Raw genomic sequence first — 144179 nt, 5'->3', positions numbered from 1 at the left:
GGCTGTAGTTAAAAATTTGTAAAAAAATTTAATTTAATTAAATTAAACATATTAAGGTTAAACTGTGTTATTATTCAGTTAGCATAATAGCTAAGGTCAGTCTTGTATAGCAATCAGTTAAAATGGCCACAAGGATGAAAATGTCCTGCGATGTGACGGCCAGTCACACCACAATGAAATTATAAAAAAAATCCATGGAACACTAGCAGTTTAAAAAAATTCAGCATTTGAAAATTATAATTTCATACAACTGTAATCCTCGTTAGAACTTTATTAAAAAAATACTGTTTCACCCTTATTTGTCAACCAGAACTGAGCTCATTCTTTGGTCGCGGATCTTTGCAGTTTTTCCCTATTAATAATTTATATAATTAAATATAATATCTTTGCATTTTTAGACAATACATTTGAAGATGTAACTTTGTGGAATATGATGGGCATTGTCCACTATTTTCTCATATTCTTTAGCCAAAATCGTGAAAATTATTGAATGATTGAATGAATAAAAATAATGAGGTAGGAGGCCTTTATTCAGAACCTACACTGCAGATGCCATTGTTGTCCCATTTAAAACAGGTTAACATTTTACAGTTTCAAACCAATATGTGATATCCAGCCCTGACATTGACAATGAATGCAATTCTTTTGCATTTGCTTTTCTAAATAGCCAGTGGCATTAATAAAACGGAGCACAGTCTTATGTACACAGTAAAGGACTGTGATGTTGTTGTAGACTTAATCAGATGTAGTGAATGATGATGATGTGGTGAATGATCTGTGTTCTTGTGACCTCTTGAAGAACTCGTGAGAATTGGTTGCAGATTTTCTTCATAGATTGCTTTTTCATACTATGTGAGCATGTTGTGAACACGTATGAGCAGAGACATTCTCTGCCTTCACGAGAAAAAAACTTCTTACTAGAGGGGCCATGCGGAGAAAGTCAGCAGAAACTCCGGCGGCACGACATTTGGGTTCTCACATTCACCTCCTCCGGAAGAACTCCGGAGGATCTGGAGTTCAGTGCATGTCTGAAATCAGCTACACATTGATAGATAGATAGATCACATGGATTATACTAACTTAATGTACAGGCCGCTGATCGCAGCCTTGCGTTGGATTTAGTATAACACTGTAACTGGTGCATGTTTGTTTGGTTTATATTTACGTGTATGATCAAGCAGCGTTTCAGAGATATAACAGAACAGATTAGTGATATGTAACCTTGTTTCATCAGGAGCATCAATGTGCAGCTACACCTATGAACATGCAGCCATGCAACGTCAATAACTATAGACATGCCAAAGGGCTTGTTCAGCAGTGGTAATAACATGCACAACCAAAACAATTAGACTTGTCAAACCAGATACGGTATTATATAACCACTCTGCAGTTTCAATCTTCAAAACAACGCACTAAATAATGTCATGTAATGAGGATTGATGTCTTTGCAACCTAAGGCTCCTGCTAAAGCTCTGTCTAAACAAGACTCATCACACACTACCCTGACTGTGGGATAATTTGCTGGAAAATCTTGCGGTGACTAACAGAGGATTTTATCTTATCACAGCACAAACACACTTTCATGACGAAAAAAAAATTAAGCAATCATTTTAAAACTGTCACTTGTGATGATGCATTAATAATGGTAATATTTATATCCTAACTAACGTGTATGTAAACTTTTTAAAAACTTTTTTAGGAAATTAGGGAATGTTTAAACCTGTCACTTTGTTCCCTTTGAATCTTTCAAACACTTCCCCTCTTTTCTAGATCATTGACAGGAGATCAGAGTTAATTCATCATATTATTAAAACATTGCTTAAATGTTGTTAGGGAATACATGGGGATGTGTATTGCACTCCTCACAGTGTAGCTGTAAGCAGGGTTTGTTTTACTGAGCAGCCAGATGATTATTTTTTTCACTTGCTACTGAGCTTTCAAATTAAATGACATCGTAGGGAAACTCCTTGAACTGCAAATGGAAATTAAGAGTAATAAAATGTGCATCGAGAAAGTACCTATAAACAATTATAACACAGATTTCTTCAAAAGACAAAAAGTTCTCTACCTTTTTCGTGGTTTAAAGGCCTGTAATGTGGCCCCTGCACATCCAACGGAGATTACATTTAAAAAAAACGCAACATGTGATGCTCTACTTTATTCGGCACTATCATTCCAAACAAATTATGGGAGGAGATTTCGCCATATGGACGTTACTAACCATTTATGTAGGGAGCAGGGATAATAGCAAGCTGTGGCTGCAAAAAGATATCTCCAAACAGAAGGATTAAATCAGATCACATATCAAAGAGATGAAACAAAATGTACATAGACAAACTAGAGCTGCAATAACCAAATTACCAATTGACAGCAGAGGAACATCTTTGAAAGTAGTGAGCACACGCCACTAAATGTCCCCTCTGCTAATCTGTAGAAGACAGGCAGGACAGCTCAGGCGGTTAGGTGAGATAGCGCCTTCTCTCTAACGGAAATGCAAGAGGTCCGAGTCTGATAAGAGCTGAGAAGAACTGTCCGGTTCTCTGCGTGTACTACATGGAGAAGGTGATAACTCAGATCAACACACAGGATTCTTAGAAAACATGACAAAGCTTAATTTGCTGATGAGCAGGAAACCCTACCACCTATAGGATCCTCATGAATCCTTGTTTAGAGGTATCGTGTGGATAATGATTAGCAGTTTTCAATTGAACTCAACTGTTTGCTAGTCAGGTACATTGAGAGACCGACATAAGAGGAAGTGAGCGCACGCATGATGATTTGTCATCAGAATTGAACTATAACTAGAATGTATTAGATCCAGATTTTTATTTGGATCTGCGCCAAACTGCACATTCATAAATATCAACCCCAGATGTTATCATCAAGATCCATGAATTATTCACAGAGAAATCAACAGAAATGTTGGAATACGTCTAATCTCGCAAGGTCAAAGAAAGTGATCCTGATCCACAACGGAATTCAATGAGAATGAAATTGTTTTTACCCATATCGCATCCTTTTACATCTAGATGTGTGGTAATCTGTATCATAGTTTTTGTGTAATCTTGCTATAAATCAGTCAGACCAATGCAGATTCAAACATAACCTCCTTGGTAGAGTTAACTACATAAAAAAAGATTAAAAAACAAATAATCATCATTATCTTTATCACGTTAGGATGGGTTGAGAAAATCTCAACCCTCATTTTCAGATACAGAGAAAGATATACAGTGCATGCACAATGAATCAAACTAACCCATCCGCCTATTTTCGAACTTGTAAATGGAAACAGTCTCAATGCTGTTTGACTTCATTGGTGACAATTTTATTTAGTTAGGTTTGAAACAGCACACACAAAAACACACACACACACACACACACACACACACACAGCAGGAAGTCACAGTTAATGATTTATTGAACTGAATGAGTTCTTGAGGAGGCAGACCATTATATTAGCAAAATAAAATGACAGAATCCCCCATCAATCAAGCCCCAAGGAAGAGGTGAAACAATCCTGGAGGTTAATATCATCACCTTAGTCAGACTCTTTATGGGACATTTTCCTTTCAATGTGTTACACCCTCGTCACGCAGAGACACAGCAAATTATACCACATTCTCTCGTTGTAAACATTAACATTGTAGCGTTCACATTTTTCCAAGGGAACTTAACATTCTCGTGAGTCATACTTATTCAGCCATAAATGTCTCCCATTGAATCAGTTACAGGAGGAGTGTCAGAAGGCTCTTGTTACGTGTTTTGCCACTGAAATTGAGAAATTATGACAGAAAAAAAGTTTGTATAATCTCCTGAAGTCTTTACTGCAGAATTCAACCCGGGTATAGCTATAGTTACCCGATATAATCTGTCAAACAGACACTAATTACAGCTGTCACCGATGATGAGCTACAAAATGGCAGATTATAGATAAAATTACTTTGACTTTGTTTGCAAAAGCCTGACAGGAGGAAGAGTGTTTGACTAATAGAGGGGCTACACAAATGTGAGTTTTCACGGATCACTGAATTTCATATTTCATCTATAGAGAGGTAAGGTTAAATAATGAGGATTAATAGTGACACAGGGAAATGTAGGGTCTTCCTATGATCAGGCTGTGCTATATCACTATGGTTTCTGTGTGATACACTTCCTCTCTACCATGAAAAATATGAGAGGGAAGGAAAGGACAGAGATACCCCCACACGAAAGGGGTGACACTCAAATACTGAAAAGAGAAGGCAAGTTAAGAGAAAACAGAGAGAAAAGGAGAAATAGAAGTAAGATGCTTTCAGACATAAACGCAACTCCAGTTATATTTCTGAGATGTACCAGAGAGCATCAATATCTGAATCAGTTGTGCTGGAGTTTTTCAGTAACTTTTCTTGCCAGTCCCCTTTTAAAATGTTCAGAAATTGTCCAAGTGAGCCCATCTGAGAAATAAAGCAGGATCATCACAGCAAGCAAATGTGCGTGTTTATGTCGTTTCTGATACGAGACTGGAGTGAAAATGAGTTTCAAGAGCTTTCGGTGACGCGTCAGTGTGCTGTGAACAAAAGCACAGGATTTTCACAGAGGAACATATCAGTAATTTTCTGCCTTCTACATGCTCTACTCAGGCACCACCCCTCACTTGAGAGTTCCAGGCCTTGTCCTGTTGTCAAAGCGTCTCATGTCCAACAATATTCTGGAAAATGGACCTAATTTTCTGGACAGTTCATATCTGAAAATGGCCGTAGACACACAGCATAGACACGTAATGTATGTACTCAGGACACGATGAGCTGTGGATTGAGCCACCAATCTCACTGCAAGACAGATATCAGTGGTATGGTAAATAATGAATAGTCCATTAAGCTGGAATTGAGCCATTTGTTATGGCTGACACTGTCATTCAGGTGAACAGTTTACTCTTTGCTTAAGTCTAAATGACCAACAACCATAAAACGCTCATGTCAGCATTTTCACACGTTATTCATTTGGCATTCCGTCCAGGGATTACCCCACCTTTTGCACAATTTCACCTGAGATTGGCTCCAGCTCCCTGCCCGTGACCCTCTAACAGGATAAGCAGTTTAGGTAATGGATAGACGGAATTATCTGAAAGAAATGTGTATGTAAAAGCAAAGCCCAGATATCGGTGTTATCACGAGAAAGAGCTAAAAATGTGTCGATAAGTACTTGTATCTGAGTGTGTGCGCCCACGTGATAGTGCCGTGCATATACCAGCTTCCTCCAGCTTGTTTTTGCTGCTCTGCTTGTTGAAACAGACTATTAAAGGTTTGAGGCAGTCTTAGTCAAACAGCGGTTATCTGAAGTGGACCCCATTAGCCCTCTAAATGTGGCAGGTGAGGGGTTGGCGGTATTGAGCTAAGTCAGTGAGCACATACATTGATGAATTAGGAGTGAGAAAACTTGTCAACCTCTCTTGAAAAGCCAAAAGATTAATGTATGTCAGCTAAGCCTTGTGTAAAATACCGAAAGACCACCTCTGGGTTTTCAGAGGGATTTACACAGCAGAGAGGATCTAGCCTGTCAGAAAGCCTGTTGCCTGTAGAAAATTGAAGAAAAAAATTACTATCATTAGCCAGAGAAAAAAAATACAGATTAAGACGAAAATTCAAGGCTCTCTGAGAAAAACAAACAGACTGATAAATGGGCTCTGATGCCTCAAGATGAGACAACAAAGCAAATCTCTCTTTCATTATCAGTGGAGCGGCTACTTGGTTTTCTCTTGATGACAGCGCAGATAAGTCTCCGCTGTCTGCTTCCTTGAGAGAGTGAAGGGCATACCTAGACAAAGAGTGGAGTACTGAATGCAAAGCAAATCGTTTGTGCCTCTTAGATTCTTGTCACTGTTGTCTCCAAAACTCACCATTCCCACAAATGCAGTGTATGTTTGGTGGAAACTTGAACATCAGTGGTTTAAATCTCATCAAAGACAGCCACTCCAATTTCAGACAGCTTCTGAAACTCTCTTTCAAATGGCATGATCTGCCTCCAATAGTTTTTGTTACTTTCCACAACATTAGTCTGATAATCCACCTTCTGCTGTGATTGGGCAGAGAAAGTATGATGGGTTTGAAATTCTCTCTCTCAACCTTTTTTTGACTCCACCCAAACTCATACACTTTTATTTAAAAGACTCGGTTTTCGGTTGTTCAGTTGAATAAAATATTCAGATGAGGAAAAGAAAAATGTATGTATGCACTTTTAAGCATTTAGTGCTGTTAGTTGAGTTGTAACTTATAAAACCCAATCCGAATGCAGGGGGGCTGCATCATTGTTTCCAAAAGTCACTCTCTGTCCAGACTCAAACAAAAACTTCAGAGGGCAACTCCATGAATTCCTTTGACAAGAGACTGTTTGTAAGATGGTGCTTATTCCTCGTATGTTTGAAGGTCTTCTGAACAATTTCAGTTACCAACTGCCAGTAGATGTTAGCAGGTGTTAGCGGCCTCCAGCAGATATTAGGGACATAACTTCAGTTCTGCACCCTTGCGTCATCCAGTGTTTTGACCTTGTTATCAACGGTACAGGCCAAACTTGAGGGTAAACTGAGGCAAGAGGTAAATCTGGCTGCTGGCTTGTATGGCAGTGCTATGAAAGCCATGTGACTCGCTGATATATTAGCGGAAATCTGTGTATGTGTATGTGTGTGTGTGTGTGTGTGTGTGTGTGCTTCAGCAGAGAAGGGAGAGTGAGCGAATGAATGACTAGGGCCAGCTATGAAGATTTTCCTCATTTAAGAAAATTATCTGAGAAGCATAAATATATACGTTTAAACTGTTGCAGGTCAGAAGACGTCAGCTGAGTTGGTGTCTGTGAAAGTGAGCGAGTTGAATCAGACTGACTGAATTAATATATATAATATAATACATAACTATAAGTGTCAGTTCCTAGGTTAATAATTCATAGAACTGAATTAATTCTTGCAGAGGCAGACCATTATATTAGCAAAATAAAATGACAGAATGGCCCAAAACAATAACCCCCCCCCCCCCCCCAACATTTTTTTACGATGTTGGACTCAGTGAATCACAGATACACAATATATTTGTCCAATCACCCAAAACCTAAACCACCACCATCAAACCACTAAATTTGTAAAAACGTTTGAGATGAACGGTTGTATCTTGCCTTAAAGAATCCAGAGAACAAAAATCTGTGCTCAGGAGTATTGACTCTATAGTGACTGTGAGTGGGATTTGTGCAGAGCAAACAGAGTCTTGCCTGCATTCACAAGACAGTGTAGGTTTCTTGAATTTTTGCATGTGTGATAGAATATGTCTTGAGGGATTCTCGCTGGTAAGAATCTAACACTCTCTTTAAAGGATTGCCCTGGGGCTGTTCAGGGACTAAATCTCATAATGGCTTCAATAACAGGCCCATCTTTGTGACAACGATTCAAAGAGCTGGCAGGTTTAATGTACAGTACACCACAATGCACACTGACAGCACAACACAGACAGGGCAGGATGAAGAATGAACAATGTGAAATGTCTTCCCTCAGCAAGGAGAGGGGGATTGAAAGGGGGATTGTTAACTAACTGACGGTTTGGCACAATGTGTTTTTATTAGGAGGGGTTTTGTAAAATGACTCTGTTCTGTAAATAATGGTGGGCTAACGTGATAACAACCCATTTGGAGTTTGGCATCATGGAACTATTTGAGTCTGGATTTAACAAGGTGATCACATCTACAGCATTATGCTCTTCTGGTCTGAGATAGTGCTCCACAGTGGCAGGGTGCTGTCTAGTTTAATTAATTAACTGGGTTTAGTTAACGTACCTCAGCTGCAGCTACTGTATTAACAAAACTGCTGGCTACTGTAATGATGCCACAAAAAATTAGCCCAAACTATACAGTGGCTACCATAAAAATATAATTGAAATAACAAGTACAATATTTCCCTTTTAATTCTAATACAGATTTAAAAAGCAGAACTGTACTGAGAACATACTTGAGTACACAGACTACTCTTGGTGCAGTATTTTCCACAGGTGATGTACTCCTAGACTGAATAAACTAATGGTTGGACTGGCTTTGTTGTTAAGAGATCTGGAAATCTCTGAATCCGCTGAGGTAACATTGCTGTGAAACTGATCAGCAGCATTTTGTACAGTTTGATTCCTCTGACTAATAGTTTAACATCCCCAGTTCCTGAGCACCCACACAGGGCTGGACAATGTGGCCAAAAATCATATCAAGATAAAAAAAATTGTTTCAGTCAATAGCGATAATCTTCAATTATATGCTATACCTCCTCACGGTGCTTGACTAATGTACAAACATTACATCAATACTTATTGAGCTTGTGTTTTATTGCTATTGGATAAAAGTATACTCGGATAATTATTGATATTGTTTATTGCCCAGCCCTGACACTTGGTGCTATGACGATCATCATAACGACAACAACTGCAGCTTTTGCTAAGGACACACAACCTAACTGGCCACTATCTGCCTGTGCAAAGCTAAAGGGACGTATACTCTCTCTAGGATCTGTGTATGCGTTAATGGGATTTGATTGTTTTGCAATGCATGATGTCAGCCCATTCAAAGTGAATGAGCAGTTTCCCTAAAAGCATATAAATTCATACAATCCATAAAATCCATACAATCCATACAATTCATACAATACATACAATTGAATGTCCGGTCAGTCAGTCAGTTTGTAGGATTTTCATGATATCAGTATTCAAGAGATACACCAGTAAAAAGTGTGAATAGGATGTCCAACTAACAGTTTCAGATTGTGTTTTTAGATCGTGTAATCTTTGTTTCTATTTGTTTCTACTTTCTACCGAAATGAAGCAGATATAATGTCCGTTTCAATATTAAACTATTCACACTGCGATTACAACACACACACAACAGGGAAGGAATCTGGATTATCTGCCACAATTTTGTCATGAAATCACGTTGCCTAACATAAGGATGTCATCTGATACCAAACCTGTGGATAAAAGTCTCCAGTGGACTGCCTGGTGGCCATGTCTGAACCTGTCCACACACCTGCAGGCACAGAGGAATGTCCCTTAGCTCAAACCAGCTGCTCTGGAGCGCATCGTGAACCACAACTATGTCAGCATGCTCGTGTATTTTATCACTTCGCAGGTTGGTGCTGGTTGAAGTATTGATTTGAGTTCCAATGCACGTTCGTTATTTCTCCCCCAAATTTGCTAACTTTGAGAGTCTGAACTCAGTAATGTCCGTCTGCCCCCATTCCCAAACAGACTCCTCGCCCCTCCTCCACTCATGAAGGGGGGCTCCCAGCCTGGTCCCAGTCACTCATCCTGCTCTGATTCTCCTTTGTCTCTGCTGGGGGGGTTTGGAGGATGTAATTGGCTGAGCCTGCTCAGGTGAAAGCAGACCTCTTGTCTGGGGACACAAAACCGTCTCTCTGTGTGTGTCTGCAGCACTGCAAGGTCAAAAGGACATGCTGTGTTCAGACCCACAAACACACACGGTGCCCTCTTCACTCATCCCGCAGCCCCCAACAATCAGTGCCGCTACCTGGGAAAGGTAATTATTTGCTCTCACGTCTGTCTTCTAGCTCTCAGGGCTCTCAGCTGCCTGGTATGAGAAGAAACAGACAGGGACAAGTTTGTTTTCTGCTTTCACTGCCATGTTGGTTAGATTTATGTACCGATTTGTAAAAGATTCTAATTTAGCTACCTGTCTTTTTTCCTCCGGGTTATTTTAATCTTGTGTTTAATAAATATCATGATAAAGTGTTCACAATGTCCTGCTTTGCATCCTGCAGCCAAACAGGTAGAGCTTATCAGATTATTCTGATCGGGTGATAACAAATAAAAAAGCTCTTGGCCTCCTTTGCTTTTAAGGAGTCATTACAATGCCTGTTACAGCTTGAGAGTTGTGGTTTGATTTAAGTGTTTGCATCTTTGTAATAAAAGTCTGTAATAAAATTTTTTGCTTATGGTAAGATGAGAGGATGATGCTAGTCTCATTTCCATATAATAATGCTTTAACCACTAACATGTTAGCTTAGTATAAGGACCTGAAACAAGGGGGGACAGCCTCAATCTCTCCAAACAAAACAAACCAAAACGTTGAAGTTGCGGTTTGACAGGGCCTCCTTGAGAATTGCCATCAGCTTAACATCTTACTAAATCTCACCAAACCAGACATGCAACCACTGGGGAATGAATCACGAGGCTCTTCAGTGAAAACAATAAGCTTTTGTGACAGATATGACAGTATTGTCATAGAGAGGTTTTCACCCTCTTCACGGGCACTTAATCCCTATAAGTCAGAAGAAATGTAGTGTTAGCATGGAGTCTATTTATTTTTGACATTCCCATGTTGATGCTGTACTTTCAGACGAGAAGACGTAGATTGTGCGACAGTCATGAAGCCAGTAATGTGCCACAGGCGGCATCGGCCAACCCACATTACTCACTGACGCACCCAGTGAACTTTGATCAAAGTACATTTTGTGTAAATTAAATGATGTAAGAATAGAAATAAATATAAACTGCGGATTAGAATGAAACTATTGAAACAAGCTGTGGGGAGCAACCGGACGTGGTTGCTATGGTTCCCACAGACAGACGCATGGGCTATTCGTGGTCTGACTGTATTAGTGAAGCACAATGGCTGTAATAAATGAACAAGGGATTCGGGATATATGCAATTTCCGTCTGATAATCACTTTGTCATATAATACGTTAACAACTTCTCTGCTATTTTGTGTTTGTAATTTGAAAAAAAAGGTGTTCTCTCTCGCATACACATACACACTGTCAACCACCAATTGATACCACCGGCAGAAATCCCACCTGCGTTAATCTCCCATTAAAACATCCATAAGGTCTTTAACATCCTGGGTATGCTGGTGCAAAAAATTATTTGCTTTGCACCATATAGTCAATACATAGCTGTATATTTGATGTGCAGCTGGTTCTTCTTCTTTGTTTGGTTTATTGGCTGGTGGCCACCAATGTCAAGGTGGATTACTGCCATCCACTGTGTCTTCTTCCTCTTCTTCTTGTTGCAAAGTAAAATCAACACAGTTTTTCCTATGTTTATTTATGTTTTAAGTCCCTGTTTGCGGAAAAAGATGACCCACCCACTTTCTTTTGCTGGTTGTTGTTTCCAAAGTTACAATATAATCGTAATGCAAAACCCCAGCCTGACGTGAGTGACACTCATCAAACTATATGTTTGGACTGTATCTCGCTATCGTCTTTATTACGTAAGAGTCAGTAAGTTATACACCAACTTGAGAATGAAGCTCGCAATCAGCATTGGGTTATCTGAATGCTTGTCCTCTGCATTGACCATAATACCTATATTTAATGTTAGATTCCATGCACAAAGGTTACAAAACCAACTCATCATACATTATCACCCACATACTGGAGAAACACAAAAGCAATCCACTGTATCAGTTTCATTTACAACTTAAATTGACCATTTATATTCAGGCTCTTTCGTTTCAGTGAAAAGAAGAATTTAACTTGAGTCATCACAGGTGGAGTCACAGTCCAATTCAGGCACCTGGAAAGAGAAAGATACGCTTATCAACGAACCAAGTTGTTGATCCTGGAGACCTCACGTCTCCTTTTCAGTGAACGATCTCTCTGTTTTTCATCCTGTACACGTAAAAAAAAAATACTGGAATCAAATCACACTTGAAGAAAATCTCATTGGAGCTGTCATACATCTGCTATTTTGCTTTTAGTTGCCAGAAATGGCAAAGCTTGGATTTAAGTAATGTGTAACTTTTAACAACACATAATGAACTGTATGTTTGACATTATGTGTTTCCTGGGAAATACGCTGGTAACTGTTAAAACATAAATCTTCCAAGAAGCTTACAATGTAAAAAACCCTAAATGTTTAAATGAGGATGTTGCCAGAGTCAAATAATAGAATGTGATAAAAGAAAATCTATTTCTGTGTGCACAAATTCATTTTTGGGATAATTGCCTATTCAAGACAAGGAAGCCCACAGTACGTGTCCCCGTGGGCAGAATCTTAGCATTAAATGAGTTATATTTTCAATGTAAACTAAACAGTCTGATACCGTTTTCAGACATGAACCTCGGGTAAAACCTGAAAAAATTGGCAACGACGTCTACCCAGAATTTACCTTCACACATGCACAACACAGCGAGAGGTTTTCTGCACAGACATGTTTAATAGCAACAAACCCTCCACATTATTCAGTTGAGAGGTGGAGCAGCCGGGTGCAGCAGGCAGAGGCAGGAAGTGACGTATTAACTCCGCTGCAGAGATCACACGATGTTCTTGACAAAAAACAGACACAAGTGTCAGCTCTTATTGATTTTTCATTTTGCATCATCATTTTATATTTGTTTTCTTTAAGTTTTTTCCATTTTTGCATCTGTGACGTCTTAGAAGCTTCTTCTTCCCTCCCACTCACTTGTGATGAATCCTGCCGTGGATCCCCTGCTGTGTTCACACATCGACCTCTCCTGGATTTCCACGGCCTTTATTCTAGGGGGCCAGGCAGATCAAATCCATCTCACAAGTGTACCTCCTTTGGAGAGAATATGGAGGAACTGCGGAGATCAGTGCGTGTCTCAAAGCAATTTAAGAGCCTACAGCCATGCTAGCAAGTCTGTCGGGATGTGCTCTGATGTTACATCAGTATGCAAACTGACAACACCATCCTTAGAGCACCATTATCTGCTCAAATTAAGAACAGAACTTATCTTATTTTGTCAAAACTGTACAAAGGCGTGCAGCCCTCAACTGCGAGGGTCCTGCATATTTCAGTGACAAACCCCTAACAGATTTATGATCTGCTTGGGTGGCCTCGTTTGGAAATGAACTCCTAACCCTCTACGTCTTATTGACACCGAATACACAGCGTGTTATGCACAATACATCACCCCTTGGCCTCTCACTCACCCACGCTGCGCTGCTGCTTTCTTTAACTTGTCCATAGCCCATGACAGAAGGCAAAGAGACGAGGCAATTCATAAAGCACTACGTCATCAGGCATCAATCACAGGTATTTGAATTTGTCTTGATTGTTACGCTTGCGACTTTCTTAAAGTTAGAACAGGTTGAATTATTGCAATTTTAACCCACGGTCCTGTTGTAGAAATGGTTCCCAGACTTTTGTTCCCGTGGTGAATCACATCCTAGCACAACATTTGCTGAGATGTTCGGTCTCACTGGGACACTTCAACCCCTTTGGGACATTTCTCGTATTTTGGTCTGAGGGTGAAACTTGGTGCCTGAGTGGTCCTGCAGCAAGAAGTGCACGTGTAAAGTGATATGCACACACGCAGAAATTAAAACCGCTCTGTGTTAAATAATAACCTAAAATGTCAAGCAGTATATGTTTTCCTTATGCCTGTTACAAAAGCCCGACAATAGGTGTGATTTTGTCCCTTTGTTGTGTGTCTCTCTCTCAGTAACACAGCTCAGTCAGTGAAAGATGAGCTAAGTGGAGCAGACAAGATGGATGTGGAGCTATCGCTTATTGCCTCCGAGCACGAGGATGCTCCTGAACAGAAAATATGGACAACATGGTGCAACAGCAACCCTAAACCATCTCCCTGTTACAGCACACAGTCTTTCTCCTGTTACCTCTTTAATGACAAGCCTATTGTCAGTCAGTTTCTTTAAACAGAAACCCACTTGAAATGCTATAAGCTGGCTATTTACGGCACAAAGTCGACTAACAGCGGTTTCAGGTCCCTGGGTCTCTGACTATGATCCCGTGATTGGAATAGAATAGAATAGAGTGTAATCCTGCCTGCTTATTTTTTACTTTGAATACTTTCTGGCAAAATGTTGCAGTAACTACCAAAAAGATACAGTGAAATCTTTCACAGATTTGGGTTCATGCAGATATAATCCAGAGATTTTATTGGGGGGCTACTTTCTAAGAACGAAAGGTAAGCAGTAATCAAATCCCAGCTCAACTTTTAAGTCAGACAGATATTTGACAAATGTGAGGTAAACATGTTTAACTAAAAAAAAATCCTATTTTCAAAACGTATTTTATTGGCTATTATTTGATTTTAAAGTACAAGCAAATAACAGGCAGACATGTCAGTCTGTGAGAAGCTGATGTTCCAGAAATACCTGTTTGAGACAGGTTCTGAAGAGAATAAAAATGAATAGTTTCACATGTCTTATGCTGTGTGTGACCCCTTGATGTAATGCTAATTGTTGCTATTTTACACTGTAGAATGTATATCAAAGCTAAAAAGCTAATCTATCTACATGTGAGCCTGTTTGACTGAGGCCTGACAACAAGTGGGAGGAACCAGTCACTCACATGGGCTTAAGTGGAAAAAAACAGCTATTTCATTTTTGACTTTAACATTGTCTATCTATCTGTATATCTATCTATCTATCTATCTATCTATCTATCTATCTATCTATCTATCTATCTATCTATCTATCTATCTATCTATCTATCTATCTATCTATCTATCTATCTATCTATCTATCTATCTATCTGTTTATATATATGTTTATATATATGTTTATCTATGTATCTAACTAACTATCTATCTATCTGTTTATATATCTGTTTATCTATGTATCTAACTAACTATCTATCTATCTATCTATCTATCTATCTATCTATCTATCTATCTATCTATCTATCTATCTATCTATCTATCTATCTATCTATCTATCTATCTATTTATCTGTTTATCTATCTATCTATCTATCTGTTTATCTGTTTATCTATCTATCTATCTATCTATCTATCTATCTATCTATCTATCTATCTATCTATCTATCTATCTATCTATCTATCTATCTATCTATCAATCTATCTATCTATCTATCTATCTATCTATCTATCTATCTATCTATCTATCTATCTATCTATCTATCTATCTATCTATCTGTTTATCTATCTATCTATCTATCTATCTATCTATCTATCTATCTATCTATCTATCTATCTATCTATCTATCTATCTATCTATCTATCTATCTATCTATCTATCTATCTATCATCTATCTATCTATCTATCTATCTATCTATCTATCTATCTATCTATCTATCTATCTATCTATCTATCTATCTATCTATCTATCATTCATTATCATTTTCAAATATTTCCCAGATTTTGAGCATGGTACTTTCACTCCTGTGTCTTGATATCTTAATTTGCGACATATTTCTGTTTTCATCATTATGCTTTGGTTTCTGAAACATTTCTTGATTTTAAATTAACACCAAAATACCGTTTGAAAAATCGCCCAGATATTCTTCCAACTATTCATTAAAATGTGCGATAAAAAGCCTATCTGTTTGTGACATGAGCACATCGCCATGGGAAACACACTCACACAGACAAAAGACGTCCCAACAGGTGGAACAGGTAATGGCCCTTCAGGTGAAGAGTGAGCTGGTGGCCAGAAATGGGCAGACTCTCAGACAGGGCTACAAGAGGTGAAACTGAGACCGAAGGGAGACGGGTTCTTCCCCCTACACTTGAATAAAGTGGACCTGGATCAGGTAGAAAGACTCAGATCCTATGCTCATCAGTCCAGCACACTATGACGTTAACTATGTATTTTTTGTCCTGTGCTAAAAGCTTCAATGCATTCTCAAAAAAGGGTAAATTTCACCCCAATTCATTCGCAATCTTATATTTTTCCTAAAGTAGGATTATAAATGAGATGTGATTTCTCTTCAATAAGCTGAATGCTAAAAACAGGCATTTTACAACATGTTTCATTTGATCGAACTTGATTTCACAAAACAAAATTATAAGAACATAATGCAATAAGAAGCTTCTTCTTCAAACCCTCTTGACATCTTTGTCAGTGTCTTCTACATGGATGGCGCCACTTTTCACCCTGAGATATTTGTTTTCTGGTTTTGTTTGTTTCATTTTGATTCTGTTGAATGTTAGACCCCTCGTCGGGACCCCCACCCCCACCCGTTCGTTGTGAATCCTGCAAAGAAACTCCTGCTGTGTTCTTACTTGGGCTCCTCTGGAGTTTCTGCAGACTTTATGCCAGGGGACAGAAAGTCTGCAGAAACTCGAGAGGCTCTCACTCTGACGTGCGTTCACACATCTTCTGTTCAGTGCATTGTCTGAAAGCAGCTAAACAGAACTACTCTTGCTGCAATCTTCTGAAAACTGCTATAATCTGTATAATCCATCCTGAATCAACATGTTTATGTTTAAAAGTTCATCTAAAAATTTATTGAAAATGTGTATTGGGAAGGTTAACTTTTGATTTCTGACAAGGGTGACAGCTGGATTCTTGTTAACTTGTATTTTATAATGGTAACTTAACAGGCCCTGTTCACAATGACAACCCACATTTGACTTTTTGAAGAATCAAACTTGAACTTGTAGACTACATCCATATAACTACAATTTAATTTGAAAACGCATCAAGTCTGCTATGCGCCCGGTGTCCACACTGTTCCAGATTTTTAGAGCGTGAGAAGTTTGCAAAGACTGCTAGCCTGGTTTTTGTTTGAAAACATTGTGAATAAAGCATATCAACCAAGACCTTATGCTGCCCAGGACAACATCTGACAGCAGAGCTACAGAGCATAAACAAGAGCAGGCAAGTCTCTTGAAACCAATTTCCTCTTAAGACCAATAAGAGTTGGTAATTATTGTGGAGACTGTCTAGGAACAATGTACAGGTTCATTTGAGCTGATTTCATTATGAACAAGGAGATCTCTTAGCAGTTATATGTTAAAATGTAATGCAAATTAAATCTAAAAATCTTGTTTTAATCCACAGTGACACTCAGACTAAACAGGTACTAAATGTAAGTCAAGGGCAATAATAATGATCACAATCAAATTTTCATCAATGGCAATATTACAAAAGTTCAATATATATCGATACACATATTTGAGTGTGATGTTTAAAAACAATCTGTAAGAAATGTGTCATTTATTGTGATAATTATTGATCACTTCGATACTAATACTAATATTTGTGGACCTAATAAAGGGTTCCAAGTGTAATGGAAATTATTTTTATTTATTAAATAAATTTCTGTCACTATGTAACCACTCTACTCAGGGGGTCGTCATTACTGATTCAGCTTCTAATTACCTCTGACCCTGATCACACACACACACATGATAAACGTAAATGAGCCGACATTCTGCTAAGTATGTGCCAACCTGATCTCATTAGCCTAACAGCTAGCTGCTAATGGCCTCATTAGTTCTGAATGCTACTAAACCATTTAACCACCATGAGCTCTGCAGACTGGAAAAAGATAAACCATTTAGGACCATTAAGGTTGGTAGTCAAACACTACAGCAGACTTGTAATCCTTTGTTTAATATAATGAGATCATGTTTGATCTGACATGTGACTTCATCTCAGCAGTTAATATTCCAGCCTTAACATAAAACCATAGTTTATCTCTCTTTCTTCTGTTTATAATCAGGTAAATACTTTTCAAATAAATCGAAAAGAAATTGACCCACTTGAGATGTAATAACTGAAATCATGCAATCTAATCCCGTCTGCTCAGACTCCTCCACTCCCGCCGTCAGACTGTTTGACCCAACAGGCGTCAAACTCTGGCCTCAGGAAGAACAGAATTACTGATTGGCCCATGTTGATGCTGTCCTTCTTTCCCATGATTCTTCTCGTCGGCCTGCGTTTGTTCTTGTTTCCTCTCCTCCCCACCTCCCTTTGAAATCTTTCTGGAAGGTAGGCAGTACGTCTCCGTGCCGGCATCGTACTTTCTTTTTTCCTCTTTAATCACTTTGTTGTTTTTTCATGCCATGCACGGCGGCATATTTATCCAAGATAACAGTCGGGTTTCCCCTCACTTTTTGGGTGATGAGGATAATTGCTCCTACTAGGGTGTGTGTGTGTGTGTGTGTGTGTGTCTCCATCCGCTCTGCGCTCTAGGTTGTTTCTGGTTATTCCGAGCACAGCCACTGATTGGACAAGAACAAAAAAAATGTATATACTGTATGCAGGATTGTGTGTGTCTGTAAATGAGAGACAGACATAGACTGTACAGAGCAGTTGTCTGAATGTGCCCTCACACATTTACATTGAAGAAACTTAGCCTCCAGTCAATTAACTCTACACTATGTGATTGTCCCGTTTCAGGACAGGAAGTTCCTGTGAAAACTCCTGAGTCTTTCCTGAGCATCAAAGCAAATATCGAACTGATTGAGTATGAGAAATAATTGTCAGACATGTGAAGCTACTCAAAGCATCTCTTCCCAAATCAAACTTAATACCAAATTACACTCAATAGAAAAGTATAATATGTAATTTCAGCCGCTAGGATTCTGAAAAGATTTTGAGTCTGTTGTGGAGCAGCATTGGATTGTGGCAGTTGCTATCTTCACCACCAAAGCCGAGGAAAATCTACCTGACGCGAATCAGGAGTAAATCATGTTCATGGATGAGGTAATGTATAAAGTATTATTCACATTACACAGCAAATGGCAGTGAATAAATGTGATCTACTATGAGTGACCACTTCAAACAGTGGACAGAACTACAGCCGACTGGCTAAGATGGCAGGAGTGTGTTTTCCCTTCGTCAAAGGTTGTTGACCCCTGGAAGTTATAGCACAGATGGGAAACAATTAAAAGGCGACAAAAATGAAATGTCCGAACAAGTCAACAAAATAGTTATTGTTTATTTATCAAATAATTGTTGCATATTTTATTTTGAAATTAAAATCAAGCCAGCTCAAATTAAAAAAAAAGCCTATTGTTTAATGTTGAAAGTGTAAAGAAATATCCTCGGCCTCTTTGTTCAGATCTGACTCACCCTGTATTGAGTCCTCTCACCAAGTTAAGTGAGAATCCATTCAGTAGTTTTTGTGTCCTCTTGCTGACAAACAGACAGACAGGGACAAAAACATAATGTCCTGTAAGAACAAAAGAGAAAGTTTCAGTTTTCTGCTAAAATACTGCAACAATGCAACAAAAAATAGACTAACTCCAAGAAATAAACTGAAGTTTCGAAAGTAGAAATACAAACACTTGAATGAGATAACAGCTTCTCTGTGTTTACTTGGGAAATATTTGAGTGTATCCATGGTGAGGTGCCTTGCTTCTCTGTCTGTCTGCTCGAGTGTAATCTTAAGTAATTGTGTTTAGAAAACACTCGAGTTGGGAGACTTCCTCCCTTTTAGAAAAGACAGTGACAAAAGGAGAAACCCGAGCTCGGGGTGACTCTTTATCTGGATCTGTCGCTCTCTTCTGGACCAGTTGCTTTTTACATGACCTGACTTTGATGATGCCTTTGATGGAACAAGATAGAGGACGGCTCTCTCTGCAGGGGAGCTCACTCAATGGTTTCATTGCCTTCTAGAAATTATATTTCAATATAATAGAGGATAGAAAATCTCAAGCTTATTACAGCTCCTCGAAGGTTCTGTAGTAGAGCAATTCCACAAACACAAAATGTCCTAAAAAGACATTTTCAACCAATGGATGAAAGTATAATGTGTCTGCATTCTCAGTTACTGCAGCTAAAGGTCACTGCAGAGTGAAAGTAGAGGAAGCAAGCGTCCACTTTTCCTCAGGAAACAGAGTCCATTTCCACTTGGCACATGGACACGAGCGGAATTTGTTTTGCGTAAGCCCGGCAGGTTAAAAATAACGGAGTATAAAGGGAGAGAGTTGCAGGATGCTGCCTCTCACAGCACCTGCAGACGGACAGAGAGAGAGATGCAGAGGCAGAGAGGAGCAGAGAACCAGATATTTGCATTAGTGTGTTTGGTTGAGTGGCGGTTTAGGGGATTTAAATCAAATCAAATTCACTTTATCTAATCTGATCTCATCTAATAAGATATGGGACCAGGGACTTGTGTTATGCTAAAGTGGGATAAAGTTAAAACGTTTTTGTTAATCATAACTGGGACAGAAAGAAAGAAAAAAGAAAGACGACAAAGGAGTTTGTCATAAAAATGTATTTTATTTAAACCCCCTTCTCTGCACGTGTAAAACAAATAAAGGTGATTCTGTCAACCGTCTTTGTTATAACACCAAACATTGGGTTTCTTGTGTACTAAATGTTCAACAGTGTGTTCCTGAAGCTGTCACATTATGTCCTGTATCAGTTAAACCCCAGAGGGGCCGAGCTCTCTTATGAAAAGACCGTTTTCCAGCTTCAAAGTCAGACTTATTTATATGGGAGGAGTAGAGCTGCATGGATTCATCAGTTAAGATTCAAGTAAGAACTGTCATTTTATTTAGCCAGTATTATAGCTTGGGGGGTCTGAGAGGCGGAAACACAGGCAGCAGACATCTGAAACATGTTATCAGTTCAGGCAATCTCCACCAAATGCTGAGATGCAGTGACGCATTTGAAGTCATTAGATGATGAAACTGTTTGTTTTTAGAAGATTGTTCACCAATAGATGACAATGTCAGATGAAAGTCAGTTTTTTTTTTATCCTACATTTTAGTAGTTCTCCCTTCATTCTCCACGATCGAGACCCTTCCACCTGCACATTACCATAGTGATGACTGCAGGGGACATTACAGGGCTGTTTTGGGGGGGAGGGCTCATTCAGAAACATGTAGTCCTTTGTTGACACCCAGATTAACAGGTTGTTTCGATGGTCTCCGGGAATGAGCCTGCCTCTTCACACTTTTCTGTTTGCGTTAAACACGCAGGGATCAAGTCGGGACGCAGTGATGGTGTGAATATGCGTGTGCGTGTGTTAAGAAGGGGGCTGGAGTGAAACTATGCCAAACTTTTACGCAGCAAAATGAACGCATGGGAGCGACAGCAACAAGTGCATCCAATGATACCTGCTTGACCCAATGTGTTTCCCCCAAAGTATTCATATTACCAATGCAACGTTCGAACTGTAACGCAGCACTTTCGGTATCCCGGGTCTCCTCCGGCCCGGCACCCGGCACTGCGGTGAGGTTCAGTATCGCCCCCTGTGTCCGCCTCGGGGGACAGGTTGGGTCTCATGAGAGGAGAACTAGATGCCTCCACACTGCACACACCTTTATCTCACTGGTGGATGTAAAATAAAGAGGAGGAAATGGGTAAATGTCTCCAATAATGGTCTTGCTAAAAGGCAGATAAGTCGTGCGTAAAAAGTTAATGCGTAAAAGACGCGTAATTTATATCCATTGGCTCAAGTGATGCTCATAAATGTTGATGATGGTCATATACTCAATTATACGTAAATCCTTTATTTTTTTGTCATTTCATGTGTGTGCCGTGGGGGAGCTCTATGTGTGTGTGTGTGTGTTGTGTGTTGTGTGTTGTGTGTTGTGTGTTGTGTGTTGTGTGTGTGTGTGTGTGTGTGTGTGTGTGTGTGTGTGTGTGTGTTGTGGAGGGAAGGTGGGGGCTGTACTGGTGGCCACACCTCCCGGTATGGGACACTGGAGCTATAAGAGGCTCCGGCACCACTGTTGATACTTACATCCTGAATCCTGGAGCGCTCCTCAGCTGCCGACATCAGCACAGACGCGTTGTATGGACATAAGGGAGCGCGTCACTTCTCACTCTCAGTCCCGAGTCCTCTCCGGTGGTTCCCTGTGCTCGGTCAGCATGGCTACGGCTGAAGCTGCCATCCCCACCGGAACCACGGCTTTCCCAAGTGTCCACACCATGGAGAGGAAACATTTTGACAACGTAAGTAATAAAACTTGAGTTTCCAATAGTTTATTTCTCGTTGAACATTTGGGTAAACTTTGGTGCAGATTGCTGTGATCGCATGAGGCTCACTCCCTGTTCCCTCTTGTGTTCCCGTGCAGCTGTGCAGAGATGAGTGTGCGCGTCAACGTACGGCGACAGGTGGCGCACACCAGCCGCTGATTGAGGTGGAGTTCAGCATCGTGCACGCTCCCGCGCCGCCTCCCAAGGACGACGACGAGCTGGACCGGTTCCTGGACCTGGAGTTCATCTTGTCCAACACCATCCACTCTGACCAGGCGAGCAGCAGCAGCCCCTCTCCGCCTCAGCAGCAGCAGCAGTGTGCGTATTCTCTCCCGGAGTCCCCGGAGAGCTGCGGCTCGGTGCCGGACAGCAGCGAGCACCCCTCCCCTCACCACCCCTCCCCTCACCTGGCCTCCTCGCACAGCTACTGCGGCACCGCCAGCTTCACCGGCTCCAGCCCGGTGCGCAGCCTCATGGCGGAGCTCCTCACCCCCGAGATGGGCTACCCGGGCGAGAGCTCCCCGGGCAAGGCGAGGGACGTGCGGGAGTACACCGAGCTGCGCGCTCTGAATCCCGGCTCCATCCACACGACGCCCGGGCACCAGCATGCGGCCACGTCCCCGCCGCCGCCTCTTGGACTCAAAATCAAAGACGAGCCCGTCAGCCAGTCCTGTATGATGAGTTCTGCTGGAGACTTCATGGGACAGATGTATGAGAAGCACCAGTTACGCACCGTGCACCCAGCGGCGTTCACGCACCACCCCGCTGGGTTCGGCCCGCAGCCCATGCACCCCCCTGCTCTCCAGGGCCACACAGACTGTCACATGAACTCCACCCTGAGCTCCCAGCACCAACACCACCTCCACAACCAGTACATGCACGCGCCTTACCAGCCGCACTACGCACACCAGGGCGCGCCGCCGTTCCAGGGACAGTACAACATGCACAGGGAGCCGGTGCGCGGGCACCAGCAGCACCACCCGGCCTCCATGCAGGGGATGATGCTCACCCCCCCCTCGTCGCCGTCCCTGGAGTTCTACGGGCAGGACGAGGTGGGAAGTATCAAGCAGAAGCGAGGCCGCAGGTCGTGGGCCCGGAAACGCACCGCGACGCACGGCTGCGAGTTCCCCGGCTGCGGGAAGACCTACACCAAGAGCTCCCACCTGAAGGCCCACATGCGGACACACACAGGTGAGCACGTCAAGTTTTTGTTGTGAAGGTCAAACAAATCAGATTAGGAACTGTATTTTAATTTCACTGATTGTTTCATGCACCAAGACCTGTAATCTAACCTGAATTTGCTTTCGTCTCCCAGGTGAAAAGCCCTACCACTGTAACTGGGAAGGCTGTGGCTGGAAGTTTGCCAGGTCAGACGAGCTCACCCGTCACTTCAGGAAACACACTGGACACCGGCCCTTCCAGTGTCACATGTGTGAACGGGCCTTCTCCCGCTCGGATCACCTGGCTCTCCACATGAAGAGGCACATGTAGGCCACACTGACCATAGAGACATTTGAAATCCATCATGGGATCACATGGTCAGAACATCCCGGAGAAGTTTGCCGCTTTTTATTGGACAACCAGTGATCTGAAACTTCTTGCCTTCGTGCCTTGGCAGAGCAACCACATCAAACATGACAAATGTATCAAGGAACACTGGTGTTTTTTTACATTTTATGTGCATATATGAATATCTTTTGCTAAGTTATAGTAGTTTGGTATTTAAGACATTTCCTCACCTTGTCTTCTAAATAACTTATTGATTTGTTGGTGAGTATCCTGACGAGACTGTTATCTGCTTCCCAAAGGGGACAAGTCACTGTGGGCAGGTCCCATTGTACATATATGTAAATAGTATTTTTGTAATGTTTACATAAGTCTACTCAAATCAGGTCAGGGTTTTTTTTAATGCTTTTTATGAAATAGTCTCTTTTTAGTACACAAAACAGATTTATAGCTCCACTAAGCATTGTAGGCTTGTCCTACATCTCTTTGGTTTTGTGAAGGTTTGCTTGAGCAATTCCAAAAATTCAGGTACTAAAATTATTTTTTAACAGTCAGTCACCCGCTAATTCTAAATTATCTCTTAGCGATGCAACGCTTTGTATTTTGTGATGGAAAATTAGTTTTTCTTTTTAAGAATGAATAATCCATTTAAACGGTCAGTCTTCTGTACTTGAACAGAATTGCCACTCGGATGCATCATTCTCCAAGAATGCTGTTGTTTTTATGTACTTAAGGGCTAAAAAATAAAAGTACTTTTACAAATATGTGTGTCATGGTATTTTTCCCACTTCAACTATCTACTACAAGTCATGTTTTATTTTAAAACATTTGAATTGCCGTTTTACCACTGCAACAGACAACCGAGCACATGTGGTTGACAACAGGTTAGTAATTGGCAACTGAAACATGGTTACAGTTTGAAATTAGTGTTCACAGTATCTAATCTGTCCAGGCTGTTTGAGGTTTCCTTTTTACAGAACTCATCCATTCTCTGGGTAATGAAACAAAAACAACAACCAGCATTTCATAACACCCTGATCCATATATCAGATACATTAAACTGCTGTTTATCACATTTTCCATAATATAGAATGAAATACTTTGCGACATACATGTGATGTGTTTGCAATTGTTTAAGTTATGGACTCCCATCTGCTTGGCTTGTGTCACCATTTATTAAAGACTGCCCCCTAGTGTTCATATAACGTAAGGTAATAAATTGTGTTTAGCAGTTTGAATGGCAAACCCTTGTTGGAAAGGGTAATTGATTAAAGCTTTGAAACGAGGCAAAGTTATGTTTCAGTCAATTCCATATGTTCCTGCTTTGGAACTGTGGACAGAACTCAGTGTATACTCTCTTCTTTAAACATTTTACTTATGAAGCATCCGCAGCGAGCAAAATCAAATGAAGAAACAGATACAAATTGCAGGCAAAACCTCCCAATATTTTTTAGGACCTCACACAGGACTTCAAACCAAAAACACTCAGAAAGGACACAAATAAAACCAAAAATTATTTACACACAAGTTGGAGCCTTTAGCTGTCTAATACACACACTACACAAACACACTCATTGCTGTCAATTGCATATCAAGCAAAACTGAAGAAAGACTGCAAACTAAAGCAGTGCTGAGAACTGAATGGAGAAGAGAAGGCTGGTTGGGAGCTGGGGTGTAGCATATACCAGAGCTGGGGAGAAAAACGAATCAGTTTCCAGCAGTTAAAATACACAACATAGAATGTATTTGTTTTTTATTCTCTTTTTCTGGCCCACAGTAGAGTTGTAATTATGCTAGACTTATAAATATCTACAAACCTATGTACATTTTGCAAATAAGAATCAAATTGAATTGGATCTGGGATGCATTGATATTTGTCATAATGATAATAAAACAATGATCAAAATCAGGTTTCCATATTTAGCATGCTATTGTAGATGCATGTCTCAGATGCGGAAACAGGTAGTGGAATAAACTGCGGCCATCTGAGGTTGGTCCATTTGAATTCTGGTCTTGTTGAGATGTGTTCAATTTTGTCATCACATAAAATTTGATCTTGAAAAGTGATTTTATTACATGTAAAAATAAACAAAACAAAGAAACCATTAAATAACTTTTAGGAAAATAAAATCTCAGTGAAATATTCGCTTTCGCCATGAACAAAATCACATTTGGACAATCAGTCTTTTCTGTGAAAGGAGAAACATTTTGGAACTGTGATCTACTGAGCTGGAAATTCAACAGTGATCACAATTCAAAAGCTTTTAACAGAGGAGTTTAATCATCGCTGAAAGACACTGGTCTGAAATCTAATATTCCCCTAACTTTATTTCCATGTCAAAAACTTTCTTGGATATTAAAACATTATTAAAAATGGAATTAACGCAAATGCTTCAGCTAGCTCTGTTCTTAAAGCTTGCAATGCAAAATGGCCGGTTTTTCAGTTTTGTGCTGGTCTGTCCTTTTCCTCATCCATTCTATGCTGCCTTCAAATTAGGATGGAAAATGATGGAGGAACGACCCGGTGGTAGGGAAGTGTTCCTGATGCATGCACTGCACATGTCATCTATTATAGACCTACCATCTCCTACCAAGTGCCTGTAAACCATAAGAGCATCCCCAACCATATCAGCAGGCTTTTAACCACACAATTCTACTTTCACACTTGTTTTTTGACTCAGTTAAAGTTTCAGTGTGTAAGACTGAGGTGAAAGGGATCTATTGGCAGAAATGTAATATAAAATAATCCCAGTGATGTTTTCACTAGTGTGTTTCATCTAAATTGCACTAATTATTTTTTTCTTTATCTTAAAATGGACCCTTTATATTTAAATACTCTTTATTTACATCAGGAGCCGGTCTTCTCTACGGAGGCCGCCATGTTTTTTTACAGTAACCCAAACTGGACAAACTAAACACCTTTTGAGTTTTTACGGCAACTGAAGGCCTCCACAGCTTCTCTGTCATGTTTGGAAGGGGAGGGTGAGCTGAGGGGTATTCAGCTGCAATATGTAACTAACTACACCACTAGATGTCACTACATACTACTCTGTGTTGTGATAGGTCTGTTTCACAGCAGACATTGTGACTTATAATGGGAAAAGCACAGGAGTTCAGGGCAGTGAGCTGAGCGCAAGTATCTGTTGAAACATAGTATAACTGGTCAGAGAGTTGTGTTGCAGCTGTGTTATTTTGTTGGCATGCATTTATCAGTGCAAAGATGTTTTGGAGCAAGGTGGCGCTTCATATGCCTGGACATGCAGGTGCTGTAGGTAGCCACACAGGGGCAGTATAACATCACACGGACTGTGAAAGGGCTGCAAGCGCAATTGTGTACTGCATACATGGATGTGTGCGTGTGTGTGTGTGCGTTGTTTGAGCTTAGCATGACTTTATGAGGACACTACTCTTATGGAAGTTTTCTGTATTAAACTATATTTAAGAATCATACATGGTGTTTTTTTGCAGAGCTAACAGAGAGAGAGGATTCTCTGTGGACACCAGGAGAGGCTGAAACTGCAATTCAGGAAAAGGAGCAAGATGCTGGAGAGAAGTGGACAAAGGCTCAGACTGAGGTAGGTCTAGCCTACACATTGTGTGTGTGTGTGTGTGTGTGTGTGTGTGTGTGTGTGTGTGTGTGTGTGTGTGTGTGTGTGTGTGTGTGTGTGTGTTTGGGTCTTATCAGTCAGCCTCTGCACCATGCTGCCTAAATCACAAGGTCGAAAAGCATTTTCAACTGCCAATGGAATGTGTGGTGCAGATAAAGAACATCAAAACATTTCCTCTGCAAAGCAACTCTTTGACCATTCAATAAAATAGCCCTCATTGGATTTTCTCTCGGTGAATTAGAAACGTTAATTTTGTCCACTTACACTACTAAATTATTTCCCTCATTATCTTTTTAATGTCCATCACTCTTTTGACACTTAAAAATTCTGATAATCAAAATAATCCTTTATTCAGCCCTTTTGTTACCTTTAGAGAAGCTATGTTTTCACAAAATGATAATACAGCAACAAAACATTTATTAAACAAATAAAATGGAATTATATCAAACAATGTAGCATATACGACACTTTGGAGACTCTGTGATCTACTGGTTAGTACTGTCACCAAGCAAGGAGGTTCCCAGTTTGAATCCAGGTTGGGCAGGAATCTTATGGTTTTGCATGTTCTCCCCTTGTCTGTACAGGCTTCCTCCCACAGTCCAGAAATACAGAGTGGAATTAGGCTTTTACTTGCTGTCATCCATCTCTACTTTGTTTCTCAGATTTTCTTAACTCCCCATCCCACTTTCTGCACACTCCCGGTCTTCAAAGTGCCTTTTGAGTACTTAATGCTTTATGTACTAATTTCTAGATTTTTTTGGGCAAAGAGGAGATGACTGACAACTGAGCCACACCCTCTCTATAATTTAAACGAGTGAGTTTGAAAAAAATCCACCCCCTCACTGTTGTCATGAAGGAAGAATTTAGTGATTAAGACTAAAACTGTTTGTTTGAACCAGGCTGTAAACAGGTCCAAAGTCGAGCTTTTTAACATGGGAGTCAAGGGAAATTGACTCCTTCTTGGAGCCAGCCTCTAGTGGCCTCTCCAGAACTATCCCTTATCTTTTCATTCACGTTGACAAGATTCTCTCACTCTTTGACTGTGACAGTTTCCTGTCTCGACTCATGCTGGTCTGTGAACCTGTGGATCGTGATGTGGAAACTGTCACCAATTTTTCACTCTTTTTGTGCTTCTGATTATTTATTCATTCACCAATAGTCTGCCTAGCAACAACTGCTATTTTGAAGGATTTATTTATTTTCTAATGCATTACTTTTATAGATGTATGAATTCTTAAATTCAGGAAAGGATCTTAATACTCTTTTAAATTCATAACATGTCCCAGACTGGATTTCCTTTATTGTGTCAAAATGGACTGAGCTCTGTCGCAGGCCATGGTCTCACTTCAGTTATCTCCAGGTCACATTCCTTAAAAGAACACCCACTCACATACGGAAACGACAACATGTTCACACAAACATATTCTCTACACAGACACCATTCTTGGAAGCTTTTTTAAAGAATCACTGCTTTTATTTAAGAGCTGTTGGGCATCGAGGTATTAACAAATATCGGCTGGCGTTTGTGGCTATTTTGTCAATTCTGGAGCATTAGGCTTTATCTTGTTTTGCATCTTTAATCTCCTCTCTTTGTCGGAGATTTTGACCAACACAGATGCAAACCATTTTGACGCCCGTACACAAATATATTCCGCATTCCCTAGTTGGATTTAACTATATCTTTCACAATTACAATTTTTTGGGGGCAAATGATAACGCAAGTAATACTTCTAACCACTATTTCAGCGCACGTGCCAGGTGGTATTAGGGGAAAAGGTTCTCTTTCTTTGAGTATTGCCTTGACTCTGAGTGGTAGGTGTGTGGAAGTTTTTGGTCCTTCCAATTCCTGGAATTCCACTCCTGGAAGAAAAAGGCAAGAAAAATTGGAAGGATGGAAAATCTAAACAAAACAGAATCCCACAGGTCTCCTTTGGTTCGAGGAGATAATCATATAGACAACACTACATAATATATTCAATGAAACAGACTTTTTGAGATTTTTGGATTTAATTTTGATTGTGAATTTAAGCACGTGTTGGATTGTGGTTTCCTCATCCTACACATTTCCACTCTTCCACCGTATTTGTATCTGACTGAGCAGATGTTTAAAATACACTGCAAAGCAGAACTGATTCCTCAGAGCTCTGTTTACAGTCTTTGGTAATTCACATGTATCACTAAAATACTGGGTGCTTGAATTCTCTGACCATAAGGCAAAACAGAAATCTCATTTTTCCAAAGGACACAGTTCAACACCTGATCTTGCTTAATAATGCTGTAAAATGCATAATTCAGATTCCCAAGGACTTCCCCCCCTGGGAATTAGGTCTCTGTGTTTCTCACTCAATGTCAGACACAAGGTTGTGCTGGAAACTTCAGTGATACCACACTTTCACACAGTCTTTTACATTAACTATCATTTACGCATTTCTTCATGATAACATCAAGAGGCACAGACACACTAAAAAAGAAGGATATACAGTAAATAATTTGACTTACACTATGATGCCAAACTTGTATTTAGCCTTTTGTTTAGAATGGGTGATCTTTGTGGTGACAAAGATCAAATGAAAGAGCCTTAGCTGTACTAACTTGAACTTTGGTTAGCGTGAGTTACAACCATAGACTGTATAGAAAGATGGACGTAGTGTCCGTGACATCACCCGGTTTCTGAAGAGTGAAAATGAGGCTCTCAGTGGGCGTTTTGCCCAGCGCCATCGTACCGGTGCTGACTCCTCCTAGTTCCTGACCAATAAATGGGCAAAGAGGAGATGACTGACAACTGAGCCACGCCCACAGAGCTCCACGTTACCTGGTTAGCTCATGCTAAGGAGCTAGGCTACATACTACCCGCTGCTGCTAACCAGCATAGGTTTTAATATGTAATTTTGTTAATTTACCATTTATTTAACACATCTAATGAACAGATTGAGGCAAGCTAACTACCTCAGTCTGAGTTTTCACATAACTTTAGTAAAGAGTTGTGTATTAAGTGTTCACTTGATTATAATTATAAGTTAATATTATTAAGCTACATGTGATAGTTGCATGTGATAGTAACTTTATGTGTCACTCATGTTCTGATACAGGCTCGTATAACCACCATTACTATTACCACCTCGTTTATTTAGCCTGTTGGGGAATGTAACGAAAGTTACTCACAATGACGTAGTCATGTCCAAACAGCTACACAAATCAGATAGAAATATCACAGAAGCATCTCAGCATTGTGGGATGGAGCAGATAACAAGTAGCTCACACCTTGTCTGCATTGTTTGTATGTTCGTGAGAGTGGCAGTGACAGGTTTGCAAAAAAAACACAACAGATTATCATCTAGGAACATCCAGTTCTTTAAGGCCTCACAACCACCACATATTATACATCTTACACAAGAATATAGTTATTAAAATATGCTCTAAGAACATAACAACTAGAATGTCAGTAAGAAGAGCACATACCTCGCCGAGGCTCAACAGTCCCTGTACGAAACCACATTTAAATTCACAAGATCCAGAAATTTATTTGGATCTGCACCAAACTGCAGTCCTTGGAGTAAATAAGTTGCCAGTAAAATAGCTTGTATACGCCTAAAAAAACCTACACAATAAATCATCCCTCCTCCTCATAACAGTAACCATAATAATGACTTAGTGACACGCTATTGTAGTCCTTCATGGTGACGTCTTATTTAGGTGGTTATAGCACAGGATTGTTGGATGGACGCCGCCTAGCTTGGACATCCGGGGCTACAGGAGGTCCAAGCCCGGACACTTTTTATTTAGCCCCGAATAATTTTCAATTGCCACTTTTACCGGTATATCACTTTGCAACTGAACCTGCGCGAGTCAATGAGCAGCATGGCTGTGTTGTTGTTGTTGTTGTTGATGTGAACACTTCTGAGCAGAGAATTTACTGCTGCGTTGTTTAAATGTGAAAAACAAAGTCCGGGCAGAGTCTGTACCGATTGTGCTCACATTCTCAGACATTCATGTGTGAAAGTGGCTCTGAATTTTCAACATCGCTGTTCCTCATTTGTAGTATTTTATGTTACTAAGCAACCCACTGCAGAGTAGACAATCTGCTTCCTGTTGACACCGGCCCAGTGCGCAACAGGTCACATGACAAACGTTTTCAGGGGCACATTCATATCTTTTTGTACCATTTTACTGAAGTTTCTAGGCTGAATTATTTTAATTGAACTACACCTGTCAGATATGGGCGAGTTAAATGTAGTTTTAAAATAAAAGTACATGTTTGACCAAATATTATATCATATTAATAAGCGCTATGAAATCATTAGATAATTTGTACTGAAGCAGCTATGTAAGCAACAGGTGGAGCTAGAATAAAAGACATTATAAACAGTTTTATAAACATCAGATATATTGTGAACATTTTTCCAAACCACTGGTTTACTCTTGAACAACGTGTTTTAACAGCTTGTTATACTATATATTGTTTAAAATCGTTATTTTAAAAGATCTAAAGCTGTCAAGTAAATGTAGTGGAGTAGAAAATACAATAATTGTCTCTGAAATGTATTATAGTGGAAGTATGAAGTAAATAAAGGGCTTACAAGTTGTGAAATAAAAAACTAATATTTGAGATTTTCAGTATTTGTGACATTGAATAAACTGTCCAGCCTGCAGAAAAGGAGTTATCATATCGTGGGGTTCATATGTGCATATGTATGTTGTTTGAGTATAAATAGGTTTATTACAATTTCTACAACTATAGGGACAAAATATTGAAATTTTAATTTTTTGATAAGTTTTTCATTGTAAGTAAATGGCATTAATACTGATGTTACTCACAATAACGAAGTCAAGTCAAATAGGTAGGCAAGAAAAAACAAGGATCCGTTATCTGTCTACCGTTTTCAGTGTGAGCTTTCAGTGCCTCACATGTTGTGCAGTATCTGACCGCCACCCCCCAAACCCCTCACCTCCCTCCTCTCACCCCAGCCTGTGACCACCACCACCACCACCGCGCCTGCATGCCTGTCTCCTCCTCCTCCTCCTCCTCCTCCTCCTCCTCCTCCTCCTCCTCCTCCTCCTCCTCCTCCTCCTTCCTCCTCCGCTTCCCCAAGAGCCCCAACAACCTGATCGGACCAGAGACAAGGTAAAGCCTATATCTGCATGCCTGGGGAAAAAAAAAAACATCTGCATATGTCACCCGCCACACATGCACTCATCTGCTGATGTAGTGGGCGCCCCGCAGCCTCCGTGCACGGCACCGGTGGCGCGCCGCGGCCACACCACACCTGTCTGGAGCCCCATCATCTGCCTCCGCTCCCCCCCACCGATCATCACAAACACACACTGGGCATCACAAACACATATCACAAACAAACACTGGGCATCATGTTCGGACGCGATCTCATGCGGTGGTGCAGCCTGCAGCCCAAATCACAAGAGGTCTCTGTGAGGAATGGACGCGGTGCGGTCTTCTTAACAAAAGAATGAGCAACACATGTCAGCGCGTTTCTCCACTGAACACGTGTAGCCTCACACACACACACACACACACACACACACACACACACACACACACACACACACAAACACAGACACACACACACATGGACGTGCATTGTGTCAGGGCTGCAGGCTGCGTACCAGCATAGTGTCTACTCAGCGGTTCTATAGCCAGTTTAAGGCTTTTATGCCCAAATGTGGAATTACGCATGATCGGGATCTACTTGTTTTCGGATGCAGCCTCAGTTAGAATGAACTTGTTGCCATGAATAGATGAGGAGCAACAAGCATCCACACACAGGCCAGCAGGGTGAAGTGATGGAGCAGCGCTTTGCACCATGTGTTCCTGACAGGTAGCCACAGAGAGCGAGAGAGCCCTCAAGCGCTGCTGCCCCCCCCTCTCACTGGGAGCTGCACTGGGAGCTGCACTGGGACTGGGAGGGACTGGAGGAGGAGGAGTCGTGTGTCCGCCTGTGGCCGGAGAGGGACTTAACACAAAGGTGCTCGCAAAACTTCCATTCAACCGTCATCAGCGGGAAAAGTGAGACCGCACGGCAGACTGCAGCCCTAAGAATAAGCCCCCCCACCCTCCCACAAAGGTAAGACATCACCTTGAGATAAGAGGGAGGGTTTAGATTCAGAGCTTTTATGGGTTTAGAAAAGTAAGCGGGTCACTAGACCAGGAGCTGTGATGTGGTCGTATCTTCTCAAATGGGGATGGGGATTTGATGGCTGTCTGATTCTAGGCATTAGGAGGAGAACTTCCAACACGTGTCCATGGAGTGCAGACTCACACGAGAGGTGCTTCCTGTCAGACGCAAGTCACTTTGTCTCATATCCGCGTGGAGCAACACGTGGCACTGGCCCTTGTTTTGGAAAGGAGGGGGGAGGTGCCATCTCATGCTTGGACTGGATCTAACGTACATGCAAATATTACTGGACAAGTCGTTAACAGTAACAACCGTGATGCTAATGACAACAGTCATTATTTTCATATGGTATCCCACTGGTGTCAATATTGAAACACAGGATACAGCATTATTTGTAACATTAACATGTGTTACAACTGGAGATGAGCTGATCCCACTGTTTTGCTGTCTGAGGTTTTTTTCTGCTTTTTAACAATCATCAATCAAATTGTATTTTAATTTGCTGAGACTGTGCTGGCCTGTCACGGTAGGCGTGAGTAAGGCAAATTGTAAAATGTGATTGATTCAATTTGAGTTCTGTAGCCCATATTCACAAATCACAATTTGTCTGGTAGGGATTAACAAGGTGTGACATCCACTGTCTTTAACCCTCAACAAGAGTAAGTGGAAATTACCAAAAGTAAAAACTAGGGCTGGGCAACGATTAAAAGTTTTAATCGCGATTAATCGCATGATTTCCCTAATTAATCACGATTAATCGCATTTGTATACGCAAAATCCAATAATGAATTAAAAAGTAGTGTATAGCGCAATTTTATTTTTAATGTTCTGCCATATGAATGAACGTGCCATAACATTTGTTGTGCAAACACTTTTAACATCAGCATTTAATACAGTAGCAGTTAAATAAAATATTCAGTGTAAATCTCAACTTAACAATGTTATCAAAGCAAATACAAAATTAAAGCTCAATGCCACTGCCAGGGCATTAATGTTATCCTCTTCGTTATGAAAAATCTATACTCCTCCCTGCGTCTAACGTAGTCTGCCGAAGCCTCGCTCCGCTCGCTGTTTCGTTGAATGATTTGCTGATATCAACTGTGTGTTTTGCATTTAGGTGATATTTTAGACTGGAAGTACTCCGGTGATAAGAAAATTCACCTTGGCAGTGGCTACAAATAACTTTGGTTCTGTCGACTCCGCCGTCTGGAAGAACTTTAAAATGAAAATGGCCATGTAAAAGCTCCGTACCCTTATCCATGGTTGTTTATCCACCAATTATTTTCTTTTTTCCTGTTCCGCAGCAGTCAGCAACAGACTTTCACAAAATAAAAGCCTGACTTTCACAATAAAACAATAAATAATCAAACCTGAGTTAATGCGAGATAAAATAATTAACTGAGTTAAATAAGTGATGAGTTAACTCGAAATTAACTAGTTAACTTGCCCAGCCCTAGTAAAAACATAGACACCCCAATCTTCCAAACCCTTCCAGCCTGTTACTATTTTCAATATTCCCATTGCAAAGGGAAACAATGAGAGCAAACAAAGATTATGAAAATCATGAATTAGTGAATTAATTGTGATGGAGTTTGGAGGATGAAATCAATAGTCTCGAAGCCTGAGGTAAGAAACTGCTCCAAAGTCTTGTGGGCTAGAAGTCGATGCCTCAGTATCGTTTGCCAGGCGGCAGCAGGTTGATCGGACTTTAGCTGGAGGGGCATCATTGATGTTTCTAAACGTTTCTAAACTACAGGGCTTACCAAGCTATTAACTCTGCTGCCGAGATCACAGTTATCAGATGTCCACAACTTGTGTGTCACCGCTCTTTCAACGGGAGACGTATGTTGTGTCTATTTTTGCTTCTGTCGTGAGTTAGAAGTGTCATTCACAAACCGACCTCTCCTGGATTTCTTTCGACATTTTACTAGGAGACCAGGAGGAGAAAGATACGGGCATTCACTTCCAGATTTGGTCTTATCAGTCACGGCTTGATATCAGTCAAGTGCAACACATCGCTAACACTTACTGTCAGTAACAGATCCACCTCGTTGTCCATCGAGGAAAAGAAATCCCTGCTCTCACTTTTCACCATGTTCCCTGATTGTAGTATTTTCTGCAGCTAACCAACCGAGCGCAAACGCTCGTGTATTCCTGCTCCTGGGCTGTAACAACACAATGACATTGAGTGGCAAAGGAATCTTAAAATTGATCAGTGTTATAAAATAATATTTTAGAGGCTCGAGAGCAGTAGAAGTTGGGTGATGAAGAAGGACTTGGCTCTGAACTAAAAGCAAATCGAAAGTTCAAACGATACAAATATAGCTTTTGCAGTGGCTCAGTCTGAGGCCGGACCATGAGCTGCTGTGAAATGACCTCACGTTCACCCCAGACACACACAAAATGTTGTTGAGCTGAAGTTCTGTCTGATGAATTGTCTGAAATTCCACCTAAACATGGCGAGGGTCTGATCTGCCACACACACAAGCTCTTGGTTGAAGTTGTTACGGCCAAAGGACGTTTGACCAGCTATGACATCCAAGGGGTCACTTAGTTTTCCACTAAATGGTAAATGGATTTGTATTTATATAGCGCTATTCTAGTCTGATGAAGACCACTCAAAGCGCTTTACAGTAGGTAATTTTCACATTTACCCATTCACACACACATTCATACAGTGCATCTACTTGCAGCTCTTTGTTATTCTATGGGGGGCTATTGAGGGTTCAGCATCTTGCCCAAGGACACTTCGGCATGCAGATGGTTCAGACTGGGGATCGAACCGCCGCCCTTCAGGTTGGAGGACGACCACTCTACCCCTCAGCCACAGCCACCCACTAGCATTCTTTAATTTTAAATTGGATTATTCATTAAAACTTTTTATATCTTAATGTCATGAATGTTACATTACATCAGAACAACAATGATATGTCAGTTGCTGCATGTTTTGAAATATACTATATTTAAATAGTATGCTTTTAGTATATCGTTTTCTATGATATCATTGGAAATTTAATTTTCTGGCATATCATACATCAAACAAGTGTTGATTTTGTCCAGAAAATAATCAACTTCTTCATTGATTAAATTTTTTTTGTTCAAAGGATGTCTATGACACACTTATCCCACTCTCAGAAAAGAAAGAAATACAATCTATATGCTGTGATGAAATCAAATCAGTTGCTGGACTGAAGGGTGAAAGTAGGCTATGTCAACAGAAGTTGTGCATGCATGAATGGCAGTAACTCCAACAACAAATACATGCTGGCACACCATCCCCCTTTCCATTTTATCCTTATCCACACACAGGAGAGCCTGTCTTTCTTCCATCCATAGAGTTCTCTGTTTGCTTTTCTTATACACTGGTGACATAGTCTTTGATAAAAGGACAGAGACTCCTATAGCCCACGGCTTAGTCATCTTATGTGTAAACAAGGGTAACAGTCAGTTTTCCATTTGAAATATGAATTGATAATAACAAGAACAACATAGGCCAATGGTGTTGAGGAATTGTTGACCTTATTGTTTATGCTAATATATATACATATCTATATAGTGTATATAATGTGCATTATATTATATCGGTAAAGGAGAATAGTGCCTGTCTGGGGGAGACATCTTCAGACTTCGGGGTGACACTTGCACATGCTTCTCTCTCAGCATTTGTATATTGTTCCACCTGCTGGTCTCCTTCATGCCTCAGGTCTACATTAAAACCTTCTGCATCAGCTGCTGCCTGAGTTCACCTTTCACCAGCTTCCAGGAAACTTCCATAACAAATGGATATCTGAAAATCTGTTTTATCAACAGTAGTCAAACTAGGTCTGCCACCTTACACATCACAGCCTCATTAGATAGCAATTTTCTGAATTGCACATTAAGAATGAATAACGATCAGCATTTTTTCTGCAATACCCTAACATCTTAATACAGATGATGTTTCAAAATGTAGCTAAAGCCACTTTTTGGCTTGATGTCAGACTTGTAATGGCTCAAACTCAATGCACAAACAAATGGTTTTCACAGGGAAAAGGCAAATAACACCACAAGTCAGAAAGCAGATCCTTGGATGAGGTTAGGTTTACAGCAGGTGAACGAAAAAGATCTCTGTCATCAGCGCTCCTCACTTTGCCCCCTACCGTCATTAACTGAAACACGACTTGGTTTTATTTATGTCGGAAATTGATCGCTAACATCAGTACACACAATTTTGAATTGGTTTTATATTAATCTTGTGTTTCTACAAATTAATTAATGCAGATTTAAAGTAAAACAGCAAATACTTTTGGTTAAAGTCATAAACGGAAATCTGTGTGTGGTTAATAATAACTTCATTACTATCAATGTTTCCATGTTGCATTTTAACAATGGACTATTAGAGTAGGGTCACTTTAAAGGAAAGACGTGAGGTTTCGAGAATAAATTCTTTCTATTATGAAAATGAAGTTGTAATATTATGAGAAAAGAAGTTGTAAATTTAGATTACAAGAATAAAGATGTAATATTATCATTTCATTATGTCACAAAAGGAAAAGTTAAAAATGACTAAGAATAAAGTCCTAATATAATGGTAATGCAGTCATAGTTATAGGCTACATGTTATGTTAGTGGGGGAATATCATATGATCATCTGTTGTTTGAGTTAAAATGAGCTTTTAAAGGACCAGGCACTCAAAACAGGTCAATCTGAGGAGGGCTGTTTTAGACAGGGTAAAAAGGGTGCTGTTTGAAATGATCCTTGTGGTATTTAGACCAAAATATGTTATAGATATTTCATTAAGACCCCAAGGAACCATATCAACTTATGGTAAAATGGGCATAATGTGTTTCCTTTAAGGTGCATTACGCCCATCTATTAGCTCTGTCTGAGATGACTATTCTCCTTTCTTACTTGTATTATAATATATCTAAGTTAAAGGCTATGACACAGCCCAGATCAAAGGGGCTGCATTTATCTGCATTTGCAACCTACAGTTTATAAGTTTAAGAAAAGTACAAACCCTGTACAGAATCATTAAATCACTATAATCAATGACAAAATGGCATAGTCCATTTAATGGTCCTTTTAGGAATAATATAAAAACCACTATAAGAAAAAAAGATCCTCCAGGACACAATGTCATTCAATCTCCTGGACCTTCAAGGCCGGAATGACTCACAAATACAGAGCTGGGAAAAAGTGTTTTCCCTCGGTGCACCATGGCAGAAAGACAACCTGCTACTCAAAGTAAGAGAAAATGCACAACACCAGTGGTACAATCAGTCAGACAACCACTTGAGGCACGTGACCCCCAAATTGATTTGTTTTTCATAAGGACCTTGCTGTGTGCACGTTAGTTTCTTTGAAAATGTTGTTTACCGAACGTCTAGTGTTAAGCGCCACTTTGAGACAAAGCACGAAAGAAGTTTCAAAGATCAGGCAGAGAAGGGAGAATCAATCAAACGTGCAGTGTCCAGGTATGGGAAGCAAGCCAACTCTCTCAAAGTCGATGCCACTGCCAAAAACCATGCGACTGAAGCAAACTTTCGCAATTCTGAATATGAGTGTGGCTGGTCGGGTTAATGAGAAACTTATCATTGCAATCATATTGAGATAAACGTGGTTCTTTAAAGTATTGTTCTATATAAAGCCAATATGAATGGAATAAGATGGCATGTCTGTTGGAAATATTAATGTGGTTCAATAATAAAACTTAATGTGAACAAAATGTTGATATGGCACACTAATTAACAAGAAAATTTCACATTGGCATTGAATGTCAAAAAGGTTGCCGACCCCTGGATTAGGGCCAAAAAGGAGGAAGGCATTGTAAGGAGTGATTGAATGAATGGTTTGAGAATCATAAAAGAGATGGAGGAAGTCAGAGTTCTCTGCACATTGATATTGCTGTAATGTTTAACCTCATTGTGAAGAGACGGGTAGATAGGAAGATGGTTATTTAGCAATGACCACCAGGGGGCCCTATAACATAATTAAGCGGATCTGTTTTATATTGTCTTGGTGAGCATGGCAGTGTCAGCATCTCTAAGATGTTTCAGTTATGATCATCAGATGGGTTTTTGTGCACAAGTTTTTTGACGACACCATGACATGATATTATACAAAACTCTTAAATATCTTATTTGTTAAATGGGAAAAAATTGTGTTCTTTCTCGGGTCCTTGCAGGAGTTAAGGTCATAATTTTTCTTTTTTCGTGCAAATCAAGTATGGTCCTTCTATATTTTGAGTTTCAGTAATTATTCTCACTAATTCATGATTACTTATGGCTGTGAGAAAATGCTAGTGTTTGGACAGTTGGCAGATCAGCACCTGCTGAGTCCAACCTCCCTGCTTCTCATTCATATTTTGACATGTCCTAGTTTAAAAAGCACATATAATAATACTGCATTATTGATGACGACTTTCATTTAGCTGCTTGTCCAGAATATGTGCATCTAGGCTGCTGTACTGTAGTTTTATTACATAGTAATTAAGGCACCAAACCTTATATATGTTGGGTTCTGTCTCAATGTTGTCATTAAAACATGCTTTTCCAGGTCAAGCAAAAAATACTGTTATAATATAGTTAAAATATACAGACAAACTTATTATCCCTGTCCTTAAACCTTCATAAAAAATATTTTTCATTTTGCCCTTAAATCAGTGGGAACAATCATTTTTAGTCATGTTTTTTCAACCAAGTCAATGTAAGTTCCAATAACACCTTGGTTGTGGTCTCTTGTCATTACAGCAGCACCATCCAAACACTTCTTTTGTTGCTTCACATCCTCAAAACCTGTGTCTGCTCTTCCATCTTCAACGTCATTGTTCCTGAACAATTCCATCTTAATCCAAACCCTAACCCTTGTTTTATGTACCTTGCATATGCAATGAGCTGCCTGCTGTTACTGGTGGCTGTAGATCCATGCAGCACTAAGGAAAACACTGGACACTTTAGCACAACCTTGTCAACATCCTTCACTGCGCGTGTCCTCCTGGGTTCTGGTGTTTTTTTCTGAGGAGGTCCCTCTTCAAAAGCTGTAGCTTAGAAAAGGTTCAGATTGCACGATTTAGGTGAAAGGGATCTATTGGCAGAAATATAATGTAAAATAATCTTAGTGATGTTTTCACTAGTGTTTTTCACCTAAATTGTACGGATGGTTGTTTTCTTTACCCTAGAAAGGGACCTCATATTTAAATACTTTATATTTGTTGTTTTATACGTTTTTTTACAATAGTTCAAACTGAACAAACTAAACATCTTTTGAGTTGTTATGATAACTGAAGGCTACCACAGGTATTCTTTCATGTTTGGAAGGGGAGGGAGAGGTGAGGTCTATTCAGCTGCAACATGCAAATTCACCAATAAATACGACACACTGAACCTTCAAGTTTAAGCCAGCTGTCCACATTTGTACACCTTCTAATTAACATTGTCATTGAAACCTGTCTAATGCAGCCATTCCTGCCTGTCCTGCAGTATTTCCCACCAGTGACAAGCAGGTGCATACATTGGCTGAACATTATAAAATATCAGTGTAAATTTGCAGGAATTTCCCGCATTATAAAAGCTTGATTTGCAGGAAAAGATTAAATCATGGGCAATATCTAAAATCCCTGCACTGAAGTTCGAGCCCAGTGAACGGACCTGTCTGAGGCTGAACTAGCGCCGTGTTTACTCACATACTGTTCGTGTTAACTGACGTTTTTGTCCTTCTGATCACACACTGATTACATGCATGTAACTGAACTCATTAGCACAAAGTAACACATTCCTAAGGCATGTGTTGCACCAACCAGGATAAACCTTTCTAGGGGTTAGCGCAAAGGTAGACACAGATTTACTCCTAAGTCTGACATCTAGATGTCCATTACGACTAAACAAAAGAAAAATAATAGAAAAATCTTTCCCCTTTTAAGCTCGTGTTATACTTTGCACATCTGTGAGTCTGCCAGCGTCCATGTTAGGTACCTGAGGCGCTGTGCAGATACCCATGTACCCTCCAATTTGTCTGCACAGCCACTACGGCACAGGAGCTGTGACTGTGTCCTCCTAGTGGAGAAAGCTAGGAAGTATATTAAGAGTTGTGCTAGGTCTCTGCATCTGTCTGTGTGCAGTCTAATTTTGGCTATATATGAGGGACCCTGAAAAGATTGATCATCCTTATTGGAGTGATATCTTATTATTCCCCAAGGCGATCCTCTTTGTGTTGCTCCATTTGTGTTTGATTGCTTTTGTCTCTGGAGTCATTTCAGAACCAAGGTCTCCATTGAAAAGATAAGAGAGCTTGACCCCTTGCTTGTGGGTGTTTGTGTTGTAGCAGCGGCTGTTCATTGACTACGTTTTGAAAAGGTTTGCTCTGCTCTTGGGCACGGTGATTTGAGCTCTTTTCTTTGGGAACAGGGTTCAGAAAGAGTCCACTACTGGTATTTTAGTTTTTTACTGCCATAGATTAAGCGTTTCTGTGTTTTTGCAACACTCTCCTCCCTCTCCAACTCCTCAACCACAGCAGCCAAAAATCATTTGAATGCCACTAATTAAAAAAAATCTCGATTTGTGCACTTCATATTAAAATCCCATATCTTCTCGTTCCCAATGCCATAGCGCTATTGTAAGAATTTCCTATTTTCTCAGTAGTCCACAGTGAGTGATGCATCGTTTCCTCCCTCTATTTACAGGGTGCTGAACAAAGGCCCTAAGCATAGTTGTCACTGCTTTTGAGTACCATCACAATTTCTTAGGCGTCTTTACAATATATGTGCACAGCGGAGAAATGAGGCTGTCTATCATTACAAAACAGAGCGTGTGCCATCCCAATCACACTGCTGCATATTGGTGCTATTGATAACAGACACAACTGCTTTCCACACCCAACAATATGAGGCACTGTAAAGACAGACAGCAATAATGGATGCTTTTTTTGTCTGGAACCAAGGGCGCCATGTCAGACTAGGGCAAAGGTCCTCAGGTCACAGTGTAGATGTTGAGGACATTACAGAGAAGAACTTGTGAGGACAGGAAAGTAATTAAGAGTCAACCATGAATTTCTTCCCATCGGTTCTTTTTTCACTTCCGACCTGCGATAAAATATAATACGTCTATCTTAAGTGGCCCACCGGTAGATAGGACTCACACTTTCTTTTGAAAACTAGCGAGGCGGAATGCACAGGCTACGTAGGCCGAGCCACGGTGGACAACCCAGCTAGACGCACACGAGCGAGCGAGCACTGACCGGTTCTCCTGGAAGACATTGATGGTGCTGCACTAAGTTCTGTACATAAAAAGGGACAAGACTAGAAAATAATTGTATCAAGACTGAACGCCAGAGCTTGACGGTAAGGTCCAAACAGTGGTTTACTTTCTCATTTCCACACAGCTGGCCTGTCATGGTGACAGGTGTGTGTGAATGTCAAACTGTTGCAGACCACCCCAACCCACCACGGTGCAGGGAGAGGGGGTCTCTGAAGCTTTTAAGACAACTGATGTCCAACATTGACCTGGTGTGAACATCTGTCTCAAGAGATCCGAATTGGTCGCTTGAGATGCCTGTGGAGATGCATTCACATACAAACTGACAAACCTAGAGCTGCTTTCGATCGGATCTCACTTCCCGAGCTCTATATGGTCAATGCAGTTGGGTGCATCTGTGTGTTGGTGTCCCAGACCACCTCAGAATGTGATCCGTGTGATCAGATCTCAAATGAATCCTGCATGTGTCTTGGATGTGCTCTTGCTTGTAGTTTGAGCTGTCCCCACGTGATGGGATAGGACTGATGATAATACCAGGTCTGAACGGGTCTTAGTGTCTGGAGCCAGGGTAGCATCAGAGGTTTATAGTTCATCTATAGTTCATCCTAAAGGGAATGTGTAAATGAAATTTCAAGGTGATCCATTTAGAAAGTGTTGAGACATTTTACTCGGAACAAAATCAAGTAACCTGCTTATGGTGCTTGATAAGAAATCAGTAGATTGGTAAAGTCATTAGGATTCATGTTAGGAAAACAATAATATACCCAATTTCAGGGCAATCCATTCTAGAGCGCCAACCGGCCACCTGAGGACATCAGGGAATTTTCAGTACCCAACACTATTATGTCATTTACTTGCAGCATTTTGTCATTGATTAAGAAATCTGTTCCTGAAAGTCTTTTTTTTATTGAGTGTTCCTCAATTGCTTCATCCCAGTCTGACTCACATAATTAAAGAAGGCTTAATTACACTTCAGAAGCAGCTTCATGAAAATCTCATTACACCGTTGATGAGTTTAGCAGTTAGCTGAGACACAGTCTGCCATTTAGCATACAACATGTCAAAAAGTGTCAAATTATTATACTTTTCTTTGCTCAAAGCCACATAGAGATGTGCATATACAAGAAATGTGTCACTTTATTATGTTTCCCACCATGTGACACCCATTTGCGCATTTGCCAGAGTCAGTGCAACAGCGATCGGGGGATGAAGCCACCTAAGAGTTCCCCTTAATACGTACTCTCGACCAATCAGGCGTCAGTTCACACAGTTTTGATAGCATTAAATAACTAATTAACACCAAACTTACCAGGAAAGGAACACGTTAACATACACCAGTGTGATGAGAACTACCTTAAAATGAAAGAGACCATCAATCCAGTAAAATGGAGGAGGTTGGATTTATGACCTATACTGCAGCCAGGCACCTGAGGGCGATGGTGCTTTGGCTTCACTTTTGGAAGGCAGTCATGTTGTCCCTCTTTGTGTACAGTCTATGATCCAGGCCAATTATCAATTGAGAAAAGTGGCCACTTTCACTGTGTTTTAACAGGGTTGAAATGGGTTTGGGATTCACAGCACCCTTATTGGCACCAAATCCTCCTCAACAGACAGTTATCCCTTAATCAGTGTTATTTCTTTAGTTTCTCCTTCCCCTCATGTTAAGAGTGTGGGTGTAATCCTTAAGAGCGCACCATCTTTTCCAAGCTCATATCAATAATGTTAATCGGTCCGCATACTTCCTTCATAAACCAGTCCAGAGCTCTGCCGCTTGCATAATTTCCAGAACCCCCTCCATTATCGTATCACTCCTGTCCTTCAGCAGCTTCAATGGCTCCCTGTCAAATACCGCATTGTTTTTTTAGATTCTGCTCCTCACCTTTAAGGCCAGCCATAATCTCGTTCCTCTATACCTTCCCAACTCCTACACTCTAGGGTCTACTTCTTCCATCCACCTCACTGTACCACCTGCCCGCTTGACCGACGTGGGATCAAGAGCCTTCAGCCGCTCTGCTCCCCACCTCTGGAACTCCCTCCCACCAGACATCCACAACATCGAGACTCTCTCTCCATTTGACCAACCTACATAATGTTTTATTCAGTGTATCGATCTTTTTGATACATTGTTGTTTTTTTGTTCTGTTTTTATCTTTGCCTTGTAAGGTGACCTAAAGGGCTTTGAAAGGTGCAGAAAAATACAATGTATCATTATTATCAACTGAGATAATACAACTTGAATGCTCTGCTTCATTATCTTGAAGCACAGTATTCAAATCCACACAGTGAGGTGAGGACCTTCGTAATTTGTGTAATCCAGTTGCCCTAATATTAGGTCTGGGGCCAGTATCAGAGAATTGTATTTGCTCTACATGGAGTGGGAGCAGTGAGGGGGTTAACTGGGCCCCAGTCGTTCACTTTTACCCCAGTACTGTGTTGTAGGTTGCTCTGGCAATGGGTAGCACAAACACAGTGGCGGGATTTTGATGAAAATCCAGGCTTTGTAAGCACATTTTGTTCTGCCCCTCATGCTTCCCCTCATCCTCGGCTGATTGCTGTGGGGTCAGGACATGTGTGTGTGTACGTGTTCTCCATCTGTGGCCCTCTCTCTTTTATACTGAGGAAAAGGAGAACGCTTTGAAAATTTCAAAAGCGCAGCACCGTCACCCATGCCTGAACGAGCCACAGCAGCAACCTGCAAAGCTGATTCACCTCCTGAGCCTGTCTTTTTGAGCACACTGCTGTATATAAAATTGTTAGTTTTTGGTGTTCAATTATGGCTGAAAACTATACACTTTATTTTTGTCTTAATTTAACAATTAATCATTTGATTTATCGTATCAAGAAAACTCAAAATCAAACAAAATATGTTTACGAAAGGAAACTGGCATTTCAGAAGCTGAGACTTGTGAAAACATTTCACTCTGATCAAACTGGTCTCCAAATACTGATAAGCAAACCATTTGGCCCTAGTCTTTTCCTTTGAGTTATGCAAACAAGAGCCCTCCAAAGTCTGGATCACTTTTTATCATTAACTTTATAAGACCTCTACCTGGAAGTTGATAGTTGAGGTCCGGGAAGAATCCTTTTTTCGAGCCAACACATGGTGAGTTTGATCTAACCTCTCACTGCCACTCCTCCTGGGGTTGTCCAATAGGCTTAGCTCACATCTTGCCTTGTGTACTTACATTAGAGTCAACCAGTGGGATGGAGCAAGTGCACTGGGACTTGATTATTGACTCCACTCTTCACACCAGTTAGGTTGTCACTGCTGAGCTGGTCCGGACGTAGATGTTGGTTTTTACCTTCCCACTTTTCTCTTTTCTTCAAACATATCGTGGATGGTAAGGTTCAGTTTTGAACTGGCTTTATTTTTAATTGTCATATTTTTGTTATTGTACAGCATGCTGTGTAGGATGGACATCCAAGGTGCAATTCTATGTCCCTGTAGACTCCTGTACATATGAGAGAGGGGGGAGTGTGTGCATGCGTGTGTGTGTTTGTGCGTAACTTTGAATGGTGGCTATATTAGGCCACTTTCTCCCTCCTTTCGCTGAGAGGCTTTTAGTGCACTGTCTAGGATTTTCATTCAGCGAGGCAGTGAGGGAGTCCGATGGAGGGAGACGCAGATTTGACTCACACTTACAGGACTGTGATATGCAAACTTTTTAGGTCACATCAAATGAATCAGTAACTCTTTTGATGATTGATTCATTTGTTGTACATCAAACCTCGTCTTGTTCCCGCAGTGCCAGTGTTTTGCTTTTTTTACATCACTGCACATTTTGTTTTCACTATTTTTAAGGTTTTGTAAGCCATACGAGTAATAATTTAATTAAGAATATAATGTGCAAAGTATTGGTTACTAGAAATGCGTCATTAGCTGTAGCCTTCTCTCATCTTCAGTAATTATTTTGTTAAATTTCATTGCACATTCAATATATTTGAGCGTTATCTCATTTTCTACCCACATGTTAAATATTTACTGGTACCGAACAATAACTCCAGTCCAAGCCTGAATATATGAAGCCAACATGAGCATTTCAGAAACAGAAGCATTTTCTGCCAGTGTCTTCTAAATCCAGGCTGAGTGCTCTTTTCCCAGTTTGGCTTTCACACAGCAGTAGTCAATGGGCAGTCTAAACGTTCCCCTAACAGTTAATCTCTCTGCACAAAAGGGCACTTTGTTATGGCAGCTGCTTTGCCGCAAAATGCAAATCTGTTACTACATGTTTTTTCAAAAAACATTCCCTGCATCTTTTTGCTTTCAGGCTCCTTTTTCAAGTTTTTATCTGCAGCTCATAGTTTTATTGAACACACACACACACACACAGACACAAACACACACACACATACACACAACTTGCTGATTTGGTATTATTATTTTTTACCTCAAAAGCAGGTCAAGTACAAAGACCGGAGGAATTGTTTTGAATGTGGCCAAGGGGACGAGTAACTAAAAAGTGCTGCCTTGTCCCCCCCTTCTCCCCCCCACCCTCTTCCCCCCACTCCTTCCTACCCCCCCACTCCTCTCCTCCCTCCACCCCTCTCTCCGCCTGTCACATGTCCTTTTCACAGCATAGAAAAGTTTCTGGATTAGGGCAGAATTAACACAAAGCGCCGACGCCACTCCAGCGACACTCGGCGAAACAACGCAGAAGAGGCGAGAGGGGGGACCGAGACAGAGGGAGCAACACGACGGGGTGAAGACACTAGAGCGAACCTCAACTACCTCTGCAAACTGTGACAGCGAGAGGGCATCCCAGAGAGAGAGAGGGAGAGAGCGAGAGAGAGAGAGACAGCAGCAGAGAGGCAGGGGTCTTTGCACACACGGTCCTGAAGGATGGAGGAGAAGCAGTTAGCTGGGATCCGGGTGAGTTTTGTTCAGTGAACACACGCACACATGCACACTATTACACTCTTGTGCAAACACCTGTAACACACATACAAGTGAATAAACACAAGGACGATGTTTGCACATCTGAGTCCACTGGGTGGACTCTGCTCACGGGCCAACATCACTCTCTCTCTCACCTTTTCCCCAGTTTGAGCTCAAGAGACCAGGTTGTTTCATCCAACGGGCTTATATTTTCCTCTTTATTGTCCTCTTTTTAAAAGGTTACACATGGCAAACAATCGGAGAAATAACAAGCATTTTGTAGACAGAGCTGACCTCACCACGGCAACACAAGGCATGAATCATCTACTAAACATTGTCCAAAAAGGAACCTACATTTTATTCATGGGAACTTTCCAGCCACACCCTCCAGCGAACTGATTTTTGCAGCTCCACTAATCGCTAACAACATGTTGTCAGTGTTTTTTTGCCGCTGAGGTTAATGATTTTTTTTTTTGACGGAACTGTCCTCATCTGCTGTTCGCCATGTGCCCCGCGTGAATCATCAACTAAACATTGTCCCCAAAAAAGTCACACAAATTGTTTGTCTTTCCTTTTATCCAAAGCAACTTGCCACTCACACTGTCCAATGAGCTGATCTCAGTTAACATGTTTTCTTGGCGGCTGATAAGAAACAGGGCAGAGAGGTAAATGTGTCAGTGTCAGGCCTCCAACTGTTATTGAAGCTTTAAATAGAGGTTTGGCATCATTGGCAGTCAGGTCACTTACCCCACTTCCCCGACCCCTCCACCCCTCTCTCCCCCCTGCTCCCCTTCAGTCCGTCTTGAGACGGTGATAAACACAAACTCCGAGCTCCAACTCTCCTCTGACATTCTGGCACATTTGAAGCTTCACTTTCCTCCCAGATGACATTTTATTCTCCGCTGTGTCCTTTCGAGATGCATATCCGAAATGAAATGCCTAAGCGCCGCCTGAAATTGAGGTGTGTGTGTGTGAGTGATTGGGAGGGGGGTGTTATCAGTCTCGCCCTCTCTCTCCTCTCAACATTTGAATGTGGTTTTCAGAGCTTTTTGCATGTGTGTTTGTGTGCGTTAGAGTTCTGAGCTACGCGACGAGATATGAATTTGAGACTTTGCCTTCTCATCTGCAGATATTTCCCCCTCTTCAAGACCCTCCTCACGACCTGTCTGACCAGTAGGAGGCGATAAAGTTTAAATCAACGATCTGTCAAATACCAAGAACTTTGTGGTCCAATTAATACTGAGCAATTAGACCTAGCAGTGTTAACCAAACGTAGAGAAACCGGTATATAGCCGCCTTTGTTGTTGTTGCTGTTTTTAGAAGTTTTCCAAAAGTTGTAAAAGTTTCCATCGCACTCTCTGGGGCAAGGAGGCAGCTGAACTATCATAGTTCAAGTATCAAGTATTTGAATGTGTTACTCTGTGTATTCACGAGGGTCTTTGTATCTGAAATCACCTTCCCTCACAGAAGAAAGACCTTTTGAGACCAAAAATGTGCAATTTGTTTTTCATAATCGCCAAATAGAAATAGCTCAGTTCGTCCATTAAATTAAAAAAAATGCGTTATCAGTTCATTTCGAATTCTCCATTGACTCGCATGTTTAAAATCTACATAAGGAGGTGTGCTGCACATCATGCCATGTGGCACAAGCCACTGTGATGGTGTGAAATGCAACACCTCTGTTACATTATTAGTTTGAGAAGCTTTCACAGTCCCACTTTATTTTGGCTCAAGGTTTCCCATCAGTAAATAAATAATATGACAGTATTTTCCCTCCATAATTAAATCCTTGATCCAGGTCTGTCCTCTCAATTTGGCAGCAAATACAAAATCATAAAGCTGTTTCATAAGTGACACACAGGCTGTATTTACCTACTGGACGAAAAGCACATTTACATTACACAAACACAATAAGGTCATTGCACTTTACTCTCCGAGGCCACATTTTGACCCGATACTACTTTTGTGCGATTCTTTTGAACAGACACACAAGACTTATCTGTTTGCGGTAAACATGGTACAGAGCTTCAGGGAGATTGGACAACAACAATCACTCACGCACACTTGCACACTGCTCGCCTCTTGTGATTGGTCCCTTTCTAATGGCTGGGCCTGTTGTCCTCAGCAGTGGTAGCAGCGGTGATGTCAGTCACTAAGACATCAACAAAGATGACAGAAAGATTGTTTGTGCGATTTATGAACAGATTCTTCGTCCTCGCATGCACTCCCATCGCAGGCTGCGTCCTTTTCTTCAGCTCTTTTCTACCTATTTCTTTCTCTCCAATCTTTTCACATTCATAAATTAATGACAAATTTATAAAAATGAGTGGAGTGTCTTATAGACCCAGTCTGTCTGGAATCGGTTGTTTACTTGCTTGTTGCAGCTTGTTTTCTTAAACCTCAAAAGTGACCTGTGTCCACCAGATTAGTTAACCACTTTTCGATTTGCACTGATGTTATAATCAAAGGTTTTCATCAAAAGAAAGTACAAACAAACATTTTTTTTTCATACTTTGCATGTCGGCTGTTTTAGAGGTCCCCAACGCAATCCACACAATCTTCAGATCCAAGTGCACGACTTTTAAAAGTCTCTGTAAATCTGCTAGCTTGATATAAAGTGTAAAAGCAACAAAATGAACATGGGGCTTATACTTTGTAGATAAATTGCTAAAGACAGACAGGCCAACGGACATTTCTGGAATTAGTTTGTTGGTCTTTTATTTCTTTTTAATTCCACAAACAATCTCCTTATCCTTACGTTGGCTTTGAGAGTGAAGTTTGCCCTTTCCTGTGTGTGTTTTTCCTCAACATGTTCTTTTGTGAGTCGCTGCCTTTTCTTTACCGCCTGTTTAAATGTATTTATGTTGGCCCAGATGGTTGGTCGGTGGATGGACACGTCACTGTAAATCTCTTGACACACAAGGCGCCCGCTTCCTGCTACCGCTTGGCTCGGCTGGTCGCCTTCTGCCGGGGCCCTTTCACGTCCAAACGTAGTTTCCTCGCTCGTTCGGTGTTCAAAGGGAGCCCCCTTCCCCTCAATCTTCCAGCGTTGTCTTTGACCGCCCTGGAAGCCGCCACTTCCACTGAGCGGATGAGCAGATGGTGCCCTGGCAAGGGCTTTCACCGATAGCCGTCGCTTTGTTCCTGCTCCTTAGTAACTTCTTTTTCCACTTGTTGTCTTAAAAATGTCTGCTCTCTGGATGTATGGCTGTGGGATGTGAGAGGAGGGGGAGGAGTCTGGCCCAGGTTTTGCTCATTTGTCCGCTCAGCGCTGAATTCATGTGTCTGGCTGCGCTGACCACTGGTGCCCCTCCATCACTCTTAAGGCCAAATGGAGAGAGAGGTCACCTCCGACTTGCGCATCATCAAAGTTCGACGCTGGCAGAACGTTTTCATCCACAGTGTTGGACATTGTTGTGGTTATGGAATACTGGTACAGATTTTTGTAAAATAACCAACCACCAATGCACACTGTAGCTCCCCTTCAGGCTAAGGTGACTTAAACACATAGTTCAGTGAAGAATTTGAAATAAAATTTTAGCTGATGCCATTTTATGATAATGTGCCTGGATCAGCTCTGATACTAAAGTATAAATACTTTTTTTGTTGTCATTTGGGCTTCATAGCCATTTTTAGTGTCAGTTACCCACAGGAGTGTGGTTTTTATTGCTGTGATAGCTCCATTTGTACCCCCTGAGTGTGTGTGAGTGTGGGGGGGTGCGCGCGCCTACGTGTGTGGCATCTCCCAAAGGTTGTGTGGCTAATGTGTGCTGTTGGCTGTGAAGTGGAAACTAAATGGAAACACACATACACATACAAACACTGAAACAAAACTGATGTTCTTACACACAAGATACACACATTATAGAATACTATAGAAGAACATGAACATATTACACATCTTCACAGTCCTCACAGATACATAAGTCAGAAACTGTTTGATGCACTAAAGTAGATTCTCTCTCTTTTGCTCCTTTTTGTAAATAATGAAATAATGGATACACAATCTGTTTCGAGACTTAAAGCTGCCAGACTGTGACTTTTACCCTGTAACTGTGATAAAACTGTGCAGGCCAAATAGTGGTCCAGCAGCAGATTTTGGACTCACTCGGGATTTGATGTTTTTTTTGTCGCTCACCCTGTTTGTCATCGCACTCAAAAAGCCTCTCTGTGAGCAATTCTAAATCTTCCTTTTTGTTAATCGCGCCGTTCGAAGCTGTGAGTTGTCATGATTAGAGTGCAGTTATTATTATTACAGGTGAAACTTGACCGTCATTTTATGTCCTCATCTATGAAGCACATAGAGTTGCCAGTCAGCCAGTGCACTTCTAACAGCGGTGCTCAGCAACCGTGTTGACTGCCTCGGGGGCAAGGGGCCAACAAACAGATGTGAACCGAGCGTGAGGGGGAAGAGCCGTGAGGGCAGGGGGGGGGGGGGAGAAGAGTCAGACATGATTTCTGTTCCTGATTTCACCCTTCGACTGACTGGCTGAATGAAAAGGAAAGGGGGGGGGTGGAATACACGCAGCCGTTCGGGCCACAGGCAGTGCCCACCGTCAGTTTAACGGCAGCTACTGTGGCGAACGCATAATCGAGGGACAAGGGCCGCAAATGCCAAACACGTCCACTGCTGGGCACTCTTTAAAAGGTAACCCAACACTAACCACCCCCCCGTGTACGCTCACAAACACACACACATACACATACACAGTACAGAGAGGGGGGGTAAAAAGGAGCCCATTGTGTTTTGAACCTTTTAAGATTTCATTTGGAAAAAGCACTCAGGCTGAAAATTTCGTTTTTCAGATTTTCTTCCTCTCCCCCCTCCCCTCTTTTTCTGCTTTAATGGGTCTCCCTCCCTCCAGCTCCACAAGAAAAAGACAGGCTAGAAAAAGGGGACTTCACACTCTTCCTCCCTTGTCCTCTGAAGTCGGCGAAATTATGGACAGGGCTCTGACATTGTATCCGCACAACGGAGCCCTTAAATCTCCTGCGGTTTCTTTTTAGTATTATTATCATTTTCAAAGGTTTCCAATTGAACTCTTTTCAAAGGCCTTTTCAGAACCATATTTAGGTAATTTGTTGCGCTTGAACCCAACCTGCTCCCTGGCTCTGTATGTGTATGTGAGTGCTGAATGGCAGCTATAAGCCTGGGACGAGGGGAGGTCTGCTTTTCTCAGGGGCCGGCTGGCCTCTCCTGCTCGGTCACACACCGCCCCTGTGTTATTTATCACTTTTCCTCCTCTCTCTGTTGTCTCCTCCTCTTCCAGCCCCTTTCAGACATGAAATCTGCATGTAACAGTGGCTGTTTTCATGCGTTTGATTTGATGATGGCTGTTTAAAAAAAAAAAAATGTCAGGGCTGTTGGAGGAACAGAAACAAAGTGATATTTATCAAGGAAGAGCAGCAGTTGTCTCCTAAGAGATCAAATATTTGGTATGATGATGTTTATCCTCACAGCTGTATTACCAATAAGCACTGGGAGAAGTTTGGATGATGGAATGATTCATGATCAGAGCGATAAGATTTAAACAGAAGAATCAAAACAATGCTGAAAGACTAAAACACCCTTTTCAGACCCTTTTCCTTAAACCATAGAAGATGAATGAAGCGCACACATAGACATTTGAAAACATACAATATTTCACTTAATCATCATATCTATTTTCCACACCAATGCTGTGTTGTATTATACTGAATTAGTTATGTCTAAGTGTACCTAATAAATTAGCAGGTGAGTGTGGATTGATTTGATATGTAACATGGATTTGTTTCATTTCAAGAAAATCCAAGGCAAATATATTTTGCATCAGCCTGGAAAATATTAGAAACAGTTTACAGACTCTATAACAATGTTAGTTTTACATGAGTTTGAGTGTCACTCATACATGGCTGTTTAAAGAAAAAGAAAATACACCACATTCAAATAACAGTAAATGAGACACTGTGTAACTTAATCCTACCATGACAGCAGTGCTTCCTAAATTACTATAGAAAGCTATAAAGACATTTCTCCATTCATAGATAGATTGGTAATTAATTTGAAAGGCACAGTGGCCATTAACAGCTAACCAGAGTTAATTGTATAGGTACATTTTCTTTGAAGTATCATCGGAAAAACGATTCATTATCTTCAGATAACTTTCACTAATATGTCTGTGATATCTTCCAACTTTAGACTTTTGAACAAGTTGCTGGATCCCTGCAGTATTCAGTCTGACTTTGTAACTTGGGTCTTTGCAAGCACGATGCTGACATGGTCTATAGAAGAGCTCGTCTGAAAGGAGCTTTTGCTCTTGAACATCCTGCTCCCACTTCAACCAGTAGAGGAGAAAGTCACACATCACACTCTGGTGTCTGACATGAATGTGACGTTTTGAAAAAAGTTTGACAAACACACAAATATCCTTTTAGTAGCTAGGTAGGATTAGGTCACATGGTCTTTAATCGACAGATGGATGTTGGTCTGGTTTTCATGGAAATGTAGATGTTCATTTTGTCTAAACTCCTGGTCCTGGCTGAAATTTGAGTTTCGAGTTCAAAAAGAAGATGTGCGTTTCAAACGATAATTTACTTTGGCATTATTGCTGAGTATACATCCACTAGAGGGAAGTGCAGAGCGACCTGGCACGATCCTCCACTTCTCCTTCACCACCGTTCAACTCACTTTCAACTCCAGTCCAATCTCCTCCCTGCTTTTCTTCAGTAACTGTTTGTTCCTGTGCCCGGACTCACAGGACTTCCTCATCTACTATGATTGTCTCACTTGAACTTCGGCTAAAGTTCACAATTTCTAGTAGTACTGCTTCATTTTGTCTGTTTTGTTGTCTGTAGGTTTTCAGAAGATGTGCACACATAGCCATAAAAAACGCAGTGTACGGGCGGAATGGATTTGGTAAATGGATTTGTATTTATATAGCGCTTTTCTAGTCTGATGAAGACCACTCAAAGCGCTTTACAGTACAGTTTCACATTCACCCATTCACACACACATTCATACAGTGCATCTACTTGCAGCACTTTGTTATTCTATGGGGGGCTATTGAGGGTTCAGCATCTTGCCCAAGGACACTTCGGCATGCAGATGGTTCAGACCATGGGGATCGAACCACCGACCTTCAGGTTGGAGGACGACCACTCTACCCCTCAGCCACAGCCGCCCACAACAGACAGATATACCTTTTTCTTATGTTGATGCCTCACAAGTAGTTATTCATCATCATTCATGCTGGCACCTTTTCTCAGTGAAAGATGAAGTCATAATTACTGTCTCTCTGTTTTCCGCTCTTTCTCTCTCTCGCCACATTTCAAGCGCAACAGTGACTTCTGCCACGTGAGGCCAACTTCAGTCACATGTTCCCCCACTTTCATCCCCAGCAATGGTCCCATATGTTTGTCAAAATGTGTATGTTGTGTGCTTTTTCCGGCCCGATTTGTTCCCATGCCTTCTCTCCGATGAGCCTCGTTCTCCCCGGGGGTCCGAGCCGAAGCCTCACGCTATTTATACAGACCGAACAGCTGGGGCCCTCCCAGCCAAAGCAGTGAGGGATGAGGGGTCGGGGGGATGGGAAAGCGAAATTATCGTGGAAACTTCAGGTTAAACCAAGCGTTGGAAATGTCTCTCTGTTCTCTCTTTTTTTTCTTCCTCTTCATCATTTGTCTTTCTCCCCTGGGTGTCCAGAGTGGCCAGTTCAGGTCCCGGGCACCTCAGGTCAGACGGACTGCCGGACAAACATCCCTCACTCATTTCAACCTTGTTTCCCCGTCTCCCTTCCATCCTTTTTTCAAATTCCTTCATCGGTCCATGTCTGTTTCTTTTTGTATGCTCTCTGCTGCTGATGTCTTCTTCCTGTTTCGACACTTTCTCTTTTCCCCTCGTCCAATTAACCAACTTGCTGTTTGACTGAATAAGAAAGCACGATTTTCCCTCCTTACTGTGCTACAACACATTTTCTTCCTTTGTCGCTCCGGACAAAGCCGACCTGCTGTTGCAAAACTGAGCTTTTTGTGTCTCTTTCCTTTTTCTTCTGCTATATGGCTGCTGCGGTGCATGTCCCATTGTGAGCCATCAAGGAAGTGAAGTTACATGTATCTCCTCGCTGCTCTTGCCTTCACTTTATTCCATCAGGCCTTCCCTTCACTTCTCTTATCCCTTATCTTCTCTGGACCTCTCTACCTCTCAGCTTTTTCCTCATACGATGCACTCAGGAGGGAAGAGGAAGTCGGGCTTATCGATGCCTCCTTCAGTTTCGAGGCCTCTCTCACAGTTAGACGTCTCATCATAGGCCTGCTGAGCTAACGAGAGGTGAAGCGATATTAACCTAATTGCTGTAAGGGACAGATATATAGATCGAGGGGGATGTGCTGAGCCCAGACACGACATTGTGAGAATAGCCTTTCAGTGTGAGAGCAGGTTGATCTATGGATATTAAAAGACATGAAGTCAGGCTGAGGCAGGCAGCTTTATATATCTGTTAAAGTTTAACAGTTTTTGTGCTCAGTCAAAGCCCAAATCAGTGTCTACATTACGTTTGTAAGTTCTTATAGATTAATAATGCCCTATAGAGACGTTATTTCAGAGTTGTGTGGATGGCCTGAGTGAAAATGATAAATCAAAGGGGTTCCAGCAATGCAACCTTTTTTATAAGCTGATGATTAAGACAACAATAGGTTCCAAGTCCATTCACCTGAAACAGGTTCCACAACATCTTGCCTTCTTCCACATGTTGTGGTTAGTTTGCCTTCATCAGATTTAAGGGACTGAATCTTAAAAAAAAGGAATCAATGACATTACAATACCACTGCAGTTTTCTTTTTTCTCAGAAAAGAAAAGAATACTAATATTAAGTTGAGTTTTGTTTTCTCTGCTTTTTTTTCTCTAGTTAATCCAATAATCACTGATTTGAATGTTTTGGGATTATATTGCTGTTTACTTGACCTTTGCTTTTGAGTTTAATCTTTTTGTCTCGTGTCTATGTTTTCATGCGTGAGGCACTGGTGGCTGCACGTGTATGTATGTATGTGTTCACATCAGAGTGGGCTTAAGTTAAACAATCCAATGATTTGTTTAACTAGTCATATAGTTTGAACTGGTTTGGTAATATCAGGAAAAACATTTTATTTAGTTTGTACTGCATGGGCAGCAATGGAAAAAAAACAGGCCTTAAAGCAGACAAACTAACAGTCCTACTCAGCTTCAGTCTGTAAAAACAACATTGTGCACAAGGTAGTTTTACAATGTTTCACTGAAAATTAATTGTTTTTCATTGGCCTTTTGGATCAGAAACTGTCTCAGCCCATACAAGAAAGGCCTGGGAGAGATATATCTATCACAAGGATGCAGTGATATTTGAATTTAGACAGATAGTGCTTTGAAAAAAAGGGAGAAAAACATGAGTGAGGAGATGAAAAGAAAATAATTCAAAAGAAAGGAGATAATTTTCTTCCTCTGGCTTGTGTCTTTGTGTCTGTGTATTTGCATCTTCCTGTCACTTTTTGTCCTTACTTCCCTCTGCCATCCCTCAAACCTGCTGCATGCTCTGCTGTGTTTGTGGAGTCAGCCACTCCCAAAATACCCCAAACCTCCTCAATGGTCTAACAGACACCAAAACATTATTCTTTGTGCTGTCAGACCTCCAACGTGTATTGTATTGTGAAGTTTACAGTGTGGGCTCTCTACAGCTGTGACGCAGGTAGTGTTTTTCTTATCGGAGTGCAAGATGCATGATGTTAAGTGCAGACGGAAAATGCCTAATCTGTGTTTTAGTTTTCGCTGATTGCTTACCATAGGCTTTATAGAAAGATGGACAATGCGTCTCCACTTCTTTCCACTTTCCAGAAATGAAGCCCAAATATCCTTGGTATGAATTTTACCATTTTGCACCGAAGACGTCATTTGGAGCCAGAGTCTGTGCTGTAGTGATTTGGGGAGGGTAAAACACAGTATTCAGATAATACGCATGCTCAACCAATCACAAATCAATCTCAGCTGTCTATCATCATGTTTGACCAAACTTTTATACCATCAAATTTCAACTAAACTTCACTGGTAAAATGAAAAACGACTTTTAGAACAATCTTTGGGAAAACAATTTAGATGTGTATTTTGACTTTGTAGTTTGGGCCATTTCTTATCCACTAGCATAGAGGAAGCAGGGTTCATGATCTATACTGCAGCCAGCCACAAGGGGCAGTCAAGACACTTTGGCTCCACTTCTGGGGAGCTGTAATGTCGTCCATCATTATATACAGTCTATGTTGCTTAAATGAAACACCTAAATGTAGTGCATTTGAAACGGAGCTAGACAAATTTACGTTACATAATGTCAATATAAAATAAAGATTGTCCTCACATCAAGATAAGGACTTATTCACTAGTATTCGACCAATGCATCAATTTTGAATATCGCAGGGCTAGAGTATAGGTGGGTGGCAGATATTGTGTCATTGTGTTTGCTTGAATCTGACTGTAATGTGTTATCATCTTTTTCACTTTAACCAGAGCTACATAAAAACAGGCTCTGGCATCAGTTGCCATGTCGCTGTCAGTGTTGATGTTATTGATGATATAGTTACACTTTCAAAGAATGTGTATAAAGTTTAAATGTGGCCCAAATCACTTGTATTGAATTGAACAGCTGTTAACAGCGTCGTTAAACCAACATGTCAGAACTCAGAATGCAAACGTTCAACATTTGTGTTCAAAGTTTCTCATCTCACCTTATCTGCCCCCTCGTCGGGGGTGTGTGGCTGAAACCTTGTGTCTCCCACATGCCGCAGGAAGATTTTTATTACCTGCTCGATTTAAACATCTAGTTAATAGGACGAGTGAGGAAATGTGAGACTTAAGCTGCATTAATCTTCAAATTACAGCGTATTTGTTCCGGCCATCAGTGGGGATATTGGTTTGTCAGAGTGCAAGCTTAAAATGAAATTGGAAAAGGAAGCGCTTTTTTTCCCCCTCTCCGTCTTTTATCTCTCACTTTTCGTTTGAACGTGGGTGAAAGTCATCATGTGTTGTTTCTTATGTATGTCCAGCGACGGAATCTGAGATCTGCATGTGTTTGGCCTCAGGCTCACATGTAATGGATGTTGGCGTGTGTTTGTAAATGAACAGAAAAGCCGTGAGGAGAGAGGAGATCTGTAACCTCACATAAGGGTAGTAGAGAGTTGGCACCTGTTTGTTTAGTAAGTTGTGCCAAAAGACCACTATCAGATTTAGTTCTTGTAACTTTTTTTTTTTTAAAGCACACTTCTTATCATAAACAACACAGGCTCAGTGTGAAAGGAGCTGTGATGGCATAGATGTGTTCTTTGTTAATCCAGAAGCGGTTGTTCTTATTAGCTGTAAACCCAGACTGAACAAATCCAGCCAGTCCCCGAGGCCTGTTAAGAAGAAAGCCTTCAGAAACATAAATGCATAATTCATTTGAGACCCTCGGGAACTTTAAGGACCACCCGGACAGTGCAAAGACGTACTGGCATGCAAGTGTTGGTGGAGGTGCTCTCAGGAACCGTTCAGGCTTTTGGAATCAGGAACATCTTCAGGCTTCTGTCCTGTTGAATATTCAGTAAACATCCTCAGAGTGCACATTGATAGTCTCTCTCCCAGGCTAAGTGCCTACACAAAGAATCAAGTGAGATTTTAACAAGTTGGTGTTATTATCCGCAGCAGCATCTGTGCTTCTCTAATTAGAGCTAAATGACCTCACATAATAGAGCAATTAGGTAACGATAGGAAATCCGTCCTCCCTCCGCAAACAGCCTGCTGCAAGACCCAACAAGCTTTTAAAACATATTTAATGTCCCCATCCATACTGAGAGTGTGTGTCTGTGTGTGGCACTTATTAAACCCCCTAGAAGACCCATCTGAGGCAGAGTTGGTAAGAGGTGGCTGGATCCCTGTGAAGGAACTAATGATCTACCATAGTTTATTTCTCTAGCACAAACACACACACACACTCACACACAGTTGTGACGCTTGTGTATTGTTCTACTCTTTGTTGCAACTCTAAAATAGATGATCTCTTGTTGCACATTGTAATTTGTAGGTGTATGACAATTTGTCGTCACAAAGAAGCCACAGCAAGAACTCCCTTCACCACCCGCTGACTGCAATGACCTGTAAGCATGTGTTTAACTCTGAAAACACTCACGCAGGGCACCTCGTGCTATTCCAAAAAGAAGCATTTCTTAAAAATTGTTGTTGGTTTTGTGTTACTGTTGAACAGAAGGTCTCAACCTGCAGTAAGTGGGTCCCTGCAGAAGAGGACTCACAAATAGTGTGCGCTACATGTGTTGTGTTTAGCTGGAAGTGTACCATCTGGTGCAAAGATTCATAGTGCACCCATATTGAAAACCCTTTTCACACCTTTTAGTAAGGAATATTATCAGTGGGCAAATTGAGCATCCTGCTATAGCTGCTGTGGGCGAAACGTGCCACCTCAGCACCAGGGTATTGGGTCGTACACCCAGTCCCACCCCATAAAACAGAAGGGAACTGGAAGGTTTTCATTGTCCTATAAACTAGGCTATTTCCTTACCATTACAGCAGAAGTCAAAATGTTAACATGTTTCATTTTTTTTTTGCTAGAGAACAGTTGTAGTGAGTGAAATGGCTTCGCTAGATCACAAAATGTGTTTTTGTAAACGAGAGGATTTCCGAGCCTTTTTTTCCCGTTTTAATCTTCCATGATTTTGTCTTCACAATCAGCGCCATAAGTTTGTGGGAGATGAGCTCAGGCTGAGCTGACCAATCACATTTCTTAACATGGTAACTGATTATTTGCCATAGTGCTGATGTGTTGCTAGATTTCCGAGTAACAAACCTGATTGAGAGAAAATTAGCCGAGCCCAACCTGAGAGGAATTCTGTTTTTTATGTATGAACATAATCCTGGCCCGATATCTTCCCCACATGCAGGAGCTTGCAGCTTAAAATTAAGACAAAGATAGCCCAGGTAACATGACCGAAACCGACCCAAACCCAAATATCTTCTCAATTTATTTCTCAAAACTCTGCCCAAGTTGTCTTTGGAACATGATGAGCTCAGGTCAGGTCAAGTCATGTATCAGCTACAGCCTACAGTATAGCTACAGAGGCCACATGTAGATTCAGTTAAATCCAGTGTTGAGGAAGATACTTTTAAATTGTATCTGGTGACAAAAGAAGCTCATTTTACAACAATGCTAAACTTCTAGGTTATAAAAAGTAGCAAACTTCACGATACTACTAGAAAACTAGCCAAACCTATACTGTAAAGTAATTCAATCAATAACTGTTGGGCTGTTGTGATTGTTGGGCCCCGTGACTGTTGGGCCCCACCCGGTGCAGGAGTTTGACAGAATGGAGCAGAGTAGTGTATAGTCGAGCTACGATGCTATTTAGTTGGAAAAAATGCTATTTAATGCGAGTAAATGTTGCATCATTTTAAAACTACCCTTTAGGCTGCAAGGCAATGCAGTTAAAATAGTAGCATAGCTGCATGTAGCGTGACTACTCCCTGGTATTGTAACTAATACTAGGTAACTAAACAAACATCTTCCCAAATATCATCCTGATAAATGAGCTCATGTAATATCCTAAGGGTAATCAACGGCTCTACAGAAGGAATAATAAGTAGCTGCCTATGTGCAATAGTTCCCCTTCAACAATAATCTGTCTGTTCTCAATGTGTAAATGCAGGACTATTTGCTGAGAGCACTTGTTTTCATTGCCCTCACTACTTCCTATGAGCACCCTGAATAGGGCGGATATATGGTAATGATTCTTTTATTGGATCCCCTGTGAGATTCTAACCCTCTGAATTGATAGACAAATGAATGGCATCCTGTCTGCGTTGATCATCTTGTGTTAAACATAACTGGAGGGCCTCCACTCAAGCGGCAGCGGCCATTGTCCCCCGGCTATCAAACACCCATTAGGCCCGGCGCCAATTGCCTGTCCACGTTTGACACGTCTCATGAGAAGGTGACGCTGAGTGACACGCTGAAAGACGGTGCCTTGTTCCCGCCGCATGAGTGATGTTTTTTATTGATCTTGCCATCGCGCCCCTGTCGTGGACGCACTACCTTTTCCTCATTGTGTGTTCACTTCCTCGCTTTCTCCTCGGGCTCTTTGTCGTGGACGACCATTAGCCATATGGCGGTAAACAGGGACGACAATGCACGCAACAAAACAGGGGCTCGGGAGGGAAGCGCTTGAATTTGAAAGGGCGTAACTCTGTGAACATGTCGTGGAAGGAGGCGGGTTCTGGCTCGGTCGGCCTCTCTTGTGTGACATGGCAAGGGGGTTTGGGTTTTGGGCGGGGGGGTGGAGGGGGAGGAGGGCATTGGCAATGTCAGGATGTAGAGACGGACGAGGATTTGGAAGAGTCAAGTGCCACTGAAAGGGAAGTTGTTGGTGGTCTGCAGAGTTGCGGCAGCTGCCTCCTGACAACAAACGGAAGAGAGAGACAGAGAGGTGTGGAGGGGGGGATGAGGAGGGAGGGAGGGAGGGGGGGGGTCGTACAGGCCAGTCCAGTGGAAGGCGTGCGGGCTCCTCACTTGTGGGCTCCTCACTCTTTTTTGTCCCCTCACTTTAATCTGTTGGGAGAAAGAGTGAGAGAGAGAGAGAGAGAGCTTGGCTGGAGCCCACGGGTGCACCAGACCTCCCCCCATTTTACTCGGGCCAGCTAAAGTAAAAGTTCAACACCCGTCCCCCCCCGCCACCACCATCGGTCCTCCTCTCTCTCTGCCTGCTCGCTCTGTATTCAGCCTAGGTGCTGGAGTGACAACGAGCCATTCATTGTGGAGGTAGAGGGAAAAGACTGTGGATCTTTCCTGTGTCTTTTTTTGGGGAGACGGTGGGAGCTGGGGAGAAAAGTGGGGAGGCGGACGACAGAGGAGGAAGGAGGAGGAATGGGTGCATATTCCTGAAATTCGACAGAAAAAAGGGGGCAAATAAGAGAAAGTAAAAGAGTGAGAGGAGAGAAAGAGGGAGGGGTGAGTAAAAAAAGTCAGGGCGCAAAGGAGGGAGGGAGGGATGGAGGGGAGGCAGAGCTGGAATCGCAGAAGGATGGGAGGGGGAGAGAGAGAGAGAGAGAGAGAGTGGGCTACCATGCCGAATGAGCGAGAGGCGGAGAGGAAGCAGAACTCCATCAGATGAAATGAGGTGAAAGTAATTCAGGCATTAATCAAGCCAGGGCAAAAGGGAGGGTAGACTGTGTTTTCTCCCCCCCCCCCCTCTTTCGCTTCGGGAACTGAAAGGCAAGGTGTGAATGAAGGAGCCCACAGTGGCCAGCAGAGAAGCACCACTGGGTCACAGCGTCAAATCATGTCTGAGTCCAACACCATTGCTGCTTCCACAGCAGACCAGGTCAGTTCAAGCTGTCATGTTGTTTTTTTTCCTGTTTTTGTTTGTTGCATTTTCTTGTTCACTTGTGTCCGAGGCCAGCGTGCTTGCTTGTGCCTCCCACCGGCTCCAGGAATGGGATCTTGCTTAGAGGACTAAGAAGACAAAAAAAACGAGCTGTGCCCCAAGTTCCGGTCCGATGTATATCATCTTTAGATCCGAATTCGGAAGTAGTTAGAGGGAGTTTCTAAGAGCAACTGGGTGAGTGTGTGTGTGTTTTCTTGGACTATCAAAGCAACGATTGTTGTGCCCGGAGCTGCCTGGACAACGGTACAGGGTCCTGAAAGAATTGAATTCATCAAGACGAGGCTATTGTCTACGCCGCCTTATTTTTCAGTGATCATTCAAGGGGGTCTGTGACGACTCAATACCCCCCGCACCACGTGAGGAGGGGGACGCAGCTCTTTAAAAACCTGACCACGTGTGGCCGGCCCTGAAAAGTTTTTATAAGTAATTGCAGTGGGAAGTCCGGGACAGGCCACTGTGAGAGATGGGGTGGGTAAGGAAGTGGGCTGGTCCGCCGTGTGTGTGAAAGAGAGTGACAGAGGAGAAAAGCGGTAGTGTCCAGAAAAGGCAGATATTTATGCCCCCCCATCCCCTCTCCTTCCAGCCCGACCCCCCCCCTTCCCTCCCCTCCACAAGCTGCTTTAATCTCACACTTTGGCAAATACATCCTTGGCTCGGCTTTCATTGTTTTACTGTCAAATTACTTTGAGACAATTAAATCATAGAATTTGTTTAAGATAAGATTTTACAGCTATTTTCATTATAGCAGCTGAAGTGTGTGTGTGTGTTACTGCGTGTGTGTGTGTGTTTGTGTGTGTGTGTGTGTACGTGCGTGTGCATCCGACCTTGCTGCCGGCTTATGTTGTTAGCCAAGTCCTTGTCTCCTGTTTCTGATTGCTACTGTTGAGGCTGAGTCAGCTTGCTATAGTTCTTTTGGCAAATGCACAAACACGCACACACATTCGCACATCTGCAAGCATATGCACAAACTTTTGAGTTTTTGTTTCACAAATGAAATGCACATGCCGCAACAACACCTGCTCAGATTGCTGACATAGAATTCGATTAACAGAATTCCGTTGGAGAAGTGTGTGTGTGTGTGTGTGTGTGTGTGAGCGAGCAAACACTTCCCATGCTAATCCTCTCATTCTGGATGTTTTAGGTTTGTGACAGTAAAACATTTCTCCCAAAACCTTGACTGACAGGACTAAGCATCTTAACAGGTTAACATCATTTCAAACTGATGTCATTCAGTGTCTTTCCTGCCAAGAAACATTGTAATATCTTCATGATGGGATGTTATTTATATGTAGTCTCAAGGGCCGGCAAACACAATGTAACAAAAACATATTAAGTTAATTGTTAATCCTTGTGCCAGGCGTGCTATTGTCAATAATTGTTGACTTAGAGATTTAAACACAAGACAATCTATGCCTTGAATTTGCAGTTTTGCCGTTGATCATTGCTTGTTTTATCGCAGTTTTTCCTCAGTGGTAATTTGGTGGTAATCAGGAGGTTCAGCAGAAATCCCTGTAGGTTGGTACAGTTCCAGGCTGATTACTGTGGCTTGACTCAGGTGCAGACTGAGCTGATAACGTTCAGCGCTCGCAAGCTCTCCTCATTCCAACACACACACACACACAAACACACACGCGCACACAAATCTTGTATTTCAATTTTTGCAAGGACACTTATTGACAACATGCATTCCCTATTCACTTACTCAAACTGTCACCAGTAGGTGATTTGTCGAGAAATAAGGGCGATGCTGCTCACTTTAAACCAAATTGACTAAAAAACCATCACCCTTAAACAACCTGTCAACTCTGCCATCCCCCCCTCAGTCAGCCCCTCATTTTGCAGAGTGCTGCATGTGCAGTTTTTTATGCAGGTGAGCGTGATAAAGTCAACGCTGCATTCTAAATCATGGGATTCACAGTATATATTCGAAAAGAACAGGAAGACAGCTCTCTTTGCCTCACTCCCCCTCTCTGTCGCCTGGCACAGTCAGATTGATCAACAGCAGCACCAGGAAATATCCTACCTGCGTTGGTGGCCATTTGTAAAGATTTTACTGTTTTCAGCAGGAAGGCAGGATTCAGCATAACATTCATAGAAACCCCTTTCACTGTGCGTGAGTCACTCAGCAAGCATACAATTCTCTATTGCAGGGGTGTGGTTCCTCTAGGGGTGCAACGATTAGTCGACGTCGCCGACAAAAATCGATGACAAAAATAGTCGCCGACGAATTTACTCGTCGATGATTCGTTGGTTACGTCATAGCGCGTGTTTCTCGTGCCGTGCAGCTGATCTAAACGGCGTTTTACCGGAGGTGCTGATGGAAGTAGCTGAGGAGTGAGCCATCTCGCTCCCTTCCTATCTCTGAATGTTGCGCATGTGCAATAGCGACAGAACATGGACCAATGGCGGCGTCCACTGCATCGTGTACCACAAAGTCAAAAGTTTGGGAGAACTTCACTCTTAACATCTATGCTTAGCATGGCCCGATAAAAACTACCTGCAATATCTGTACGGCGGACCTGCTCTCCATGGAAGCATGACACGCGCATTTGAGGAGGAGGCACGTGTGACATCGTAACGGAGACGATGCGGACTCGCCTCTGTCAGATGTTATATATAAACATATATACCTCAACCAGGATTCTAGAATCCATTACAAAAATATGGTTTAAACTTTTTGTTAACGAGTTTAAAAGCGTAATGTTATCCTATTGCCTGACAAACTCCTTTTTTTAAATCACAATTATTTAAATTAATTTAAATTAATTATTTTTTTTATTAGCACTTTGCCTGTCCTTGGTTTTATATGGACAAAAACTAGATTTTTCTTTGCTTTTGTGTCAACAGTACACTTATGTGCAGCAAAGTTTATCAAAATATATATTTTTTGAATGAAGTATCGCTCTTTATTGTCTTTATTTTCAGTCATCACATGCCTCGAACAACCTCAAGCTAAATTGAAAAGCTGTTTGCTATATAAGAGCAATTGAGAATTTGTGTCATTCATAATCCAATTAGTCGATTAATCCATTCAATAATCGGTGACTAATCGACTATCAGAATAGTTGTTAGTTGCAGCCCTAGGTTCCTCACACTCACATTGTCGTATTCTTCAGCTACTTTGCATGAGGGCACACACACACACACACACACACACACACACACACACCGAACACACACACACACATACACACACTACAGGGTGTATACGGTCATGAAAAACCTGGAAAGGTCATGGAATTGCAAAATGAACATTTTAAAAACATTTTACAATTCCATCCCAAAAGTTTTGGAGAAGTCATGGAAATTTGTTATATTCATGTTTTCATGTTGTTCATTTATGCTGAGTTTTATATAATTCAGATGCTTTTAAAAGAAATACGCTCAAAATATAAGCAGGCTGGATAATGCACTATGCCAGGGAAGTGTAGATTTAACCATGCTTGGCTACAAATGGAAAAGTACATGCCATGGATTACAACAGACAAAGACCTCAATCAAACTATTGTCTCATTAATTTGTGTCATGTGAGGTATACTGAATGCTTTGAAATTCTCGTTGTTAGCTTAAATTCTAAATTTTGTGAATTTTTCATGTATACACAGAGATTTCACAAAATTGTCATGGAAATTTGGTTTAAAGTTATTGAAGTCATGGAAAAGTCATGGAAATCCATTGGTCAAAATGTGTATGAACCCTGACACTACCATCAGGACCATCCCCCTGGTAAAAACTAACAAATAGCTGCTGCTAAAAGTTAATTCTAACCTGTGCCCTAAAACCCAGTCTTTACCCTCAAATAGCCAGAAACAGTCTCTTAGTTTAAGAAGATCATTTTGTTGTAGACTTTAGAAAGTTTGGTTTATTGCTGAGGGCTGGATGGCAGGAGAATGAGACGGGCAGCAGACCAGGATGGAATTGCCAGGTCAAAGGGAGAACAGGATCCAGGACAGGTGAACCAGGGAGCTGGATGAGGCTCAGCACAGGACTGGCAAACAAGAATGATGCTGCAGGCACAAAGAAACTGAAACGTGCAAAGTTCCAAAAACCAGGCCATGTTCCTTGAGCAAAATGTTGGCTGGAGCATCGTACCACATATATAGCAAAAAGACACACAGCCACACTCCAACACTGAGAGAGGGAAACTGGGGACACACGACACACCAGGGAAATAAGCACACTGTAGAAACAAGGAAAAGAGTGAGAAAGTTTGAAGAAAGGTTTGTCAAAAATAGATTTAAGGCAACACCTAAAATTTTGATTTTCCCCCATTTTCTTTTTATTTACAATTGACCATGTGATTTACTGAAACAGCTGATTAATATAGTTTATTTTCAAGATGGCTTTGAGGTCACAGACAGCTTGACCTCTATTTAAAAGTGAGGAACAATAACTTTTTTTTGTTTAAATTTATAATCATTGGACAATTGATCCACTGGGTAATGGTAGTAATACAGGAGCAATACACTTAAAATACTAACATTTTGATTTGAATAAACCTGAACACGTTGGCGGCCTATAGACTCTTGCTTCTATTAGCACCTCCACATTAGCATTTCCATGATCTGTAACTAATCCACAGATACTTCTTCCTTTTCTTAATTCACCCAATATCATGTCTTGAAAGTAGCTTTCTGAAAGAGAAAGTCCAAGTGCACTCAAAGACCCATTCCCTCATTTCCTCGGGCATTACATGGGTCACGTCTCTCCTCTCAGTGGCAGACCGACCTCTCCATGTTGGGACAATAGTCTGGGGTCATGTGTGATTTCAAGACATGCTTGACTAATTATTGCAGTAATAGGGAGTTCAGATTGGTCTGATAATTGCAAACTGAGCACTGGTGATTGGCTCCGACATCCCCAAAGGAACGATCAGATCAGATCCCCTTTCCATATCCAGACAGCAGCTCTGATTGCTCTGTCACTGCTTTGACTTCTTGTAGTTTGTGGAAATTATACCGGATTTTGTAATTTTCACGCAGATATTTGAGTATTATGAGTTTTCAACTGTTAAATGTTTTTTTAAGAGTCTTCCATCTTAACTGATCACTACTCGTTTAACAACTCAGAGAAAATGAATTGCGTTAACAGACTGACCCAGATTACAGCTTTGTATATAAGCATATTTTCTGGATCACAGGGTGCCGTGCCAAGAAGCTAATGGAGCCTGTTGTGTAGAAAAGTACAAATTCTTCCAGTGCTGTGTGCATGCATTCATCCAGGGTCCCGCTGAGTTTAAACACCTACCTTTTCTTTTTCTGTCTCTTATATGAATGTATGTGGACATATTTATCCTATCAGCCCTGCAGGCTGTCAGTTCAGCGCCTGTTTAGCGGTCTAAATTTTAATTTTTGACAGGGATATTAAATATTACATGTTATCAGGGATGTGTCATGACTTGGAATTGGCTGTCCATGGATGTCATATATATAAGGTTGTGACAGCTGCCAATATGCAGTTCAGAACATTACATTTAGCGTAGGGAGCCAGCAGGGGCCCACACACACACACACACACACTCGCACACAAACTCTGCCCATCTGGGGGCAGGTGTTGCAGTTTATGGAGCGGAAGTGCAAAGTAGCTGTGTTTACTCACTGCACCAAGGCTCAGCAAGCAAGGGAACAGACACATGTGGAAAAGAGAGTCAGGAATAGATGTGCGTGTGTGTGTGTCTGTGTGTGTGTGTGCACGCCCCTTGTCCATCTCCCTGTGGTGGCTCTAACCTTTAGTGTCCCTCTGACTTCACTAAGTCAAGCTTGCGGGCTCACAGCTGCCTTGCAGAAGCACAGAGTCGTACCAAACCGCAAACTGAGCATACACTCGTGGTTGTGTGGAAAGATGATTGCGAAGCTTTGGGGGATAAATTGGAGGAATTAATGGCGGATGATGGCTGACAGGAGGGGTTGATTAGAAGCTGACCAGCAGAGGAGAGGTGGGCAGCTGAAGGGAGGGATGAAGGAGTGGAGGGAAATGTTACTGACCTGCTGGGTACAAAAAGCTGAATGGATATGCAAGCCAAGTGTGAAGAACTGCTGTTTGTAGCTAATATTTTCCCCATTTGAATCCTATATGACCCTTTTGTTATAGATACTGTTAATCCTCAATCTTTCCCCTCATAGAAACAGAGCGTCTCCTGGACAAATTAACATTATTACAGTGTTATGTTGTGATTATATGTTTGGAATGGCAGATGGCTCGAAATACCATGAATGACGCACAATCCTCTACTTTCTGTGGAGTTCAGGTTAGTCAGAGGCACAAATCAAATCAGAGCTGGAGCAAACTGGGAATAGCTTGCCGTTGCTATTGGGATAGTTGCCAAATTAATGCAAAAGTTTACCCACACATACAACTGCATTGTGACCTCTGGGATTGAATGTTTATTTCTGAAATTCCCCTTGTAAATCCCTCCTGCAGACTGCTCTCCATACACTAATCGTTTTTCAATGCAATTTTTGATGTGCCTATGTCAGTGGTGACCCCATCTTTTTAAAGGGAATTCATGAATAAACATAACTTGTTTTCCAATAGATTAATTTGTGTTGGTTAAAAATTTGTCTGGCAAAGCGAAATTTCTTGGTTTGAAAATCTGGCCCAACTGAATTTGTAATTGAATAGCCCTGTTCTATGGCAACAGCTAGCAGTCTGTTAGCTTTGCACATAGTCTGAAATAGGTGGAAAGACTGATTATATCAGGTTTTAGTCATTCATTATCTATACCGCTTATCCAAGGGGTCACTGGGAGCTGGAGACATTGGGCAAGAGGCGAGGTACATATCACCAGCTTATTGCAGGGTCAATACACAGAGACAAACAACTGCTCACACACACATAAACAATTTCGGTGGATTTAGAGTCTCTAGTCACCTTAATCCCCAAACTGCATGTCTTTGTGCTGTGAGAGGAAGCCGGAGAAAACCCATGCTGACAGGAGTACATGTAAACTCCACACAGAATGAGCCCTGGCAAAGCTGGGATTCGAACCGGGAACCTTCTAGCTGTGAGGCTTATCTTCCGAAACGCTCTAGAAACCTGTGTTGTACATCTGTGTGTAGCTAAATGCAAAAAGCTTCTGTACTATATTTTTTTTTAAAAAGAGTTTTGAAAAGTATGTGTGGTTTTAATGAAAGTACATAGATTTAAATGCTAAAAGTATGATCACTATGTGGGGAAAACAAGCTACTGAGAGAAGCTCAAAGCAGCAAAATAACTTAAGTGAAACGAGAAACTGCAGGGTCATTACCTCAGAAAGTGCTTCTCACCATGGGGGCGCTAAGAATGACAGCGATTCAGACAACTGCCGGCAGCCAGACGGGAGAGATGCGTCTGTCTCTGACTGGGGTTAAAGGGTTCAGACCTCAAGGTGGTCCAACACCTTGGTATTGCTCTTTATCACAGTGTCAGCCTGTTACCTAATTTTATCTATTTGAGTAATTTTTTATAAGCAGACACTGGATAGCATTGTTTTCCGCTCAGGCGTCTGTGTTTTTGTCTCATCATGGCCCAATATGGTCCGTCAGTACTTAAGCAGGTGTTTATATGTCTGTTGGTCTGTTGACATATAGCAGGACAACTTACTATGCAGAACAAAACTTGTCAGCTGTGTTGGTGTGTTGTTGGGATCAAAATGAAGTGAGTTCAAAGATGGCCTGGCAGTATCCTGGCTGGGAAAGTCAGCATGTTGACAGGTATCATGGCTGCTGGGATCCTATCGCAAGACGGTGGAGCTTAGCTCGGAACTCAACTCAACCCACAGTCCCTGCTCCTCTCTGGTTATCTGTGATGTTTGTTGTCTTCACTATCTTGCCTGATAAGAACTGGCGGGGATCGATGAAGCAGTCATGACAACAGTGATAAAACCCCACAAATTATAGCTTAGATATATATCCCTTTAACCCCATTGCACAGCGGTCAGTGGGAAAAGCAGCTGCTCTTTCACCCCATACTCCATGGCTATTTAGAGTGTTGACTCAGTGAAACTGAGGCTACCCCCAGCTACAGTTACCTTCTTCAGGCTACAACACCCCCGACTTAAGAATGTGGGGGTCTTGGGGGTTGTGGCAAAGGTGAATTGCCATCAGTGGCATAGGGAAACAGCATTAAGCCTGAAGCCTTTTGGATTGGGTGTGACATTGATAGTGTATTCAAAGAGAAGCAAATCCGTATAGTTATCACTGTAGGTCGAGATACAAAAAACTAATAAGACAGACAAAGCCAGAATGAAAAAAAGAAGATGGGTAGTCACCTTCAAAATGGCATTCGCACAAACATAAACATTTAGTTGCTTTAGGAGTCCTTGACTGAGAATAACTGTGCCATGGTTGTGACTTCACTCTTGTTAGCATGCCACTTAAAATTCAGGCTAGTGCGGTGTCCAGGTTGGCAGCAAGGGATGGATATCATTCAACCTACGCAACTGATATGAGCTTAGACTTTGGACTGTAATGACCTGACTGTGCAGGTTCGTCTAACTGGGCCACAGTCGATGCTACTCTGTCATTCTGACTGATATGGGTCATCCTTTCTGAAACTGAATTAGTTTGTGTTGTTTCAAAAGAATGACGAGGCAGACTAAATGTGAACATATAGTTTCCAAACCCCTTCTCCTGAAGGGAAACGTGTAATGGGCAATGACTGGATAAAGTCTTATCTACTGATGAATCCAGGTTTTAGATTGATGGCAGTAATAGAAGGGTGTTACTTCCAATGAGCAGATCAGGAAAGACCGTGTATCAAAGTGACACTGAAACATGGTGGTGGGAATATTCAAGTTTGGGGCTAGTTGGCATAATCTTGAGTTAGACATCATGCTACATCCTGAGGTTTGCATCTCCTAGGAGAAAGAATCACGTCAAAGCTTGGCAAGAACTAACTGAAGTCCAGAGCAGATTAAGGATTCCTGACCTAAAGTCAACCCTGCTTCTATGGTGACACATGGAAATGTCTATCTGTGTGTTTTCTGTCTGTCTGACGCAGATTTTGTCAGAGCTTAATATCAGGGAGGATCTGAAGATTTTGCTCTTTTTCAAATAAGATAACATTAGACACAGACCATGTAGATGATATTTTATCATCAATTGCAGACATTCACTTATGTTGTGTGGATGCTCTTGCTGTGTGTCTGTTTATGGCTCTTTATGCAGTTTCTCTGGAGAATCCCTGTCATGTACAGTCTTACTACGTCTACTACTGTATGTGTCCAAATCCTAATTTACATTGTTGCCTCATGATCTGATGTAACCTGCTGGTTATATCACATCGTCCACACAGCAAGTGAATGTTTTACTGTCAACACTTCCCTCATTCTGGCTGAAATACTAGGCTTTTTAAGCATTTATCTCTTTCCTTTGTTCACAAAAGACCTTTGAAACAACAAAATTACAGACAAAGGTACATTGACCATGCTTTATATTTTGTTTTTGAACATGTTTATTCTGTGTCTGGGATTTGGGTTTAGGTTTATGAAAGGAGGATATGAAGTTTTTATGTGTGAATGCCTACATGGGCTCATATTTTCTCTGAGGAGTCTTCTTTTGTTTTTCGTGTTATAGACTGTTTTTCAGACTATAAAACATTATATTGTAACATAACAACTGCAATTTGCTCTTCAATACCATCTTACCTGACTGATTAACATGGCATGATGTCCTTCATTTGTACGTGTCCACACAAGCTTTGAGGTTGTGTTACCATATTGAAACTAATTAGTAGGAATAGTTGACCTGAAATCAATTTTTTAATTTCAAACATTCCAGCACATGCTTATAATTCAGTGTACCCTACTAGGATCAATTCAGAACCCGAACACGCTCAGATCACAACATCTGTTCGAGTCGTAGATCATTGTCAAAGGCTGTTAGTAATGCTTTGTTACAGTCTGTGTTCTCCAGTAATCAAACATGATACAGTGCTCTAACCTGCAAGCTGCAGAAGGAAAATTCAGCAACTTTGAAAACGGGGTGAGGAGAAAAAGGCTGATGAGGCTTATTCATCAGCTTTGTCACGGATTTGTGGGAAGCAAAAACCAGTGGAGAAAAGAGTTGATGATGAGGCTTGAGGAGGCAGCTCGCCGTCTGAGCCGGGAAGAACCAGAGGAAAAGGGCGGATAATGCTTGTTGAGGCTGCTTGTGGTTGTGTGTTTGCACACTGCGGTTGAAGCAGCAGTGAGGATTGAGGCCAACTGCACAGAGATGAGGATTGTTAACCCTGCCTCAGGTGAAGAAGGCTGGAACAATGAGGGGAAACCAAGTCAGATGGAGAAAGACTGATGATAGAGTCTTATTAGCGAGATAGGGAGAGAAAATAATACAGAAAGATAGACCTAAAGCAAATATCAATATGCTGATTTGGTATATGAATCGGCTGTTGCGCAGGGTTAGAGCTGGTTGTCCACAAACTATAGGGTCGACTGACCAATCCCAGTAACCCCCATTCTGCCTATGGGCAAGACACCAAACCCTGTGTGAATGGTTGAATGGGAACACTGCATGTAAAGAGCTTTGAGTTATCATCAAGACTAGAAAAATTAATCTTTGCAACCTCCATACAGGAAATAGAACCATCACAAACTCCAATGTGACGTCTTCTTAATATTTTATTTGGCTGAGCAACAATCCAAAACCCAAATACCTTTAGACTACCTTCAAATAAGTCCACACAATTCTGTAAATTGTCAAATTACAAGATTTTTGGCATATTTCTTGATCAATGACATAATTTAATCTCAAATTTTAGGTTAGCATTAAACGCTTATTCTGCTCTGCAATCAGCAAAACATGCCTTCAAACTATTTCAGTATCCGCTCTGCAGCTCATATCTTTGAAATATTGCGGCTTGAACTAGAATTTACAAAACATTTACTCGCACAGCAGACATGTGTGCTTGTGTGTGAGAGTGAGTGAGTGAGTGGGAGGGTGGGCAGGGCTGAGAGGGATGCAGGTGAACAGCTTGCGAGGGCCCACGGTTCCGCAGGCCAGTCTCGCGCATCACTTGACAGCCGTACCCTGATGCAAGCCCACGCACAAATGAACTTGTTAAGCAAATGAGTGAACAAGCAAGAGAGGGCGGAGGGGTGGATGAGTGTGGGTGGGGATGGGTGGGTGCACACGGCTGCAGCGGCTCCAGCTCGACCTGCCTGCACACATCAGCCATCATTGCCCCTCTGTCTCCAACTCTTCTTCTCTACCTCCTCTTCTGCCACTCCGCCGTTCCCTCGCAGAGCTTTCATTTGCTGCCTCTACTTCCCATCACTGTCTTCTCTCATGTAATCCCTTTGTTTCATTAGAAAACAGCCTCTTCCTGAATTGGATCTGGAGCTTATCTTCACCATGCTTTAACGCGGTGCTGTCATCCCGCACTCGCAGACAATGGACAGTAAAAGAGACTGTCAGAGCACATTGGTCCTTTGCAGATACAAAAATAAACCAAATACCTGGTATGAACATGGATCTTTCATGTAGCTGGCACACGCAGACGGGACTGAAAATCTAGTGAACTATTGTGGAATCATCATGGCGTTAATCTCAGGAAATCTTTCTCAAAATAGCCCTTTGATTGTAGCACCTGCCCACATGCAAGGAGGATCATCTATAAATGAACATATAAACATGTCAGCCCCCATTTGAACATTTATTCGCACTCTCCTATGTTTCTTATCTATCTTTCTTTGTGGGTGCAGCAAAGTTCCAATTCCTGCTGATTTGGGATATTAATCGCAGACCCCCTGCCCTTTGCCCCAACAACACCCTCCCTTCCTGGCCCTCCTCAGCCCGGCCCCCCACCTTTTTTTTTTCTTACAAAGACACCCATACAGCCGAACCCCTTTCCCCTTCCCCCAGGGAAGGCATTTGAAGATTCCAGCCTTGTAGGTTTGGAACTTTTAAGTATCAAGCCTTCTGCATCACCATGGAGAAGCAGGTAAGGAGCTGGATGACACCGTTTTTAATGATGTTAGTGATGTGACTGAAATACAAAATTATTTATGTAGAAGAGGAATTTAATGTAGCTGTGGACCAGACCGGACCATATCGGATGTTGGATATGAGATGAGTAGTTCAGCATGCTTCGGAGTCGGACAAAGTGATTCAGTAGTGTGTCGCATCTATACCTTTACAGGTTCAACAGTGTTTATAGAGAGTTTAGGGGATAATTGTGCATACTTAATTTGTTTGAATTGTTCAGGTGAGGGGTGGTGCAGCAGGCAGGACGTAGAAATTCCGCTGTGAAGGTCACGTGTTTTTGTAAACAGACCATCGACACCGGCGTCGGGTCTTATCACCAAAAACTCTCTTGACTTCGTGGGTGTCTTCTGTGTGTATGGCATCGTTTTTCCATATTTGTAATATTTTTGTTTGTTTGTTTTTCAAATTGTTGCGTCTGTTGATTTCACGTTGTATTCATGTGGGTGTGTAATTTCAACCAGCAGCCAGAGCAACAAGTGCCTGAAAGTGTAGTATGTCAGCACTAGATGCCTCGTAGTATCGAGTGTGAAGTGGATGCTTGACATGCCGGGCAACTTTCTCAATGTACGAAGTGATGTAACCTGAAAGTGACCCCGAGCTTCTGGGCGGCCATCTCTCCCACCCCTCATCTGACAGGGCTCCACTTTTTCCCCTCCTCCTCCTCCGCCTCCTCCTCCTCTCTCCTCCTCCTGACACCCCATCCATTGGTTTCAATTAATCAGCCGTGGACAGGGATTTATTCAGCCATTGCCCAAAGGGATCTTTTGGTATGTGGCCCCAGTGGTAGCAGGTTGAGAAGCCACGGTCTACGCTGTCTTAAGGCCTATTACTCTCACCTCACAGCCCGCTCATAATGAGAGCTTTGAGCCGCCTGTTTTTGGGGGGATCCGGTGGGCTTTTTGTCCGATAATAGCCGAGTGGATTCAGTCACAGACATGTTTACTAAACTGTGTGTGGGTGGAGCATGGGGAGATTACGTGTGCCGCTTTAAATAACCGCGGCTGGGGCAGCCTCTTCTAAATGACAAGTTGTTTTTTGCTTGTCTCGTAGGAAAGTGAAACATGTTCTCGTCCCCAATTTGCACTATCGGTGAAAGTTGTTTCTCACGCCTAGTATTAAAAAGACTTCCTGTCAGAGTGTCTCCGCTGCTGAAGACACCTTGCTCTTTCATGAAAAGTATATGAGAATTTCATGGAAAACTCCCGCTGATGTGAAATACTGGACAGCTCTTTCCTCAAAGTATCATCAGATTCTGACATGTTTCAAACAGCACCTCCTCTGCTCTGTGTTGCTTATTGTCAGTCGGGCTGCCATGCCTCTGAATGATTAAATACAAGAACAGACAGCAAGTAAACTCACCTTTTCCAAAGCGCTACAGCCGCGTACCTCCTAAAATTCAATATGGGCTGGAGCTGCAGTGCAAATGAGCCCCCGACTGCATTAAAGGGCAACTTTGTAGTGTGCAGATCATTAAAATACAGATGACGTGCAGAACGCCCATTGACGTCTCTATTCCAGCCCATATACTAAATATAGCATCATATCTCCACTAGTGTCACCCATCAAGAATGATTTTTTTTAATCTGTACAGACACTGGTAGAAATAACTCAAACATACTTGACCAGAAAGCCTTTGGATTTATTGTCTTGCTTATTGTGAAGCACTTTGGAACTGTGCTTTGAAAGAAACTTTATAAATAAAGATTACTATTATTTTGGATCAGGACCGTAGACCCATACACATTGATTAGTTCCCCAGTCCATCACCAGTTTCAAAAGTAATTAGCAGAGACAGTTTGGACCCAGGAGTCATGTTCTGCCTTGTGACCATGCCACATTAAAGCCTGTTTTATGAAAATGAATAATGTCACGAGGTGGCACGTTACACAACACCATCAGTTTGAAGACACACTCTTATAACTATGCATGTTTTGGATCAGGTGTGATCTCAGTCTCTTTTATCCCGACCCCACCACCCTCCTCTGAAGGTGCACGCGATTTTGGAGCTCATTACTCTTTTGCTACATAGCAGTACACTTTTGTATGTATGTGTATAATGATGGGAGAAGTGAAAAAGTAATTTTACATGTAATTTCACATGCGTTTGAAATACAGAGCCTAAGTAGCCTATTAAAGTAATGACGGTAAAGGTGAATCTCAGCAAATTGGTCCATAATATAAAACTAAATTATCTTAAGTCAAAAACCTATCAAACACAATATCAAATCTTGTATTATAACTGTTTTAAATATGTTTTATATTTATTCACACAGTAGCCTATACTGTAAACTCAGTATTTATTTTTAATAATACAAACGTATCATAGATTTGAATACTTTAATAACAGATAAAAAATATGTAAATGGATTCAAAGCAGGTACCTTATCGTACTTGTGAATGGGCATATCAAATACACTAATTTAAAATAAAAACAATAATAAAAACCACAAAAATAAACAAATGTGTATATATGCTGAATACATAAAGGAGAACAAGAATAGAGAAACAAGATAAATCTTAAATCTTTGTTTGTTTATAGAGGGAACACACATGAGGGAATCGGTACAAACTAGTCGGGGAAACAAGATTTTGTTTGAATGCGTATATGTGAAAGCATTTAGACACCTTCTCTCGGTGTGTGAGTGGGAGATATATATATATATATATATATATATATATGGAGAAATACCTTAACTATAAAAAATATATCAACCCTACCTCAGTGTTAAAGTCAGATTTAATAAGTAGTTTTTCTGTCTCATTACAGTTATGTGAGATTCTTGCAGACACACTGACAGTTACTGTAAATATCTACCCAATGTTCATAAAATGTTCAAATGTTTTGTTAAAAGAGCAACTCAAACCGTCCTCTAGGGAGACGTGTGCAGCCTGAGACAGCTCCCCCTCCCCCCCGTGAGTTCTCAGTAAAAGGCCATCGCTCAGTAGGAGGTGTCGCTAAAGGATATTCACTCAGACAGAAAACGACACAGTCGGCATTCACCATCTCAACTAACAACAACCTGCAGAAGGCCTTTGCAGAAATGTACAGACTGTCCTCTTTGAACAATTACAGCAATTGTTGCGACACTTGTGATGCAACTTTTAAATCAAGAGAAGATAATTTATTTAGCCTTCAAAGTGGGAGAAGTATTTTGAGATACACAGATTCTCTCAGGCAAATATAGTTGTTTTTTTATAGTGTCCAAACTTACAGTAAGTCCAAAGATCATCATCGAAGGAAAGAAAAGGAACTGTGTGTGTGTGTGTGTGTGTGTGTGCGCGCACACGTGAGGTGACTAGCCAAAAGTAAGTGAGTAGTTCTTGCTCCACTCCAGTGGACAGTATCTCTTACAGACATGGCTCCAGCTGTCAGCAGATGTCTTTTGAACAGTCCGTACTCGTCTGTCAAAACAGTTCTGTGTGTGTGTGGAAATGTACTGTACGTGCAGTGAGTGAGTGAGTGTATGTTTGTCCACAAAGCTGAAGTCCTCTCTTTGGACTCTGACAGGAGGCAGCAGAGTCGAGAGGAAACAAGAAGGGGAAAGAGCATCTGAGATTTTCTTTTCTTTACAATCAAATGTATTTATCTAAAAAAAAATGTCATTTTCCAAAACAACACATAAGTGATTGACACCAATAACGCATTCTGACAGAGCTTTACAACTACAATATCAGACAGTGGGGCTGTCAATTACTAGCTGTTGTGACTATACCAGTGGCACAACTTGGATTTTTCTAATTCAGGGGCCTTAAAGGGGCCCCAATTAATTAATGGGGGCCAATTATATGTCCAACATCCATCACAATTCCTGATTCATTAAGGTGCATGTTTAAGTCATTTCCTGTTAGAATTATAGCTTTGAGCAAAGCCAAGCATCATCAAACATATTTCGTTAATTGTTCCTATTTCAGGAACATTGGGTACTTAAAAAAATTATCATATTTATTATAAGTATGGTTAGTAAGTAACTAGTGTATTTAATAAAGCGGCTACTGACAGGACGGATTCACTTCCGGGGCCAATCAGATTTCAGCTTGGGCCGGTGCCCCCCCTGGATCCCGCCCTGTATTTATCCATTATTTCTTCCTTACTCTTTGACCATGTTATTTATTTATTAAACCTGTTTATTTTATTTATAAACCAACTTTTTATCTTTTTTATCAAACTACACTATTGGCCTCACCTATCAAGGTGTTGCAAGTATTTCAACTGTTGAATCAATACCTTTGAGCTTTTCCACAGTGCTGATCAGACTTCAGCTGCCAGAGGCCCCCTGGCCCCACCTCTGGATCCGCCCCTGATCTTTACTCATGTAAACAGTGTTGATTGTGGACATCGTAGCTGTTTACTTTCACATTTTCAGGAGCTAAACATGTTTATGTTCTTAAATCAATGTCCTGTTTCACTTCCACACATCTCCAAAATTCATGACATCAACAGTCCTGTGCCTGTTGGCGAGTGACATTCATCCTCGCTGCATACAAACGTTTCAGCATTTATCCCCGTCACATTCCCCCTGTGGGCCTTTTGCAAAGTGACGTGCCTCAGGGTGAATTGCACTGATCCCACCTCATGTCACTGTTAAGTCTGAGCCGGTACAACACATTCTCCTTTTCGTCACTGAGCTGGCAGCCTTTTCGAGACGAGATTTGCACAGAGGAGGGTTCGAGTCGTCGCCGTGTTTGACAGACCTGTGAGATTATGATTTGAGATTTGTGAGTCACTGGTCCGCTGGGCTACTGCCAACAAGAACATTTTGTAGTGTTTGTGGTGAATCTAGCAAATGGCCCAAAATATATAAATGAGACTCATTAGTGGAAATAAGTTTGATTTAGAGGACATTTACCTCTGCCAAGGAAATATTGGTTGGTTTGGGTGCAAGTAAGATTAATGCAAAAACTAGAAAGAAATCAGACATGTTTAGGGGACTGATTTTTGTGATTGTGTTCAATTTGGTTCTGATCCAAATAAAGATAAAGTGAATTTAATTTTGGTTTTATAAGGGGACTGATGGGCATTTGTGATGGTATTTTTTCATATAAAAAAAAAACTATAAAATCTATGCTATTTCCTGGATCTGCACTAAATGTCATGGATTATTCCTTGGCTCATGTCCCGTCCCTCAATCAAGTTTCACGAAATAACTGTTTGTTATCTTGCTTACAAACAAACTAAATGCCTGTGCACCATCCTTTAGGTTTATTTTGTGATGAAATGAATTGACCCAATTTTTGTATAATTTTTTTTAATTTGCTATCAGCAAAACTTTGGACGCCTAATCCTGAAACTTGAGGCTTGACTGTCAGTAAAATTAGATTGTAACTGAGACCTCAAGACACAGTCGCCTAAGAAATCAAACCTTATTTTCATTGGAAAGCATTCCATCCCAGTGGGGCCATTTCCAGTTGACATTGACACTGCAGCAACAGTAAAGAGCTGTGAAGAATATGGCTGTCGATCTCATTCTATCGACTGTTTTATTTGGAATTTTGGGATCTTGTCTATCTGGCGTAATGGAACAAAACTAACAGATCTGTGAAAGGGGAGCAGTCACTAATGAGCATCACATAGAGCTTTTAAAGATTGGATAAGAAAAATAAGTCTGCAAGATAAAATGATGGTATTTCCTATAGCTCATCTTGACACTGCAACCTGGCAGATGGGGCGTTATTCGTCTTTTCCACCAATTTCCCAGAAAATAATTAATTGGATCTTGATGGGAAAAAAATGTGGCATATTGAGACTGATATCTGAGTCTGAACTCAGACAAACTACGTCTCTAGCTTATTTGAATCTAGTCTCGAAAATATTTTTTTCTTTTGGGAATATTTGATTTGCTAATATTGATGCAGTTTTCATTTATTTTGTTTTAGTCATGTTTACTGCCTTAGCTCCTATGTGGCCAATGACCCTTGTTGTCTTTTGCCTTGTCTGGTCTTTGGTATTTTGGTTTAGCACCTCACTGCCAAGCACTTTGTGACATGGTTAGGAAAAAAGGCTTAATAAATGAAGTTTATTGTTATTATATTTTCTCTATAATTCAGTGCAGCCTGAATTCAAGGGAACTGGACTGGAGGTATACGCTCTTCGGAAAGTTTGTAGTGACACCATTTAAGAGCTTCATTTAAGCAGAAGGCTACTTGCAAATCACTGTGAAACATCTCACGTTACCCAGTCCTCTTAACTTGTCACCAAAATCAATGTGTCTAAATGCGTCTAATAGGCTGCTTCCTTCAAAGCAGCAGCAGCCGAGAGACACGAAGTTCAGCCAAGTCAGCGCTCTCACTCCAAAGAGACCTTGAAAAGAGAGGAAAGTTGCAAAGCGAATAGATGGAGAGAGACGGAAGGGGTAAGACATGTGTGGTCTTATGTAAAGCCCAGATGGTCCCAGAGCAGCACGTGACATGAGAAATGAAGGGATACGGAGAGAGAGAGATTGAAGTGTCGGTGTCTGACTCACTGACCAGGGGGCTCACGGGAGCCCACGCCACAGGCTGCAACACCTGGGCAGAGAGAGGCAGACATCGAGGTCAGTGAAGGAAGAGAAGGAGGTCATGAAGAACTCAAAGTTATGACTCCTGCCCTCCACGGTTTAGCCAATACATGGCCTCAACACGGCGGATTCTGCTCCGACTCGTGGATCATGTCGACGATCCCAAAACCCCCCCCCAAAAAAGCTTATACGTATCTTCAACCTCTCATTGTTTATCAGTTAGGACTATACATTTTCTACCTCTGCCTTTTCTACTTCTGCTTTACCAAGTTCACATTCTCTGTGAGAACGTGTTGGCCAACCTCTTCCTGTAGCTGGATTCTTCAATATGAAGAGTAACATAAGCATTTCCATTCAAGTTACAAGAGAAGTGACATGTGATGGCTGTGCTGCCTCTGTCTGAGGCTGTTGTTGCTGGAGAAATGGAGATGTTTTATATTCTTATTGTGGCTGTGCTGAAATGATTAAGATGATTAAATAAAGAAAGGAAAAAAGAGGAGGAAAGATTTTTTTGTTCCTTATATAGTTCTCAAGTGTTTTATCTTTATTACTTGATATCTATGGATATATGGAGATATGGATATTATTTCTGGCAAATGAAAAAAAAATCAGGTTGAGTAGTGTGTGTGTGTGTATCTTTTGGAGGCTCACAGCTGGTTGCTGATAGGGGAGTCCTATGTACAAGATGCAGAGGCGAGCGTCGGTTGTGGCGAGAAACCACACAGCTGCATGCCGTTTTTTCCCCTGAACTGTTCCAAAGTCAACTCCGGGCGATGACGCCATAATGTGCGGCCCGCTGGGACAGCAGGCCCGTGGCCGGGGGCCTCTCCTTGTGCACTGCTGTGACTTTGAGCAACTCCTCGCCAGCAACACGTGTGTGTGCTGACCTCCGCCTCCGTCCCACCCGCAGCCCTCGGTCAAGGATGCAGGAGAAAGCCTCTTTATTTTGCCCTCCCAACATGAGAGCCCAGTCGGACTCAAAGGCAAACTATGAACCTTTGGGGGGGGGAAATATGGCGGCTGTTTGTTTTTTGTGTTTGTTGCTGTTTTGCCATCCAAATTTTTTTCTCTCACTCGCATTAGTCAGGCTTGGCTCTGCCTCAGAGTTGAACTACGGCACCGTGGGGGCAAAATGTGGATGTGGTTCTTAGTTGTGGTTGTTGCTGTTTTTTTTGGCTGATGAACAAGATGTCTCACTCTGGGTCGGAAGTAGTGCATTCATTCGGGTGATGTGTGCGTCTGTGTGGGTTATATACTAATATATAAATATAAATATGTAAATTATTTTATTGCCTTATTCAAACTGTTTTGTAACAACCTATGCACACAAAATGTTCTGTTATCGCTTTACGAGTAGTACGAGTAAACATGCATGTAGCTACAGATTTCTTTCCTTTCTTAACAGGAACGCTCTTTTTCCGTCTGCCTGGACAAGTGTGTATTTATGACCAGTATTTACATTTCTTGTCAGATTGAAAGCTTTTCTCACAGAAAACATGAGGCCATTCATTCGACGAGCTCCAGAAACGCAGACTCTGCTACACACAGATAACACGGGCTGCATGACTGAAGTTTGTATTATTGTGTCAATCACAACTCTGGCCAGCCTGCATGGGCTTAGACGCCATAGACTCACACAAACCAGCAGTAGAGAGCTGTACATTTTCAAACAAATCTTTGGACCTTTCAATATCTGCAACAAAATTCCCCTGGTAAAAACATTTACGATGTAGAAATCTAAGTGAAGTTTACAATTTGGGCTCCTTTTGCAAGAGTGAGATCATCTGTGCACCTGAATATTTGGCCAATGAGGTCTCAGGATAGAGGGAGCAAATACTGTTTGTTTTTTTTCAGACCATTTATTGTCATATTTTAATACAAAACGTCCCCCCCCAAAAAAATCACCGGAAATTGTCTTGATGGCTCTATGTGAGAATGCAGAGTTTTGGACGCCAGCCCCCCCCCCAGGTAAAAACAATGAGCTCAAGTGAGAATGCAGCAGGAGATCCTCTGCAGGATGCCAAACGAGTGAGCTGCAGTTTTGATGACGTCTTAACATGCGACCGACACAAAGCTTAAAAAAAAAAAAAAAGCTTACAAATTTCTCTCTGGATGAAAAAGTGGTTCCATACATGCAGAAGATACAGACGAAGATGTTTTGGTGATGAAGGCAAACGCCGGAATCAATGTGCTGTAAACAAAAACATGTGATATCTGCAGCAGAATGAAAATGTCTTCACCTTATTCAAAATTACAATTAAAGTTCAACAAATTACAAATTTCAACATAAGTTTTTTGTATTACTTTTCAAATTTAATTTAATTACAATAAAGCTAAGATAATTACTTAATTTATCTGTTAATGGCTGATGAATTGATCTTTATTTACACTCCAACTACCTGAGGTTACATTTTACAAAAATGGAAATTAGCCCTATTTATTTTTCTGCAAGAGCACGAGTGCCTTCACGTGCACCCACAAACACACCCACACACACTCAATCACACACACACACTCAATCACACACACACATACACAGACAGACGGTCGGACACAGCTGAGGTTACGGAGGAGGTCAGGGGAGAGGAACCATCTGATGCCAGCAGATGGAGTGATGGAGGGAGCAGAGGAGAGGAGAGGCTGCAAATCAGGACGACAAGACCAAATGCTTATGGGCTGTTCTTAAGGCGCTGATTTCACTTTACATCGCGTCTGCTCCAGCGCCCTCACCTTATGCCAGACTTTGGGTGGAGGAGATAGTATTTTAACGAGAATATTCAATAATTTGAGTGCGAGCAATGGCTCATGAATAATTCAACTCCACACGCGGCCCCCAAAGATGTTTTAATATTCACCGTTGTTTTCTTAACACTATATTTATAATCACGATAAATGAGGCCTCTGAAGAGACTTGTCTCCATTGGAACATCCTTCTCTGATTTTCGCTTGTTAATGAGGTGTGTTTCAACCTGCTTATAGTAGCTGAACCTTCTGCTGCTGCAGCGCTATCTCAGGAACACACTTGCCTCCCTGCCACCTGAACTCACCCCTGTCGCTCTCTCTCTCCCTCCCTGTCTTTGTTGCAGAACGGAGCAGTTCCAGGCGAGCCAGGGAAGAAGGATGAAAACCTCCGGAGAGGCAACTGGGGCAACCAGATTGAGTTTGTCCTCACCAGCGTGGGCTATGCTGTGGGCCTGGGCAACGTCTGGAGGTTTCCATATCTCTGCTACAGAAATGGAGGCGGTATGTGTTTCCTCAAAGCTTCGCTCATTTCTCTCGGGCTGTACACATATACAAACTTACAACTTGCATAAAGGGAACATGAAGCAAAAAAGGAGATTGATTCTTGACACTTTATAAAGCAAATCAACTGAGGAGCAGGGAAAGGTGTGTACGTAATGTTTCACTCCAAACCCTGCACTCACACTCAAGTGTCCGGCTCGTGCTTGGATTTGTTCTTCTTGTGCTTAAACTGTGCACGCAGATATTTTGTTGCTTGGACATTTCTTGCATCACAGCTGCAGCTCTTCTCCTCCCTTTTCTTACGCTGCTCCTGTGCTGTCAGATTATATGGATTTCTTATCTCCAATTTGTTTGTTTTGTTGTGCAACAGGTTTGTGAAAATTACCAAATCATGCCAGGTGTATTGTTAAAGTGAAATAGTCCTGTCCTCGTTGTGGATGTGTGAGCTTTACTTCTTTGTGTCTCGTCTAGGTGATTTAACCAGATTCATGCACCTCTGCCCTCCACGGCTTTATTTACACACTCGGCTAACACACCCATAACGAGGACGAGACAATCTTCATATGTCCACATGGCAATCCGTTAGTTGGGCAATTTTTACAGACTTGTTGTGACATTTCACACACATACAGAAGTAGCCTAAGTCCTAGGAGAAGAGATGACGAAATCTGTCCAAGCACAAGCCGGAACTATTTCTTCTTTATTTATTTATTTATGCAATTTTTTTTATATATATATGAGGTACTTCAGCCAAAACTATAAGTTACACTTAAAAGCCCCATTAAGCAATATTTTAGGCATGACCACAGAATAAAATGTAAAGTACTGATTAATGTAGTTGACTTAAAATGGCTCTCACCCGAACCAGTTTGTAAAAACAAGTCTATAGAATGTATTGGTAGAATATGCACTGTAGTAAATGGTGCACAGCTACAATAGTTATCCTGTTTTGCACCAGCTATTAATAAATGAATTAGTAAATTGTGTACACGTTCTAGCTTCTTTACTGACATACTCATTCTGCTAGCTAAATCGAAAAGCACTCTATCTTGCAATGTTGGAGAAAGTGGAAAGAAATTCCTGTATCCACCCCCTTCAACAAATCTGCTCTAAAGCTTCATGGGTTTCTCCCTGGTCCTTACTCCACCCTTCCACCAAGTACTAAGAAAATCAGTTCAGTAGCTTTTGCTTTGGAAACATAACCTTCTTAACCTTCGAGGTAACCACGACCAAACAACCAAATATATCCGTTTCTTTGTAAATGTCAGTATACGGTTTTGAAATACATGCATACAGCAGGGATATGTCGGCTGCTGTATATAGACAGTTACCGGCACAATCCTCCTAATTGAGTCTTTATGTGTATTTTTGTGTTATAAAATCTCTTCGCAGTCTACATCATCAGACAGGCCAGATGTGTCAGCCATATTCCATTGGAAGTGCACTCACTGCAGCTGTCTGCACCAGCCACATAATAGCTCAGGCTTTGTACATCCTGAGCCGCGTGTTCGGCAGGACGTTTAGTGAAACAGCATTATTGTTTATTGGGCTGTGAATGCTGTCAAAATGTGTCTGAGAGCAGAGAACGGATCCAGCTGCTGTTGTGCTGCTTTCGCTGTGTAGTCGAGGCAAAAGAACACGATGAGGCGAGACTGTGTTCGTGCTCTGCTGCTGAGTCTTTCTGTTCCCACGTCAAGTGCATCCAAAAACCTCCGGATTGAATTCTATGACTTCGTATCTCTTAGAGGAGCAAGGTTATCTCACTTGATGAGTCAGACCCGTCTCTGACATCTCTCTCACCTGGGTTTATGCTGCAGATATATGGATCAGTGTTCGCAGCCGACCTGCAGTCCCTCACTAGGACTCAGTGTATGTGGGCTGCACTTGAACTCACACACAGCTACAGGTGTTATGAAGGATCAGGAGAGCTGATCTTTACCATCTTTACCAGCAACACACACACACAGGCACACGGTGATAAGGTTCTGATATTGTACAGTGTCAGCTGGTTGTGATGACCTAGTTCGCATACAGACAAAAAACGGGGAAAAAAGATGTGCGCACACACACACACACACAGCCACTACAGTCATTCCCTATAGATGAATGTCTGGTTTCTGGTCCAGTCTGAACCACCAGAGAGTTTCTGCACCGGTGAACAGACTCAGCTGCACATTTAGTGACCTCTCTGCTCACTCAGGGGACGTTACTGTGACAGATGAGGTTTTTCCTATCTTTTTGTGTTTTTTTTAAATACCCCAATGACAGGCTAGATGACATGTCACAGGTTTTATTTGTGTAGTATTACTTTCTGTGGAAATCAGTTTTTGCAAGATCTTGCTGACGTACAAACTAGCCAACAAACTAGAATGGTATGTACCTTTACCAAGTGCCCAACAGTCCCCTCATGAAACCACATTTACATTCACAAGATTTTGATTTTGACTTGGATCAACACCGAATTCCACACACTAATAGATATCAGTCCCCTTAATGAGTATTTCATCTCATTTTTTTTTTTTATTATTCCAAAAGAAATCAATGAAAATGTTGAAAAACTATAAACCATATCCTTACACCAAGTTACGTGGAGATCTGTAGCTTTTGTGTAATCCTACTTCTTGTATTCAGTACAATACTTGTATGTAATGCACATATTTTACAGATTTCTAATGTGGTTATTGTCTTGCCTACCTATGATTTTACCACTGTATCATGTAGTTAGTTTGCAAATCTTTTGTTCTTCTTTTTCATGCTACCTGTAACTCTCATCTGCCTGTAAACCAGTTATTATCCCTGCCAGACAACAGCAGAAGATAAATGGCATCCTTTATACCTGCTTGGCTGCTGTGTTAGTGTGTGGACTCACAGGAAATGCCCACAACCTTAATGAAGCACTCAAATTATGCAGATTGGGAAGCTTAGTTTATTATGTGCAGCTTCTCACAATAAGAGAGTGACTGAGGTTTTGTCCTGTTGTTTCACCCCTCCAGGTGCCTTCATGCTGCCGTACTTCATCATGCTGGTGTTCTGCGGCATCCCTCTCTTCTTCCTCGAGCTGTCTTTCGGTCAGTTCGCCAGCCAGGGATGTCTGGGAGTCTGGAAGATCAGCCCCATGTTCAAAGGTTAGTGTTGATTGATGGCAGAGGATAAGTTAAGGCCGATGTGTGTCTGTGTGTTTGTGTTTGTGTGTGTGTGTGTGTGTGTGTGTGTGTATGTGTGTGTGTGTGTGTGTGTGTGTGTTGAGAGTGTAGCACTTAATTCTGCTGATTTCTGTTAACTAGTAGATCATGTGCATCATAGGAAGGTTAAGGTAAAGGTGAGAGGTTGTATTATCATAACAGATCAATATCCAGCTGCTTGTTTTCATGTCACCTTGAATAGAAGTGATTTTCCTCCATTTTTCTCTCCTCCCTTCTTCTTTTCCCTTTAGGTGTCGGTTACGGCATGATGGTGGTGTCCACATACATCGGCATCTACTACAACGTGGTCATCTGCATCGCATTTTACTACTTTTTCAGTTCTATGACCAACCTGCTGCCATGGACCTACTGCAACAACCCCTGGAACACGCCGGACTGCAGCGGCGTGCTAGGCAATGGGCTCCCGCTCAACAGCAGCCTGGCCAATGCCACCACCAGCCTGGCGGCGAGGGTGACCGAGGTGGCCGCGGGAGTGGCCGAGGTGGTCAACCGCACCAAGAGGACAAGCCCCAGTGAGGAGTACTGGAAGTAAGTGCTGGCTGTAACAAGGACATTGTGACTTGTACTATAAGAACACTGAGGCAATATATATTAGTTGTGTTTGTTAGTGACCTCAGTCAGACCTGGTATTAACATCCTTCCTGGGTGCTCCGATCACAAATGGCAAGCGCCAAGTTCAGGTCTGAACGCACCCAAATGCGTCAAATAGAACTTTAATGTCATTCAGAAAATACACGAAGTCCACAGCAGAACGCGTTTGCACAGAGTAACAGTAAAAAGTAAAGTGAACTTGTAACAGTAAGGTAAACTTGACACTTCCGGTGCTCGAGTGGTGAAACATTCAATTATTGCACCTAAAAATAGAGCAGCATTTTGGAAGATATGAGTCTATGGGAGCTGAATATATGTCTCTGCCTGTGTGTGTGTTCAGCAGATTAACAATCATCAGACCAACATATTCGTATTGTTATAGGAAACTGTGGAGTCTTATGCCCTGTGGCAAATAGCTCTTGGTGAGTCTGTCAGTCTTGTGCCGCATGCTGCTGTAGAGTTTGCCAGAGGGCAGAAGGTGAAACAGTCCATGGTCTGGGGTGGGTTGAGTCTCTGACTGTCTTGGTGGCTCTGCTAAAGCAGCGTGTCCGGTGTCGACCCTATAAAGATGGGAGTGGGGTTCTGAGGATTTTCTCTGCCGTCCTCAACGCTCTCTGGAGGGACTTCTGATCTGAGGCGGAGCAGCTGTCAAACCAGACTGGGAGGCTGCTGCTCAGGATGCTCTCTATAGAGCCTCTGTAGAAAGTTGTGAGGGAAGTGAAGTGAAGACGCTGTTGTGCCCTCTTGACAAGGGAAGTGGTGCTTGCAGTCCATGTCAGGTCATCCGTGATGTGCACCCCCAGGAAGAATGGTGCTTCTCACTGATTCCACAGCATTGCCATGAATCTTAAGTGGAGTATGTATTGTGTGCTTCCTCCTGAATTCAACAGTGATCTCCTTCATCTTGTTGACATTTAGTGACAGGTTAGTGTCACACCAGAAAACGAGTTGGTTCACTTACTCTCTGTAGGCTGAGTCGTCGTCGTTGCTGATGAAGCCACAGTTGTGTCATCTGCAAACTTGATGATGTGGTTCAAATTGTTCTTGGCACGACAGTTGATGGTCATCCAGGTGAACAACAGAGGGCTCTGAACACAACCCTGGGGGATCCAGTGTTCAGGATGATGGTCTAAGAGGTGTTTTTTCCGACTTGTACTGTCTGGAGTCTGTCTCTGAGGATATCTAAACACATCTGTAAACTCAGACTGTGTAAAAACAAAGTACTCTGACCTTCATGAACAAAAATGACAAATGTGTATATTTGCATAAAATTGAACTCTCAAAACTAAAATTAAAGCAAATAATCCAAAAAACATAATTTTCATGGTTTCTAGTATTGAGTGTGCATTTAGTTTTTCCCAAGTTATGCAACTAACCTCATTGGACTGTCCTGTCGGCCTTTCCTACGAAACCCAGGTCAAAACGGACTCTGCAGATAAGCTTACCTCAAACATGACCCTTGTTTGCAGAGAGCATTTAAATATTTGAACTAGATTCGACTGAAAGCGCAACAGCTTTTGAGCAATCTGCAGCAACAGGCAGGAGGTTTCCCATATTATTTCTCCATTTCAGTGGAAGCTGCCTGCAGGCCCTTAGACGTTTGTATAGAGTAAGGTGCACAATGTGAAAAAGGAAGTAGTGATTAGAAATATAAATCTGTGATGATCAATTATTGTCTCGGTCACATTACACATGTGGGTGATCAGGATTGGTCTCGCATTCTGACATCACAAACCACAGCCAGCCTCACCGCAGTTACACTGTCACTCAGAAGATTAGACCCAACTAAATAACATCACGCACTCGCAAAAAAAAATTATGACTCATGTCCATTACGTTTGCCAGTTTTGGAAATAGTTGAAATAGTACATAATTATGTATGATGCAACCGTATACCATTTTTTTTGTCTGGGTGGGGAAGAGAGGGTGAGAGAGAGACCATTACCAGTTGTGTAACTGTCATATTTAAGCTCCATCAGAGATGACATTGTGTTGTGCCAGTTGTTATGCCTTAGAATTACCCATGAATCTTCAACACAATCTGCACAAAATGCATCACCAGTAGTTTTTTATTTTTCAAAAATGTCTACTCCTTGGACAGTAGTCAGGGTCTCTTTTCCTTTATATACACATTTTCATTGCATATGTATATACAGTTGCAATCAGAAATATTCAACACCCCAACGATTTTAAGGATTTATCTATTAAAGTTTTTGCGTGTAACAGTATATTTTGTTAACCATGTCACAATTATTCAACCCGTATATGATATTGTTGTTTTTAAAGCTGTCTGTGACAGTTTTTATGGCCTAAAGTGGAGTTGAAACATACTTCAGCTTTGGGAACTCTAAAGGTGAGTTACAATCATGGGAAAGACAACAGAGCTTCCACAAAAGCTGAGAGAGGAGATTATTTCATCAAACCTGAAGGGCCTTGGGTATAAGAAGATTTCCCAAAAATGTAATATTCCAAGAGCATGGGGAGCATTATAAGAAAGTTTAAAACATATAGAGCAGCTGCAAGCCAGCCTGGCCGTGGAAGAAAGCCCAACATTTCATCAAGGGCCCTCAGCAACTTAGTCAGAACAACTCAGAGAAACCCCCGTGTGACTGCAAGACTCCTACAGGATGACCTGATGAAGGCTGGTACAAGTGCTTCAATGGCAACTATAAGACGTGCACTGAATAAAAAAGGACTTCATGGCCGGACTCCAAGACGCACTCAGCTCTTGACCCCAAGGAACATCAAAAGTCGACTGGAATAGGCCAGGAGGGATTTGGATAAGACTACAGAGTTTTGGGTGACAGTTCTATGGACTGATGAAACCAAACTGGAACTATTTGGACATGTGGACCAGCGGGATGGCTTATGACCATAAGAATACCATCCCCATGATCAAGCCTGATGGTGGGTAGTTGATGATGTGGGGCTGTTTTTCTGTGGCAGGAACTGGCAGTCTTCATTGTGTACCTGGCATCATGGATTCCCAGAAATACCAGGCCATTTCAAAGAGGAATGTGATGCCTTCTGTTGACAAATTAAACCTTGGTGACCATTGGACTTTCCAACAAGACATTGATCCCAAGCCCACCTCCAAGTCAGCCAAAGCTTGGTTGAGAAAAAGATTCTGGAACGTCCTGGAGTGGCTTTCTCAGTCTCCAGATTTAAATTCGATTGAAAACCTTTGGTGGGATTTAAAGAAGGCAGTTGCAGCACGGAAGCCATCAAACATAACTAAGCTAGAGGCTAGAGGCGTGAAGAATGGGCAAAGATTCCGATTAAGAGGTGTAAGAAGCTTGTCAGCACTTACCGAAAACGTTTGTTAGAAGTTATAAAGGCTAAAGGATGCACCACAAAGTACTGAAGCTGGGGGTTGAATAATACTGCACATGCACATGTGTTCATTTGAACTTCAAAGCTAGGTCAACTACTATTGTCAAAATAACTTAACTATGTATCAATAAATATTTGTTGTTTAATGAGGTTTTTTGTCATTATCTTTCATCCACATCACTGTAATGTCTTTTGAGGCGAGGGGGTTGAATATTTCTGTTTGCAATTGTATATATATCTATATGTTTTGTCTCACTGGTGGAATACCTGTCCTTCTTTGTGCCCTGTGATACACACTGGGCATGGACACAGCAAAAAAAATTCACAAAGTACATTTGAAGGTCAGGACAAATCTGATGTCAAGACACTGCTGTGAGTCTGTGGCACTTTGCCCAGGCCACAGTTCATCGGACATACCTGATGGACAGTTTTAGTCCATCAGGCATTTACACCATTAAAACCCTTACATTTCTGCTGCTCTAAGCCAAACTATGTAAAACTCCTATAAAATGAGTAGATCTTTTACAATTACCCACATTGTTGACAAGGATATATTCAATTATTATTGTGTTTGCGCTGACATTGCAAAAACACGTTGAGAAAAAGAACTGAAGCAGATGTGTAGGCGGTTTAGTAATTATCCTCACTGCATGCATATACCGTTATAATGTTTTTCAGGGTCACTTTCCAGAAGTCACTTTTTCATAGCAACACATGCCACATAAAAGCTGTGGAATAACTTTACACTGAATGTGTTTGGTCACTACTGCAACACTTTTATTGCCTCAAGCAAAGACAAATTTTAGGGGAAAAGGCAGAGTCGTTGCCAGTAATGAAAATTCCAAGGCCCGGAGGCCATCCTTGAAGTATTACACGTTTCTGCTGGAGAATGAAATGTTTGCCATAAGAATACCATCCCCATGATCAAGCCTGATGGTGAGTAGTTGATGTTGTGGGGCTGTTTTTCTGTGGCAGGAACTGGCAGTCTTCATTGTGTACCTGGCATCATGGATTCCCAGAAATACCAGGCCATTTCAAAGAGGAATGTGATGCCTTCTGTTGACAAATTAAACCTTGGTGATCATTGGACTTTCCAACAAGACATTGTTTCCAAGCCCACCTCCAAGTCAGCCAAAGCTTGGTTGAGAAAAAGATCCTGGAACGTCCTGGAGTGGCTTTCTCAGTCTCCAGATTTAAATTCGATTGAAAACCTTTTGGTGGGATTTAAAGAAGGCAGTTGCAGCACGGAAGCCATCAAACATCACTGAGCTAGAGGCTAGAGGCGTGAAGAATGGGCAACGATTCCGATTAAGAGGTGTAAGAAGCTTGTCAGCACTTACCGAAAACGTTTGTTAGAAGTTATAAAGGCTAAAGGATGCACCACAAAGTACTGAAGCTGCGGGTTGAATAATACTGAACATGCACATGTGTTCATTTGAACTTCAAAGCTAGGTCAACTACTGTTGTCAAAATAACTTAACTATGTATCAATAAATATTTGTTGTTTAATGAGGTTTTTTGTCATTATCTTTCATCCACATCACTGTAATGTCTTTTGAGGCGAGGGGGTTGAATATTTCTGTTTGCAATTGTATATATATCTATATGTTGTCTCACTGGTGGAATACCTGTCCTTCTTCGTGCCCTGTGATACACACTGGGCATGGACACAGCAAAAAAATTCACAAAGTACATTTGAAGGTCAGGACAAATCTGATGTCAAGACACTGCTGTGTGTCTGTGGCACTTTGCCCAGGCCACAGTTCATCGGACATACCTGATGGACAGTTTTAGTCCATCAGGCATTTACACCATTAAAACCCTTACATTTCTGCTGCTCTAAGCCCAACTATGTAAAACTCCTATAAAATGAGTAGATCTTTTACAATTATCCACATTGTTGACAAGGATATATTCAATTATTATTGTGTTTGCGCTGACATTGCAAAAACACGTCGAGAAAAAGAGCTGAAGCAGATGTGTAGGCGGTTTAGTAATTATCCTCACTGCATGCATATACCGTTATAATGTTTTTCAGGGTCACTTTCCAGAAGTCAGTTTTTCATAGCAACAAAGGCCACATAAAAGCTGTGGAATAACTTTACACTGAATGTGTTTGGTCACTCCTGCAACACTGCAACACTTTTATTGCCTCAAGCAAAGACAAATTTCAGGGGAAAAGGCAGAGTCGTTGCCAGTAATGAAAATTCCAAGGCCTGGAGGCCATCCTTGAAGTATTACACGTTTCTGCTGGAGAATGAAATGTTTGCCGAGTGGAGTGAAAAGTGTAAAGCTAGACTTCTTTTTTAGCGTTTGTTTTCTTCAAATTTCCCTCTCGTTGAAATAGAAAACATAAGCCTTGTTAATACAAATTATTGAAATATCTATATTGTCCATACAATGTATGTTTCTGTCTCTCAGACACTATGTGTTGGACATCTCTGATGGTATTGGAACCTTTGGAGAGGTCCGTCTCCCCATCCTGGGCTGTCTGGCTGTGTCCTGGTTTGTCGTCTTTCTGTGTCTCATCAAGGGTGTTAAATCCTCTGGAAAGGTCAGCGTCACAAACACACACACACACACACACACCTTACCTGAACCCAAACCTTGGTGCCCATCGGCAACTGTCTGTCAACGAATTGGCCTCTTGGGGCATCGGCCAATATTTTTCAGCTGCTTGCTGTTGACTGTTTTTCGATTTGTTTCTTTTGTCAAACAAGTTGAGTGTTTCTCCACACTAAACACAAACAGTAATACTTTTTGTAGGAGTTGGGGAGTTTGGGTCCAGACAACACTTCTCTATTAACAACTATCTACACACACACACACACACACACACACACACACACACACACACACACACACACACACACACACACATATATGGACATTTATAACTTTGTAGTCCCTCTGGTATTTTGTTGTTGTGGAAACCACAAATTCCAATTGACTTCACCACCTTGTCTTGGGGCTGTGTGTGTTTGTGTGCGTATCCAGGTGGTGTACTTCACAGCCACATTCCCCTATTTGGTTTTGACCATCCTGTTCATCCGTGGCATCACCCTGGATGGAGCCGTCAACGGCATCAAGTACTACCTGACTCCGCAGTGGCACAAGGTTCTTGACGCAAAGGTAACACTCACGGAGACACAGGGATTAATCAACTGGAAGTAGAAACTGCTCTTTCTCTAACTTTGCACTAACTTTGACTGTGTGTGGGTTTGTTTTGCAGGTGTGGGGAGATGCTGCCTCGCAGATCTTCTACTCTCTGGGCTGTGCCTGGGGGGGGCTCATTACCATGGCTTCTTACAACAAGTTCCACAACAACTGCTTCAGGTTGGTACAGACTTATTGAGCAGCGCCTTTGGAAATACCTATTTGCTTTCTTGCAGAGTTAGATGAGAAGATCGAAATCAGTCTCGTGTTTCTATGGTAAAGCTACATTAATGTTTTAGCCAACTTAGCTTATAAGTTCCGTAAAGAGTGGAAACAGCTACCCTGGCTTTGTCTGAGCTCTATCCTGATATTGCTGGATTGTTAAATTCCTTCAAATATCACATGTTTTAGCTTTTAGATTTTGAAAGGCATTTGGAGATTTCTACAGTGTCTCTCTCAAACTAAAACTCAGCATTAAAATTCTGGTGGTACGATATACTGTGCCAGTGTCTGGCTGCTGTCGCCTGTGCGAATACGACTGAGCTCATCTTGCATCAGGCTCTGTTGAGAAGCAGTGTCTCAGCAACAGACCGCCATCTCATTATTTCCACTAATCATAGAGACTAGATGTGGGTAGTGAGGAGGCGTCGGAGGTGAGGTGAGTTAGGGGGAGGAAAAGGGATACAATTAACAATATTGAGAATCGAATAGAAGCGCATGTGAAAAGACAAGCGGAGCGAAGGAGACAGGTTGTTGAAAGGTGTGCTGGCTGTATGGCCGCCCCCCCAATGAGTCAGGGCTGATGGAGAAAGTGACCAGAGAAGTATAAAATACTCAGGAGCCAACTTCAAGGCTGCAGGTCTCAAACAAGAAGAAACTGGGAGGGAGAAGATGAGATAAGGTGGGACAGGAGGAGGGACAGAGATAGTATATATTTGGACGCGTGCAAAGAGGCTGGTCGCGCTGAACAGACAGGAAGAGAAGGAGAGGGTTGAGACAGAGTAAAGGGGGGGAAAGGGAGGAGATAAGGAGATGAGGAGTTGTCACTCACTCTCCTGAGCTCGTCCACACATCATGCTGACAGAGTGAGGGAGGGTGTTGAGGGTTTGGGGGTCGCAGATATAATTTGTTCCTCTGCCAGGAGCTTGGGGTTTTAGCTATCTGCGCACACAGCTGCACGGCGGCCTAATCAGCTGGCGGGCTCCACAGCTCCGTCCCCGAGGAGGCGCTCTGTGCGCTCCTTCTGCAACACCACCAGTTGGTGCACATGCAGGAGACGAGGCAGGAGAGGGAGGAGGGCAACCGACAGCAAGGTTATCAGAGTCGTCCTCTGTGATCAGGTCTGATGGGAAATAAGAGGAGAGGAAACAAGCGTAACCGCACGTTTCCCCTGTTAGATGTGAGCAGAGTCCAAGTGAGAGTTAGAGACAGAGTGAAGATTAGAGGTGCTCTAAACATATCCTCCTCTGAAACAGCTGCAGCCCAGAGCAAGGACAACACAATCAAAAGAAAAGTATAGAAGGTGTATATAGAAAAATGCTGCATCGCGATTGAAAATGAAAAAGCTTTTTGTTCCATTTTCCCTGCTTTCTACACAGAAATCACAGCAATTATCTGGCACTTTACAGACCTTGGGTAGATTAGTTACCTTTTTAAAAGAATATTTCATGGATTTACACAATGCAAGATGTCAGAACATCTCCGACTGTGTTCGTCAAATGAAAAAATGATTTTCTAGACAGTTGTCTGTAGGAGTGAGTTACTCTCATTTCTGATGCTGTTTTAAGAATCAGACAACTGACTCTTTCATATATTTAATCTCCTCATAAACAATTATTTACCATAACATACTGTAGATACACTGTCAAAACTACTGTAAAGAGCTTTGAGTGGTCATCAGGAAAAGTGCTATTTAAAGACCAGCTACTGTGTTGAATTGCTGAAAAACCAAAACTGACTCGGAAGAACAATTTCACCAGTTCATCTACACAAGTGAATTTGTATGAAGATGCAAAACATATGTAACGTTAGTAGTTTGATAAATAGGCAACTTAAAAAGATCTGATTTAACTCGATGTTTTACTATTTTCTTGACATTTTGACTTTAATCTCGTAATGCAAAAAAAATAATTCTCCTCTCCTCATGAGTTTCTTATGTATGGCTCCAATACTCTCGCCTGTTATAAACACATCCTGTTTTGTTTTGAAGACGTATGATTACCACTCAACATGTTTCTTTGTCTCTTTGCCACACACAGAGACAGCATCATCATCAGCATAACCAACTGCGCCACCAGTGTGTACGCCGGCTTTGTCATTTTCTCCATCCTGGGCTTCATGGCGCACCACCTGGACGTCCCTGTGTCCGAGGTGGCTGACCACGGCCCGGGCCTGGCCTTTGTGGCCTACCCAGAAGCCCTCACTCTGCTCCCCATCTCACCGCTCTGGTCGCTGCTCTTCTTCTTCATGCTCATCCTCCTGGGACTGGGGACTCAGGTGAGCTATTTCATTTCAGTTTGTTTTATTTAAATATTTTATGAAATCTGTTGTGTTGTTATTTCCTGTGAGTAGGTGATGATTACATGTTGTCTCTGTATGAACTGATAACATCTTCTCTTAGGACTTGTTATTCTTTTTTGGAGACTTTATTATAGCTTTCAGAGCACAGATTACAGCACATGGTACTCTACATTTAATGCATATCCTTTGTTGAAAATAAAGTTGTTGTTTTTTATAGCGCAGAGTGTAAGTGGAGTGGGATTTTCTCTGCACCTTTCTCCTGTCCTAACTTGACTCTGTGACATATTCCTTTAGGGTCAAGGAATAGTGAAATGATAAAATGATTTTTGACTTTCCCGATTGACCCTGTGTCTCAGTTGGCCTTCATAGTCAGAAGGTGTTCTAACATATTTGCTCTCGGTCATGCTACAAAAGTTTATTTTTGAATGTTCTAGGTGAATATCCTCAGATGATTAAAATCCTCTTCCTTCAAAAATGTTATCAGCATCAGCTCTATAAGGAGTGAGTCAAGGTTGATTTCACAGAAAAACAACACCTCAAGTCTAAATATTATTTTATGGCATGTAAAGAGGATTTTGAGCTCTCATGTTAAACCATACATTTTTCACCCCTCTTCTCTCAGTTCTGTTTGCTGGAGACCCTTGTGACGGCCATCGTTGATGAGATCGGCACCGACTGGATCATGAGGAACAAGACTGTGGTCACGCTGTCAGTGGCCGTACTTGGATTCTTACTGGGAGTGCCACTAACGACACAGGTAAGTCCCACTCACACCGAATCCAGCTTGTGTTCATTTCATAGAGATGCACCTTTAACTCTTGTTTTCTGTGTGCAGGCAGGAATCTACTGGCTGTTACTGATGGACAACTACGCTGCCAGTTTCTCGCTGGTCATCATCTCCTGCATCATGTGCATCTGTGTCATGTATATTTATGGTGAGGAGGGAAACAGACTGAGTGTAGGGTTTTGTTGTGTGCAGGGGCAGATCTGGGGGTGGATCCAGGGGGGCACTGGCCCAAGCTGAAATCTGATTGGCCCCAGAATTGCACCTGTCTTTGAAAAACTACTCACTTACTGACAATAAATATGACAATTCAAATGCATGTTTATTATGCAAATTATTGGCCCCTCTATGGCCCGTAATTTAGAAAAATCCTAGATCTGCCACTGGTTTTGTTCTAACATTATTGTAAAAAAAAAAAAAAAAAAAAGCCCAGTAGTTTTTAATTATCTTATCTCTGTGGATAGGGGTTCATACCTTGACATGATGAATCCGTACAGAGAATTAGAATCAGCTGTCCCAACATCAGCAGTAAATGTCACGAATGAAATTCTCCGACACCACGTCAGTACATGATTTCTACAAATTATTCATTGAAGCTTCCTTGTTAACTCACCATCATACAGCCACATTCATTGTGCCACAGGCAGATGTACTAATTCCTAGAGGCCTAAGGAAATGTATTCAGTATGCAAGATTAGACAGAAACCTTCTTTCTTCTCTTGCGTCTCCTTTCCTTTTGTACCTAGAATTTACCGACTGATATCATGAGCTACTTTTGTCTTGGAAAAAACACATCTTATATTTATTTAAAGTTATTTTAAACTTAGAATCTTGCTTCTTTTCATTTTTCACAAGTCCGGCCTACGGTAGTTCATTTAGTGAGCTATAGACGTCACAGACCAGCCTGCTCACTGTGACTGCAGCTGATGACTGACAAGACCTTCCTGAGGAGCCATTATGCAGATTAGAAATTCATGTGTGATATAGTAAAGCGCTGAGGGGATGTCACCATAGAATCGTTGTGTTAAAAGAACAGTACAGACCATACACACACTTTCCCTACTCCTTCCTTTGATCACATTCTATATGTATGTATTGAATATCATTATTAAAGTGTAAAATCAGCACTTAATTGATGTGCACTATGGATATAGGTGGATGACAATGTTTTTGTTTTTTCGCCGCAGGTCACAAGAACTATTTCAGAGATGTTGAAATGATGCTGGGTTTCCCTCCTCCTCTCTTCTTCAGGGTCTGCTGGAGATTCGTCTCCCCCCTTATCATCTCTGTATGTCAATACACACACACACACACACACACGCACACAGCAAACGATCACAGCTCTGATCTGGGCCCACAGTCACATTGATGGAACCTGTGATTCTCACTGTTTCAGTTGCATAAAGCTACAGTGTGCCCTTCAAATAGATTGGGACTTTGTTGCAGGACAGATACCACTCACTGGTTTTAAAGGATTGTGAGGTTCTTAACTTTAGCTGAGTTGCTGACACATTGTTTGGGACGTGGCCTATATTTCAGCTGCCATCACCACTAATCTGTTTGGCTGCTGTTTGGCCTTGTTTCCAATATAAACCTCTAAAAGCAAATCTTTCTGACTGGGAAATGGACACATGCAGCCGCTATCAATGGTATTTCCCAAGCAGGCGCATTAGTCCACTAAGCTGCTGGGCAAACCAAGAAATTCATTGTTGTGGATTACTAGTCAGACTTCAGGCACTTTTGTTCTCTCTTTCATTTCACCACACAGATTAATGCCCTGCTCTCCAGGGCCTCTGCTAGAACTGTGACCAAACTGCTGCTGGCGACACTCAGGATTTATAATTATATTTATCTGCTACGTGTAAATAAAAGCAAGTATGTAATGTGTTGCTGGCTGCTGATATTTGACCACTAAAGTTTCCTGTGTCAGGAACATCAAAACATCGTCAGTTGTACAGGAACTTTTTACTTTGAAAGTAGCAACAACATTCATTTTTTACACAAACTGTGAATAGGATGGGGCCACATGCTGAATTGTCGCTATCTTTATTAATATTTGTATGCCTTTGCCAAAAACTGTTTACAGATCAATTTAAATATCCATGTATTTTGAAAGATGCTTTGAATTCATCACCGTCTACTCTGCTCAGTCTCTCTCTCTCTCTCCTCTGCTATTGTAGTTCATCCTGATCTTCACAGTGATTCAGTACAAACCCATCACCTACAACAACTACGAGTACCCCGGCTGGTCCCTAGGTGTAGGCTTCTGCATGGCTATGTCCTCGGTGATTTGCATTCCCATCTACGCCCTCTTCAAGATCTCCAGGTCACCAGGAGCCACCTTCAGAGAGGTACCGCCCCCTTCCACTGAATGTCCAATCAGAGAGTTGCCTGAGCAGTCCTCACTTTGATAAACATTTCAGTCCTTTGACTGATGATTAGCTGGCGAATATGTTGTCAAGTAATGCAAGAAGCATGATGGCTACACAGAGAGGTCTATGAATTTAAATCCAACTATATAGTATATACTGTATATAAATACATATACTCAAATATACATAAACAAAGTGTAGAGTCCATATTTTACTGATTTATTTATTAAAATCTTTTTATATATGATCACATGGCTTGGAGCACAAATAGAACAATGGGGCACAGCAAGGCTGAATAAATGTTACTTATACAAAGCAAGGACTTTCCTCAAAAAGATATTATAATATAACCTTTGGTTTGTCTGATTTGAACTATTTTAAACATACGTGGGCGGTTTGGATCAACCTTTGGCAGACACTTTTCCCTATAATTGATAATGCTTACATTCAAACTAAATCTGATATTCATCTCCCAGACAGTTGTCCTCACAAAGGTCAAAGATCCTCTGATTTCTATCCATTTTATCCTACAATCACCTTCAGGACTCTGGTGTTATTCACTATCTAAACAAACCTCAGTCAAACGCCTCTTTTCTATCCGGTATATCGACATTTTGTAAATACGTGTAGAGCCCTACCTGATAATTTTGGTGTAAAAGACGTATGAGTGTGAAGAACAATTTGGAGTTTTGTTACCTCCACCAAGGTTTTCATCGTCATTTGTCTCTTAGCAGGATTAGACACAAAAAAAAATCATTTTTTTCCCAGGGAATAATTCATGGGTGTTGATGAGTACAATTCTGGCATATTTATGGAACAGATATCTATGAGTATTTTAAACTTGGTGAGGCCTGATTGAATCTAAGGGGACTATTGGGGCTTGTAGGAGGTATGTGCTCTACATGGTGACACTCTAGTTAATGAAAGCATTTGAAAAAATGTTTTCAGGTTAAAAGTCCTGTTGACACTTGAATTTTCACTAAACGCTGAAATAAGACGAACTACTGTAGCATGAGGAGTGAAAGATAAAAGCCGATGAAATGTCAGTTAATGAACGCATCTATTGACATTATCAAGTGTTTTTGGAGCTGGTGTTTGATATCCTGAACACTACTACTAACTCAGTCCTGAGTTGATGTGATTCATCTTTCTTCGGGAATTTTATCATCATCTAAATGACTCCCCAAAGTTTCTCTTCATATTGAAGCTTCTCCAAATGACGTGTTCCTCTTCGTCTCTCTGTCTCAGCGGTTGAAGTTCGCGTGCCGATGTGATCCATCTTGGGGCCCTGCCCTGCAGAAGCACCGGACAGGCCACTACGCTCCCATGGCCTCTGAAGACGCCGTGGATTCCTGTCCCCTCAAGGAGAAGGAAGAGCTGAGGGAGGAGCAGAAAGAGGAGTTGAAGGAGAAGGAGGAGGAGACAGAGAGGAGAGATGACATCAGTCTCACCATTCAGGGGAGCAATGGCTCCACCAACACACAGAACACCCCGAACCCCAGTGTATAGACGGCACCCCCCATCCCCCCCGACTCTGTCGGCACCCCATCCATCTCCTCCTTCTCTTCCTCCATTTTTCCTTCCTTCTCCCCCAACCTCACCCCACTTTCCCACAGTCCTCTGTGGGGGAGATCCCATTCGCTGGAGACCTTTACATATTGTAAAGGCTTATTATTTCAATCCTAACCTCTTCTCTATCTATCTGTGTGTCGTCTCGAGATAAGCGAAGAACAAAAAAAACGAAAGGAAGAAAAAATTGGGTCATCATCCAAAAGATTAGTGTGTCTGTAAGTGTGAGTTTAGAGTTTGCGTGTGTGTGTGTGCGTGCGTCGTTTGTGTGTGTGTTAATTTGTCTGACACAAATTGATAATGCAGTTTGTTTCTCCTTTCTCCCTTGTATATGTCACCTGCATATGCAGTCGGAGTTAGAGTAGATTGTGACGCTGCATGTGTTTGTCGTGTGCATGCAGCAACATAGAGACACACACTGTTCTCCTTTATTCAGTTAGTCAGGTCTGTTTGTCGGGGATCGTGACGTTCGAGCGGCGGTGATTTGGCGGCTGGAGACCTTGTCGTGGTGCTGTAACGTAGAGAAGGAGGGTGAACTGTGCCTGCACTGGCCATTTATAGTGTGATGATGCTGAGGGATGGAAGCAGTCTCAACTTCATGACCAGAAAAGAGACGGAAACACTCGTTCACACACTCTCACACTATTGTACATTTTACAGCACACAGTGACCTCAACCATAGTTGATCTCTGCTTGAGACTAAGCCTCTTTTTTTTTGTTTTTTTTTATGCTGCTCCTTCTTTAAAAATAGGTTCTGCAGAGAAAAAATGTTTTAACACCCGAGATGGCGACTGACACTTAGGGCTGTTATTCCGTGGAAATTTCCTCCATTTTTAACTTTATCTTTTTACTAAAGCTGCTTAAAGGTTGAGAACTCAGAGAAACGTCAGTGAACTTCAACTGTATTGTGACTCTTTCACACACACACAAATACACACACACATGCGCGTACACGGAGCATATTTGTTCCCTGTTTTTTGTCAGAAGGGATCCCATGGCCATTTCTCAGGGTCCACGCGAAGTTAAACTTAATGGTTTGTAGTCGCTCCTCACCTTTGGAAACCATGTCTCCACTAAGGTGGCCTGTTAAGACGCACCTCACTGTCGGAAAAATCCCAACACACACATACACAAAATAGGTGGATGCAACTCTAAATCGAGAAGTGCCATCTCATCTTGAAGTCTTCCAGGCATTCCTTTTTTGGATGAAATGCATCTTGGGATGTGGCCTGTGACGGAGGAACTCGGGCTGGACGAGGTAGCCGGTGAGAGGAATCACAGGTGTGTTGGAGTGTGTGTCTCCCGTGGGTCGTAGCAATCCGCCCCCATTCAGGCATGTTACCAAAAACATTACCTACATGTTACCTGAGTCCATTCACATGTTTTTGGTAACATATGTTCCTAGAGACTGATCTGGTGTCAGCCTCTTACCGTCAGTGGAACCTTTAATGTATTTTACAGACACTTGTTTTTAAAAGCTCTGAGCCAAGCTGTGCTGCGACGAATGGAGGAGGCAGTGAGACGCAGCTGGTTTCCAGAAAAAACGTAGAATAAAGATCATCGCTGAATTATTGTAGTTTGAAATCTAGCTCATGTAGTATTGTTCTCTCTGTAGAATTCTCCTTTTTACCTCTCATTATTGTAAAGTAACTTACTAAATAATTATAAAGACAGCATATGTTTATTTTGTACAAAAAAATAAAAACAACAGAGTCATAATTAACCATGTTTACCATTCCTCATCTGTGAATTGCTTTGTCGTGGTGTCTGTTGGGGAGGGAGGGGCCGATTGGATGAAAGTTATAGTGTTGGGATGACAGAGGTTTATGTTGGTATCAGGTGGAGTAAATATCTCTCATCTGGACAGCTGGTTTGGTGATTTTTATCTGGTGCCACATGTTTCATCCTCAGATTTCCTGTTGGACACCTGCTCAGGTGGTAGTGAGGGGCAGTTTGCTTGTCAAGGAGGGATTGTGGTTTTGGGGAATGCATCAGTATTTCATATGCAGCATATTTATGTGTAGGGAGACTTGAAGGAAGAGTTTTTGAACAGTCTATGCTTGTTTGCCATTTTCCTGAGAGCCATTTGAGGAGATCGCTACCACTCGCATAGCTGGAGCCAGAAGCCGGTTAGCTTAGCTTAGCATGAAGACTGGAAACAGGGGCGAAGCACCTCTAACACTCAATGCACATGATATGTCTTGGTTGTGTCCAAAGTCCACCACTCATCCACTACCCCCCACTGAGACCTCTATGAAGAGGACTATAAACTACTCTGCACATTTTCTCTGTGCTGGTACTCATGTCATTGTCACAGGGTTATGACGTGCATCAAAAACAATAATACAGCAAATGGAAAATTCCTTGAATACATGTTTAAAGTTTATTTTACAGGTAATGGGAGTGCAATGTATTATGGTATATATATATATATATCAGTTGTACAATCAGTCCATTACATAGGGTATAAATCATTATAAATACAAACTACACATTGGCAAACTCACCTCTACAGTAGACTATGTGGTTTATAGTGAGTGATGGCCACAGTTCATGTTTTTTAAAATTGCACAAAAAGAAAATACAGCTGGTTGCCAGGCAACTGGTCCCAGCAAAGGCACAGTCAAGCACAAAACGTCCATAACACGGACAATTGTGTCTGAGAGTATTAGAGAAAAAACCTGCGCAGATGAAGACGTTGATGTTAAGCACATAAACACAAAGCCTGACGAACACAGTGGGCATTCTGAAACAAGCACAAACCTCTACCAGGTTCTTATCAGGCCTTTGTTCAGGAAGGTTTCTCAGATTGTGGCTAATCCAATAGATGAAGAATCGTAGCTTTGGTCTGTATAGTTCGTCTTCTGTTTTAACTGTCAGGTTCTGACTCATCCAATAAGTATTCAAACGACACTTGACGTATGTTGTAATGGTGTTTATTTTGTATTAGAAATACAGTGAAACCAGGTGCTCTATTAAAGGTCAGGTTGGTTAATTCTTTCTGAAATTTTTGATCATATTTGTTGAAATCCTCTCCATGTCCCGAAAGCCGGTGTCTGCAGGACTGTAATAAAGACGACTGAAGGAAATCCTTGACTGGTGTACTGGCAGTCAGTCAGTCAGTGCACATTCCTGTGTTTTGGGGGGTGTAGCATTGACAAGAGCGCTGATGGGTAGGGGGTGGATTGCATATAGCTTTTCCAGGATTACCATCCCTATCTTTAAGACAATAATACCTTACCACCGTCAGCTAATCTAAATACATTGGGTTGCTTCTTCTGAAAACGGCATCAAAAAATCAAAGTTGGCTCTTGGAAGCTGGAAAAAGGTGAACATGTCATCCTGTTGGGACAGCCTGTAGTTCAGCCCGTTTCCTGTTTGTGCCTGTTTCGTGTGGTCATGCTGTCGTAAGTGAGGCTTAGCCGCCGTGTTAACCATCTCAATATATCCCAACCCTCTCCATCTCTGCTGGCCCCCACATCTCTCCCTCCCTTTGTACAGTAATGTAAAAACAACATATAATTGGACTGTGTGTTTGTGTGCGTGTTTTACCTTTACTTTTGTTTTGGGGGATGGATATGTGTTTTTTTGGGGGGCGGGTGGGCACTGTTTCAATTTTTTTCCGTTTTTGATTTGTCATTTTTCTCGTAGTGTGATGTAGACGAAGTCAGGTGTATTGTGAAATCTGTGTGTAGTGGATTAGCTCTTACTGCTGAGCCTGCGCGTAGAGCAGGCGTGTAGTGTCACTATTGATGTCGGTGTACCTCTAATCTATCAGAACTAGCCATGTCCTACTCTGCTAATAATCTACAGTCTGTCTTTTAAGAGAGAAAAACATTTTGTACTAAAAGAAGAGAAAGAAACTACATATTTTATCTTTGGATTTTAATCATTGTTTACCCATATTTGATGACACTACTTTTTTGTTTCGTTTTTGAAGTTGTATTCATAGAAGAAAAAATAAAAATGACGCCAGCTGATACTAAAAGCATTGCCAAACAAAAAGCTTTGGATCGAAACTTGAACTACAGAAGAATGGTTGTTTTTACTGTGAGCTCTGGTGTAGACGGCGGCTGCAGCTACATAACGATGCTTGTTTTCTTTCTTTTTTTCAACAACACTGTTACATGTACTCAAATGAAATATTTTACACAGTGCAGTGCCACCAGTCGCACATTGCTGCTTACCTTTACATAGCCTGTGGCCCTTAAAATGAACAGTTTGGCTTTTATTTCTGTGTAGCTGTTAGAAAATGTTGGAAAATGCGCAAAATCAAAACACCAAAATTACTCTGCAACCAAGACTGAATCAGTATCAGGACCCATGAAGTCACGTAGTCAGCTCTGATGCATAATACCAGAGCATGATTTTGTTTTATGTAGCCGTTTTAACAAGTTATGTGTATCAGACGAGGGTCGTGTTGCTATTTTAAATTGATCTATTGGAAAAGTGAACCACTGATTATTGTGTCAAGCTACCAAAACAATAATACCGGACTCATTTGGCCCCTTTAAAAAAAAAAGACTACACGCATGAAGAAGTTAATATTCGACCCATTCGCTCACTATCACCGAACAACATAACCTAACATGAAAGTCTGGACCACTTTTTGCACACCTTCTCCACTGCACTAAAAACACAAGTTTACCTTGTTTCTATTACAGAATGTTACCTCTTGAAGTTCTTACTACTGCTCATATAATAATAATCTCAGCACTTTAAAGAAGTATTTTCTTTTTTTAAGCAACAAGAAAAGAAATATATAATTACAACAATTATTCACATTTTCATTCTGGTGAAAAAAGCAGTTATATGATACATGTCTTCTTTCAGTGGTGTGGGTGAAAGAACCAAGTCCAAGTGTCAGTGGACAGACATGCTGTGTGGTTGCTATGCCAATGTAATTTTTTCTGGGAGGAGAGGAGAAAGAAAAGCACAAGTGAGAAAAAGAGAACACAACTCTTCTGGTACCTTCTATCATATCTATCTGTCTATCTATCTAACCACGTCTGTTCTTCCTGTTCTTCAACCTTTAGGGCCAAAATCCATTGAAAATGTCTTAGTCCTGTCAGCTGTATATCGTAAAACTGTTGAATTACAAAATGGTAAATAAAATCTATTTTAAAGATCAGTCTGCTGCAGCGTCCTTGTGTTGTGAGACGATTGTTTTATACCTTTTAGCTTCATAACCTTATCTCATACCTTGAATCCCCTGGGAGTGCCAACTTATTACTATCATATTATATATTTATTTCACTGTTCATCTGAATCAATGACAAAAAAAATTAATATTACACAAATTTCAGTGTTCGCAGTGTTATCAGTGTTTTTCCTCATAAATATTGAAAACATATTATCATTTTAACCTCTTCAATTTAGTTAGATTTCCTGAACCATCTTAAATTTTAGAGCAAGACAATTATTATTGATTTTAGAGTTTCAAGCTCCGTGTTGTCTTAGTTTTTTGTGATTTTGGGGTTCATGTGATAAAAGTCAGAGTGTATAACTTCCGAAAGAAGAAAAAACTCAATGCTCTTCTTGCATATTAGGAGCTGAAGTCATTCAGTAAATAAGCATTCCTTGTTGACTGCTGGTGGTTGTGTTCACTCGCCCAAAGAAAGGTCATCTAATGATTGTGTCCTTACACGACTCATACAGGAGAGTCTGCGGAAATGAAGTGAAATGGTGACATTAACCTGTAATTTCCTCCCGTGGCCTCAGGCTTCCACTGTTCATCAACAGCTGCATCGTTTCACTTTAAAGTGAAGCAGTCTCTGGAAAGGAAAACATCCAAGGTCCTCCAAGTTTAATAAAAAGCCTTTTAATATATCAAAATGCTCGTAAAGCACACATCCAGGCTAAAAGTCTTCAGTCAGGGTGTTTATACATACAAAATAAATACAAACACACACCTGAAAAACTGACATTACTAATACAGAAGACAACCAACCAGGAGAGATGTTGGCCCATGTTGAATAAATTAATAATTTATTCATCATTATTTGAGATGTACTTCCTATAATTTCATGCAGTTTATTGTACAGCCTCTAACAGCCAGATTGTTTCACCGTTAGTTTAATGCAATCGATATACTTTGTAGTTCACTGTATAGATGTTGAACAGATTAGAATAAATTTAATCTGTGGGGGAAATAGACACATTGCAGATGTGAGTCCACCCACACTAAGCACAGCAGCAGCAGTTTTGTTTAGCCCCACAAGGTGGTGGTAGAGAGACAGTTATTTTTAAATAAAACAAACAAAGATTTACAATTAATGTAGAGAATGTAATATGAACAAAAACGTGTTATACATACAAACCTAATCCTATTCCAATATCTGATTAAATAATCTGTTTTTACAACAGATGAAAATAGCCAAAATGTTGCTCATTTAAAAAAAAAAGAAAACATAATCCCTTTCTTTTGAGCAATGAACTTTTTTTTAACTTTCTCAGAAAAAAGTCCCCAAAAACGTGTGTTTAGAAAAGCAAAACGATGACTTTTTTAATCATTATATCCATTGGAATTGATCACAATGGCAACACGTTACAGTTTTATATATAAAACAACACAAATCCACATATAAGTAAACAGGATCATCCAGAGGCCTTGTGATGGTGCCTCCTCGTCTCTGTCCTGGCTGCATGATGAAGATTCAGATGAGGTCTGTGAGCGCTGATGCAATGATCACATTAGCATGTGGAGTCAGCAGAGGGCAGCATGGCTGTAAATATAAACACTACTCTATATGAAGGGCATCTGTACAATGAGAAATAGCAGCAAAAAGGAAACGTTTCATGAAAAATATCCAGTGAATGCTTTGAAATGTCTTTTCCATCACACGCTATGTTCTCAGTGGACAAAAGTTGACATTGAACCTTGTTCCCAATTCCCTTCAATAGCTCAGCTTCCACGGCTCCTATTGCACCTCACAATACAAAAGTGATGGAGGTCCTTAATTACCTCGATGCTCTACCACTAAAGTCTTATGTGACATTTGTCTTGTTGGACCTTTTTTGAAAATGAAAATTAGTCCAGCCCCAGATGTGTCAGTTGTAATTAATATGTTCAATCCACTGCATTAGAATTCTGTGCTGATTGTTACACACATGACTTTGTCCAGCAGGTTTCGTGTGATGTTGAAGCGACAAGGAAAGATCAGGGGAAGGAATCAGAAAAGGGCAGCACGACTGTGGCTATAAACACTATTATGGGAAATTCCACTGACCAGTGTCTAAGGTAGTGGAAATCCCCTGACTAGGTGTCTCACTGCTGTGATACTATCTACCTGACAGGATGGAACCCTTATTTGGTGATGTTTGTCTTCCAACTGGTACCGCGGACGGAAGGACACAGCAGATAAGACAGGTGATGATCTCATGTCTTTCATGTCTTCTTTTTTTTATATTATGTCTTGTGTCATGTAACGCCTCTTTGTATAAGTTATGGCTTTTGTGAACTTGCGGCCAGTTGTTCCATTTTGAGCACCCGTGCTTGTTATATAAACTCTGCAGAGCTTATTATTATAAAGACTCAAAAGCAACTCCGGTCTGGGAATTTCATTATTTCAAATCTCAAGATGAATTTCCATCACAACACCACCGGTCTATTCCACAGGCACATCTTCTCCAGCCAAGCCATTTTATTACTAGGCCACAACATCCATCATGGGTACTCCCAGGTTCCAGGCTGAAGCCCGTAATGAACATGGATAAATGTCGATGGCTTGTGTTAATGCCACGTACACAGCACTTCTCATTCTCATTAGTGCGTTTGTTAGAGTTACATAAGTCGGCTCTGCTTTATCACTCGCACAATCTCATCAGCTGAAAAAGTTCTGTTCGGGGGGAGTCACACAGAGAAGAACCCTGAGAACGAGGGATTAGGAATCACTTTTTCAGACAGTAGCACACAGATGATATTCGTGGAGCTGTAACTATGGTTTATAATCCTCCTTTTCTTCCCATTATTTCCTGTGCCCAGTGCAGTGGAGTGGTGCAGCCGGTGGATCAGGGTGGCTGAAGGACATTTCCTAGATTGAAGTCGCACTTCCTTTCTTTTCTTTTTTGGCAGAAAGCAATTTTTCTGCTTGTGGGAGCACTGTTGCATTTTGTTTGAAAGGTGACTCCCCTTCTGGGACGCTGCCCTTACTCCTCACCTCAACTGAAACACAGCCACCACTCAGGGTCACAGCCAGCAAGCTGCCGGTCCTCCACTATATCACAGTTAGTGGGGCGAGTGAGAGAGTGAGAGTAGCTTTTTATTGTTATTCAGATCATCAGACTCCGGCCAGAGATGAATGCATTTACCGAGCGATCCTTCATCCTGATGTCGGCTCATCTTATATCAGTGTGTTGTGTTCCGTATAAATATGCACAATATAATATTAAACACAGTGTGCAGGTTTATCATCACAGGCTCAGGCTCACGTTCAGGAGACATTAAATTGCTTCTCAAGCAGTGACACTTCTTTGATTAAGTCTGAGTAAAACATGCACAAGACAAATTTACTGTAAAAAAAAATCACCCATCTTGACACAAAGAGCGGATATCAACGATTAACTAAGTTTCATTTGTTCACTTATTTTATAGGGAAGTGCTCATTAGTCAACTCACAAATAAATGAGCCAGAGTTAGTTGTATAAGCTAATTATCATCTGTTTACCCTATAGCCCCTTTTTACAAGGCAATCTGCAGTAGAATAAAATGGCTTAGTATCTATGAATAATTCATGTATATTATACAGTGCATATCATCCAAAGAAGAAAATAACCCATGATTAGAATACATTATAAAAATCAAACAATATAATAGCAACACTCAGAAGCGACAAAAATCCTCAGATATGCATGTGAACTGAACCCCATAAGATAAAGTAGAGTAAATACACATGATGTGTCTTTGAAAGAAATGGAAAAGTCATTTCAGATGGTTACGTTAGGCTCTGGAAACCTGAAATGGACATTTTGAGCCTCGCCAGTGGCAAAGTCGATCAGGCCGCTGATCCTCGGGTTCAACCTGAAATAGGTAACTTTGGAACAGACATCTGCCCAGAGGAGGTATCCTGATGACTTTGGTAATCCCCTGACATCCCACTGACATTTTACAATTTTCTGCCTCCCACTACTCTCAACTGAGCAAATATAAGAAGTCACATGCTAAACTTGATAACTGCTAAACTTGACAGCCCTTGGGTGCTGCCCATCCCATAATGCTACCCTATAGCATGTTTGTCAAGACCGTCCTCCCCTGCATTGTCAACACTCCCGTCTTTCAAAGACTCTATTCTCAGTTTGTAACGTGGGCCTGAAATCCCAAACTAGTATGACTCAAGAGATGTCACTGGATGCTTTTTTCTCAGACTTGACAAACGACATCATAGATCCATTTCCACCAGTTTATCGACTCTCTCCATGACCTGCGGAGGAAGCGTTAATGAGTTTCGATATAAATGTCCCCTTTTTAATGTGATGTACTTTATAACAGAACCCAACCCAAATATATAATGGTAGCAGCAATGCAAAGTGAAGTAATAAGAACTCTTTGATTGGCTCACTGACATAATGTCAATATCAGTGTCATCTCTCACCTCTACCTGTACCATTCTTTCCATTTCAAAGGGGAGTTGAAACTTGTTTGATCATTATGTAGATTTGGCTTTGTTGCCTTAGCTAAACTGAAAGCCTGTCACTCACCCGGTAATTGCTCTGCCACTCTGCTATTCTCTCCAGATTTACAAAAGATAGCAGAACATGTCAGCGGTTAAATTGGAGGAAAATAGTCTCTGGAGCCGGCTAGCAACACAGGCTTTATTAAATTAACCTGGCACAGCCTTTACCGGGGTTTTCACGACGTGTCCATCTCCATAGAAATTAGTAAACTAATTCTTGTTTTCCTGAGGGGTGACTTTGCACTTCCTCTGTAAATTAATGAACAGTGTTTTTGTCAGCACGTAATGTTTCCTGAGAACATTGGGGGTAACTATGTTTCTGTTGGCGCTGCAGTAGGTCTATGATTTCCAGAGGTGCCCAGATATCAGTGTGTTGATGTCAGAACAGGATGAAATCCACCTCTGAACCAAAATTACATTGATTCATATGAAGATATTAGAGTAAAAGAACAGACTTTCTTTCTTTTTACAACTTTTTATTCATTCCACACATAATAATTATTAACTTGATGGTCAATATCATTCTCGAGCAAATAATATGACCTCTCTACTCTGATCATAACACCTTTCTGCATTCATCCTAATTTATATCCATCACGTCACAAATTCTATAACAAAACTTGAAGTACCTTCTCTTACTGAGCCTGACTCCTGAGCCGAATCTCCCACAATCCCACAGTCCCTCCAACATAACAAATACTAAAATACTGTGTCTTCACCGGAGTTTTTTTAATTATTTTATTCCCATATTGATTCTTACAGAGTTATATGTGTTATTATCGGATTCCTTCACAATAATACCCATACTCATCTTATTTGCTGTCCCTTTTAAGGAAACACTCGATAAACACTCAATAACTTAATTTCCCACACTCATCTTTTTAAATTGGGTTTGAAGATAAGAAGACAAGAGCTTACCCTCAGGAGCTGTTAGATAACAACCCATCCTTCGGGCTACATTTGACAAATGAGCATCAGTGCTTGAGTAGACTGCGGTTAAAGAGAAGGACGGCAAGCATTACCATGGCGATGGTCCATTTGTAGGGACGGAGGTGTTGCTCGGACCCCCCCGGTCAGTCACTCTCTTTACCCTTCACGTTGCCCGGGTGTACTGCTGTCATGCCCACATTGACTGATTTGGATGAGTGGATGCTGAGAATTTGTCTTGACTGCAGAAGGTTGGAGAAACAGACCGTTCATCACCTTAATGGAAGAGTATTGATTGTGGTGCAGGAGCGCGGTACCCGCCTGCAATAGTAATGGACTTCCTGAGAAATCACTGATGAAAAGACATCAGGGGATGTCCAGGGAGAGGGAAACACCTCTGCCCTGATTCTTAGCACCTTGTTATGTGCTCACTGTGTGTGTTTGGGCTCCACTAATGTGTCCAGATATATAAATAAAAGCACAAAGGCAGTATCAAAGGATCAGTTCAACACATCATAAAAACATGTTTTCACTCCCCCTGAGTCACTTCTAGCTTTGGAGATTTTGTCAAGTGTCTGTGATGGCAAACAGAATGTTTCTATAAAGCTTTCCCAGTCTTATCGACCACTCGAAGCTCTTTGTACGAGTCACATTCACCGTTTCACACATGCGTTCATGCGGCACCTTTATGCGCAGCACTTTTTTTACAAACACACACTATTCATACACTGTCAGCACAGCCATCAGGGGGGATTTAGGGTTCGGTATCCTGCCCAAGGACACAATACAGCCTGGAGGAAGCAGGTATGAAACCACTGACTGTCTGTGTAGTGGACGACTCGCTCTCCCAACTGAGCCACAGCCACTGGTAAATGTTCCATATAATTTATACATTTAATATAGCTAATAAAGCAGGAATGGTTGTAAAAGTAAAGGAGATTCTCAAGGCCGACTGATTTCAGAACAGTGAAGCTTGTCTCCCACTAATCTCTATAAACAGATTTTGAAATACAAAGAATCTGTAGGTGAGGGACAATATTTTGTGGTGGGAATCCTTCTGATTGACCTATCACACTGGAGCAGGCTTTGGTTGCCTGCAGGAAATGCATTGGCTAAAGGCTTTTTAATTTATCTGCAGTTATATGCAAATAGCTATTAATATAGATTAGCCAACATGTCCTCTGGACCTAAAACACTGTTTGTGTTTTGCATGGAGAAACATTCATTAACAGAAATGAGTCAGACTGTAAACAATGTACAGTGAACTGAGTTTAGATATCTGCTGTCTACACCTGAGGTCCCAACATTTTGGCCATTGCCCCCAGAGGCTAATTCGTCGTCATAGCTGAAATGTTTCTTTTTTATTTCCTGTAATGATCTTTTTCACCTTAACCAAGTAAGTTATAGTTGCCCAACCATATACATCCACTTCCCCTTCACCACACTATTTAGTTTCCTCTAGTCCTAAATGTACCATGGCACGATGACTGTGCTGGCAGCGTGTGAAGTGGCTACATTCCACTTTTTTTCTGATAACAATTTGCAAGAGAGAGAGAGAGAGAGGGAGAGATAGAGAAAAGTTAGAATTACCCCCTACGTCTACCGCTCCGCTCACCTTCGCTGAACTTTACGGAGAGTTTCAGCTCATTGTTTATCCGTCTCGCCTGGAACGCTACTGTGCTGGTTCACTCTCGCTGCTCTTAAAGGCTCTTTTCAGCTTCAGCAGGCAGGCAGTTGTAATGAGTGGAGGAGACAGTTAGTGGCTGGCTGGCTGGTGAGAATACAGTGGAGTATTTAGTGGCTAAAAAAGACAGATATTTCTCCCAGGAGCTGGTAGAGACTAAAAATAGATAGAAATCGAGAGTCAGTTTAAAAGGTGATGATGTGTCAATGTGGAGCTTTCAAGCTGTGTTTGCTGCCTGCAGTGGCCGTGAAGAAGATCCGTTATCACCTTTCACTGTAGTTGCCAAGGATATAGAAAGTAGAAAATAAATAAATATATATTATCACATTGTACAAAAAGAAGAATTTGAAAGAAATGTGTTACTGAATAGGAATGATCGAGTATTAATCATCTCTGGGTTCATAACAAACACTGTTTATACAGTTTATAGACAAACATGTCATCTATTGTTAGTGTACAATTATTGAGCAGTGTATCAAAGTTCACCAGAATAATTCTTTCCAGCATTGCCTGGATCCACATCTTAATCCTCGAACATGCTGTCAACACTGTTCACACTTTCTCTCGTGTCCCACTGGAAAGTGTTGACAATGAGGTCAATGCATTATCTAAATCAACCAGGACGTCGTGTCTGCAAAGACATGTTGTGGCTGAATTATTTAAGCATCATCTTTCATTGCTGTGAGCAGCCACAAACACAACAAACAAAAACGATCTTACTGGTTAGATCCCAACTAAATGACGAAATATATCCTTTTTATCATTGAAATTAACCGAACCCTTTAATGTGCGAGTCTTCTTTTATAACTCGCTGTTTACTTGATGTGTACGCACGCCCTCTGAAATATCTGCAGGGAACACGCCTCCTCCTCAGATCAGTGCTAATCCCTTTATTCCGTGATCTCACATGTCAAAATCACTGACAGCTGTCAAGGTGTAAGGACCAAGGCAAGGGATATTGTGTTGGTATGTATGTATGTGTGTGTGTGTGTGTGTGTGTGTGTGTGTGTGTGTGTGTGTGTGTGTGTGTGTGTGTGTGTGTGTGTGTGTGTGTGTGTGTGTGTGTGTGTGTGTGGCAGCAGTAACAGGGCCTCATACCATAAGCCTCCATTTAGCTGTATTTGACAATCCGCTCAGTGATTAGTGGAACAAATGTCTGCCTGTCGCATAACAACTGTTGTTTTGCTGGCCATTTTTAAAGCTTTGATGTCCTGCATGCATTTCATTGGTAGATCATCTCATTACATGGTGTGTTTGCGTGTGCATGTGTGTGTTTGTGTGTGCAGGTTTTGCTTTGAATTGCTGTTATCTCCCCCAGCATCTGCCTTTGTTATTGATTCCAACCCATGTAGACCACATCACTGACAAAACTGTGATTCCCTCACCTGTTTTTGTTTTTTTTCACCTCACATTTATATGGAAATCGCACTCATTTATATTGCTATGTAAATAAAAAATTATACTGCCCTGCTGGTAATTTGGTGAATCAAGTTGTCAAAGTTTATCTTTGCAGGCCATTTTTGAAAATGGCTCAAACGTGTCAGTTTAAGTAAATAGGAGACGAATGATTCAGTCACAGTAATGTTTCTCACGATGGAAAGGAGCTTTTCTTGCTCCTTTACTTTTTCACCTAAACAAAAGTAATTCACTGCTGGGAGGATGGCCTTTGAATAAAACTTGGTGCAATGAAAGGGAGAACATAAAAAAGGGACAGTAATTTCCCACCAAAAGGCACCAGAAACACTAACAGCACAGACGGGGTCCATATGCCGCTCATAGGAGTAAGAATAAGTTAGTAGTCAACATCTGCTTGTTAACCCAACATTTTAGTCACAAGCCTTTCATTGTGCATTGTTCCCAAGTGCAAAGACCTAAAGACAAAATCAGTGACCCATCATCGGTTTCTAGTGCATTATATTGATGTCTAATGGCAGCTAATCAGGTTGTTTTGATTCTGCCCTCTTCTAAATCCGACTGCAAAGAAAATAATGCAGAAGTGCATGTTGTAGTAACACAAAGACAGATGTTATGGAAGTTATCCTGGAGGCTGCTGAACGGAGAACTCAGGCAGCAGCTGATGTCTTATGCAAAAGATTCTAATGTAGACTTGATGCATCAAGGAGACCAGAAGGTGAAACAATATACAAACGCTAACACAGTAACATGAGCAATTGTCCTCCAAAAGTCTGAAGATCCCACAGCATCCATGTGTATCTTCCTCTACTTGCGTCACCCATAAGTCACATGTAAAGTAGGTGTTCGCATCCTATTGGATAGTTCAGTCTAAAGTCTGTATTTCTTAATCCTTATTTACAGTAATGTGTGAGGATGGTCAAAAAATCCTCAACAACAGGGAGCTAGCAAAAGTACCAGGGACGTGAAAATCCTATTATGGCCGACTTTTGGCAACAAAATATCGAACATATCTTGGTCCAGACTATACGGTGTCCAACTAAACATTGCTTATCTTCTTAAACCATGGATATTGTAACAATAAAAAACGGGTAAAAAATCTGCAACTTTCTCGTTTCATCTCTTTAACATACAAGAACAAATTCTGGGCAGCAAGGAGACCAAGTGGCAACAAAGATTCATCATTTTTCAAATTAGAGACTCCTCAACATGGCAGCATCCTACATGCTCCCTCTTTGATGTAGAGGTGTTTTCATTTACCAGGCAACTCGAGAAAGAGAACATCCCTAATTACAACCGACCCCTTTGGGAGTAGCTGCAAAGGGATCAGGGGTTTTACCCGATCACACACACACACACACACACACACACACGCAAATCTGGAAGCAGCCCAGTAAACCTCAGTCTTCTAACGTTGGTCACAGAGCAGCGCTAATGAAACTGTGACTAGTCCAAGTGCACTCCGACAGTTGCACAGTGTAGGGAGTGAGTGGGCGTGGAGGACTGATTTCCCTGCAGATCTCGGGATTTAAACTGGCAACCGTGACATTATAAACCCCACCGTCTCACTTCACGGCTGTTTAATAAGGTGGTTTTAAGGTTTTATGGCTGGAAAACACAACTTGTTAGCTAAGTTTATGGACCAATTTATGTGCTAATAAAATGTGGATTGGACTAGGCACGCATACAAATAGCTGGAGTCTTGTAATTTAACATTTGTTGCTTCTCCTGTGAGCTGAGAAGGGAGATTTGAGGGCAGAGGGAAGAGAGGAAAGATGGTGGAAGGGGCCAATTCTCATAAGAGACATGAGAGTGTTAACTATACTATTGTGGGTCAAAAGAGGCTTTTTCTGGCCTGGCGGGGGTAGAAAGAGATCGTTTTAATCCAGGCTTAAACTCGCACAAAGACACAATTAAGACACAAAGTAATGCAGCTGCTCATGCAGGCATGGGAACCTTCTCACATGTAGATATGCATCAGCGGGCATCCACTCAAACACACACACACACTCCAGCACGCGGCCCTTAATCAAGCTGAATGTGGCACAGCACAGTTGGAACCACTGAGGTGTCTGATTAGTGATCATGTTTTCCTCAGAGTGGTTACACAAGCTCACAGGCGAATGTGCCTCAGTAGGTTTTGGCTACTTGAACTCCAGGGTGTCAGTTACCTCAGCGGTTGGCAGATTTCATGTGATTGCAAAGGAGTAACTCAACAAATTGATCCAACACGTTGAATCAACTGTAACAGCTGAACAGTGGCCTCTGCAGTTCCGAACTAGCGAGTGAGCAGAGGTCTATTCAGGCAACTAGCTAAAAGCTAAAAGTGTAGACTGTATATTAAGATAGACGACATGACAACCCCCCCCAAAGAGCGTCTCCATTGCCACCTGGAGGTTGGCTGCCTCCTCCTCCATCTTTGAGAATAGATCTAAGACTTGGATTATGACTTTTTTAGATGTACCATCCACTAACATGGAGGAGGTGTTTTATTATCAATGCTGGGATCACCAGGTGGCAATCAACACAGTTTGTCTTTATTTTGTGGAGCACTTGTGTCGACCATGTTGATATACTTTTTATGGTTTGTATGCTTTGGATGAATGGAGTTAAAAGCATTTAAAAGACTTGGAATGTTAGTTTAGTAGAGAAGTGATGACTGTCTCAGACAAAGAAAATTAAGACCCAACTAAAATGAAGCATTATGACATTATAATGGCTAAAGAATAGTAGCCGGGGCTCATAAAAGAGCTGAAAAACAACCTTGGCTTCAATTCAACCTTTTTCCTCCACAGCCAGTAATGAATTGTTGCCGCCTGCTATGAGCAATATGCTTTCTCTAGGATATTGAAGAGGCCGCGGCTGCAGCTTCAATTCACTTGCCCTTGGCCAGACACAAATGGCATTTTCTCAACTCGATCCTCCCGCTGTTTTTCTTTTTCCCCGAGTCTTATTCCTGCCGACTGCAGGAAACATGAAGAGCGTAACTCTGTCAGAGGCACAGTGAGCAGCAGATGCCCTTGCTTTCCCTCTATGAAGCCATTAACTCCAGAATTAGCTCATAATTTCTGCTCCAATGGCAACTTTTTTGTCTTTACCAAAAAAAACCTAGGGTTAGGGTTAGGGAAGTCTTTTTTAAGTTGATCTATAGATTTTACCCTGTCAATTTTCTCACATAAATTAAAGAGTGACATTGATGTAGATTATATATCTGTGAATTGAATTCTGAGACTGTGAATTTACATAACAATTGTGGAAATAAGTTACATTTTTTAATAGTTAACTACAGGTTCTACACCTCACTCTACACCATAGACCGTTTATAAAAAGCTCTGCACACACAATGTCCAGCACACAAACAGTAAAACGAGACAGTATATTGTAGAAATATTTGAGGAGGAATAGTTATGAAGACGCTCCTGAGCATCAACACAAGACAAGTGAACAGAACATTCTAAACAGGCAGGTTCACAACGGGCACGGGAGCCGACTATCAACACTCCAGCTGTGACCTCTGTGTTTCCTGCCTCCCCTCCATCGCTATGTGTTCTCTGTTGTGGGTGCAGTCTTTTACTCATGGCACCTGTTCAATCTGCACACATGTGTTCCATCTCAACTGTACAAATACCCTGGTTCTCCATTCTTCACCAGATTGTTCTACCACTGTGCTAGTGTGTGTTGCTACATGTGAAGCTTGTATCTTCACTACCCTTCACTCATCTGCCTGTTCTGACTCTTCACTCATCTGCCTGTTCTGACTCTTCACTCATCTGCCTGTTCTGACTCTTCACTCATCTTCCTGTTCTGACTCTTCACTCATCTGCCTGTTCTGACTCTTCACTCATCTGCCTGTTCTGACTCTTCACTCATCTGCCTGTTCTGACCCTTCACTCATCTGCCTGTTCTGACTCTTCACTCATCTTCCTGTTCTGACCCTTCACTCATCTGCCTGTTCTGACTCTTCACTCATCTGCCTGTTCTGACTCTTCACTCATCTGCCTGTTCTTACTCTTCACTCATCTTCCTGTTCTGACTCTTCACTCATCTGCCTGTTCTGACTCTTCACTCATCTGCCTGTTCTGACTCTTCACTCATCTGCCTGTTCTGCTGATCCTGAGGTTTTCGTTGAGCAAGATGGCGCCAGTGTGTTTGTTGGCCTGCCGTCAGCTCCGTCAGATCGTAACTGTTCGAGTTGTTTTATGTTTGTTTATGCTGAGACTTACGCTATGCGGGCACTGCTCTGTTGCCGCTAACTGGACCTATGATCGTCAGACTCTGCTACATCTCAGAAATGCACTGGTGACCCATACTAGTGGGTCTCCTGTTCCCTACACCAGATGTCACCCTCCGTTTGTACACCCCAACCTGGTGTGTGTCCTTCGGCTACCCTGCTGTGTCTCTCTCCGGAAGAAGCGTCGGAGGCGCCGAGGCAAACGCGGAGGAGTCTGGGTGGAGTCCGCTGTGTCTTTCTCCGGAAAAAGCGTCGGAGTCCGCTGTGTCTCTCTCCGGAAAAAGCGTCGGAAGCGCCGAGGCAAACGCGGAGGAGTCCGGGGGGCGATCAGGAAAACAGCGTGTGTTACTCCCGCACAGCCGTGGCCCTGTCATCTCTCTGCAGCCCATCTAGGACGGAAAGATCTCTTCCTGGCTCATCGTTCGTGGGATCCGAGGTACTCCTGCCATGAATCCATCACTCCGCATCGACCCCAAACACCTGTCAGCTCTGCTCGTCCGAGACTGCGGATCCGTAGCGGTGGAGTGAACTCCCTGAACATCCGTCCTGTGGATTACTCCCGTTGCCCCCAGGCTGCGATTCATTCCACGGCAAAAATCGCCTTGGTCAACTGCAGGTCTGTGTCTAACAAAACTTTTGTTTTAAATGACTTCTTCTCTCATCACAATCTGGACTTCCTGTTTTTAACCGAGACTTGGATCAGCGCTGGAGTTGGCCAGTCTTCTGTCTTCGGCGAACTTTGCCCTATTAACTGCTCGTTCATTAGCACACCGAGGTGCGCTGGAAGAGGATGTGGAGTAGCTCTCTTCTTCAAAAATAATTTTAAATTACGGACACTCTCTGTAGGGAGTTTCTCCACTTTCGAACTGCAATGCGTAATTGTAGAATCTGCTATGTCCCCACTGGTTTGTGTACTCATCTATAGGCCCCCTAAGCCTGACAAAGACTTTATAACAGAATTCTCTGACTTTCTCTCCCATTTTGTCTCATTGCATGATCGTCTTCTCATACTTGGTGACTTTAATATCCACGTCTGCTGTCCAGACAGACCCATGGTTAAGGAATTCCGTGGTGTAATAGATGCCTTTGGTCTTACTCAACATATAAATAAAGCTACTCATATTTTGGGACATACACTTATAACTCTTATTTTATCTTATGGCTTTTCTGTAGATAATATTGTGATTGAGGATGCCACTTTCTCTGACCATAAGCCTATTATGTTTGATGTTACCCTCTCCAATCCATTGCGAACTGCCAGAGCTCAAGGTCGTTACTCTCGCCACATAAACTCTCTTACTGCAGCCCAGTTCTCTGATAGCTTTCTTAGTAAAACTGTTGCATCTACTATTGCAACAGCGGCATCATCCTCTTCTAGCCCGGATGATTTAGTCAGCCTTTTCCACTCTTCTTGCTCTTCCATATTTGACTCTGTAGCTCCTCTTACATATAGCCGCCCCAAGCAAAAATCTCAATGTTGGTTGGATGAGGCCACCCGCTCTCTCAGACAGGCCTGCCGTAGAGCCGAAAGGAAATGGAAAAAGGATCACCTAACTGTCTCCTTTGAAATTTTTAAAACTGCACTAGCTTCCTTCCAGGCAGCAGCAAAAAAAGCCAGGTCAAAACACCTCTCTGGTCTGATTAGCAAACACTCTAATAGACCCAACATTTTATTTAGCACTATTAATTCTTTTATCAACCCTCTTAACTCCCCAGTTGCTGATGTATCTACTGATACCTGCGAGAAATTCCTTAAGTTTTTCACCAATAAAATAGAGAACATTAGATCATTGTTTACCCCCTCCTCATCACCCTCTCCACCAGATTATTCTGGTGCACCAGCTATTTTTAACCAATTTCAGCCCATTTCTCTCATTGAACTGCAGGATTTAGTATTGCACATGAAACCCACTGCATCCCCCCATGATGCTATTCCCTCTTCTATCATAAAGGATGTTTTTGATGCAGTTGGCCCCTCTATTCAGGTAATTCTAAACTCATGCCTCACATCCGGCACTGTCCCTACATGTTTTAAGCATGCGGTTGTCCAACCCTTGCTTAAAAAACACAACCTTGATGCTGAATGCCTAAAAAATTACCGCCCCATCTCTAAGCTTCCTTTTCTTTCTAAAGTTTTAGAGAAAGCTGTTTTGTCACAGTTGACTCCCTTTCTGACCACCCACCACATACTAGAACCCTTTCAATCAGGTTTTAGATCCCTTCACAGCACAGAAACTGCCCTGCTTAAAGTAACTAATGATCTGCTCCTCACTTTGGATTCTGGTGATAATGCCATCTTGATATTACTTGACCTTAGTGCTGCTTTCGACACTGTAGATCACAACATCCTCCTCACCCGCCTGGACCAGCAGGTGGGTATCAGGGAGACTGCATTACTTTGGTTCAGCTCTTACCTTAAACACAGGACTTTCTCTGTCTCTATAGGCCAGTTCTCTTCATCATCTGCCCCTGCCTCTTATGGGGTCCCTCAGGGGTCCATACTAGGTCCCATGCTATTCAGCCTGTATATGCTCCCACTGGGTGACATTATAAGAAAGCATAACATCTCTTTTCATCTCTATGCAGATGACTCACAGCTGTACCTGCCATTAAAATCTATGGACTCCATCCAATCTCTCCTGGCCTGTCTTGAAGACATCAGAAACTGGATGGCCAACAACTTCCTCCAGTTAAATGGTGACAAGACAGAAGTCATCATTTTTGGGCCCCCCAATGCAAGATGCACTGCTCTAAATAATTTAGGTTACCTCACTCCATTTGTCACACCCTACGCCAGAAACCTGGGTGTCATCCTCGACTCTGAACTCTGTCTTGACAAACAAATTAGTAATGTGGTCAAAACTAGTTTCTACCAACTTAGAGTGATCTCCCGCCTCAAAACCTTCCTATCTCATAAAGACCTGGAGATAGTAATTCATGCCTTTATCACATCACGGCTGGATTATTGCAATTCCCTCTACCTCGGCCTCCCCCAATCCTCACTCAGACGTCTACAGCTGGTTCAAAATGCAGCTGCACGTCTTTTAACTGGCACCAAGAGGCGTGAGCACATCACCCCCATTCTGGCCTCCTTGCACTGGCTCCCTATTCATTTTAGGATACAGTTTAAAGTTTTATTATTTGTTTTTAAGGCACTCAATGGGCTGGCCCCAGCCTACATCACTGACCTTGTACAGCCCCAGTCAGTCCAAAGGTCCCTCAGATCCTCTAGCAAAGGTTTTCTGCACGTGCCACGCTCAGGGCTCAAGCAGAAAGGTGATAGGGCCTTTGCTGTCGCCGCTCCACGTCTGTGGAACCTCCTCCCTCAGGACATTAGATCCGCCCCCTCCATTTCTGCCTTCAAGTCTAGGCTAAAAACCCACTTTTACTCCCTGGCCTTCCTTTCCCCCTAACTGTTATTGAATGTTATTGCACTTTGTATTGGATTTTAAGACTTAAGGTCAATTTGTATTGTTATATTGCATTATTTGCCTTTTATTGTCATTGTACAGCACTTTGGTCAGTTTTATGCTGTATTTAAATGTGCTCTATAAATAAAACTTACTTACTTACTTACTTACTGTTCTGACTCTTCACTCATCTGCCTGTTCTTACTCTTCACTCATCTTCCTGTTCTGACTCTTCACTCATCTGCCTGTTCTGACTCTTCACTCATCTGCCTGTTCTTACTCTTCACTCATCTGCCTGTTCTGACTCTTCACTCATCTGCCTGTTCTGACTCTTCACTGATCTGCCTGTTCTGACTCTTCACTCATCTGCCTGTTCTGACTCTTCACTCATCTGCCCGTTCTGACTCTTCACTCATCTGCCTGTTCTGACTCTTCACTCATCTGCCTGTTCCGACTCTTCACTGATCTGCCTGTTCTGACTCTTCACTCATCTACCTGTTCAAAGTCTTCACTCATCTGCCTGTTCTGACTCTTCACTCATCTCCCTGTTCTGACCCTTCACTCATCTACCTGTTCTGACTCTTCACTCATCTGCCTGTTCTGACTCTTCAGTCATCTGCCTGCTTCTGTGTTCAGTTAAATACATACCTCAATAGCTAGTAAATTAAATTGGGCAATACAAGTCAACAATTTTTCCCCTTTACTTTGGCACCTATATTTTATCTATTCATTTATATAAACATTAATGTATTTTTTGCATTTTCTTTCTCTGTGTATTTTCTGCCAATATAAATATGAACAGGCATGTGATCCCATGTGCACGTGTTCATCTCTTTCACTGTTTGCATGGTTTAAAATGTAAATATGAGAAGAGATACCCCCGCCCACACATCCCCACCCCCACCCCCGCTCTCCCTCCCTCCCTCCCTCCACCTACCCTCGTTAGCCTTTCAGAATAAAAGGCCGCTGTCCGTGGTGCTGACATAACCGGGAATGGTGCTGTTTCACAATAAAAGTCCCATTGCTTCTCCCGGTGCGTTTTTGGCCGCGGGAGGAAATGATCCCGCACTTTTATTAAGTGAAGTGTGTGAGAACCGGTGCCAGGCAACCGCACAGTGTCTGATTTGGAAGTGAGAGACCAGGAGGAAAGAGAGCTGAGTCTCTCTCTCTCACTCTCCACCTCCATCTCTCTCTCTCCTCTCTCTCTCCCTCTCTCTCTCGCGCGCTCTCTCTCTCTCTTCAGATACAGAGAGAGGCACAAAGGGGGAGGGAGTCACTTCTCGCAGGGATAATTGCAGGAGTGTCACTGTTGGACTATAACGGAAAGAAATCAAATCAAACCAAAGGAGGGAAAAAAAGCCAAACCGACAGAAGAGTATAAATCGAGCATCTCCGCTGCGGACATGCGGCTCCGGCAGATGTGAGCAGTTTTCCTTCCGATGGACGAGCTGAGCCTGTGTGGACAGTAGAGTCAGTCACAGAGAACAACAATGACCTGGCTTCTGTCCGCTCTGATCTCAAGTGGGCTGCATCTTTTCACTTTTATTGATTGACTTGTTTTAGTTGTTTTTTTTGTCTCACAAGTGAGGAGACTGCTGCCAACATCAAGTCCACACGGTAGGTCTCTGCCTGTGGGATGTGGAGGGGGACAGTGTGTGTGTGCGCCTCTGTGGGATAGTAACAGAGCTTGTTTATTATCAAGGATCATATTTGTTATTGTCTTATGTTCAATCCTGAAAAACACCAGGTAACATTGCTGTTTCATGGTCTGTTGTATAAATGTGTCTGCAGTGCAGCATATACTTCAGGAGAGTGGGAGTGAAACAAATTATGTTTTGTTTATGGAATTATCTCTGGATTTAGGTAAAATTTAAAGCTTTTATTTTGACACCCAAAGACACCATACACCACATTGAAGATCAAAATGTTATATTCGAGGCTGTTATGGGTTAAATTATGTCGTAGCAAAATACAAAATAGTAAGTAGACCTCTTTTAAAGTATTAATGTGTTATAGTTCATTTTCCCCTGGATATAGACGGAACATGTCATTATAGCTAATACAATGCAATTCATAAAACATCACATTGCAAATCACTCATTAGCTTATCTCCAAAATGTTACAAATATAGCAAATGCAATACATGTGTAGTCTATAGAAGTGGTTCTAAAATGGGGGCACACTGCCAGGGGGTCTGTGAACACAGTCCAGATCCATCCATTAAACTTATCATGATATGATATAATATGATATGATATTCTCCCAAGGGACATAAATATGAGGAGGGTCCCTGGATTATTTTTTGTCTTGGAGGGGATTGCTGACTGAGAATTCTTTATGGAAGCTATTGGTCTATATAGCTACATAAACGTATATATGTCAGGTGCTCATGTACAATATAATGTTATCGAATACAACTACTCTGCCATAAAGTCTACTTTTATGATGTCTAAAAATCATTTTTTTTACTTTATTTTGTTTGTATATAAATGATAAAGACAAAATTTTTTCTCAATATACACATCATAAAATGTAGACTTTTCTAACAGTGATACTCAAAACTGAACATCACCAGCTTTGTTACAATAGATACGATGGAGCCGTTCTATTGGACTGCATTAAGTGAACCTAAAACCCTAGCCCTAAAGTGTCAGTAAGATTAATATGTGACATATGCAATTCAGCAGTGACTCAGAAACAGCCTCCATAAAGTTAAATCAACAAACCTTGAAAAACTGTTTCAGCAAAAAGCTGGATGTGAAAAATGTTGTTTCAGACTCTGTGTTCCTAATAAATCTCCTTTAGATAGATAGATAGATAGATAGATAGATAGATAGATAGATAGATAGATAGATAGATAGATAGATAGATAGATAGATAGATAGATAGATAGATAGATAGATAGATAGATAGATAGATAGATAGATAGATAGATAGATAGATAGATAGATAGATAGATAGATAGATAGATAGATAGATAGATAGATAGATAGATAGATAGATAGATAGATAGATAGATAGATAGATAGATAGATAGATAGATAGATAGATAGATAGATAGATAGATAGATAGATAGATAGATAGATAGATAGATAGATAGATAGATAGATAGATAGATAGATAGATAGATAGATAGATAGATACTTTATTGATCCTGAGGGAAATTTATAATGATAATTATTAAATGGTCCTTGTTTTCTTTATTTCACAGTGTGATGATTGAAAGAAAACAAATAGGAAAGAGGTCAAAGCAGAGACTTAGGACTTTGGATTTTGTTCCATCATGTTGCAGCACTAAAACAGCCACCGTGATCTGATAATACCCATTTCTCCGCAGAGCCACTGTATATTCCAATCACATGGGAACATTAAAGTGATGCTGTTGTGATGGGGGAAAAAAATGAAATAGGCCGATAATAAGATTACTGCTGAACACAGCACACGCCTCATAGGGAATCTGGCAGGAGCATTACAGTGACACTACAGGAGATGCCAAGAAGAATGTAGTGTGCTCAGGTCAGCGCGAGCTAACAGTGACACACTGTCTGCTGCTGCAGCAGGACCGTCATGTTTCCTCATTCTGACTTCTGGGCGCCACAGTCTCTTTGCTAATGAGGTTTAATGCATGTTCCTCCGGTTAATTGCTATTCAGCACATGCTGCAGCGTGGAGCCAAACAGCAGGGCCCCGGATAGGACCTTGATTGTTTAGGTCCGAGGGTTAGGGTATGTCTGTCTGCCGTGGACACATCCATGCAGACAAGTTGACTTCTTGCACCTGCAGAGATCTTTTAAATTCTTCATTAGCTGGAGTCTGCCAGACACGATGACGGAAATCTCTCCTGGCTGTAATTGTATAGTGGCCGACCTGAGAGCGACACAGGCAGATGGCAATAAGAAATGGATGAGGGTGGGGGGGGGGGGGGGGGGGGGGGAAGAAGACAAAAAAGATGATGACTTTTAGTTCCATTAATTCCTGTCTATATGCCAGACTGCACAGATAACAATATACGCTACATGCCAGAGTGCAATTTGACACACACATGACATCCATCAATTGCAGTCGGCAGATGCTGTCACTTCCATGACATAATTTATGAGCATGCAGTGACTCTGAGTGCAGACACGAGCCCACAACCAATATCACTGGAATGCAATATTGTGGCGTGATAAGCAATCGTTATCGAAGCATCGTTTTCATTTCATTTTTACACACAAACACACAAACACCCACACTTTGTGATTTCTTCTTGAATAATACTTTCGACTGAGCGGCAATAAAAAGGAGTCATATTTACAATTCAGAATCACTCAACTGAAACATTTGCGGAAACACAACAACGCAGCAGCTTAAAACGAAACAGAATCAAATACAAAACCCATTCATGTGAATATACTTTTTGACAGACCTGCGGAGAACACGGAAATGGAACGGACTGTTCTGCTTCTCAATAGAGGAGGATGTGATTCCTTTTCATCCATCATCCAAACTCTCTGATCTCAGCCATCCACTGCACTGGGAAACAAAACTGTACTGAGCAGCAGTCAAATGTGATTGGAATGTGTTCTAGTGATTACTCATGTCGTGTGGATTTAAATATATTCATACACTGACGTTATGGGGACTGGGGATAAAAAGAAAGTCAATGCAATTTAAACTATGAAATTGTAAATTGTAGAATCCGTCAATATTCTGGTTAAGGTCAGAGTATGCGGCCAGGAAATCGATGTGTGTGTGTGTGTGTGTACTGCTTTTAGTTCGCTCTTGAGGACCTTTAGGGCCAGCAACACTGACCGTGCCAGGACCAGCACACTCGATCAAAGCCTGGTCCTCATGAGGCAAAACTTAATTTGTCAGCTCCTGGTCAAGATGTGAATTGAGGTTTTGGTCAAGGTTAGGATCTGGCAGTCCACAATGAATGGAAGTCAATGTAAAGGCCACGATAAGGATACCTGAGTGTGAACCCCTGCGTGTGTGGATGTGTGTGGTACAGGTATTACTGACGTTCAGGGGACCTAAATATGTTGACAGAGTCACATTATGAAGACCAAAAGCAGTCCCTATAAATCAATACATTATAAAGTAAAGACTTAGGTTAGGTTTGGTTGTGTGTGTGTGTGTGTGTGTGTGTGTGTGTGTGTGTGTGTGTGTGTGTGTGTGTGTGTGTGTGTGTGTGTGTGTGTGTGTGTGTGTGTGGGTCCCTTTTAGCTTCCTTCATTACTTCAGTCTCCCACTCCCCTCAGTCAGTGACATATGAGCACGGGCAGAGAGAAGGGGGTTGCCACTAGGCTGATGAAAATGGCCCAAAAGAAATATAAAAATCAAACCACTCCTTTCTGCTCCGACTTTATCCCGTGACTCATAAATTCTGCAGCCTGTCAGAAGAAGCTACTGTGAATAAAATTGCTCTGATCGATTACGTCAGCCAACCTTGACAATTAGAATGGGTAGTGTGCATGTGTGTGTGAAGGAGAGACACTGAAGAAAATTGGCATTTGCAAAGAGGCAACAAAAAGAAATTGCGATGGAAGGAGAGGGAGTCAGAGTCAGGAAGGTGATGTCGACACACATTTATTTGAAATGTGAAGAGCAGGAAAAGAGCAGTTATGTTTCAAAAGGCGACACAATATGTGAAAGTGTCGCTGGCATATTTGATAAAGACACTGACAGATATATGGACAGACACAGTTGGTGTTATTTGTTTGATTGACATTTTGGAAAACACACATGTATTGGATTATATGCCAGGGATCTCATACCCGTGTAATAAGAATGAATCTATACAGCCAGCAGCTTGTTAGGTCAGCTTAGTACGTATATGACATAATGTATTTTTATTACCTGCCTTAAGGTAATGAAGGTAATAAAAGCCACTTTAAATTCTACTCCACAATTTCTAAAATGTCAGATTATTTCTTTCATAGCTGGGGGTTACTGCAGATTGTTAATGATGCAGAGAGGATTTCTTATAAACGGAGCCAGACAGTAAAATATATATAAACCAATACTCTGTATATCAGTATTACTGTACATATGTCAACTGAAAGAATAAAAAATAACCAAATAAACAGTGCCAGCATTTTATAGTTTGTCCATCAGACAGCAGTGACAACATTATATCTCAGCTGGAAAAGATCCTGCCCAGGATGTTTGCACTCGTCAAAGAAAACAACATAAAGGGAGTTTTATCAGACATTTTACTCATATTATAAATTGTGTGAAGAAAGATACAATTGGCTGTTATATAAATCAAGTCTTTATTACAACTGAAGGCAACCACAGGTATGACTGGTTCTGCTTTTGGCCTCAACAATCCTCATATCTGTTGGGTTACAATTTTGACCTCTAGGTTCTAGTAACGCACACGTAAACAGGTTTCTTATTTGTAGTTATTTGATATAGACATATTTTTATTGCAAACATTCAACGATATTGTGGTCTTGTCAGCAAACAATAACATGACATGTCAGCAGAGAAATGTCAGAGGATAGGGACACCATCACATCGATTGTCTATCCAGATGCTGAGAGGTTTCTTCATCTCTCTCAGAACCATTTGTCACAATGCATCTGTGTGTTCTTGTCAAAATAATTAATTAGAAATAATTGGCCAGTGAATGAATATGAAAAATAAGATAATATTGATATTGGTATTAGCCTCAAAGAATCCAGTAATAGTTGGGCTTGAGTTGTTTAATAATAGTTTAGGAATCATTTAATTATCCATTTGAGATCAGATTTGGAGATAAGATATATGGGCAGAGCCAATGTGGCTGAGGGGTAGAGTGGTCATCCTCCAACGTGAAGGTCCGCAGTTCGATCCCCAGTCTGACCCATCTGCATGCCGAAGTGTCCTTGGGCAAGATGCTGAACCCTGAATGGCCCCCCATAGAGTAACAAAGTGCTGGGAATAGATGCACTGTATGAATGTGTGTGTGAATGGGTGAATGTAAAACTGTAGTGTAAAGCGCTTTGAGTGGTCATCAAGACTATAGGGCGCTATATAAATACAAATCCATATAATCTGATATAAAAGCACTTTTTTTGACAGTTTATGATTTTTTTGTATAAATATATCCTTCCCATTTGGTATTAGTACAGTTATACATCAACAGATTAGAAAGCATTCATTTTTACAACCCTGGCAGCCCAAAACTTGTTTTTTAGTAATTGGTTATAACTGATATATATATATATTTATACATATATAAAGTTATTCATTACAGCATATAAAGTGTCTTGTAGAGTGGAACCCAAATGAACAGCTCCTAACAACATCTATCATGACGAGCAATAAAAAGCACAAAAAGCAGCGGCAAAAAACAGCTTGAGACTGTTCTGACTCGGCCTCATTGTAATCAGGTCTTTACTAAGCAAAGTGGCAGCAATTTCATAAATGGTGCCACCTTTAAATAAGGTTACATTATTACAAATTATTCCAAAGCCTGATTTGCTTTAGATGTAGTTCATCTGTATAATTATATCAATCTCTTAGATCAATGCTTCCCTCTGCATAATGCATAAAGATGTATTGAAGTCATACATTATTTACACATCTGTTTAGCCATGTGGTTAAAGAGCGTTTAGAGGAAAGAAAGCACGGGAAAACCAAGAGGTTAGAACATGTTTAAATTCTTTTTTAAAGCTCTGAGCGATGATTATGGGATGCTAGAATCACCCATTTTGGACAGATAGCACATAAAAGTAAATCTGGTGTTGTAAACGGTTATTGATTAAACATTCGTACAACTGCCATTGTGCTTTTAGTTCCAAATTATCAGCGACAGCTCAAATTGAGTATCACCATTTCCAACACTGGCACAACTTGTTGAAGCAGGGCAGGCAATAAATAAATTTAAATTTTCTTAAAGCGGCACTGGTTGGTTGGAGAAGAAGAGCTTCTGATCGCTGTGCCCGGGGGAATCAGTGTGACTGAGCTTCATATGAACCAAAACGAAATCTGTGTTCTGGGTGGATTTGAGTCTCCGTGCAGTTTACACCCAAAAATCTTTGAGCTTTTCCCTTCTGGCCATCGTATATTACCAGCAAAAGTTTACATGGCAGGCAGAGCCGTCACAGCAGTTTGGGATTTTAACTCTTAAAAGCCAAAGATTTATCCAGTTTGTCCACGTACGGGGAGATGGTCTGAGGGTTTTAGTGTAAAAGCTCCTCCGCTGGGAGAAGTGGCAGTCTGCTGCTGCTGCTGCTGCTGCTGCTGCTGCTGCTGCTGCTGCTGCTCGAAGCCTGATTCTGCTCCAGCTCGGCTACACGCACACACCAACACACACAGACACACAAAGTACCTCAGCAATAAGCAACATGCACTCATTTACTTCTACTCAACACAGACATTCACAAATGTAATCCCACCCTCCCGTGAACATCTGTTTACCCAGTGAAAATCAATGGCTGCGGAACCCAGCTGGACACAATAGTGGTGGAAAAAATAAAGAAATCAATGGTGGCTTATTAAGCGACCAGCGCTTCTTTTGCTGCTGACACAAAAATGTGTGTATGTGTGTTTGTGTGTGTGTGTTTGTGTGCACGGTTTGTGTGCACGTAGCTGCCTGTTTGTATCTGACTTGGTATGTGTCCATGAATGATGATGGCTGCCGGCTGTAAGCAGGATGTGCAGGAGCATAAGCACATGTGTGTTTTCCTGTGTGTGCGTCTGCCAGTCAAAGTGTTGTGTTACTGATTTTTGGTGGCTTGTGCGCGCGTACGAGTTCTACTTTGTACGCGTGCTCTGCATGTCTAGGAGTGTGTGAGAGGGCTTTAGTGAGCATGGCCGAGACTATCGCTCAAAGTCAGTGTGTTGCTCTTGGGTTCTTGCCCTGGTCTTCTCTCAGTGCCTTGGCCTCAGGACAAAAGGATGCTCTAGAAACAAATGATTTAGCACCTGTCCGTCAAAGCAGAAGGACGAGAGATGAGAAAAGAAAGAGGTCAGAGATGGGGAATGGGAAAATGATGGAAGCTTTCAGAGAAGCTGTGAACGGAGCAGGAGAGTGAAAAAACAGAGAGGAGGGGAGAGGAAAAAGTTCAAGCGGGAGAAAGGGAGAGTTGGACTGAAGGAGAATTTATGATTTACCTCTGGGCCATCACATAGCTCAAGTCCCTGTGAGCAATTTGCCCTGGGAAATGACAGCCTCTATTTCAGTGGAGCTGTTTGCCTAACACCCCACCTCACAGGAACTGCGCTTGGCCTTCGGGCCCCGCGATCAGACCTTCCCTCATCACTAGTGTTACCATAACAACGAAAGAGGCTGACCTGCACCGATGGCAGCTCAGGGACGTGAACTTTGCCTCCGCCAGCAGCACTCTGGCTGTCGGATGCACCTACTCACCCTCCTCGGAAAACAATAAGATTAAAATCACAGCAGGTCTATGCGGTGGATGCTCTGCTCCGGCAATGTTTGGCCAGCCAGGCTGTGATTGCTCAGCAGTGGAGGATTTGCTTAGGGTGTGAAAACAAAGCACAGTGTCAACAATAAAGAGACAACTCTAATTTGCAAAATGAACAAATAAACAGACTCCAAGCGAGTCTGGAGTGATGTTTGCAGAGGTAGATGGAGGGTAAATGATGCTGGACAGGTTGTGTGTGTGTGATGTGCAGTTTATTAGATTTCCTTTGACATGTGCTGAGTGACATCTGCCCCAGCCGCTCTCCTTTAACACGCGTCGGATAAATAATGTCAACAACATTAGGCTCCAATCATAATATTTACACATTTTCACAAACTGCCGGTAGAGATATACAGCTGACCTCGTTTTTTAATGACAAACAAAGCAGCTCCCCCCCTTCATGAAAACGTTGACAGCTCCGACAGCGGCTTAGCTAACAAGCATCTGATTGTGCAGATTACGCATGTTCCATAAAGGATTACGGGGACTGAAATGAACAAATTGACCCCTTACCCCTGGAATCCTGCATCAGCATGATTAAAGATGAGAATCAAACGCAGCAGGGGCCGGCTGATTCTGAAACAGTAGACCATACAGTGCACTGTGAGACGAGCTTTAGTCAGCAGCATTATTTAAAGAAACCTCCGCCCGGGCTGTATTTTTCCATTTTTGTCCTCCTCTTCTTTTTATGTTGGCGGACCCTAACAACTCCATAGGTTATCCTCGCCTCTGCCTTATCACACTGAAAGCGTGGCAAGCTGTTTCCTCTGCCTGGCAGAGTGTCATTTGCATTGATGATGTCGAGCTCGTATTCCCACAACAAACGTCGGGCCATGCATCCTTTGTGCTGCTCCTCTCCGCTTCCCTCCTGACACGTTTTCAAGTAAGCCAAAGCTATTTAAAAGTCATCACACTGTGAAACTGACAAAAACTCAATGACAGACCAAGGGCTTATTCCTAATTCAATTTTTGTGCATTTTCTCCCCGACAATAGAAATACATAATTTCTCTCCACGCTTTTTTGGAGAACTCTAAAGAGGAAGTGGCAGCGCCCTTGTTAATAAGTGTCTCTGTGTTTTTTTGCTGAGACAAGAAAATTGAACAGCCTATGTAGGTCACATTGTATTAATCCAGCTGAATATATCCCCATAAATGTGCTCTAAATCAAACATCCAATATCAAAATCCAGTTCAATGCCGTGTGGATGCACACAGAATAACATCTCGGCCTCGGAAATACTGGACCTTGTGCTTTTGCAGTTAGGCATTAAATCAGTGGTCTACTAGATTCCTAGTACAAAGAGTTGATACAGATGACGAAACTCTAAGTAAGGCTCGATCCTGGTGAACATGAAAGTTATTTGCAGAGCCTCTAAGTCTAAGCCCTTTGGGTGAAAAACAGTTTGGGAGAAAATAAAATGCTGTTATTAGATTACTTTAGCGGATTACGATTTTAAGCAGTTGTGATGTGGTGTGGCACTTACTTGTAAATGGGGAACCCAGTGTATGTGCTGCGAGCTCCCCCCCACCCTTGCTTTGAGGCTGCAACACATCCAATTCAGTGTAATTCAATTTCCGTTGTATAGCACCAAATCACAATAGATGTTATCTCAAAGCATTTTACAGAGACCTGTGAATATTGTGGTGAGCAAGTACCTGGCAACAGTGGAGAGGAAATAAAACTCTTACTATCCAAAGAAACCTTCAGCAGTCAAGGCCACATGCCTGCACTGGTCGGGTTGGGAAGGAGGGTAAGGGGGAGAGAGAGACAATCTAGGAACAGGTGTATAGGAACTTACCACTGCTATGGGCATGGTTATATGGTAGATTTACATGCCAACCAATGCCCGCTAGTGGTGTAGACTGGGCAGCAATCACAGAAATTGAGGAAAGCAGAGCCATTTTCCCCTGTTAATATGATGTAGATGAAGAACTGAAATAACTGGCATGGAAGGATCATTGTGTCTTTACTGTGGTATAAATTAAACGGCGTAGATTGAGTTATTCAGATTGACAGGTACACAGACTAAAGAATGAATGATGAGTTCTCACGGAAGATAAAGAACATGCCACAACTGCAGTGGAAACTAAGAGATGTGCTAGCTCGTGGTAGCGCAACAGTGCAAGTGAGCATGCAGCAGAAGCAAGAGATCTCTTATAATATGAGAAGAGTAAAATACATTCTGCTTCATTGTGACTGTGGCAGGACAAATTAGAATATGGCGGGCCACCACAGTGAACAGATGAATAGGAAACACCGGCGTTGTTGATCAGAAAAAAGGCTAAACTTGCTAGCTATAGATTAAGTGTATTTTATCAGATTACTTGAATTGGCGGGCTAATAATTAACATGAGATTAATTTATTTGCAAAGATATCTGAAACATCTGATCACAATGTAAAAATAAGCATTAACATAATTTTCCAACAACACTGAGTCAACGCCAACTTCAACTAATAGCTTCATCAGTCACAAACCTGCAACAACGAGCTTGTTCCAGCCGTGATCGCACAACATTCCATTTTTAATTGTGTTGTGAGTATTTGGTTGTGTTGTATTTTTTCTATTTGTTGTGCATGTGTTGATGCATTGATTTCTGCATTTGCATGTGCTTTGTCTATTTGCATGTGTTTAGTTAGGCTGCGGTACATTGAGCTTTCTGGGCCACCGTATAAAACTGGCTATTTATTTCACGTTGTCATTATAGGGAGTCTAGTTATTTCATATCCATATGGCTATTATCATATACTTCATATCAACAATTTCAACCACACCTCCTCACTATAATTTCTGTCCTAGTGTTACTCAGAGTTGCTTCGAGAACTTTCCTTAATCCCTCCAAAACTAAAACTCCTTGCTAGAAATGTTGAGGCTATAAATTGGGAGCTTTCTGAGAGTACTCCCAGAATGTTTGTGAATACGGTCCCCGGATTACAGCGCTACAAATGAGACACACTTGATATTAATCTGACAGAGCAGTTCAAACATCCTGCGAACTGAATATTTATCAGTCGCAGTTTATTTCAGGCATGGGACCCTTTCATCACAGAGCTGTAATGAGATCCGTGTGCATTCTCATAATTAATAAACTAGATGATCTCCGAATCATTCGGAGCCTGATGTAAATGCTATCAATTATCTGTCTGGGTGATTCCTCAGTCTTAAGCAAACTAGAAATTTCACCAGTCAGACAAGCTTAATGGGACGTGGAGACATGGCTGGGGTGTGCATGAATGCGTTTTAACAATGTGAGACTTGTGATGGGATCAATGAGACGCCTGCTTCTCTGCAGGATGAGGATTCTCTACAACGAGGCAGGGGGCTCAGCAAAGAGCAGTGCATCTACCTGCTGTCACTGATGCAGAATGACAAGCTCAGAGTGACATTTCCACATGTATCCTTCCTCCAGCCCTGCGGTACCTTCATGTGATCTGCTGCCCCTCAACTAGTATTGTGAACACTGCAGCGCTGCATGGTGTTGGACTGCGGTTTGGTCTGTGGTTTGCTTTGATGTAGACAGTCAAGCGGAACAATAAATCCCTTCCAGCAATTAAGAAGAAAAAAAGTGCACGGCTGAGTTGCTCGGTGATGGTTTTATATTGCTGTGAGGTGCAGCAAGCAGCCAACACTGATGCATTTGTATCAGAAGGATTAGGGCTGGTTACCACTTGAGATTTGTGGAGGTAAATGTGGTTTCTAAGATTACGGGGGTCAAAACAGAGCCTGTGTCTCTTTGCCGTATGTGTGTGTGTGCCCCTGTGTGTGTGTGTGTGCCTTTGTAAGACAAAGACACAGACAGAAATAGAGAGTGTGTGTGTGTTTTTGCATGCATTAGCGAGACAAGAGAGAGCTCCTTGAGGCAACCTGCGCATCTTTTATCACATCTTTAATTAATTGAAGCCCATAATAGAAGCTGCTGCAATTCCACTGAATAGACACAGCTGAATGGAAACCAGGCAGGGATGAGGAGATACTCTTATGTTCATTTTTCTTTTTTTGTCTATCCTCCCATGCCATTCCACAGTCATCTGCATAAATACAACATATTTGCAGCGACTGTCAATCTTTGCGTTGATGATGACACATGTTACCACAGAGAGAGCTGTCGGTTGTTCAAACTGTGATGAGTCATTGATGCTCACTGTTCATCTCCGTCTCTACCTTGTCTCCTCAGGTTTTGGTCTGTGGCGGTCTGCCGTGAAACCACCATGGTCCCCCCGTGGTCCCCCAGACTCCTCCTGCTCGTGCTCGCCCTCGTCCTTCAAGCGTGCCTGGCGTGCCCCCCCGGCTGCCGCTGCTACAGCCTCACAGTGGAGTGTGGATCTCTGGGGATCAAAGAAATCCCGCAGGGCGTCCCTTCGTTCACAGAGGTCAGTCGGCCGATCGACAATGAGCAGGAGCTGTCAGTGCACTGCAGCTGACCCCCCCCCCCCCCCCCGCTCCCTTCACATCAGTGATTTTTGTATCAGTTGACTTCCTCTTTGATCTGCTCTTATTAGCCTAAATTTTTTGTGTTTAATCAATTCGCCGTGACCCTCTTTGATGTAAGCCTGAGGGAGGAGCTGTGCCGTCGGCTGTGTAATTATTTATTCGTGCTCAGAAAATGACTCTCACACGTCCCTATGATCATCTGTTGAGAAGATGTTAAACATCACACCGTCTTTTCCTCTTGGGTACAGGCCCCCCAACATTACTGCAGCTTATTAATATTAATGGGTAGCATGTACCGCATAAATTGCTCCATTAACCTCATTCAGTAGGTCTATCTCTTCCATCATACTTTACCTGATGGCCAGTGTGAGCTTCTTTGAAAACATCACCAATGATTGCACTTTATTGATCAGGAGACAGCTTTTCATTGTGGATAAAAGGCCGAAATAAATTCTTATGTAACTCCAAGTTGACAGGGTTTTTCTGCAGCATTTGGCAATATGACCGAACCACAGAATAGGAAAAATTCTGCACAGATACATTTGTAAGTGCTGCTAATGTATGTTGCTGATAAATTGTTCTACCTCTGATCACCACACGGCCCTGTTCACCTCCTTCCATTAAACAAACATCACATCCTTTCCTCTGTTTCCCTAATGCAATCAATTTGTGATTGCGGCACTAATTTAATTCCCCCATCCCTCCCCTGAAGACCATCTTCCTCCAGGACAACGCGATCGTGCAGATCCGTCTTCAGGACCTAACTCGTCTCGGCAGCCTCCATTACCTGTACCTCCAGAACAACAGCATCTCAGCACTGGAGCCCGGAGCCTTTCTAAGCCAGGGGCAGCTACTGGAGCTGGCCCTCAACGGTAACCTCATCCACCTGGTCACCCCTGACATGTTCCGGGGTCTGGAGCACCTCCGGATCCTCTACCTGGCAGGCAACCAGATCACTCGAGTCCAGGACCAAACCTTCAGGGGACTGCAGGTTGGTGCATGTGAACTGGTATAAAAGGGACAGAGGAGTGGATGGCAAGAATTAATGCACATTTTTGGGTTAAGCATTTCAACATCTTAACCCTAATCCTTTTGGTAAAGCGAAAAAAAGCTTGGATTTTGTGAGAAAAGCCAAAGCAATTCCAATATGGGACGGCTTTTTGTGGATTATATAGCATGACGTCTGCGACTGTAAATCCAATACATGACAGCATGTCTGACTAATCCCTACAGTACAGACTGCAGTGTTTCCAAAGGGGGGGTAGGGGTCAACATTGTGTCAACAGTACATCCTGTGGTACGCCCAATGGCCCGTCTGACCATCTCGAGAGTAATAATAGCCTGCAGTTGGTCTGATATCAAGATACAAAAAATCCATTTAAAGCTAGTTACATCTTACTTTCTGTCTCTTTCTCTTCTTACCCTCTGTCTTCCTCTGGCCTTGAGCTGCAGCAGCAGCTTGATGTACTTACTCGCCACGAGACTCCACTTCTTGTATCTGTCATTTCCAATTAAAAGTGGTCTGCAGAAGTGTGTAATTGCGATCGCCACTGCAATGTCATGAAAACGCTGGACTGAGTTGGGAGGAATTGAGTCACTCCTCTCTTCATATTTGACATTTCTATTCCTCCTCTTTTGACCTGGATCTTTCACATTTTCCCTCCTCTGCTGCTGTGTCTTCTTACTATCTGCAGCGTCTGCAGGAACTCCACCTGCAGGAAAACAGCATTGAGCTGCTGGCAGAGCAAGCCCTGTCTGGCTTGTCATCTCTGGCTCTGCTGGACCTCAGCAGAAATCACCTCCGCACCCTGGGAGCATCTTCCCTCAGACCGCTTGTCAGCCTGCAGGTGCTGCGTGTCACAGGTAGGACAGAATTCCTGCAGCACATTATGTCTTCCCGTAATATGACATAATCCTCTAAGATTGAATTGAATGCTTCCACACCACAATTCTGAAGAACTGTCAGTGCCTAAGTCTGTCAGAGCACTGCATTTCTCACACAGCACACAGACTGATTTCCTGGGAAATTACCTGCACTTACACATCTTTTACATTTCAATAGCTTTCATCCAAAAGTAGTCCTTGAATGAGAACGAAAAGTCCCTCTGAAACATTTCTAAGGATTATATTGGAAAAAATAATTTCTTCACTTTTTGACTCCATTCTTCTCCTCCAGAGAATCCTTGGCGCTGTGATTGCGCTCTTGCTTGGCTAAGAACATGGATCAGTGAAGACGGTCAGCGACTGCTGAGCTCTGCTGAGCAGCGTCAGCTGATGTGTTCAGAACCACCTCGCCTCTCCCACCTCAGCCTGGTGGAGGTGGCTCCCAACAGCCTGGTCTGCATCCCCCCTGTGGTTCAGCTGGAACCCAGTCACCTGACTGTGCGACTAGGGGAGAGTCTCAGAGTCTCCTGCCAGGCCTCAGGATACCCTCAGCCTCAGGTGACCTGGAAGAAAGCGTCCCATGGCAAGGCCCAGTTATCCCCTCGAGGACTGGTTCAAGAGCTGGGACCCAACGGTGAGCTCTTCAGGCCTGGAGCTGGAGGAGTGGTGACTGCCCTTCCCAGTGGTGGAGGGATTAAGGTGGGAGGTGTTGGTGGGATCCATGGACTGGTGCGTGGAACTGAGGAGGGTGGAGAGAGGGACAGCTTTGACCCGGACATGGGCAGTGGCATGTTGTTTCTCAGCAATGTGACTGTATCTCATGCTGGACGCTATGAGTGTGAGGCCTGGAACCCAGGTGGTGTAGCCAGAGTTACCTTTCACCTAGCTGTCAACATGTCCTCTTCTTCATATTCCACCCAGTTCTGGCCTCGTTTGAACTCACACTCCTTTGTTTCCTCTTCGTCTAACTCCTTCTATCAACCAGATGTTGTGGATGTGAGTCAGGAGCCGCTGTATGAGCAGGACAGCATGGACTTTAGCGCTCTGGGCCCTGCGACACAAACCGCCATTGCGATTGGCATCTCCTTGCTGGCACTCACTGCTGTTCTCCTCCTGATTATGATCTACACTCGCCACCAGCAGTTTCAGAAAGAGGAAGGGGGTTCCTACTGTACGAGTAAGGAGGAGAGCATCCTTTACGTGAACGACTACTCTGATGGACCCACAACCTTTGCCCAGCTGGAGGAGTACCGTGACGACCATGGCCATGAGATGTACGTCCTCAACCGAGCCAAGCCCGTTTTGGGGTCCACCTCATCCAGGTGTCCCATGATGAGTGGGTTCGTTCAGCAGAAAGGGATGAAGGAGGCACTGCTGGACCACGAAATGGTGCAAACACTTACCAGATCGGGGGGAATGGGGCTTCGCAGAAACCCAGCAGACGGAGGAGAAGGGCCCCTGACAACGGACCCGGAGGAGCTCTTCCTCAGCCAGAGTCTCCTCTTCGGATCACAGGTTGCCTACGAGATTCACTGCTAAGGGGTCATAATTGTGTTCTGACACAAAACAATAAGTTGATGGACTTAATTAAAGACAATGAAGAAAATATTGTGAAGTAATTGCTGTTTGGTCTTCAACAGAGGGGAGAATGTCAGTTAGTGGTTGCTTAGGGAAACCTGGATCACAATGAGCCTCTCAGAGATCCTCATCTCACGGATTGTACAACATTAAGATGAGAGTGATGAACTGTGGAAAAATAACAACTGAATAATCCCTTTCTGTCTCCACATCAACCCTTTAGAGATAATTATAGGTGGCTAAGCTTATCAGAAAGGGTTACGGATTAAAAACAGCCTTTCATATTTTGTACTTACGATTTCTTTCAGGCTTTGTGTGTTCTGTCTGTGTTCTGTGTAAATATGATAATAGAGCAAATTTTCACTGTGAAGTGCAGTTGTTGTTTTGTGGTCCCTGTCGCAGATTAGAATTTGACCTAAATGAATCTTACTGAAACTGCATAGTCATTCTTCATATGAGTTAGCGGGCGACGGTGGGTGGATTTGTTTAACGAGGTTCATTTTGATGCAGCTGCAGGTCTTTTTTAAACAATTTGTTTCTGCCGTAGCATTGTTCTCCTTGATGTTAACGTTTCATGTTGTTTGGTACCTATTTGTCCAAACACTAGGAAATAACATGCCTATTGTCTGAGCTGGAATCGCTGGTGGAATTAACTGCATTAGCATCAGTTTGTAAAAACCATTTACATTTGTGTAATTATTGCAGGATTTGTCTTTTGGTTTCTACATAATAAAAATGTATTTTAAAAGATTCAACGTTTGATTTCTTACAAGGTCAAACGGCTGCTTTCACAGAGCTGTTCTGTTCTGCTTAATCAAACTGTGCTGTAAAAGCATTTTTTTATCTTTCTCTTCAACTCATGAGATGTAGCAGTGGGCACCAGTCGTTGCTTAGAAGTCAGTCTCTGGGAGGGTCATGCTTCACAAAGTCTTGATTGTTACTCTCTGCTGCTTAGCACTGTGCTCTCGGGTGAGCTTTCAGAGCTCCTGATGGACTAAGGTAGGAGAGTAATGTTTTGAAATCTATTTTGAAACATAAAATAATCTGCAATTCAAACCAAGACCAAGAACTGTATTGATTCTTACTCAAAAGCATATCAATATTCTTTTTAAAATTCCTCCTATTTCAGTTTGTTTATACAATTTAATTAGAATCAGAAATCCTAACAATTCTCGAACAGTTCCCCATCACATTCTAATATTTTATTTATAATTATTGCAGCAAATTGGTATGATAGTTGTGTTAAACACTGGCGGCTCTAGAATTTTTCGAAATTAGGGGGCATCAAGGGCATTAAATCTAGACAGGGAGGCCAATTATATGTTCAACATCCATGCAAAACCATTCATGTTCGCTCTGTAGCTTGGAGCAAGCAACTCCTCATTGAACATAATTAGAAAATTAACAATTGTCATATTTATTGCCTGAAGTAATCAGATTTCAGCGGGGGCCAGTGACCCCCTGGCCCTGTGCCTTGATCCGCCCCAGGTAGTACACCATAAAAGAATGAAATATTTTCTGTCCATATTTTGGTGAATATCTAAACATATATACCCCTGCAATTCATAGCAACACAGACAACACGAATACAAATTGAGCCAGCTTCCTGTGGAGCGATAATTTGGAGAGATGTTTTTCTGTTTGCGATTATGGAAACTTTTATGAAAATTTCAGATGACTTTCAGTGCAGAGAGTCAACAACTGTATCCTCTGCACAGACAGCTGAGCTAATACCAGGGACAAAAGTAGAACATTTCACAAACAGTGGGGGAAAAAAAACAGCGCTGTTTCTAAGCCCATCACAACACCTCCTTAGCACAGCTGAAGATGGAAAATCCAGACGTTCTCACACAATGAATTGTGAAACATTCTTATTCCAGTTATCCCATGAGGCAAATCGATTTCTTTTCTGCCTATCTCATTAAATGTCCAGCGCAGCCCTGCTTTTACAATTGTTGTCATATCCTCATTGGATTTTGGTGAAGCAGACGTTGCTACTTTCTCTCCCAAAAGGGAGAGAAAAACACAGAAACACGACAGAGAAGATAGTACGGTAATCCTGCTGTAGATCCAAACATGGTAGCTCCAAATGCACAGTGTTTGTTGAGACTGAAAGCTTGGCTCTCATTTATGGATGTATTTTGTCCAACTCGTATATCATTTAATCTATGCCTAGTGTAAAACAAATGTTGTTTTGGTTACAAAGTGTGCACCTCCTCTCCACTACAAATTAGTTTCACAAGATCTTCACCAGTAGACCTTTGGGCATGAGCTGTTGATTAGAGACGTACAAAACTGACAGCCATTATGCAAAAGTAATACTTGTGATAGCAGATGAAACGCAGCATATTCTAACCGTTTCGAAAATACACTCTTTATGAGTTCTTTACTGTCAATTATCCAACCTTTTTTTGATGCAAAAAGATTTTGAAAACACATTTTATGAGCTGTTTTTGAAATCAGAATACATTTGAAAGGCTTGTCAGGGATATTACTCTTTTGCTCTCGGGTTTTAAAACCATTCAGTGACAGTCAAGCAGTGTCTTCAATATAAAAATGTGAACTAAGACTAAGAAGAAATAAGAAGCTAGAAAATGTAACACAAAGTCAGCAGCCCTGTAGAGATTTTACTGCAAGGTGTTTTTATCAGATTTCCATTTTTAAACCCAAAGGCAGGCTGCAGCCCCATCAATCAATATGTGAGGACGCAGCAAAGAATGAGAGCTGATGTTTTCATACTGATGGTGCTCTGTATCTACTCACCTTCTTTCTTTCCAGGATCTGTTGTCATCTCTCTTTGAACTTGGTTCGATACAAGGGAATGAATTTTTGTATGAGGTCAAATATAAAATATCTGAGACTGAATAATTCATGCGTTTCCACCTGGCCTCTTCAGTGGCTTTTCATAAAAGACAGATTTTGTTCAAAATTCAGTATAATGTTCAGTGGCTCTTGCTTTGTGCAAAGACGGGTCCTTGGCATTTTATTTTTGGAGCTTTGATGCTATGCTGAGTGGTGTTGAAATCATGTTAGGTTCTTCAAGGTATCTATTCATATTTTAAAGTGTAATTAAAATCAAATATAGTCCAGGGCAGAAAGCAAATGAATGGAATAAATATGTGCAGCTGCAGAAAGTGTAAGACAAAGAAACAACTACTATCAATCACTTTGTGTGGTATAGTCTCACAGTAATAATATGTTTCTCAAGGACCTGTGTCATTATAATCCCCATTAAAATGTACAGTTTCCCTTAAATGTAGAATTTCATCCACAAAGGCATGAATGATCGACGTGCAATTGCTCACCCTGCATCACAGGACTAAAAGCCGGTTCAAGTCAAAAGTATATTTTTTAAGCCAACAATGAGTCTGTCAAACAGACAGCCGATAGGAGCACCTCGCTCTTTTCTTCCTCTCAGAAAGCCTACAGGGCCGGCAGAGCCCTGTGGAGAGAGAGAGAGAGAAAGAAAAGACGTCAATGAATCATGCTGAACCGAGTGTCTTGCTGATATCTGCAGAGCATTTCCATCCTCCTCGGTTGTGCTTTCTCTTCTAATGGCTCTGAGTCCTTCACAACAAAAATATCACAGTAATTGGTCACCTGAGGAAAAGATCGTTTGGAAGTGAGAGCAAAAACATATTTTTATGAATTTAGCAATGCGTGTGCAATCACAATCACAAAAGACCTGTGAGAGGAGAAGCAGGCGATTCTGGAGAGAGAGTGATGAAGAGCCACTACTCACTGATTGAATCCAGAGGAAATATGTTGTGGAAGTATACGGATACTGTTTCCTAGCTTTAGCAAAACAAAACTAATAATATTAAACAGTGTTAAAGAAACCACATGAACAGAAGAGATTTACCTTAAATTTGTAGATAAGCCACCAAAGAAGGTAAAATTATCAAGCATTTCCAGTTATGTAGCAATCAAAA

General features: G+C 41.8%; 3 protein-coding genes across 5 annotated transcripts; all 3 read left to right on the top strand.

Annotated features, from left to right (window-relative positions):
• Nucleotides 1-21403: 21403 nt before the first annotated feature.
• Nucleotides 21404-23892, top strand: klf17 (Kruppel like factor 17). Its single transcript, XM_061084373.1, has 3 exons — nucleotides 21404-21600; nucleotides 21723-22815; nucleotides 22940-23892. The coding sequence occupies exons 1-3, from the start codon at nucleotides 21442-21444 to the stop codon at nucleotides 23113-23115; spliced, it is 1428 nt and encodes a 475-aa protein (XP_060940356.1). The 5' UTR covers nucleotides 21404-21441; the 3' UTR covers nucleotides 23116-23892.
• A 21401-nt stretch (nucleotides 23893-45293) lies between these two features.
• On the top strand, nucleotides 45294-106749 carry slc6a9 (solute carrier family 6 member 9). Of its 3 annotated transcripts, none has more exons than XM_061084045.1 (14): nucleotides 45294-45438; nucleotides 46678-46967; nucleotides 83934-84090; nucleotides 87084-87215; nucleotides 87524-87821; nucleotides 93639-93771; nucleotides 94215-94349; nucleotides 94450-94553; nucleotides 96632-96869; nucleotides 97516-97650; nucleotides 97729-97828; nucleotides 98865-98965; nucleotides 99858-100028; nucleotides 101298-106749. In XM_061084045.1, exons 2-14 carry the CDS (start codon nucleotides 46938-46940, stop codon nucleotides 101556-101558), a joined length of 1995 nt encoding a protein of 664 aa, XP_060940028.1. In that variant the 5' UTR covers nucleotides 45294-45438; nucleotides 46678-46937; the 3' UTR covers nucleotides 101559-106749. The 3 variants fall into 3 exon arrangements, with proteins under 3 accessions (XP_060940028.1, XP_060940027.1, XP_060940026.1); XM_061084044.1 differs by having other exon boundaries at nucleotides 46673-46967; XM_061084043.1 differs by lacking the exons at nucleotides 45294-45438; nucleotides 46678-46967 and adding an exon at nucleotides 62227-62327.
• Nucleotides 106750-136562: 29813 nt separating this feature from the next.
• Nucleotides 136563-140208, top strand: lrrc24 (leucine rich repeat containing 24). Its single transcript, XM_061085148.1, has 4 exons — nucleotides 136563-136724; nucleotides 137498-137776; nucleotides 138480-138648; nucleotides 138962-140208. The coding sequence occupies exons 1-4, from the start codon at nucleotides 136563-136565 to the stop codon at nucleotides 140206-140208; spliced, it is 1857 nt and encodes a 618-aa protein (XP_060941131.1).
• Nucleotides 140209-144179: the final 3971 nt, after the last annotated feature.

The sequence above is a fragment of the Limanda limanda genome, chromosome 13, assembly GCF_963576545.1.
Source record: "Limanda limanda chromosome 13, fLimLim1.1, whole genome shotgun sequence".
NCBI lineage: Eukaryota > Metazoa > Chordata > Actinopteri > Pleuronectiformes > Pleuronectidae > Limanda > Limanda limanda.
The sequence above is the reverse complement of the archived record's forward strand: the minus strand, read 5'-3'. Positions and strand labels throughout refer to the sequence as shown.

Excerpts from the sequence above, each read along its gene's own strand:
- klf17 (XM_061084373.1), top strand. The coding sequence starts at position 21,442 with ATGGACATAAGGGAGCGCGTCACTTCTCACTCTCAGTCCCGAGTCCTC. Across the intron at positions 21,601-21,722 it reads AGAGGAAACATTTTGACAAC|CTGTGCAGAGATGAGTGTGC; the intron begins GTAAGTAATAAA and ends GTTCCCGTGCAG. Across the intron at positions 22,816-22,939 it reads CCACATGCGGACACACACAG|GTGAAAAGCCCTACCACTGT; the intron begins GTGAGCACGTCA and ends TTCGTCTCCCAG.
- slc6a9 (XM_061084043.1), top strand. The coding sequence starts at position 62,286 with ATGTCTGAGTCCAACACCATTGCTGCTTCCACAGCAGACCAG. Across the intron at positions 87,822-93,638 it reads CCCAGTGAGGAGTACTGGAA|ACACTATGTGTTGGACATCT; the intron begins GTAAGTGCTGGC and ends TCTGTCTCTCAG. Across the intron at positions 97,829-98,864 it reads CTGTGTCATGTATATTTATG|GTCACAAGAACTATTTCAGA; the intron begins GTGAGGAGGGAA and ends TTTTCGCCGCAG.
- lrrc24 (XM_061085148.1), top strand. The coding sequence starts at position 136,563 with ATGGTCCCCCCGTGGTCCCCCAGACTCCTCCTGCTCGTGCTCGCCCTC. Across the intron at positions 136,725-137,497 it reads GCGTCCCTTCGTTCACAGAG|ACCATCTTCCTCCAGGACAA; the intron begins GTCAGTCGGCCG and ends CCTCCCCTGAAG. Across the intron at positions 138,649-138,961 it reads GCAGGTGCTGCGTGTCACAG|AGAATCCTTGGCGCTGTGAT; the intron begins GTAGGACAGAAT and ends CTTCTCCTCCAG.